The sequence below is a fragment of the Cyphomyrmex costatus genome, unplaced genomic scaffold, assembly GCF_001594065.2.
Source record: "Cyphomyrmex costatus isolate MS0001 unplaced genomic scaffold, Ccosl1.0 scaffold153, whole genome shotgun sequence".
NCBI lineage: Eukaryota > Metazoa > Arthropoda > Insecta > Hymenoptera > Formicidae > Cyphomyrmex > Cyphomyrmex costatus.
The window spans coordinates 1-117318 of NW_017275533.1; the positions used below are offsets into that span (position 1 = coordinate 1).

A 117318-nucleotide genomic window follows, 5' to 3' on the forward strand; every position below is an offset into this window, starting at 1 on the left:
ATCTTGGACATTGGCTACATAGTTCAAAGTCCACGTTTTGTGGACATAAGTGGCGTTTCAAAAAAAAAATAAAGTAACAGCTAAATCCCGGGCATGGCCGCTCTCAAGTTCCGTTGAACCACCCGACCGGTGCGGATTACATTTCACTATTATCACGTTATTCATCATAATATATACATTTCCTTTTGTTTACTTGTAACATTCATTGTTATTGCTTTATTTGTTTATTTGTTTTATTTACTATCTATCAGTGATTTACAAGGTAAATAAGGTTATCTCTCATTTTTGGTAATTTCACTTTCCGCTCATTAGTTATATAATCGCACTATATTCGTGGAAAAGTTCGCGTGAAATCACTAAGTGAAAAGTGAAAAGTTCCACTGGAAATTACATGATCGCTGCCCTGGCCTTGACGATTGCCGTTGGATCGGCTACCCGGCCAATTATAATCGACAAGAAGAGAAGATGGCCGCTCTCAGGCTTCTCTCTGGTTTTATGATAAAACTGCCTGGCGGGAATTTTCAAAGGTTAATCGTTTACGTCTTGTGACATTTGCGTTTTATTTTTAGGTTATTATATACATAAAGTTTACATAAAATTTTTACGTATTGTTTACGTTAAGTTTATACGAATTATTTAATGTAAATATTACACATGCAATGTAAAATATGCAAATTGAATAAGGCGACACAGAAAAAAAGATTAAATTTATGACTGTTAATTAATTAAATGACAATAACACAGACGACGTATCTAAATCTGAAAAGTTATCAGAACCGGACTTTGCGTCGCGATATCTCCGTACTTGTGGGGCACGTAAAGAAAAAAAATAAAAGCATGTATTTTATTATACAACGACTTAACTATATTAATATAACAACTTAAATATATTAATATGTAAGTGAAACATATAGAAGCTTTAGTGCAGTCTAATACAACATTGTTACATTATGTTTTATGTATCTATATGCAGTTACATCTGTTGATTAACATAATCATGCCACGATCATGCAATTGACTGCGTTTTGTTACACATATATATTCACTGTATAAATATCGAAAATCTATAGTTCACATTGAATAATATGTATATACATACATCAGATTATAAGTTATACATAATTATAGATTTCCAATATTTATTATAAGTACTTGAAGTGAATAACAGGGACTTAGTAGTATACACGTATATAGATGGGTATATAGATTATTATATCTTATACGTAAACGCATATATATGTATATAACTCTGATTAGGAATTTTGCATTTTAAATAACGCAAAATTAATAATTTTCATTTACGTGTTAACAGTTTAATATAAACATAGCTCGATAAAAGTGAATCATTAAATTAATCGGAGTTCGATCGAAATCACCTTATTTCATTCGCGTGATAACTCGTGGAGAGACAACGTTCGAACGTTCGCGCGTGCGCCGCGCATATCGGCACCAATCGCGTGTACGCGCACGCGTCACTGGTGACCGGTCAGTCAGTTTCCGGTCGTGGTAGTATTCGGTGTGAGTATTCAGTAGTGTTCAGTAGTATTGCGGGATATTTGCGGGGAGACTTGCGGAGCGTGCAGAAAATGTCGCACGCGTAACGCGACGGTCGCTTGTTATGTTTGACCGTCCCGTCGCGGGTGATCTCGGTAGTGTACCGCGTCGTCGTCGCATCTTCGTCGCAGGAACAACCGCAGTTCAATTCCACGGACTCCCCAACATCTTCCTCGGCTCCCTGCTGTTACCCTCGGCGCCCACGATTCGGTGACACGGCGTCAGTGACGTGCGCGGTCCAAAGAAGCATGCAGTTCTACAAAGACAGGCTGCTGTCGTCCGGCCAGCTGAAACGGCTCAGCGAGCACAAGTACAGCTGTACGAGCAACAGCCTCCTCGACGGCCTCCTGCAGCCATGGTGGGACTGGCTGGTCAGCAAGGTGCCGCTTTGGCTCGCACCCAATCTCATCACCGTGCTCGGCCTGATTGTCAACATTGTCACCACCCTGATCCTTATCTATTACAGCCCTGACGCTAAGACCGAGGTAAATCTGACATTAGAAGCTACCAACTTGTCTAACCTGTCTCATGATGAAAACGAGACATGTCCCTCCTGGTTCTTCCTGATTCTTTCTGAACACCGTCGTATCTCTATGACCCGTTTTCTTATCATGAAAAAAAGTTATTTTGTATGTTACAACGGCTGTTTGCATGTTAATCTTTAAGTGGAGTAAGTCACAGCACCCTAGGCATCATTTTCCTTAACACTTTATTCAAGAAAATAAAAATATTGTCCAGATATCTTTGAAGTTCATTATTTTTACATTTCTCTCTCTCTCTCTCTCTCTGTTTTGAGCACCCTATTTATCAACTTATGTATCTATCTACTTAAAGGTTAATTAAAAAGCTGTTTGCTGTGACAGTTTTATTGGTGTTTGACTTGAAGTATCTCATAGTAACTATTCATTATTTAAATTTTGTGCAAGTGAAATTTTTTAATCATGTGAAAGCTCTTTTATTATTTGTTACAGGTAAACTCTGAAAAAAAAACCCTTAATTTTGGAATTTTCTGACATTTTTTATATGTTAATTATATGTATATTAAAATATGAATTAAAAAATCAGAATACATGTATCTGTTGTCTACTTTTTAAACAATTTTGTATTATTTTCTATAATTTTAACTTTTTTAACTAAGGCAGGATAATATTTTCATGTTAATGCATTTGAAATTATTATTTTAAATTTGATTTATTTCTTAAAAAAATTTTGTGTAATTAATCAAGATGAAAGACATTGTGAATCTCATCATAGAATCAATTTTCTGAAGAGGTATTGTTACTAGCAAATATGCAACATCATGCAAATATAAAATGACTCATCAATATAACTCTTCTATTGATATTGTCATAAATTTGAATGGCATCTATGCAATTGTACTCAAATTTACTTTAACTTTAAAGCTATTGAACAAATGTATCTTTATATGAAAAATCTTGTGTCACAATTGCTTTTTATATAATATAATAGTAAAAATATTATAATTACATTAAAATTGACTATTGTTTTTCTTTCAGGCACCTAGATGGGCATGTTTTTTATGTGCACTTGGTCTGTTTATATATCAAAGTTTGGATGCTATTGACGGTAAACAGGCAAGGAGAACTGGCACGTCTACACCATTAGGCGAGTTGTTTGATCATGGATGTGATTCGATATCAACAGGTAGATAACTATTGCACTGTCTCTTTATAACCTTATGCATTAGAAATATTTTCATTTCTGATTTTTTTTTCAGTGTTTGTAGCTTTGTCAGCATGTATAGCTGTACAATTAGGATACTATCCAACGTGGATGTTTTTCCAGTGTTTTTGTGCAATGACACTTTTCTACTGTGCTCATTGGCAAACTTATGTTTCAGGTATAAAACAATTTTGTATAAAAAAATAAAATAATATAATTTATTATTTAACATAATTCTCACGAGTACAGTCTAATAAAATTCTCATATTATTCATTATTTAATTTTATTTATTTAAAATATTGTTTTAATAGGTTCCTTGAGATTTGGTAAAGTGGATGTAACAGAAGCACAGTTTACAATCATAGGTATTCATCTGATTTCTGCAATCTTCGGTCCACAAATCTGGATGATAGAGGTTGTATTTTTTATAAATCACGCTTTGTGTATTTTACATAGCATGAATATCTTGTGTAACAGTTTAACACGTTTCACGTCTTTTTTTATAAATAATTTATTGTTATAATAGTTTTTATTTTATTAATAGTTTATTTTATTTTAATTTTTTTGCACGGCTGCTATTTAATAAACAAGAATATTACATTCTGCTTTACTGGTTCTTTTTTTTTTCAAAGATAATCACAGTATTATTCTGAATTATTGCTAACACAAAGTATTTATTTAAAATGTACACCACACGCTTATATAACTGCTTCTACTACAGTTTTTACGCAAATGGCTTATGGCAATATTTGTCAAAGATAAAATTAAATAGCTCGACATTGTAATTTGCATTTTAAAAAATGTAACTCATAATATAAGCAAAATAATACAATAAAATTTTGCTTATATTGCTATGGGTTTCAGATTTTATGGTAAGTAATTTTGATAGTTTGACACACATATGTCATTATAAAATCTATATAAAAAGTGTAGTATATTTATAAAATGTAGATTATATTATTATTAATAATAATCGTAATTTTTTTCAATGTCATTTTTATTACATCTGTTGAGCATGTAAACAAAGTTAATTAATTTATTAGCATGTACTATTAATCTTTTTTACTTAGATAAAATCCTAAGTGACGGAAATTGAATACAATGTATATTATTATGCTCTAAAGTTCGATTTCTTGTATAATTTACATCTCATTAATTATTTTTTACACATATATATATATATACACATACACAGGTCGAAACATATATATTACATTCCAAAAAAATCATACTTTGCTGCTTAAAAATTATCCATATGATTTTTGCCTTGAAAGATTTTACTATGGTACTCATGATCTACATAACTACTTAATGAGATAATATCATTATACATATATACATACAATGTCATTTAATGAAGGTATTTTTTGCAGATACCATTCTTAGATGGTTTTATGTTTAAGTATTTATTAGGAGTTATGACAGTGGTGTGTGCACTGGCAAATTTATATTCCATATTTTCGGTGATTTTCACCGGAGGAGTGGGCAAGAATGGTTCCACTGTGGCTGTAAGTCTGTTAACTAGAATCTTTTATTGAACATGCAGAAATGGGAGCAGCATGGCATGAGGAGCGGCGCTGAGATTACTTCTTTACTGCAAAATATTTACTGATTTTTAACACGCATTTTTACTTCCATATTCCCTACTAAATTATGCCCTCTTATACTCTTGTTTTCAATATCTCCACATCCTATGACTCTTATAATGAATTGTATATATATCATTATATGACTGATAAGTGTACTTCTTCCATATGTAAATTCATATTTTCACGTTTTCAGCAAGTTATTAATGTTTTAACATATTGTAAAAACACAACTGTAAAAATTTTTCCTGATACAAATGATGTTTTTCAATGTAAAATTAAACGTAGTCTCATTATGTTTGCCTTTTGATGTTATATTTATGATGAAAAATCTTATGATCGCCTTTTGATATTGTATTCATTATGAAAAATCTTGATCGCATCAGCTTTTTTATAAATATACATAACAATACTCTCTTTTGAAACGATTTCAAATTAAGGTATAAAGTTTTTAAACAAAGGATAACGTAGATAAATATTAGGAAATTTTGATTTTTTTATTTATAGTGAATATACAATACATTCTTTATCATACTATTTCTAAAGAAAATACAATTAGCACATTTGTCTACAGATAAAACACTAAGCCTGCGAAATCTACACATTAGATATAACAAAAAACTGACTTTCTTTCACATTGAAAACTATGATATCAGGGTGAGATCTTTAACTTTCGACTCATCTTACTCAAATCAGCTGCTCCCTCGTGCCTTACAATCTTGCAATTTTATTGCAATGAGAAATGAGCATGTTCTGTTTATACATGCTTACAGCAAATACGACCACAGATAGAACTAAGCCCATCCAGAGCAGTATTATTGCCGTAATAGTATCGAGAGATATAATTACATCAGTTTGTGTATATATGTAGGCATTCACATATACAAGAACAAATGTAATAAGCAATTCTCATAACGAACGAAGATCTTGTCGCTTTGTTTAGATCCCCATGCTCGGTGTAGGCACGTTCAATAACTACGTAGCATTGGTCTTTTATGCAGGCTACGTTCATGTGTTCCTTGAATTCTGTAAAGTCTTTGAATCTGGTGGGATTGGAAAAAACGGTTCCACAATTGCAGTAAGTCTCTTAACGAAATGGCGTTCTCCTAGAGCAACGTATTTTCATATCTTTTGCCATTCTGTACAGTAGAGATATTGTCTGTTTGGTACAATTTCTTCATTTTCTGCTTGTTGTCTTCTCTATATCGATCTCTTCTGGGAAACTTATGCTAGATGTTTGGTTGAATTACTAAACGTCTATGTATGGCCGTCTGCATATTAAACCACCAGAGTTATATATCATATCTCGGTATCTCACACAATTTATAATATATAAATGCTACTTTTGTTTAATATAGATATCGCTCTTCATATAACAAGCTCTCAATAATCTCTTTACTCGAGAAATGTTTTTATAAACATACTTCTATTGTTATAATAATTAAGTAATTGTAACCTGGATTTAAAAAATGATTAATTCCAGAAATACTTTAAAGAGACCTTAAAAAGGTATATTAAGTTAATTTTTATTTATACATGCTAAATTTTATAATGCCATATTGGCATATTTAATTATACAAGACGTGAAGTTTTACTTACTGCGTAGTTTTTACATTTCTATTTTATTATAGATACAAGGTATTTGAGTAAAAAGACTATCATTCGCATTTATTGAAACTTGCTATATGTAGTTTGTTTTGTGAAGTATGCCTGCAAAGAAAATGGTGTGTGTTATTTTATATGTGAAACAAAAAGTCCAACACTTTTGTATATAACCGAATGTTGCACAGTGATAGCTTTAATATCTACAAATCTTTTTTTTTTCTAATTTAAACTCGGATTTCGCGTTACCATATGTTGTTTCTTGCACTTATTTAATTACATGTTCATGATATTGTAGCAAACTCTTTGCCTTGCACCTTTATAATTTATAAATAAATTTATTCTTCTCTTTATTATTTTTCAATTGCAAAGATTAGCTCATTGCTCAAAACAACAGAAAGAAAGAATTTTCAAAATTCTATGCAAATTTCTTAGATAATAAATGAAAAACTTTCGTATTTACAATATTATTACAAATAGCAGTTAAAATTTATAGAAACAATAAGAAACAAAAATAATAAAATTTGTTTAAATGCATATAAAATATTAAAATTAAAAAAGTATTTTATTATGTAATATTGTATATATATATATATATATATTTTCATTTTATTAGTTTTATGATAGTATAAATTGTAATTAACACGTTGAAATGTACGAAATTGTTTCAAAAGTAAAAATAGCAGATGTATTCCTTAATCTTTGACCTCACGTTTATATAATTAACATATCACGGATATAAAGTATTAGAGAGTCTTTAATACGAGGATAGCCTCTGATGACTAATCAAAAGATCTTTCGTGTCGCTCTTATACAGTTGCCATACACTGGCACAGAGGTGAAGGTGTTTCCGTTATGGGCTGCTGTGGGCATCGCTATTTTACTTGCACAGAGCAGCATATCCGTCATTCTCGCCGGTGGTGTCGGAAAAAATGGCTCCACCGTCGCAGTAAGTCAGCTGAAGAAAAAAGTAGTGGGACCAATTGTGTAGTGCACAATATCATGTCTGATTTCTTTTTAGTTCATGATTTAGGCCCATGATTTTGAACATGTCGCGTAGGTATAAAAAAAAAGGTTTGCTTGGGAAATTTCCTTATTACTTATTATACCGAATTAATAATTCGATATGCATTTTAATTTTTTTACTTATATATAAAAAATGTATGATCTAAAAATAATTAGTAATAATAATAATAATAATAGATCTATTTTTTTCCTTTAGACGCAACGGTGGGCCTAAATCTAATGGCGTCGTATAAGATTACTCATCACTGTTACTGTTTTCACTTATGTTAATATTTGTTATATTACATACTTCCCTATAGAGGAATCCACGCATATCCCTTCACTTTTCGCTTTCTTCTTTATATTTTGCAGTTATAGAATAGTTCTCTAATTTAATTTCCGATTCTCACTTGAAGCCAAATTCTTGCACGCATGTTACAAAGCTGTAGAAGAGTAGAAATGCATAACATAATGATTTATTATATCATGATATTGCGATTTTTTTATTTTACTTATACATACATTTTACTTATATTGAGTAGATGTAGCATATATTGCATGTATCAGACGAAATTAATATTTTATTAATTATTACAATAATAATTAAAATTACATCCCTTAATTTGATCTATAAAGACGTCTTTACCTGACGTATTTGATACATTTTGATAATTTACTTACTGCATTATAATTTGAATAAATATAATAGTCAAACTTTAATTTCTCTCCACGTGTTTTTTTTGCTTAGGACTTATTGTATTTTTATTTTTTCACTTACAGTTTTTCTTATCTCGAACGCACAGAGCCAGCATACAATAGCTATTGTATATTTATACCTATTTTAAAATCTATTACTAATGTGATTCTATATTTTTTTAAAGCAATTGTTTTACAAGTACAAAATATATATAAAATAAATTTATACATGTGTCTAGTTTATGACATATCTTTACATCGACTGATACAGATTACTTATTTAAATAAAATATAAAAAGATTTTAATATACATTTTTTAAAATATGTAACATCTATCGGATTAAGTTCTGCATTTGATCGGACCATATTTTTGTTTCTTACAAATATAAATCTCTGCACGTAGATTTACTTGAATATCGTCTTCAGAGTTTCTGCATAAGACCAATTTTGTTTTAGGGGACATCCGTTTTATCTCCAATTATACCATTTAGTTTTGTGGTAGTACCGGCTTTTATAATATATAGAAAAAGCGCCGAACATGTTTACGAAAATCACCCAGCTCTGTATATACTTGCGTTTGGAATGGTGGCGGCCAAAGTTACGAATAGACTAGTGGTATGTATATTGACTGTGTATTTGTAATAATATCCTTTCTTATTGGTGATAATATATTACTATATATTTGTGATATACTAATTTTTTTATAATGTTGCTTTTCAGGTTGCTCATATGACTAAAAATGAAATGCAATACCTGGACAGTTCGTTAATTGGTCCAGCTATGCTGTTTCTTAATCAATATTTCAACTTTTTCATCAAAGAATACTACGTTCTTTGGCTGTGTTTCGTAAGTTAATGCTTGATGTCTATCTTTACGACATAATCTTCCAGGATCTTGATAAATAACGAAACACATATATTTAGATCTGGGTCACTCTGGATCTTTTCCGGTATAGTGCTCAAGTGTGTCTTGAAATATGCGATCACATGAAGATCAAGCTATTCAGGATACCATGCAATCACCACACAGGCACTATCCAGATCAATGCCGCCGAGAAAAATGGTACTAATAGGTCACAACGTAACAGATTGCATAAGAAACATCATTAGGATTGACTGGTGATAATAAATGCTCTGTATGATTCGTGTATAAAAAAAATCATGATATAACAAAGTGAAAACGCTTGTTGAATTTTGTGTACATATAGTTCGAATAGTACAGCTCATTTATTATCACATTTGTAATTTATGAATTCGTCATTTCAAACTATAAGAACTTAGGAAATAAATAACTTATGATTGAAGAGTCTTATAATTTCTGCACGTAGAATGCGGCAACGCTTGCTGCTTTGCGAAAGTTGTGGTAGCTAATTAATTTATCCATTTTCCATAAAAGCGAAAGAATAATTGACTACCGCGCTAACTTCTACCGTGCGGCAAACGTTGCCGCGTCTTGTGTACAGGGGTCATTAGTTGAATTGATTAGCAATTATTAAAAATTTTTAGTGAAACGTACTGTACATCAAAGCAAGAGAGTGCCACGGGATTGTATAATAAAAACTGCACTTGCTCCATACTTATAAGAAAAGAAAATAATAAATTAGAATTTAGAATGTTCGAAATGAGAGACACATGAGATATAATACATAAGTCTGTATGAGGATGTTATAAGTTTGATATGAACTGCATTAAATTTTCAAATATCTTTGTTTTCGGTATGTCTGATTCTGATATCTCGTTCATAGGACATTTATTATAATAATATAATAGAGATTATGTACATCAAACATGGCAAGATCAAAAATCTCATCATCGTTTGTAAAGAAGTAAGTTTCTTAATAATTAATATCTAAAATTATTTTCTAAATACTCATTTAATGAGTTATGTTTTTTAATAAGATTTGTTTATTTGATTATCTTTTTACAACTCTCTTATTATTAACAATTCGTTGATAATGTTTTTGACAAAACCGAATAATTTTTTTTTTTTTTCAAAAATTTCAATTAGCAAGTTGAACTTGGTATTTGTATTTGTTAAAACTTGTAAAGTTTATCAAAAATTTGTTTAAATATGATGTTTATGAGTATAACGAACTGTGTGAATTTCATTTTTGAAATGTATAGTTTTCGATCATATGGAATGCGTCGTGATTGTTTTCTATTTCTGCTTTTATGCGTGTGTTCGTGTATTTGATAACAAAGAACATTTTTAACGAAGATACGATAAATTAAATTATGTGAGACATGTTAGAACATAAAGAGACTAAAGACAGTTTCGACTTTATACTAGATACGTTTGTTTACTTCTACGTCAATAGATATGACAATAGATACAATTAAGACGAGCACTTTATTAAAAGAGCTTTATAAGTGTCATATATATTCTATGAGAAGCGTATTTAAATATACTTCTATGTATTTTATATGAAACGTTATACAAGCAAATGGCAGATACATGCTTAACTCTTATTTGTACATTATATTATACTTTTAATTTTGCTAGTTTGATGTTCTCTCATAAATAATAGTTAATGAATCATTTTGCTAATAGAGTTGAATGTAAAATGTAAAACCTTGATGTATGATAGGAAGTGTTACTGTTTATAATTTTTTATTATATTACATATTCCTGAAGAAATGTCAATCTAGGAAAGTAATATATAACAAAAGGACTGTTTTTATATTGACAAGACATCTTAACTGCGATAACTTTTCTTCAAAATGTTGATATATATGGAATTCTTTTCTTATTTCTATCGTGTATTAACAACAATTCCGGGTAATTAAAAGGAATTGATTATTGCTAGAAATAGATGAAATAAAATTTATTGTTCTAATTATGTTTCTTTAAAGACAGTACATGTAAGTGTTATATTGTGTGTGAATGAAGTGTAATTTTATCGAACTGTACTATATTTCAAATTTCCTTTGAGAACTGTATTATATTTTCTGGATAAATCAGTTTATTATTATAAAATACCATTTTTTTATTCTAGTTTAACCAATCTTGTCAAGAAAAGTTTTTTTGATAAAGACTAATTTGTTCAAATCATTAAAAAATTTAATATTAATTTTGTGCTTATATCCAATGTGGTAATATCCAATAAAAAAAATGTGTTTGTAAAAAAAAAAATAGATTTATCGGAAGAAAATGTACCAACAGTAAGAAATTTTATATATAATGGTGCATCCAATTTTTTAGAGAAATACAGTTAGTAATAATAAATTTAGGATATTACGCAGACGATAATATATGCATGTTCATGCTTTAGTTTGTTGCTGTGCAAAATTTGCTTCAAAAATAACATGAAAGTATTATGATTATCATTGTATGTGAGAGGGGAGAAGGAAATTTGTGTTAGAATATATTTTATATATACAATGAAAATTTATCATTATACTTATAAACTTTATAGCAATATATTGTATGTATTTTATGAACGGTAACTTCTTGCATGATTTCGAATCGTCATCTGCATGTGCTAATTGGTCTCCAAATAAGCTTTAATGTATCCATATATTTGTAGGATAAAATTAATGTACAATTTGCTACATTTATATAGACTAAAATTGAATCCTTTTTTGATAAGAAAAAAAAGAAACAGCTTATAATTCTTATATTGAAAGTTGGCGTATTATAAATTACAAGTTCTTGGCATTCTTAGCTTTAATCGATGTAAAATGAGTAATACTAACATTTTGTATAGACTGATTGTTATTTTGAGAATCGGTTTAGATATAGTAAGACTGATAGTAATAGTAAAGTATTCTATCAAATCATAGATAAAGATACTTTTTTTTCTCTCTTTTTCACATCGAAAAAAATAATATTTTATTTCAGTAATATTTAAACAGATTCTTTTTTGTAGTGTTACAGTATCAATGACTTGCGAATTATATTTTTTTTTGTATGTAAAAGTGCACGAATTTTTATCTTTTATCTTTACAGGATATTGTACATCAGAATTATTTTTTGCATGTTTTTCTGCCTGCTGCTTGGATTTTGCCTTTAAGCCATTGTGAGAGAAAAGTTCAGAACACATTATATTGTATAATATAATACTACTAGTTGAACAATGTAATACATTTACATTTTTAGAGATTTTTTTAGAAGAAGCAAACTTCTAATTATTAGAGGAAATGAAGCATAGATTATACATAAGATTAATAAATATAATATTGCTTGCTTAAAGCTATATAATATTTTAAGAAAGATACATAAGTGTTCGGCGCACATAAAAGCAAACAGTATTATATTTGTTTCTCTCAGCATGTATTTTAGACAGAAAACTCAAATAGGATTTTTTTATGTCCACACATCTTTTCTAACAAAAATTAAAATGTATTTAGAATCGAGAAATGTAAAAGTAACAAGAGAAATTTTTTGTTCTTTAATTTACTTTTTTAATTTTGTTTCTTTTATTATTTCTTGCAAGGAAAGTTTTAATCAATCTTTTATATAATATCAAAAAAGAACGGATAATATCCAATGAATATCTAATTATACTTGGAAATATTTTTTGAGTTTGGAAGAGCGGAGAATGTTGATTTCACTCCTACATTTCTTGATTGAGCTGTATACATGAATTTTCGCGGTTTTAAATATTCCGGCAAGAAAAGGAGAAAAATGGAGGAACAAAGGAAAACGCTGTTGAAGATGTCGTAGAGATCGTTAGAATATATGTGTCAATGTTTGTATTCGTTGGTGTGCATGATGACGAGTTTTGTTCACAGTTCACATGATGGTGGAGGAAGAACCGCTGTTAGACGAGGAATACCATCACGGATCCGACACGGCCCTCGACCTCTGATACATATTAACTTTAAGCTATTGGTTTATCGATACCACACGTGACCATTGAAACAATAACGTCGTACAAGTCTATGGAAATAAAGTTCGTGTCGATCCCGCAGAATGTCCGATATTGGGCAATATCCGCGCGACAACGATTGCACGAGGAATGAACTTGTGTGTCTCACCCTACAAATGCATGGTGTATCTCGCATACGTGTTCGTGTGTAGAGAAGAGATTTGTCCTGCATCTCCCTTTTATATCACAATATTTTGTACATGCCGTTTCGATATTATATGTACAATTATATTAGATTCTCGACGGAAACAAAGAGCGATTATTGACGATACGATTGTACGAGCGAAGTCGCTTTTTTCTTTGTTATGTGTGTGCTTATCAGTGAGGCTACTTAAAATGGCATTACTTAAATGGGTATATAGGAGAACGAGAGAAGGATAGTCCTCAATATTACAAGTCTAGTTCTTCGCGCAATGTGTGCTATTAGCGAAAAATATTTGTACGTAATTTTATATGTAGTAAAGTCAGAATCAACGAATTATGCTTTTTGTTAGGATCGCGTCAAAGGGGATCCCGAGAATCTCCAGTAAAGCCGATAAAATGTATTTGGAATATAAACATTGTTAAAAGTAGATTTTCATTAAATATAGAAAGCGATATTTTAACTTGCTAATTTTTGAATCGTTAGAATACGATTGCTCGTGACGCAGTTTCTTTCTTGCGTGCGATATCAGCAGAAAGGCTGTTGGCATCTTTTATACAGTAACAATAATGCAGGAAGGACAAGCAACTTCGAATGTTTGCAGGAAATCGTTAAAACGATTGCTCGTGACGCAGTTTCTTTCTTGCGTGCGATATCAGTAGAAAAGCTGTTGGCATTTTTTATACAGTAACAATAATGTAGGAGGGAAAAGCAACTTCGAATGTTTGTGCAGGAAATCGTTAAATATATGTATAAGTTAGTAAGAAACGAACGAACACTACAGTATTGCAAATGTTGTAATTCTTTCGCGTGTCTGTATTTTAATGTGTCTATTATTTGCACGAAATTTTTATTTGCAGATTAAATCTGTCGCATTAATGTTGATTCATTTAATTTTCACGAACGCTAGAGATTTAATATCTGTCATGTTGGATCATGATCTGCTAATCTGTCTGATCTGTGGTGTTCGCACAGTATGAGATAATGCTGATTCTAAGACACTTTTATCTCAACGAAATCACATAATTTATTTATTATAAAGTTCATATGATATTTAATAAAATTTATATAAGCGCGATGAGTTTCCTTCAAATTTTCCCAATTTGTCCAAAGACACAGAAGGGTATTACATATAGATCTATCAATTTTCTTTCTCTTTAGGAAACTAAATCATGTACGGCATATTTTATATTGAGAGAGAATTCCTTATAAAAATTTAATACTATATGGGATAGAGTGGTTGATTTCTTATTCTCAGAATTAAAAGCACACTATTATATTCAGTGCTTTTAATACTCGAATTAAATTGGATTGTTATATGAAAAATGTTATAATTTCTCTTCGTGTCGTGTTACGGCTCTTTATATGTTAGAACAAAAAATATGCTTGAGTATATTATTACAGATAGATTAATCGATGAAAGAACACGTGCGTTTACTTGTCGCGACGAGGGTAGCGAGTTACAGTTATTGGCATATCAGTTATAACGAGTTTCAGAATGAAACCGCCCCTCATTGCCCGCGACCTTCCCGCGTAAATTCCCACGTGGAAGATTTTGGGTGTACTGTGCAGTCTCCCTCCTCCCTTTCTCCAGAAAAAGACATCGAAGACGGCACCTTTGCCCTTCGCCCTGCCACTGGTCGGTCTGTCGACCTAGTCGACGCCCCGCAAGGTTCTGGCCTCGTTCCTAGCCTCGTGTGCGCGCCACCCGCCACCTTCCTGCGTACTCCCGGACGTTCAGCTGAATCTGATGAGACGTGTTATTGATCCGGCTGTGATGACGCCGCGCGAGTACGCCAACCGGGCCACGCGACGTGCCTCTGCACGCAGGGCCGAATTAAAGAGCTCACGTTGTTCAGTTCGGTGAAACGTTTTTAAAGACCATATTTTTCGGGTAGAGATTACAAAAGCATCTCCGAACTTGCTGGAGATGCCTTGTCCTGCAATGCGTGTTCTTTTATTTTGAAGTCGATATATCGAAGTTAATCCCTTCAAATCTGATTTTAATCGAATTATGTTAAACAGTTTTTTCAATTATCAATTTAAAGGTACTTTAATAAGTAATTCATAAGAGATTTTTTTTTTAAATTTTAACTACATTCTTTGTATTTTTATATACGTCTAATTTTACATGCCGATAGAGTTAAATTTTAACGGATAATAATGTCTTCAATGTACATTGCAATATACACAGGATTTGAAAGGTTTTTTGATATAATTCCAACAGACTTGAAAATAATTAAATTAAGATGATGGAAAAAATCAGAGATAATAGGAATTATTTATTGATGATATAGAAATCTTGTTGATTATCGCATTGAAAATGTGAAGAAAAGAGAAGATGTAAAATATTACTTAATAATGGAAGAAACTTAATTAATTTGTTGGTTCTGGTATTGCAGACAGATAGCATCAAAGAAGTTAAGTTTACAGTTAAATTACTATATTGTTTTTATAGTAATATTAGATAATTATATTTAAATATAAAACGCGATATTATAAAAAGTGAGATATCGAGATTGTAATTGACGTAAAATAAAATTGTGTTTGACATCCTTGATCGCACTAGCAAAATAAACAATGATTTTCTGTATTCGTCCGTGTATAAATACCTTAAGAAAAGAAAAGTCATGTGTTCAATAGTATCTGCAAAAATATTTGCTCTGTCCACAGCATATTTTTCCTACGCCATACACAAAGACAAATATTACACACGCGCTCTCTGCTCTACGCCCTATATCAAAAAATCAATACAGTCTAATACGGTCTATATTCCGTACAGCAAAAAAAAAAAAAATAAAATAAAAGAGAAAAGAGAATTGGAAGAATTTGAGTTTAAGCCGAAACTCCGAAGGAGACCCGACCCATTCTTTCTCCGCTCGTTACTTGGCCGCGCTTTAACCGGCGGCCAAACGGACCGGGATGTCGGACGTGACGATGGTTGGAGCCTAATAAATGAGAAATAAAATGGAAATTCACCTTTAGAAGCGGAATCGAGGCGGCTTGCGCCGTTACTGGAGGCGCGTCCAGCGTCCACGGACCGTGCGCTTGCCTGGTACCGTTTCTGGCGAACGATCAGCGTCGCGACGACGGCCGCGAGGCTCCGGGGCGCGTCGGCGGCCGCCAGTGCGATATCGCCATTTGGCTGATACGGAACGCCGTCGGCCCGACAATCGTTCGTATGGCGATCGGACGAGGACCGAACACGATCGTTCTCCGCGTTAATACGCATTGCAAAACGTAAGTGTCTTTGTGAGCGAATAACGACGCGAGCACGACGACGACGCCGCGACGTCAAAAGGGATTTTATTTTTCAATAAAATTATATTCGTAGAATGATCCCGGATCTGCCTCGGAACGGCCTTGGGCTAATAAAATAATTTCCGCGGATACTAATTCTTTTTCTTTACGCTTTAATTCTTTCCTTCCTCGGGGGGAGGAGGGTTGATCGTAGAATGATCCCGGATCTGCCTCGGAACGGCCTTGAGCTAATAAAATAATTCCCGCGGATACTAATTCTTTTTCTTTACGCTTTAATTCTTTCCTTCCTCGGGGGGAGGAGGGTTGTTCAATCGAATCTCTTATCTCGTTACGATTCGCGAATCCGAGCAATGCTCCCCGTGTAGACGACTGTCAGAAAGGTGAAACCGTCTCTCCCGGCGGGGCTCGTTCATACCTCGGGATCGATGCGGTGAAGCAATCTCGGCACAGCGTAATTGTTCGGCGAACTTAAAGCTCGAATCCGTTTAATTGAGTTTCTCGCACGGATTATGGCTACAAAAGTCTTAACATTCTCCGACCGAGGTAAAAAGACGGCGATTTTGAATTCTTTTCTCGTTACAATCCGTGATTGAAACGTTTCTCAGCAAATCTGCCGAATCAATTAATCGAATGTACTATTCGCGGTCGTAATAAAAAATATCGCGATCGACGTTCGTCAAGTCGATATAGTATATGACGATTGAAGTCACTCTCCGGGAGCAGCTAAACTCGACGAGGTCAACTCGTTAACTGCCGTATCTTATCGAAACAGGTCACCCGCAGGTATACGTGTTATATTTAACGTCGCAGCTGGACGCAACTTTTCGACATCTGGGCGGAAATAATTCCGGATGTTATTATTGCTGCGTCTTTACATCTCGGCGATACCATTCGCGCCTCGGGAAGGTGGGTTGAATAATTGATCGCGGCACGCTCGGGAGTCGAGAGAATTGGTGAATTGTTGAGCGCGACCTTCGGCCAGATAAAATGCATCGTTGAATCTTTGACAAATGAGTTTTTAACGTAATCGATACTTCAACGAGTTTCGCTGTCGCATTGGAAACACGTGTTAATGTCACGCATAATTTTACTTTTTAATTTATGCGAAATAATTGATTTTTATAATTTTATGGGTCAAGAAACGAAGCGTATTGCAATTAGTAGCCGACTTTAGGATACCACACGTTAAAAAAACAACTCATATTTGCAATCTGTTTAGAGCGACGACAGCTAATTTTGCATAATTTTTGCAAATAATTTTATACATAGGAGGCTGCAGTTTAATGAATCAGTAACGTTTTTTTAACTCTCTCTCTTTTCTTTTTTTACCAAAATTTGATTTATTTTTCAACATAATCTCCTTTTAAAAGTCATCGATTTATCAAACAGTTTACGTATTATACGTATGAATGGTATAAAAGGTTTCCTTTAAGGTCGAAGAGTTTAATTAATGTCACCGCGATTTATTCCTTCATCTTTTGAGAGCTTGAGAGAAAATAAGTTTGCGAATAAATGTCTTAACTTCAAGATTAACTATATCTCAAGTTCTCCATCCAGTCTATCGTTTCAAAATTGAAAGATTTGCTACCACTGCAGCGACGTAATCCATTCTCTTCTTATGAAATGGGATTTAAATAAAATTTTCAAATTAAAATAAGAAATAGGAATTAAATGCGATTTTCTCATTAAGATTGAGTTCTTCAAATCATTAACGCAGAATACGGATTAGATCACCGAATGTCGCACTAAACTTTTCGATCGTTTTTTTTTCATGCACAGAAAAATATACACAAAAAAAGAAGAACATTCGAGGATCGTCTAGATTCTAGATGATGTCTGAAACTTCCCAGACGAATAGAAAAAATCTGGATAATATCCGAAAAATCGGATCTCGTTTGTCGTCGGAGCGACTCTTTTTTCGCGACAATCAAAAGCATCCACGTACAGTTTCAGTCTGTAATTGTCTGCCATATATCAACGGTACAATCGAACACGGAAGTACGTGGCTTCGTGCACATGACTTTGTCGTCCCCGTCTATCGTTGCGTCACGGCGCGAAATACAAGATGAGGCTCGATATTGGAATTAAACATGCCACGCGCATGCACGCTCTTTCCCTTGTTCCCTTTTACCCCCGACACGGTGACACAGATATCCTTTTTGGGCCTCCGGAATCATTGATCTTCTGAAATCCGTCCGAACCGGCTGCTGCCCTACGGCCTCTTCTGCCCATTTTCGCCCTTTGCTTTAGGGAAGTTGATCTGTTACCGCCAAACACCTCGATCAATTTGGTTGTAACTGAAATTTAAGAATTAAAAAAATCTTTGATATGTAATTCAAGTAATTTTCAAAGATTAAAATGGTTAATAATTTTGATAATATATAACTGAGCTCAAGTAATATCACAGTGTGATGGCAAATCAACATAAAATTCAATGAAACTATAAAATTTAAGATTTGATGGAATGTAGCAATAAATAATCCCTCTTTTTAAACGTTCAACCTTTTAATCTTGGTATATAATTTTTAAAGGTTAAAATGGCTGGACATTTATTAATTCTAATATTAACTTTCCGACACGAAATGTCACAATCAAATGACGTCAAATTGACATAAAATTCAGTAAAGCTTCAGTCATATGATTTCATTTGACTTTATTATAATAATCGAATGTTATTTAGATAGAAGTTTTACGAAAACGAGATAACTGATGTGTAGTGTAATTAAAACTTTAAAAGGTGGAAGCAATTTATGACATCAACAATTTTAAATTTTAAAGAAAATTATAGCATGAAGTTTAATTAAAAATATTAAATTATAACATGAAGTTTAATTAAAAATATGATTATCCTCAAGATATCTTTTAAAGAAAGAATATTGTGTTACCATGCTAGCTATACTCTCTCTACCGAGAAATACTTTATTAAGAATAACGAAGTAAAAGCGGATGTTATCTACAAATTCATTTCGCTCGAAAGTAATTATAGCGGAAGTTTAATTAATCCAGACTATTCAGGAAATAGTAAAACAAGGACAAGTCAATTAATTGCAACCCCTCTAAATCTCCATTTGCAGGTGGGATAAATAAGCGAGAGAATGGTACAATCATGATTCAAGCTGGAAATGATTCTGAAGAGAGTTCAGCAGCTCGGATGTCCTGTATACACTGTATACAACGGTGACACAGCTGCACCCACATAAATCACAGCCATGGATATACAGAAGAAATTCCTGTGCCCCCGATTGGTAGATTATCTTGCCATCGTGGGGGCCAGGATGCCTGCTGCCTCTCGTCAGCCCGTACAGGTATAACAATTAACGTGGAACGTTAAAATCTGTATTGGCATAAACAAACACTGCATTAAAACAAAGTATAATTTAATTGCGCTATAACTGTGTACACTCTCAGTCGTCTTAAATTTAGTAGGTAATTTCGAGAGTCATAAGGAAATTTATTTTTTTTTCGTTATAACAATGAAATGTATTGGGAATTTCATGATTTAACCCGTTTTTATATTTGTATTAAATCATGGCATGTCTTTATGTCAATTTGTGTACGACGGATTTAATATATAATATGCACCAGTGCGTCTAATCGATTTTGCCATGAGCTGCTACTTTCGAGAAAGTAAAATATTAAAAAAATAAATGATAAAATACGATTTTGGGAAAGGAAATGAGATTTTTATTTAACACAGATCCCGGAGTTACTACGCAGATATCCGGTGGAGGATCACAAGGATTTTCCTCTGCCTCTGGATATGGTGTACTTCTGCCAACCGGAAGGTTGCAGTAGCATGGGACCAAAACGCACGGCCTTACGAGAGGCAACGTCCTTTACCTTCACCCTCACCGATAAAGATTCAGGTTCGTATCCGTTCTATTTGCGACGCATGCGAGATTTTTAACAAGCCGCATTACGTTAAAAATATTTTGCAAAACGTAGGAAAAACGCGTTATGGGATCTGCGTGAATTTCTACCGACCTACTGAAAGAGCGGGGGTCGTGGCTGGCGGGGGCGTTTCGCTCAAGAGAGAAAAGTACAATACCACGTTTCGTAGAGAAAGCTGGAGGAAGAGCATGGAGAGAAGCACAGATTCCGCTTTTTCTAGGTGAAATGGCTTATACTTATTGGCCTTCTTTTGATTTTCACGATCAGGAAAAAAATTGGAATATAATTCTAATATATATTCAGAACGGTTATATATTTTATATATTATAGTTATAAAAGACAACGAAACTTTTCGTTTCTCAAAACTAAGATTTCAAAGTGATTGATTCTTTAGAATCGAAAGATCAAAATTTGTGTTTTAAACAGCCCGAATAATTCGCATCCGACAGATTGTCTCATTTATAAGACTGTATCTCTAGCCGTTTGTTATAGCGACTATAGGAGCAGTGCAGTGGGTCCCAGTGACTCTGAGAAAGATTGCTCTAGTAGCAGGAGGGATTCAGACACCCCGCAGGTACCCCACGCCCCAAGATTAGAATTCATCGCACCGAGTGGAGATAGCGAGAGCGGCGGCAGTCATTCCCCTTCGCCACGTGCATCTCGAAGACGTCAGGTTGATACCACTGACTAATATAACAGCACTAGAAACTTTATTACTCTATTAATTTCTTCGGATCTATTTGACCCCAAAACACGATTAATTTTTTTGGTAACATACTATTTTGAAATTTTTTTCTTTGGTATTTTTGATGCCTTCATCTGTTAATGTAAGGTTTTTTCTGTGAAAATTTTTTATCTTTTAGTTTTCATAATTGTTTTAATTATTATGCCCTAAACAATACAATTGTATAATAAATTTTAACGAATCATCAGGATTAGTAATTAATTTGCTCAGAAAGTATTTTAAAAGGATTAAGAATAACATATAATATGTCATATCAACTATGTTAAAGTTCGCCAATAACGACTTTGCAATGTTCTCACAGAGGGTTCGCAATCATTCCTTGACTTCACTATGCATCATTTCTCATCATCCATTTTTCTCGATGTTCCGAGAATGTCTTTTCGTTCTGAAGAAAATCATCGACGCGTGCAACGAAAGTTTTTCACCGCAGAAAGTAGGAGCTTCTCGACAGACCAACAGGTGTGTTCGAATTTTACCTAAATCTATATAATGCTTTACAGTTTTCAAAAAGAAGAAAAAGAGCGTGAAAAACTTCTACATCCTCAACCGAATTTTCTTCGTCACAGAGATACAGTATGGAGTGTTCTAACGGGTCAGGTTCTGGGCGACACGCCGTCCATCGTGCTTCACGACGTTCGCGAGATTGAAACATGGATATTGCGTTTACTCAGCAGTCCCGTACCCGTCCCAGCAAAGACGCGCGTCGAAGTTGAGATAATATCATCGAACTTGCAACCTCCGCTATGTTTCGCCCTGCCGGACCATACCAGGTTCTCCTTGGTCGATTTTCCTCTGCATCTACCATTGGAGCTTCTTGGCGTTGACATATGTTTAAAGGTCCTCACGCTGATCCTTTTGGAAAATAAGGTAAACAATTGTAAAATAATATTTAAAAAATATATAATGTATACTTTTTTATTCAAGCGCCTTATTCTTTTTGTACCTTAAACATCCAAAGCTAAAATTTCAAAACAAAATGATGTCCTTTCTTTTAGATTGTACTTCAGTCCCGGGATTATAACGCTTTGTCCATGTCGGTCATGGCGTTTGTCACAATGATTTACCCGCTGGAGTACATGTTTCCCGCAATACCCTTACTTCCCACGTGCATGAGCTGCGCGGAACAATTGCTGCTCGCTCCGACGCCTTTCGTGATCGGAATACCCGCGTCTTTTCTATTGTATAAGAAGAACTTCAAGATGCCCGACGATATCTGGCTAGTGGACTTAGATAGCAATAAGATAACAGCGCCAGGCGCTTTAGGCGAAGACAGTCTGCCGCCTTTGCCGGAACCGGAGGGTACCATCTTGAAGAATCATCTGAAGCAGGTAATGAAATGCTTGCTCAATATTTAAGCGGCGATATATACACTTTCGTTTATTACGAAGCTAAATGATGAAGAGTATTTAATGACTCCTTACCCTCATCGCAGGCAATGCAACTGATGGATCAAGTTGGCTCTAGTGTAAATATTTTATCAATTCTCAGTCCGCTTATATAGTGGCGTACCCCTTATTTCGTAGTTAGTCGCATGCATGATTTATCACGTGTAGAATCAAGTTAATAACAGCCACACACATTTGCTGATGCTATAAAATAATAAATAGCTACAAGTAGCAAATCTAAATTAGTGCGATCTAAAAGATTGCTTTGCTTTTCAAAAATTATAGAAATTGATATTCGATATCGAATAGAAGATTTTTTTCATAATGTCGCCACTTTTTGTTTGTAGATGGGTAATTTAGTCGAAGTAGAAGTAAATGCAGCAATATAGTAGCAATGAACAACGAAAATTCTAACGAACTATTAATTTACTTTTTGAATTTTTAGGCGATGGCCAGTATGTCAGGCCCTCCACTACCCCCGCAAGACATTTCGATGCGTCTGTCTTTTCAGGCGCCGAACAGAAGAGAAAGCACAACCTCTCATCTTTCTAGTTTAAGGTAATTACTATGTCTATTATCTTTTGCTAAAACCTACCCAATAAAATTATTAACAATAACATAAAAATGAAATTTGACTCTAGAATCATTGAAAAAAGATTTGTAAATGATTGACAAATATATTTTTTAATCAATTATTAAGTACCGCTACTACTTAAATTTTAAACATTTTGAAACCGCTGAATGCTAATAAAATTATTAATAAACGTTACAGTGTAGCTTCGACGAAGCATAGGCCGAGCGTCGATCAGTGCTCACATGTTCAGCACATTCCATTGAATTCGCCTAGCATGAGCTCATCATCGAGTCCACCTCGTCGGCCGTCGATGTCACAGATGATCAGTGGATCCGGACCGGCTGGTCCGTATCCACCGAAAATGGCCGGGCAAAGCCCGGCACCTTTTAATCCCTTCATCTACGGAAACGACGTGGATTCAGTAGACATCGCCACACGAGTCGCCATGGTGCGATTCTTTAACTCACAGAATCTATTGGCCAACTTTACCGAGCACACACGCACCCTGCGACTATATCCCCGGCCAGTGGTGGCCTTCCAGATCAACTCGTTCCTTCGCTCGCGACCCAGGAAGAGCAGCTTCCTCAACAGATTTGCGCGCACACAGGCGGTCGAGTTCCTGGCAGAATGGTCCCTCACGCCAAGCAATGTGGCCTTTCTGCGGGTACAGACCGGGGTGTTCGACCCAGCGCAAATCGGTGACAAGTCGCGCTGGTACGCGACCAATCTCGAACCGATCTACTTTCCCGTCTGGGACTCCGGTAGCTCACTGGCGAATGCTCTGAAAGCGATGAGGGAACACGAGACTCAACCTACAGATGAAAGCGGTTCCGATTCTGAGGGCGCCGAAAGCACTAGCTCTTCTTACTCCTCCTTGAGCGATTTCGTCTCCGAGATGGCGTCATCCGATTTATCGCCGGGTGAGTGTATAAAAAAGAAAAAAAGGATACTCAATGTTAAAATTTTTAATCAAAAATTATCTTAAAGCAGTAAAGCAAAATTTTAACATTTATATAATTCAAATATTTTTAAATAAGAGGAATTCTATTATTTCGATTAAAATTTTAATGCTCTTAAAGTACTTTTATTGTTCAATTCTTTTCCGCAGGATACAATTGCCCGCAAGTGAGCCAGCCCCAACAAATGTCGCTCTCGGTAGATCCGAAAAACGTTTACAATCCACCAAGTTCTTTGCAATATCCCGGAGTAGAGGAGGACTCACCGGTACGACCCGAGAGTCCGCCGAGTACGTCTTCTAGCCACAGTGATCTCAGTAGCCCGAGCTTTAATAGGGACTCTGAACTCGAGTTGAATCCAAAAATTCACGAGGGTTTGCAGTCTACTAATGTAAGTACACAAATATTTTTTCCGCCATTTCTTCTGTTGTTTTTTCCTTCTCTTTTTTTATATGCACTATTTTCTATATGCTAAATGATACTTTATATTTCATGTAATTATATAGTTTACATCGTATGACATAAATCATGTCGCATGCACGACATCAGAATTAAAAAATTAAAAATAACGAAAGTCTCTTGATTCCGTAACATGTAATGCATTAATAATTTTTCAATTTTATAGGTAACAGATACAAAAATATCATTGAAGGTGTTTCATATACATCGATTTAAAATAAAAAATTCGTAGATATTTTTCAATTCTATAAATCGGCACACAATAATGATTCGTGCATAAATACGATATCTACGAAATACTTTCGTAGCGTGTTACGTTATGCGTTAAATCTCGAAATGGCATCTCCGGTGTGCGCTAACGGATAGCTTGATTATAGGATAAAGAGGAGGGTGGTAGCTTTGAGTCAGACTCCGCGTCGACAATAACACCGCGCACTATCCTGAGTGCACAAAGTTCGGTAGGACAATTCACAGGGATAAGCATGGGATCTTTAGGCACTCAATCTTCGCTCAACGATACTGAACGTCCTACCACACCTCACAGGACTTCGCGTATCAGTAGATATGTCACTCCTGTGAGTCATCTTCATATGTACCTTTAATTCTGTCACTTTCGAATATCTCCTCGAGAGTGTCACTTCGTGGTGCATTCAACTTAACGGTTGCAATATTCGTGTGCATCATTTCATGCTTATTTAACATTTGATGACAACAAGGATGAAATGATACTCGCAAAGCGTAGCTTGCGAACATTAAGAGGAATGCATTCTAGTATCATTTGGGGGTTGATGCATGATAGAATGAAATCAAATTGAATATTGGAGGGAATTTCCACGAAGTGTGAAATGTTTGCCTATCACTCTTTCATCTTTTTCTCTTCTTTTTAATTCATATTTCTCGTTAAAAATATTGTTTGAGAAGAATGTTAAGCTTCTCGTCTCTGATTTGCATTTTATTTTAAAGATGCGTTGTTTTTACGATTAATTGACGTTCGTTTTATGAGATATATCCATCGTTTGAGTATTCCTTGCATGCTCGCCCCTCAAAACACAAACGTGATAATCCCGATTCACGTCCCATAGCTGGTATTAAATGTGATTGCGTGAAGTCTATATTACATATATTATAGTTGTGTGATCTTCAGTCTATATTTCGCATTATTTCTTCTCAGCATGAAACGAACGAATAAGATTTATTATGATACACATATTCTTTTCATGTTATTCTTTGAAAATACGTTACTGCATTGACGCTAGTGTCTATTTCTCATGCGATCCACACACGTGAGACATACATGAAGCATACATCTACAGATACATTTACATATACATCCTTTCATCTTCTTGTCGACACATTCCACGAGTTATGTTTCATTACTATGACTTTAAAATGATTGTCAGAAACATGATTTTGATCTTTTGAACATATGTACATGCACAGAGATAATGCACTATTTAAATTTTTTAATTATAGTGGAAAGTACGACTCTTCTTGTAGTTATCACTTGTCAAATACAAATTGTTTTATCTATATCTAAATCTGTACTATTTCAACGTGACGTTTCCTGTTAAAGCATGACTAACTTTGTTACGTATATCTTGAATCTTGAGACTATAATATAGGTATATTTATTAAGTCTTGTGTTAATTAATGTGTAATATTTTCAGAAAAAAACACTCTTTCTAATGTAAAAGTTTTGGAGTTTTTTCTATATTGCGATCCCGTGCGCCTTCAAATTTTTTATTGATATACAATTTGTGATATATGAATAATGAATTTATTAGTAACAATTTCCCAGAAGCAACATTATTATTTACAAGCATTCTTTTACTTTCTACTTTTAACTGATTTCTTTCAAGAAAAGAATTTTTCAGAAACATGCGGGATTATTGATGATTTGCACCCCCCGATTCTCCTATTATTTTCTAAGAAGACTGTTTATTTTTTTATGATAGTTGAGAACAATTATAAACACTTGCGCACCTTTTTCCAGGTACCACCTACAGGACCGGGTCTACAACGTCAGCCAAGCGTTGGTAACGTCCTAGCGAGAGCTTCCAGCTTCAACACCGCTGGTGGGCCTCTCCTGCCACGACAGATAAGCGCGGTCACCACTGCTGATCATCAACATCACGAAGCGACGACGCAACTTCAGCGTCAGGCATCGGCAGGACCGACAGTCATGCAGAAATCCAGCAACGATAACTTGATGCAACGGCAGAACAGTGGCGGGAGCGGTAATAGTACCACTACTGGAAACGGTGTTCTCCGACAGGGCTCACAGGGCTCTCTGTTCGAGCAGATTGCTAGCCAGGCGAAGGACTTGATGCGCGAGACTAGACAGAGCAGCCAAGATGGGTTACTAGCACACATGGACAAGGTGAAGCATGCGTGATAATCTGATAATAAAATATTTAGCCCAGTTGCCTGTTGCTTCCCTAGCACAATTTATTAGCACAATATTGACAGTGTTTAAGTAATTGCCTATAAATTGTTACTAGGTTTCTTTTCTCTAGTTTTACTGAACAAACTATGCTATATTTTATTATAAATACGATAAAACTAATTATTTATTTAATTTACTATTTATCACAGTTGAAGCAGGCAAAAGAAAAAATTACGGAGGCTAGCGAAGACAGTCTATTCGCGCCACTAGAGCAAGTACGTTTTTGTGACACATTACATAAGGTATATGAAATCGAAATGTATTTTGTAACTTCTTTGTCTTCTTTTTTCTGAATTACAGTTGACGCAACAAACGAAGAAAGCGATGGGTGAGGCCACCAAGTCGGTGCAAGAGGTATCGAAAACCGCGTTGGAGGCGAGTAAAACCGCGGCGGGCGTCAGTAAAAATACATTAGACGATCTGACGTACGTCGGCAAGAGCACGTTGGGAGATTTGACAAAAAGTGCTAAAGAAGCTGCCGCAAAGAAAGGCTTGCTCAAGGTACGTGTCTTTAGTGAATACTCTCTTAGTTCTGATAAAGTCATGCTGAAGCATCTTTTGCGCTGATTTTTGAAATTGGTTTATTGAATACAATCTTCACATTTGCTTTTAGGGTCTCGGAGAATCGCAACAATCACCCACACATTCGCCGCAATCTCCCAATACGCAGCAACGAAAGGATTCGGTCAGTAATCAATTAGTCGCGTCTGATTCTCGAGGTGGGGTTGGACGAGATTTTTTCAGCAATATTAGCAGCGATCTGAACGGTTTCGCCGCGCAGACCAGCAGCATGTTCAGCGATTTATTCGGTATATTTTATGATCTTACTTTTAATAACTATCAAACATACGATATATTAATAATTTATAATATTCTGCATAAATAAAAGATATTGGTGTGGGTTATAAAAATTATCATGTGATAAATTCACACTCTAAAAAGTATTGAAATTATATGTATTCGATTTCCAGGTAGTAAAAATAATTCTAATCGAGGTAGTAGCTTCTTTCCGCAAAATCAGAAATCGAAAGAGAAGACTAATCCAATTCTTGGACCATTTCCCAAAGGTAAATGCTGATAAACCATTTCTAATTAAATCCTTACATTTTAAAACAAAATGTAAAACAACGCGAAGGTTTATTAACAGTTGCAGGAAAAACAGGATTGGTAGAACGTTCCTCGTTAATAAAACATTCTACACACAAAGTTAATCAAGAAGACGCGCAGAGAATGCAAAATGCAGAACGTTCCAGCACAAATAGTGACAATCAAGCCTTTTTAAATGATGCAAGTATTCGTAAACATTATATTATTAAAAACAAACAATCGTGCTTAATTTTATGGTCTTTGTATAACTTGTAGGTGGTGACGCAAGTGTTGGCTGGCGAAGGTGTTGGTTGGCTCAAATTGAACAGATTAAAAAAATTAATGGAGGATGAAAATTATCGTGATTTGATTGTAACGAAGCTAAATAAAGGTCTTAGTAGGAAGATTAGTCCGAACGATCACATTGACGATGTGGTAATATGAAAATATATCTTAATTAAATAAAAAGCTTATTAAGTATTATTATTAAACTCACTTAACATTTCCCTGCCTCGAAATAAAAAACTGTTTGATTATCTGTTTTAATTTCTTACCAGGCCATATCAAAGCCCGTATATAAGGGAATGTTAAAGTGCCTTCAAGCAGTAACGCATGGTCTCGCGCATACGTATAATAATTTCGGATTAGGCGGGATGGCTTCTGTCTTCCAACTGATGGAAATCGCTCACACACATTACTGGAGTAAAGATCTGTCCGAAGGTAGTGGCTTCGACAGCTCCTTGATGTCGCAGGTATAATAAAGAACGCCTTTCTAATTAACGTAACACATAATTTAGTTTATAAATATTCATAATTCGATTTAAATATTTTCATTTTATGTATATTTGATGTTCCATAATGAAAAAAAGCGTTCATTTCGCAGGCATCTAGCCCATTCGGTAGCAGAGAAAACTTAAAATCTCCGCAATCCCCGAATCCACCCGACTTTATGGATCCTACGCAAAAATCGGGTATGTCTTTGAACATATTTATTATATTGTTAAAAAATTTTTATCGATTCTTAATTTATTAAATGTGTTATATTTTTTATTGAAAATTTTGATATCAATATTTTCAATTATTCAATATTATTGCACACGCGATAAATAAGACCAATTATTTCATACAAATAACTTTCTTAATCTTAGAATGAACATAGAATTTATCAAAAAAATATAACTCATCAATTTAAATAAATATATAATTATACAAAAATTAACATAGAAAAATTAGTAATTAATTATTTTTTGAAATATCAGAACTGCCGCAAGTGCATTTGGATGCGCCACAGGCACCACCGGCGGGAGACACAAGCCAATCAACGACGGACATGTTCCTGGACATGTTCACAAAGAAAGGGAAATTTCTAAGCAAACTTACTTCATTCGATTCAGAGGTAGAAAACATTTTTTTTACAAATATATTTCGATATCCTAAGCTCAAATTTCAAGTTGGTTAGTAGACCTACTTGGATGTTGCAATGATCCTGCAGGCGCGATCAATATAATTGTTGAAACTGGTAAAAATACATCTCCTCCCCCCGTCCTTAAACAGACGAGAAATATCACTTCTTTACTTTTTTTTATTAGAGAATGTATTATTCGGCCTGGCAGTTTCTTTGACGGTCCTCTTTTAAAGCTAGTAAACGCGAAGAAAGATAAAAAAAAAATGCTCAATTTTCGATTGTAACATGCAACGCACACGTGTTTTGTCATGTGTTTTTTTAGAGTGGGCGGGGTGGTGGAACGGGGAGCAGCGAAGCTTTATCCACTGACGGAGGTAGCATTATCACTAATCCTGCTTTTCGGCAAGCGCACCAAGCTTCCTTCCGAAGCACCGTATCTGATAGCGAGGTCGAGCAAGGCAATGTAAATTATCTATCTTGAATTAATATAATCTTACATAGTTGTTAGATACATCTGGTAGAGCGCAACGCACACACCGCTAGTAGCACCGTCCATTCCCATAAAATAGATGCCCGACAATGCAAAATTCATTGGAATGTCTGTTAATCGCGCGATTTCAAATTCACCACGCTCTTCAGGAGAAAGAGTCCTTAGACTGACTCGGATGAGTAACATTTACATCGTACAACTTTCCGCAGTTCCGAACTCTAGAATTACACCAATATCTCAGCACTCATCAGACAGGAACACTGGACGCTGACAGATCGCATAGAGAATCATTATCGAAGGGTAACAATAACGCGTTTCGCTGCAATTTAAATTACTGTCATATTTAAAAAATCAGTGTCTTGTTTGTGATGTTACTAGGTTTCTTCCGTGATCCTTTTTCTTTGTGCGTGCAAGCAAGCTACCCTTTGACTTTAGAAGGTGGCAAATCGTATTGCAATTAGCTAGATGGAATGCTTATGATCTCAACGAATATCGATAGAAGATATTAACCGGTATTCATAATCTTGGTTTTTATTTTAAGACCATTTTAAATAACGTCTCAAGATGCTAATATGATTTATCTTGAGACTGTACTTATAAGATCTTAAATATATAAGAATCGACTATATGAATACTAGCCATAATTTCGGACTATTTCATTAAAGTCTTTATGATTTTTCATCAAAGATTATCACTGGAACGTTATTAACTTCATTCTTACACGATTCTGTGATTTCAGTTTCCTCGACAGGGCAAGCAACGTTCCGGCAGCGTCTGGTCCAGCAAATCGTCCTTAAGCACCGGATTCAGATATCATGGTGGAAGTTTGATACCTACCACGACGTTACCAAGTCCGGAGGCTGCAAGAACGTATCTCTTTGAAGGTACAATAGACGAAGCATGATAGTTTATTAATTTATAAATGATGTCTAAATTTATTATCATTTTATATTACCGCAATTGTCAATCTAGGTTTATTGGGGAAGGAGAGATCATCTCTGTGGGACGAAATGCAATTCTGGGAGGACGCCTTCTTGGACGCTGTTTCGCAGGAACGCGACATGATGGGCATGGATCAAGGACCCGGAGAAATGGTGGAAAGGTAAATCAGAGTGAAACGAATGAAGAAAATTACATAGAAAGAACATTCTAGCAATTATAATTTGCATGTTGATGGTTTAATGAAATTAATTTTAAATCTATATTTAACTAAATTTTAAGATATTTTAGCAAATAAACCAATTTTTCTTCATAGAGATAACCTACATATATATTGTAATTTTCTTCAATTGATTCAAAATTATGAAAATTGAAAAGTTTTATATAATACATTAAATATCTGCTAACAATATATGTATGTATGTATATATGTGTATATAATATATATATATATATATAATATATGTGTGTGTGTGTGTGTGTGTGTAAAAATTAAAACAATTATTAAAACACGTTGTGGGCGCGATATAGATACAAGAGCTTGAGTGAAAGCGAAAGACGAAGGTTGGAACACGAGGAAGACAGACTGCTGTGCACTTTGTTGCACAATCTCACCGCTGTTCTTGTGATGTTAAACGTCGACAAGAATGAGTTGAAGCGGAAGGTACGCAGACTGCTGGGCAAGAGTCACATCGGCCTCATCTATAGCCAGGAACTGAATCTACTTCTCGACCAAATAAACAATCTTGTGAGTATCGGTCGCGCGATCGGTTAACAATCGCGACACGCTAAGAACGCGGATCTTCTTCTACAGCATGGAAACGACATCGATCTGAAGCCCTTAACATCCCGGCAAATGCACCGGCAGTCGTTCACCGTGCATTCAGGGGTCGACGCCGAGGGCGACCTGCGCTTCCTCGAGGTTCGTCACGATGGCCTCGTACTGAGATCGGTTAATGGCGTGATAGTTGAGCGCTGGTGGTACGAACGTGTGGTCAACATGACCTACAGTCCGAAGAATAAAGTTCTATGTTTGTGGAGAAGAAGTGGCGGCGATACCGAGTTACACAAGTATTATACTAAGAAGGTAGGAAAGATCGAGCAAAGGTAGTTCGAATAACAAAAATTAAACGAAGAAGAAATGTTTCGTTCTGCCGGTTGTAAAAGTTCACTAGAGATAAGATAAAAGCCTATATAGCTTAAACGTCTGCAATAATTTTTGGCACAAACAAACTTTCAACTCTCAAATTTCTTCAAAATAAAAGAAGACGAAGTCTCCTCCTAAAATATTTGAGAAAAATATTTAGTAATGTATAATAGAAATCTTAAAAAATAAATAATTAAATTTTTTGCATTCTTTGAAAGTCTTAATAAGCTTGGGGAAGGGAGAACCTTTTTGAACCTACTAACGACATTAAATCACAGTCCATTGTGTTTCTCTGAAAGCCTAAGGACAGTAAAAGGAATTGAGCTGAAGAGGAAGACTCAGGTTGTATATGTGTGCAGATTTAGAAAAAGTACAAATATGATTGCAGATGGTTATGAGTGTAATCTCACAAAGTTTAACAATTAGTCGTTTTGAAGAAAATGTCCGTAGATTCCAAATTGATCGGTCGACCAGTCGAGATCAGTTGCATACTTTTGACGCTAATTATACGTCAACGTTTCTTTCAGTGTAAGGACGTGTACTACTGCATTAAGGATGCAATGGAGAAGGCAGCAGCTCGCGGACGAGGCGCGAACGTGGGCTATGAACTCGGTGGTGAGTTTCCGGTGCAGGATATGCGAACGGGTGAGGGCGGACTTCTGCAGGTCTGCATGGAGGGCGTCGGTCTCCTTTTCGCGAATAGCAAGGTATGACTCGCACTCGCGTGAAAGCCACACACTCCTTACGCTGTTATCGGGAAGAATCGAGAGCTTGACTCTCCTTCCTACTTTCTCTCTCTTTCTCTCTCTCTCTCTCTCTCTCTCTCTCTCTCTCTCTCTCTTTCGAGGATGCGCATATATCTCTATCTATATACCCCTTTTATATTCTACGTTCAATTGTTTGTGTAATTGTTGGATCGTACATATATATTTATTGGGAACTTTAGTTTAAGGATTAAGTATCACCTTTCGTTATACCTTCGACCGTACTATACGTCTTAATTACATTAGGATTTTACTTTTTAGCTATCGAATCTGTATAATCGTTTACTTTTTACGACGTGTCGATGCATATAATAATGCATTTATTTCAGCGAAATTGAATATACGTTAGAGAATATATTTATATAATATTAATTATTAGACTACATCGAGACTGAGTTGTAGGAAAAAAAATTTTTCGTCTCGGCTCAACGATCGCGATCGTAGTCTGAGGTGACATTAATGTTAGTGTCGATACTCGTCTCGTAATGTTGATCGAGCAACCCGAAGTAAATAGTATTTAAAAGGAAGCAATGATTAATTAAACAATAAAAAAACGGCAACGTCGAAATTGAATAGGATTGAAAACCTCGTCGTCGCTCAACTGTCTTTTTGACCATATTCTCTTGATCATCGAATACTCTTTTTCTCTTTCTCTCTTTCTCTATGTTTTTTTTTTCATTATTGCATTGATGCAAGGACCACTCAATATTATCTCCCACTGCTAGCCACTATACGATCTGCTTAATTGATTTATATCTTTGTACGTGATTCATCGCGTCCATATAGTAGGACAAGTCGGGCTCGTCTGGTGGTTCGACTGGCGAACTTTCAACCCAATATATGTTCCAGTACCCGTGCGAAAGTTACTTTGTTGATTTACAAAGAAATCCGCAAGATTTCGTACTCGCAAAGACACATATCGGTACGAAACTAGAGAGACTTTGCGGAAGAAATGAAGAGATACAGAAATAAATATCTTACACACTTCGAAAAGCAACCTACAGCATAACTGCGCAGCATATAGTGCATTTACAGAATGCTGCAATCAATCGTGTTTCTCTTTTTCTTTAACTATGTAGGTTCTGTTTGACTGACGAGCTAAGTTTTTCTTATGAAAATATCAATGTGTTATTTTACAAATTATAAATAATAGAAAATTTCTTTAACTCTAGACGATTCAAATTTAAATTCTAAACTTGGAATCATTGAGCTCTCTCATTGTTTTATGTAAAAAAAGTTTTCAATAACGGAAAATTGGCTCAAAATTGATTCATGAATCTTTAATTAAAAGAGAAAGCACGCTTGAGCTAAGGCATTCTTTATTTGCGCATCTGAGTTCAAAATATGATCCATTTATTAAAGAATTTTCAATCTTTTTTTAGTAATATTTAAAATATGTATTTTAATCTCAATGTATATAATGTGAATAAATGCAGTAAATGGATCCTGTAAGGAACCAGATCATCTCCAGATGCATACACATACATACATATAACGCACACATGCATATACACTCTTCAACGAGAAAAATAATTGTTCCGCTCGTCGTTAAGCATTTCGTTTAATCGAGAGCTCCGTTTAATCGCGATAATTCCCGTATGAGATTTACTCGGCACAAGTTCGGTTCCGACATCCTCTCGGTTATTTTTACTGGATAATATTGTGTTCAGGCGTTATATTAATCAATGTTTTCTTGCATGGAAGCTCGATGTGCAGTTGCAGACTCTTTTATCTGTATTATATATAATTATATATATTACATATTTATATATCCATTACATTTATATTATATATATATATATATACATAGGAAATAAGGTATAGGGCGATATATATATATACATACAGACTGTCTTTTGAACACTATACTCCTATATCTTATCATTTGTATTGAATGTTGGATGCTATTATATTTTTTCCATAAGTCTAACAACTTCTTTATCTGTCGTGGTCATGCGCGAGGAAAGTCTATTCGCGTTCGAGACGAGAGAGAAAAAAATGAAAAAAAGAAAAGAAAAGAATATGATGCAACAAAATCGCAAGCGCTACACAAATCGCTGTTTACCGGCTATACTTACTTCAGCGCGACCGATAAACGCTCGCGGCTATCGTTATATATCATACATTAACGGAATCTCGCGCGAATGACGAAATACCCGTAGGATATTATGCCCGGGATCCGCGGGCATCCGATTCGGGTAATCGGAATGATAGACTTTTCTCAGCTTGGGGAACTTTTGAGATGGTCCTTGAACAATGAATATACCTTTGCTGTTTATCGATTTGGCCATGACGTTAGGTGATAAAAGCGTAGCTGTAATATCATCGTGTACAGCTGTATCTCTCTTCTCTCTCTTTTTCTATATATATATATGCTATACATATTCTATGACTGAGTGGATAACTGCTATTACCAAAGGTTTTAATTTTCTGTTTTTCTGTTTTCTGTTTTCTTGTCCCGTCCATCGACATTGCCCTACGGCTGGGCAAACAGGATTTCGAGGTATCAAATCAAAATAAGTCATTGTTTGTTATATAAATTCAGTATATGACTATATACTCAATGTTGGCCGTGTTCCGGAGATGCTTATTTATTTTCACCATTACTTTTGGCCGTATATATTATTATTATATATACCATTATACTATATATATCTACCTACATTCTTAAATTGCATTCGAACTCACTGATCTGCTCTGTCTATCCTTACTGTTTTTTCTACGATCGATCGGTGTTAGTTGTAATATATATATATATATACACACGCATATGTATCTCTCCGTTACGATATGATATGTGCATATCGTAAAGTCGATACCTCTCCAGGTATCCAGTAATGAACGATGAAATGCAGAACAGTGTTTGCCGCATTGATCGAAAATCCGACACAAAATATACTTTATATATTGTATATCGTTTAGATGAAATATTTGTAAGTAGTGTTTAGTGCAACTTGTAGAGAGCGATGTTCGATGCACACACAATGCAACTATATATATCTATAGCCTAATCACTCGTACATAAAAGTCCGTACACAAAGTCATTACGTCACGATCATCATTTACAGCTTTCACGTTTTACACATCGTATCTCTCGGTCGCGACTGAGAAAGCTCTTTGAAAAGCTCTTTGAAAAGCTCTTTGAAAAGCTTATTTTATCGAAACTGTTGTTATCGCTATTAATTAATTCAACATATGATCGAATCGTGGTGTGAATTTTATCGAGAATCGATGACAAGTTCGGCTATATCTATCTTTATTCAAAGTGTCTTCGAAAGTAAATTTTCTGTCGTCTGATTTCTTGTATTTTGTCTTTTAATTGAATAAGATTAAAAGAATTCTAAACCGGGAGTAAAGCAATTTATTGAGAATCGATCTATGATCGTAATCTGTAGAACGTACCCTATATGACTTGCAAAAGCCATTTTTTGGATAAGATTTCGGGGTGCGATTGTTAAATTAATTGTGCATCAGCAAATATATCAATATATTTGCCTCATGTCGAAGATGAAAAATTGGATGTAATATTTTAAAAAATTATAAGTACTATTCGTAAAGATGATATCGAAACTGCACGGTTACTCGTATAAATGATGCTACGTAGGAATAAATTGAAAAAGACAGATTATACATAAATAAGAGAATGGTATAAAAAATATGAAAAATTTAATATGCTTAAAATTCTCTCGAATAATTTTTGCATCCAAATTTTTCTATCCGAATAACAGACATCGGAGGGTTTGCTATATTTTTTCTAAGATTCAAGCAGTTCCGCGGAATGAATAATTATTCCGCGGAATTGCTTCAGCATAATCTATGCTAAAGTAATTCTTCGGAACTTCAGATTCTCGATAGGCTTCTCGAGAAATTAATAATATAATATAACGATAGTCTGTTTAAAATTACTACGTGATCATCGTTTGAGTCAATATGATTAAAAAACTCTTAAAAAAATACAGAAAAAATCTTACATTAAGGACAGATCTCATCAACTTTGATTAACTTAATCGATCGATTGTTACATTAATTTTGGAATTAACCAATCGCATTTGCTGTTCGGCAGCATTTAACAGAATTGACTGATCACGTCACATTGACATTTAATCGACCGATTAAATTAATCGGTGTCGGTGTACAATCCTAATAAAAGAAATCATAAAATATATCAGTGAAATTATTTTATTTTTAAATAAACTATTTAAAAAAAAAATAATATTTTTGATAAAATATATAGATCCAAACAGACCAGCAGGGTGAAATAAAAACGAAGGAATCAGCGATTTACATGCCCGTGACACATACATCTCTTGGCAATCCACTCATTCTACACTGGTAGTTATGTAGTAGAGCAATGGTTCCTCGTGCTGTCTAGTGATCGTCTAACGTATTTATTGCGAACAGGATATCCTCCTGTGAAAAAAAAGGCATCGTGAAAACTGTGAATTTCGCGCGAGCTCGACCTTCTCGCCACGATATTATTACACTTCTCTGGCATGGCACTGCTAATACAATATGTTTCTTGTTTATACGGCATTGTACCGATTCCGATAATGTACTGATTCACTCCCTAAGAAGTGATATATTTATTTACCGTCATACTTCCCCTTTTCTCGATTTCTCTTTACCACCCCCTTCATAATTGATATAATATATATGATATATCACGACCGTGTATCATTCGATCGTATATCACGTCCGCCGGTCTGTATTAGATGATACAATTGCACATTTTAGCAACTCTTCGACGCTAAGCAATCAGTAACATTTTACGATTGAGTTTAGGCCATCTCCAGAGTTGCCTGCCGCTGTTACGCTTGCCGCTATATGTCGCTGACATTGCTGCTGCTGCTGTTGCTGTGGATGCCGCTGCTGTTTGCCGCCATTGCTGCTGCTATTATATAATATACATAGATCTTGCTTAAAAATTAATTATATTGAGATTGCGATGCGATTGCTGAATGATGCATGGTGTCTTTTGATAGATTTTAGTCGTAGAAAATAGATTCCTGGATCGCTTGTACATCGCTTTGGCCTTTACACTTATTCTTGCAGAACTTAACAATTAAAAAATGTATTCTCCAAAAAGCAGTCTTGCAAAGATTGAATTCTGTGAAAATACAGAACATTGTTCGCTGCTGAGTCTCGATTGAAATATGACAACTATTAAGTGATATTGAGCCTGCTGTTATGAGATAATGCTTGTACGGCTGAAAGCCTTGAAAGGTCCGTGTATGCTGCACGTAGAAATATTTCTAGGGTTTGAGTTCCCCTATTTCAATTCTTTTACTTACAGCATTCGTATACTCTTTGCACGTGTAATGGATACATTTCTATTTCAGTTTTACTCATTAAAATACGATACTCGTGATATTCTACGTACAACGCGATTCAATATTTGTCACACGGATATCGCCGCGCCGTTGCGAGATTATCTTTCAATATTCTCTCCTTTCCTAGTAACGATTACATAAGAGGATAAAGTTATCCAGCATATTGAAATGTAAATGTTATAAAGTAACTTTAACGTTTGAAATGTAAACGGGTTTTAACGTGTAAAATAAATATTCAGCTCTGTTAGATTCATTCGCTTCGCATGCAGGAAAAACAATATTTTTTAAATAAAATCACAAATTTGTGAAATAAATATATTTGGAATAAAACGCGCGCGCGCGCGCGCATATGTTTACCGTTTCTGCAAAAAAGAAATATGATCTGGTCGTAACAATTAATTAGCGTATATGGTACAAGAGCATCGCTTCGCATCTAATCAAGTGGAAATTTTATTGTATAAACAGTATGAAATAATAACAGTAATAATTATTACAATTGTTACAAATTTTATCGATAGTTTTTCGTCCAATGTACGTCATTAATAAATTATCGATAAAAAGTGTCATGCAAAATTATACGAAAGATGTGTATAATTTTACTAATTGTAATTAGTTTGTATAATTGTGATTTTCTGTACATGCATCAATTAAAACAGGCAGTAAATGAAACACACTTCTTGTGCAAAACCCGTCGAGCGCTTTTGGATTTTTAATAAAAAAAAATTATAAAATTAAATTGTGCGTAATAAAAAAAATCATCAAACTCTTGCACTTTATAAATTTACATCAAGTAAAAATGATTAAAATGATAATAAAATTGCAGTAATAAATATAATAATATAGGAATATTTAATAATTAAAGATTAAAATGTAGCTAAGAATTATTGTGTTAACTGATAAGAGACGCGACAAAATTAGCGCTCGAAGGGTGAAAACAGACGCTTATCGTCGGGCGAGCATCACGATACATTTTCACGCCTCGTTTAGAAAGCTGTTCGCACACACGACTGATACTGCTATATCGATATATATGATAATGATAGGCAAATAGAAAATCGTCAGAATCGTGTGCATGATCGAGTAGATCCAGATCTATGATACGCGATCCGCAGACCACTAACGCAAACCGATTGTGTTATTTGCAGTTTTTTGTAAGACTCGATCATATCCGCAAGTGCTTTACTCAAAAGGATGGAATCTTTGTTTTGGAAGAATTCAGTAAGTGACATACCGAATACTGCATCGATTATACGCTTTTACGCCGTAGATATCTCGTGAAATAAAGAATAGATTCACGATATTCTCTGACACGCTTATGCTGAAATTCAGCATTTAATCTTTAAATGTCGGAACATCATCGGGTGCCTTTTTGTTTCAGATCCTAAAACTAGACAAGTAATTCAACGTAAATATAAGTCACAAATGGTGAGTACGCGTGTTTCAATACTCCTTATTGTCGAAATCGAAATGTCTGTCATAACGAGAAAAGATATTTGTTAAAAAAAAAAGAAATAATAAAACGTCTATTTTAGCATAAAACAGAATAATAATTTAATTCCGAGTATATTATTTAATTAATAATATATTCGTCTTATTTTATAATAGAATAAAATATCTATTTTATACATGGAATATAATAACATTTTTTTAAATTTTACAATAGTTTAAGTGTTTAATAAACGTATAAAATATTATAAACATAATAGTTTACTTTTAATTAATTATGTATATTCAAGAATAGATAAAAAGGGTCAGAAGAAAGTGATGGACGTTTTATTACTTTCAATTTTTGTTATTATTTCTATAGCCATGTACTGTGTATGACAGGCTGAAGAGGCGGTTCGCTGCTTGCATAGAATATTTTCCATCGCATTTACTCTTAATAAACTCCCGTTGGAGACTCATCAGAAACATAAGTGCGGAAATGACACCTCATGAGACTTATTTTAAAATTTTTTTCCTTTCTTACATCTCACGTAAGTTCTTTTCTTTATTTTATTTTATTTAGAAGATAATTTTTATAATTTAATTTACTGTTTCTGGATAAATGAGTTTCAAACAATTTAAGGTTGATTTTATATATACAATAAATAAAATGAAAACTGAATAAAAATTAGTAAAATTTGATATTTATATTTACTTTAATTTCTATAATGACGGTTTTTTTAACTCATTAAAACTTTTCACGAATAAAAAGGCATGAATAAATGTATATGTACCTAATGATATTGAATATATTTTCATTCGAAGGCATCTGACATCTGCTACGCTGTTCTCTGCGTATTTTCTTACGTGGCGGCTGGTTCGGAGCAACGAAAACAGCAGGGCCAGCAACAGCAGCAGCAGCAGCAGCAACAACAGCAACCGCAGTCGCAATCGCAACAACAGTATACCCTGCAACCACATCAACAACGCCAGCACCAACAACAGTTGCAACAGCAGCAGCAATATCAGCAGCAACAACAAAACTATCAAATTCGATATCCCTATCAGCAACACAGACAGGAACAATCACAACCGAGCAATGTAACACCGCAGATGCACCACAGAAACACGCAGTTGGACCCCTATCCTCGTCAACACTGACACAGGCAACGACACTCGCTTCCCTTCGTTAGCATCCACGACAGAAATAGTTGCGCCCCTTACGCCTGTCTACCCTGGGTATAAGCGCGTTATCTCTTTCCCGAAGGATTTACTTTATTTAAAGATTCATGAGACATATATAGGCAAGATAACAATTTTGTTTTCTCTCTCTCTCTCTCTCTCTCTCTCTCTCTCTCTCTCTCTCTCTCTCTCTCTCTCCTTCCCCCTCTCTTCAGATTTGCCAACGTTCTTTCCTCTTCCAGGAATGAAATTATTATAAAAAATCGTAATAACTAAAAATATGTGAAAAGAAAAGAAATTGATCCTTATAGCTTAATTCGTTAATATCAGATTTTTGCGGCGCGATTTTTATTGCGTAGTCCTGCGTCGATGTGATAGCTGTGGTATTCTTGTATTCGTGCGTGCACGTGAGTACACGTGTACGTGTCACTTAAAGCAATTAAATACAATAAGTATTCGTAATTGGCGGTACAATTTTATATGAATACGACACGAGGAGACATAGAGATTTGCGATTGTCCGCAATTCGGAAAAATAAAAGATTTATTTTAGCTCGTGTATAGTCGGAGTAAGCGGTTGATAAACGCCAAATTGCGACATCCTCGCTAATTTTTGAATCTTTTGATTATCAATATCATCTATTATTTCTATCATCTTTTAGTATCCTCGATCTTTTCTTACGACAAAACAATCAAGTGTAAATAACGACAGCTAGTTCTCTATTAGTTCGCTGTCTCTCTTTCTTTTCTCACCTATAATCGAGTCTAATCGGTGATTTCTATCCATTTTGTTTATATACAGCGTGAGAGGTTAATGAAAACTGTTCCGTGTAGAATGTATAGAAAAATGTACTATCTCGATGTGTGTGTCTCGAGTAAATACAGTGGTTTATTATTTTATACGAATTCAAATACAAATATACAAGAAAAAGAAAGATCAAGCTCGTAGAGCGTTCGTTAGGGTACATGTAATGTTCCCAAAAAATAGACATTATAATATAATAATGTAACTGTACAATACTAAAGAAACATGTAAGACAACATCTTTGAAACGCTGTGAAAATTCGCATCCTCTGATGTGTTTTCCTACGACTTGTGTGAGATTTAGTTTAGACGCGTATTATTAATAAATTTAGTTAGACACAGAGACAGCGAAAAACACAATGAGATCGCGGTTTTTAACCGATTAATCGGAATCTGTACTAAATGCGAAGCAATGTCTCTCTTTACTTTGGAAACTTGTAATTTCGTTGTATTTTTTCTTGCCGCATATTGTATTTCTCGATATCCGTCACGTTAAATACGCGTCGCGTAGAGTAGGTGAACAACAATGACCAGTTTAGAGAAGGTGTAAACTCAGTCGCGAACTCAGCATCAAGGTAAACGTAGCGTACGTGTCTCTACATGAGAAGAAATGATATATTTTCTTGCAACGTATAAGAGGCGTATAGATATTTGTAAAAAGGAATAGGATTTGTAAATATAACAATTGGCGGTGTAGTAAGCGGTACAGAGAGAGCAAAGACGTGAACCCTTTTTATTTCTCGTCTTTTAATACGACTATACATGTTAGAGCTCGTTCGTCGGTTGAGTTAGTGAGAGGTGCGTTTTTTAAAAGTGAAAGAAAGAGGGAGGACACGTTCTCTTCTAAATATCTAAAAAAAATAGAAAGGAAGAAACATATACACATTCTTTGTACCAAGTTTGTCTGCCTAAGTCCCGATGTTTAGAAATTCTATACATTCAATCAATCGTTATCATTTCGAGATATATCATGGTTATGCGATAAAGAAAACTTTAGATCTCTAGGAGAGAAAAATTAATACCTCGCATTGTATAGTACTCATCCATGTAGACGCCTCACGCCCGAAATATACTTGTAGCCAAATCGAAATTGAACAGTATTTATTTACCTTTACCTAATTACGATTTACAATAAATATAATTCGAATTTTTATCATAACTGCAGAACGTTCATATGGAACGGAGAACGCTTTAAGTAAATGCGATCACAATTTATGCGATGTTTATTAAATAATTGCAGACGACATAAGTGAACATATATGGCCTCATAAATATGCAGTTGTTAGCTCTAATTCATTAGAAACTTAATTGATAAATGCTCTTCATCGGCCTCGAGATACACGTTTAAAATGACAAAGAAGCAATCTCGCATATTACGCAATAATTAGTCTTTGAACAAATTTAAAAAATTTGATTGATATTTTAATATTATAATTAATAAATGTATATAATATAATTAAACAGTATGTAAATATACAGTATAAGTGAACTAATTAACTTGATGAATATAAAAAATAGAATAAAAATTTTACCCTTAAATAATTTATGAATCATATATTAATATATAGACAATAAATAATATGCAAACATAAACAAATAAATTGGACTTATTCCGATTGAATTCTTCTCTCATTTTTCTAAAAAAAAAAAACTCAATTTTTTATTTCTTTTTTGCAAGATCGAGATTCAATCAGGTGTAATTGCATCTAATCAAGGCCAAGCAATGGTCAGTTATAAAGACTATCGAATTTCATACCTCTTGCGGACATATGTCCTTTTTCTTTCCATGATTGACGTTGGAACTTGGGAACGCGATCTCATTATCGAGGGTTTCTAGTCCACAGTTGCGTCTCGAATCTCACTGCGGGAGGATGGAGCGATGGACCGGACAGGTGGCTGTAGTAACTGGTGCCAGCGCCGGAATTGGTGCAGCAATCGCACGAAATCTCGTTAAACAAGGTGAAAAAGTGTTCCAATTATAATAAATTAATATTGCGTTGAAGTTCCTCTGGCGAGAAATTTGTCTTTGCGATTGCATACGTTTATCTCGACTCGCGACGAGATAATTGTTGCCTATCGTCCACTAATTGGGAAGTGTAATATCACTGTTACATTGGAAAGAAAACAAGATACGTCAATACGTGCTATTCGGAATATATTATAAAATATCGTGCCAAAGTCTTAGTATTAAGGAATTATAATGTACCTAGTAAAAATAAATTTGTGGTCTGCGTTTGAATTAATATAATATATAGAGCTTATTGGTATATATATGATCGTTTTATTATGTCAGGTGTGATAGTGGCAGGCTTTGCAAGGAGAGTGGAAAAAATTAAGGAAATCGCTGATAGTTTGGAAGATTCCTCAGGCAAACTCCATCCCGTGGAATGTGATGTTACTAAGGAGGAAAGCGTAGCCGTGGCTTTCGCGTGGGTAAAGGATAATCTTGGTCCGATAAGCGTTCTCGTTAACAGCGCTGGTATCACCAAAGAGTCTTCGCTCATAGGTGAAAATCTTTAATATTGGACAGAAGAGTTTAAAGAAAATGTATACGAATTCTTTTTTTCAGAAATAAAATAATGTTAACATTTCTTTACTTTTGAAAAAATTTTCAAGCGTTTTCCTCAAACTCTAATATCTAATCGGGGTATACAAAATAAATAATTATGTTCTAAAAAGATAAAATGCATTATTATAGAGAGCAATATAAAATACTGAATAGGGTTTAATTCTTCACGTTTTACAGATGGTGCTTTGGAGGACTGGCGATCCGTGATCGATGTGAATATTCTGGGACTTTGTCTCTGCACGCGCGAGGCTGTACGCATAATGCGCGAAACTGCGGCTAAAGATGCCATCGTGATTCACGTGAATAGTTTGGCTGGCGACAGGGTGCCCTTCGTTCCAGGATTCAGCGTATATCCGGCGTCAAAGCGCGCTATCACCGGCCTCGCCATGACTTTGCGACACGAGCTTGCAGGCACGCGTATACGCGTCACAGTAAGACATTTAATAAATGGAACGTAGCTGTTTCTCAAAACAATATATCCTTATTGCAATCATTTTAAATTCTCTCCTTGATATATTTTTGTTGTACAATTGATGAAGACTGCGAGAAATATGTATATATTTAAAATTGAGCAAGAGAAGCTTAAGATAAAAACGAACCCTTTTGTAATGATATTATATTTCTGTCATATGTAGAACATTAGTCCCGGTTTAGTTGCGACGGAATTCATGGCTTCCTATAGCATGTTCTCCTCGGAAGCAATGGCAGCAATGCCGACTTTGAATCCGGACGACATCGCAGCGGCGGTGATTTATGTTTTATCTAATCCTTCTCACGTGTTGGTATGTCTTTAGACAGTCTATACATTGCCTTCTTTGGTCATATAAAATAAAGTTTAAAAATAATATCTTTTTCTCTCAGATACAGGATGTCGTGTTGAGACCTCTGGGTGAATCGTGGTAAAAGTACCAACTTTCCAGACGATCAAACGCGAAATGTTGAATGTAATTAGAACAATTGTGCTTTTCACGAACTTTTTATGAAGTTAAAAAAGCGATATCATTTATGCTTCTTCATTCTGTATTTTCTTATTGTTTATATATATTTTAGCACAGCAGATTGAGATGAAAAATTCGCTCATATTAGTAGGAACCACATAAATATGTATAATAAAATATAAAAATGTAAATATAGTACCCTGTTGTGATTTGGAATTAAAATATAAATTATTTGTATACAGTGTGTGTTTATCTACATTATATTAAAAGATTAAGTCTCTAAATTGGATTTCGACTAACGCTCGAACTTCCTTGAAATAAAATGAACTTTGCGACTCATACACACAGTTACTGAATACTGCGCGTTGCTGGACGACGATGTTGTTGCTGCACTTCGTTAACGATACGTCTGCAGTATTGCAATGAACTTCTACCATGATTTTCGATCTTAGAGAGCAGTGATATATTCTGAAAGAATCAAAGATACACATAATACATGATCGACACAGATCATGTATTATGTATCTTTGATCGACGGAAGATGAACATGCGCGGAGATGCTCTCGCGCAATATTTACGATCAGTTACGAATTTTCCCGCTTAACAACACCAAACTTTGTATAACAATTTACTGATGAAACCACTTCGCAAAAGATCCTTCACGTTCTCTGAAACTTTTAATATAGTCTTCTTTAACAAAGATATCGCAGAACGTTTTATCGTTTTCTTCGGAAATCATGCAAATTTGTTTCGTCAGCATCCCTGATCACGTGCTATTTTTATTATAATCTGAAGAAGATACTGTTTTAAAATTAAACTAATTAATTCTGAATCCTGATGCTAATTTTACTCTTATTTTTGTAACCCTATTACTGATACTCTACCTATTGCTATAAGATAATTACGTATTGCTAAGTACATCTAATTATTTTATCAAAAATAATATTTATATTAAAAAATATTTTATATCTTATAGCATTCATGTATTTTAATACTTGATATAAAAGTTTATTTTGCGCCTTAAGCCTAAAAATGTTTAAAAATTAAATAACAAGTATTTTTTAAAGTTTATTAGAGAAAGCATATACATATAAAAGATGGATGTTATCGAAATAATTCTATCGCGTATTAAATGAAATATAAACACAGATGTTTTTTTAGGTTTTTGAGGATGATCTATTTTTAGGTCATCTTCAATGTTTACAGTAATAAAATTAAATTAAAATTATGTACAGAATCATTAAAAGCGCAATAAAAATTAAAAATTTATAACGGTTATAGATACAATTATTTCTGATAAAAGTTTAGGAGACAAATGAGCAAAGCCTGCTACCAATTAATTTTTGATTACAGAAAAGCAAATAGTACGCAGAATTTGTATCATCTGACACTGTCAGCAAATTGTTGTTAGAAATATGACAAAACCTGTTAGACTATGCTAGCAGATTGACAGTTGAACAAAGTCTGCATAATCTGACGGCAGATTAAGAGCAGACTCGAGCAAACGTTGCTTTGTTTCAGCAACCAAAATGTACTGGCATAGCAGACTTTTCGACAAATCCATACCCAAATGCGGATACAAATAGCTATGATTTTATAGTTAAAATCTGATCGAATTTGCTACCATTATATCTAACCGTTATAAGTTTTTAATTTTTATTGCTGCTTTAAATGATTCTCTACATAATTTTTATTACTGTGAATACTGAGAATAACCCCCCCCCCAAAAAAAGATAGTGTATTTGTACGTTTTATTTAATATATGATAGAACAATAATATTGTATTTTGCAATTTTATGATCTTTTTTTTAATAACTTTTATTTTTACAAAAACCGTTATATATTTTAAATTTAAGTATTTTTTACATATAAATCTCTATAATAAAATATAAAATTAAATATATATACATATAGTATGTACAATTTAAAATACAAATCTTTTTATGTATTTAAATGAGATTAATGTTTAAAAAATTGGAGAAAAAATACGAGACATATCGTAGATGTTGCAGCTATCCAAAATAACAAAACATTGACGAACACTTAAATCGTTATTTTCATTTAATAAATGATATTTCGTTTCCGTGATAATTAACGTTCACGAACGTATCTTAAGTGTTAACAACGACGATACGTCTTATCTTCAAACGAACACTGTGCTGTATTTCAGATGAAAGTATCCTGCCACGCGCCAAAAACAAGCGGTAATATCGTAAACAATATGCAATACCCGCACAGAAATGCATCATTCAAAAAGCAGTGAATTATCTAGACACAGATTATACGCGACCCCCTAATCGAGGTCCAGACTTTTAGCATGGTATAAATAGGTGTCGGGGATGTGGATCGACAGAAGCTTCTCGTCACAGTGAGCAGCAATTCAGTCTCATTCCTTTGAATTAAAGCGAAACCTGCAGTATGAGTACTCTAACGAACAAGATCGCCCTTGTCACCGGTGCCTGCTCCGGAATTGGTAAGGCAGTCACCGAGGAATTGGTATCAAAGGGACTTAAAGTTATTGGCCTCTCCAGTGACATAAACAAGCTAAAGGTACATTTAATGTCAAAAATATAATCGAATTGCATATAAATTATGATTATACGGTCTCTTTGATGCTACAAATGCTTCGAAGCATTCTTTGATTATTCAATTAGTAAAATTCTTCCGACTGCTTAATCAAATGCTTCGAAATAAATTTGTAGCGCAAAGTACACTTTATCATTTAATAATAAAAAAAGTCATATTAATAAATTATAAGTTAGTCATCTCTGTTATGATCTCTGTAGCTTCTCGTGGATGAGCTGAAGGGCAAACCTGGCAAATTCTATCCTCTTCAATGCGACTTGAGTCTCCCGAACGAGATCGAAAGTGCATCGGAGTGGATAGAGAAGAACCTGGGTAGTGTGGACATCTTAGTAAACAGCGCTAGCATCAGCTTAGATTGGTCCATCATCAATGGTGGTATACAGGAGCTTAAGAAGACTATTGATATCAACTTACTCGGCTTATCGCTTCTAACCAAGAAGATTCTGCAATTGATGAAGAACAAGGGTAGGTATTAAGAAAAATTGGAAAAAAATTATTTCTATATCTGAATAAAAAAAATGTTTTTTTAGAAGTCGACAACGGCTGGATCATTAATATTAACGACGTATGTGGACTGAAATGGTTGCCTCTTGCCTCCGACCGGCCTCTTTCCCCGGCATATGCTGCCAGCAAGTCAGCGTTGACCGCATTGAGTGAATGTCTTCGTCTAGAATTGGCCCAAAACGAGTCCAACATCAAAGTAACTGTAAGTAACTTTGAATGATAAAGTTAAAACTTTTCAAATTAACACCTCAACATTTTACTTGATGTCATCGAAATAAAGTATCGTTTTCTTTAAATTCTTACAAAGTAAAATATATTACTATATTCAAAGTATAATATTAAGAAAGTTATTGCTTAAAAGTAATAATTTTTAATTAAATAAAAATAAATATTTCGATAAAAGAAAAACTGAAAATTCGTTTGGCAATCTATTTTTCTTTGATATCCATTAACAATTTATTCTCTTGCAATAGAATATCTGTCCGGGATTGGTGGAGACTGAGCTCAACCAACAATGGTTAAAGGAAAATTCACGATTGGCACTGAAACCAAAAGATGTGGCGGACGCTATTCTCTACTCGTTGCAGACTCCGGAGAACGTGCTTATCAAGGATCTCATTATTACGCCCATTCGGGAGATTAATTAAGATCGGACAAAATCGTTGTCTCATTGTAGTATTTAGAACACGTATCTTGTGGCAAATCAAATAAAACATTAATAATTTTCAAATATAAACATGAATTTGTCGTATTAACAATATGCACATTAATTTGTCGTATTAACAATATAAAAATTAAATAAATTGAGCTCTCTCGAGATAACAATAAAAATATGCATTAATTGACGGACAATTGAGAGCAATAATAGGCGCAGAGAGTTATTCGTACGTATAATTGACAAATGTATTTCTCGAAGATCTTACATTATAATGGATAAAAATTGATCTGGACTCGGCTCCATTCGAGCCATCATAAGCGATGTCAAAATAATAGAATCCAAATTTTAATTTAATCGCAGCAATTAAGTCCAAGAGAGCAGCTGAAAGAGCCTCCTCAATTCCACATTTGAGAAGCATCACTGTCAATTAGCTGTTTAACTAACAATAAGTAAGCACTAAAGATTAATGTAGTGAATAATTAATTCTTATTTCTTAAAACAGTGATAAAAAAATAAAATATCAAGTAACGAAGTCTTAATAAATAACATCAACACTGCTTTTATATTTTCGCGTATTGATCATCGTGACAATTTTTTAAAACTTCAATGCATAGAGTTTATAAATTTATTCTTTTCAATGACACTTTTCGCACTTTTTTTCTCTTATCTGACTTTTTGTTTTAAATATACATATATTTTTTTCGTATATCAACGCAAAAACGCATAAATAAATAAATGGCTTTGTTAGCTATTAATGCGTTACCTTTTCGATACGTTCAAATAGAATAAATCTCTTATTATAAACAGGTATAAATACAATTATTATTTAAAGATTTCCATATTAAATGCGTGCTTAATTTTATAGTTTTGAACTTTAAAAGGACATGCGACTATTCAGCCTATTGTATAATAATAGGGCAAACAATCAAACTATACAATAAAACTTTCAAGTATAATACTTACCCACAGTGAAACGATGGTCACCACTTTTTTATTTACAAGTCTACGAAGGCATTAATTTGTATTTTAAACGCGTGATATTACTTTAAAGTAGATCTGTGTTTGGAGGCGATAATTGAAGAAAAATTGTATAAAACTATTATTGTTCTTAACATATTTATTTTTAATTCTCATTTACCAGCTTAATAGTTCACAAGAATTTTCTAGAAGAGTAAGGTACTGTATAAAGAAAAGAATTGCAAAGAAGCGACCTTAAGAGAAACCTATTTAATGAAAGTGTGAAGCAATCGGTGTTATATTTAATTGTGAAGTACATCCTAAATTGTATGTCCTGTACAACGCAGAAAATATTTAAATATGTACAATGCGCGGATAATAAAATTTTATATATAGCAGATAATAAATTTGTATGCAATATAACAAAAACGCGCAATAGAGAAACTGTTATTATCAATTTTTTATAATTGTATTTTGAATTTTATGGATAAATACACACTATGCAAGACTGTTTATAATTCGATGCTATTCATATTCTCCTTATTGCTACACAGCGTTTGTATAATTAACTATAGAAGAATAATACACATGTGTATATAATAACACAGAACAACACATAAAATATTAAAAATATACTTATCTGTGATGTTAATTGAACAAAAGAGGCAAAATGTTATCAACTAGTTACTATTGTTGCGAAGTCTGTCGTGTGAGTTATGCATGACAAATTTCACAACAATGAAAATAAAGCTAAACACAAAGAGGATCGGTTATTAATGCAAACACATTTTAAGACTTTTATCGAGGGCAGGCTTTATATTGCGTGTTACTAAGTTGCATTTGTCTTGTTGGTGATAAAAATGAAAATACGAAAGAATATTTTCGAAGAGAGCATGCAGAAATAAATATCGATAATATCTCAGGTATAAACTGATTGCACAAATACCTTACAGCCATCATCTTATCCGCTTTTCATTTCATCCGTGAGAAAAATGACATCCAATTATCTTGTCAATTGATCCCGCTAAACACGAGTCCAAATTCCGTATCCGACCTAGGAGATAAATCCGTGAACCCTATGAAGCGTGAACGATATCATGCTTCCAAATCCACATTCTTCCACATCGCATATCGTTCCCTTAATGAATCCGAGTGATCCGGTGAATACAGCGCAGGTAATTTTTATCCTTATCCAAAAACATCCGTCCATGCATACTAATTTATCCCGTTTCGAATCCTGACAGCATCCTAATCCAAACATATCCGGAGAATCCTGTCCGTCGTACCGTTTGTAAGGAGTTCCTCTAAAATTATGAGGCCGGTTCCCGTCAAGATGACAGACAGGTAGTGTTACTCAAATGTACCATCCTCTTGTGTATGTCAGTTAAATCCTGAAGACACTGTAGTTTACAATGTACGCGAGAAAAAGATGCACTTGACGATCACGATCGGTCGAGAAAACGGCAATAGTTATCAGAAAACACGTTTTTTTTTTTTTTTTTTTTTTTTTGATAATTGGACTTTAGATCGCCGATATTATCGAATGTAAAATTATTAGACATGCAACGGTCTTTCCAAAGAATCACTTCCACCTTTCAAATAATCACTAAATACGAAACGTTTTGTATATAATGGCTAACAAAATTGAATTTAGTATTGATGTTATACGTTGTATCAAGAAGAGGATAAATATCATGCAGAAAATCCATCCTTAATGAGTGATCCGAAAAATTAATCTCTTCACTAAAGTTCAAAAAACTTTAGTTATAAACCAAACAAAATCCAGTTATAGTTGACAATCCATTACTAGTTTGACTCAGATTATAAATGATGAATTAATAAACGCGCGAAATGCTTTTTTTTCTTTTTAAATCGATACGCGGAAATAATATGTAACTGGAAGCACTTTAATCCTGATAAGCACATAACATAATGAGGAAGTTCCACTCTCGTTATGTTTCTCTTTAAAACAGCGACACACAAAAATATTTAGTTTCAAACTGGGATTCTACTAGTTTTAAAAAGAAATATTAATCGGCATTCATCGCCTCCTCGTAATGGACTTGCCAACGTTTCCTGAGCCAGCAATTGAGAATCCTTTCTCCTGATCCTGAATTTCCTCTTGAAAGTATCCTGTTTCGCTATTCTCATTTTCATCTATGTCTTTTAATCCTTTTATAATTTATGCTCTCCGTATCGCAAATCCTCCAAAACGCAATCCATTTCATCCCAACGTCAAGCGAATGTGTATTATATCCATCCAAGAAGTAAGATCGTGTTGATTTCAGTTTTTCATTCATTGTGTTACAATCCCAATATACAAAAGAAGAAAAAATACATTAGTTTCTTATGTTATGTGAATTAATATTAGATATAGTTTATTAATGCAAATATAATGCCTGTGATATATAAAACTATAGCGTATATCTAATACATACTGTATGACATAAAATTGTAAACGTTGTATTTTTGGACAAAAAAATGGTATAGTGAGAATTTATTAAATAAACTAAGATCACAGGATTAATTTGCAAAAACAACATGAAATACACGATATTTAATGTTTTCCTTTCCAATGTGTGTCAAGAGTTTTAGGATATAATAAAAATTTTCAAATGTGCATTTAATTATGCGGTTGTTGCAAATATAAATGAAAGGAAAACACACGAACAGAAGAAATGCGAACGACAATATATTAATTAGTAATTATTTCACCGCATTTTTCACCGAATTTTTTGTGTATTACTTGAAATTTATTTTCATCTGGATTATGCTGTAAATGTCCAGATTATTCATATATGTATATAATGAGCACATAATGCTGTATGTTTTTACATCAAATGTTAAAGATCTATAAGTCAGATATTTTGTACTGAAATAACATGAAACGCAATTTGTGTGCAAAATCAGGAAATGACCTATAAAATATTAAAGATCATCCATCTATTACATTGCGTGTAATAAAGCGAATTAGATTGTATGGGAGTGATAATAAAAGTTTTTTTGTGCCAATATAATTATGTGTGTGTGGTATATAATAAATGTTAATTGTTACACTCATATTTTCCATTATGTGTATATGCGCGATATAGTGTCATCACTACTGATTCGATTTGGAATTATTTTTTTCAAACGATAAGTTACGTAAATGAGAATCGTGTAAACAATCTTGAGGTATTTATTTCTATATACATGTTATTTGTTAGAGTTTATGTATATAATCATATTCTAAATAAAAATATATTTCGTAAGACAAATACATAGCATGTTATTCTTTAAATTTGTTTACTTTTTATTGCTAAAGACGCATGTATATACATAATATGCAATATATACAATACGTGTATAGTATATATTGCATATTATGTATCTTTTCTTAAAATAAGAATTTTTTAAAAGTTTATTGGAAAATACGCTAAAAAAATCTGCAGCTAGGCAATAACGCACAACTTTTAACATTCATGAGATACTAACACCACAGTTGTTCCACTTCAATTATGTAGTATGTTAAATTCAGGCGATTAGATATGAAGCATCTATCATATTATAATGTAAAATTACTGTGTTACTACAATAATATCAGTAACTTTAAAACTTATGACGAGAGAAAGGCATCTTAAAGTATATTTATTAGCAGGATTGACAAACACTAATGTTTATTTTTTTAAGAATAAAACATTGTTTTTTTAAACATGTTTTTAATGCTTCAAATACGCTTTAAACCATATTATTAAAAAAGCATATTTAAAACATATTAAAACTATCGATTAAGCATGTTTTAAAGTGTTTAAAACATATTTAAAACATGTTTTTTCCCAACCCTATTTATTAGTATAAATATATAAGGTATATTTCAATGTGTCAGTATAAACAGTTTACCCATATTCCTATGTGTTCTATGATAAAGTTTAGAACTTTTATAATATGGTAGATAAAATTGTTTTAACAAGTATGAAGATGATTTAGACTACAAAGGATGTTAGTAAATTCAAATGACAGTTGAGAGATTATCAGTGAAAAACTTTTGTGTTAGGCAAGCTTGAAAATTTCATGTTTTACTATGCAGTACATCCAAGTACAAATTAAAACTTAAGGGATCCTAAAGCAACGGGAATGACCGACAATTACAGTGAACCATTTTCTCCGAATTGGCTTTATAGATCATGAAATTTTTTCACACGATAAAAATACACATCAAAATGAATGGGTAACGCTAAATTTAATTAAAAAATTAGAGAAAAATATTAAAAATTCACTTGCTCTTACAGCTCTCACTTGATGTTATAATTTACTTATTGTAGAAATTCTGTAGGTCATACATACCAAATGATACCCTCGCGCAAAGCGTATGACGTGCATAAATAATCCTAAGATTGCGAAATTGTCATCTAAGGTCTAACAAAAAAGATAATCCAAAATATTTGTTTCACGTGTAATCATTTCGCTGGCATAGATAAACAGCACGAGAATTGTGTATCAAGTATGTATTGCGGTAGATGGCGTAGGAACTTGAGAGAGAAAAGTAACAGGAGAAAGAGAGATAGACATAAATCTGTCCTTTTTTTTTTCTCTTAAGTTGAACGCGCAGCACCGTCTAACACAGATTTTTTAGCAGGATCACCAAAACTGTATTATCGACCTCGATCAAGTTCGGCTGTCGCTTTAGAATCCCCTTAAGCATTAATATATTTCGTGTAACATATGATAAAATAACCGCCATCGTTAGAAACATATATTAACAAAAAGTACAAAGTTATTGTCTAGTAAAAGTATTCACTCTCTCTCTATTAACAGTTTTGTTGTATATGGTATATCAAAATAAAAGCCAAAATAAGAAGGTAGCTAAGAGTTAAAGGTTTAAATCTGAGTTTGTCAAAAGGCTCATTAATACTTCAAAATTGTTACACATTTTGTAAGTAGTAGTGATGACAAAAGAAGTTGGCAAATATTTAAAGGAATGTATCTTTAAGTGTAGAAGATTAGTTTCAATAGTTTGGATGATAAATAGTTACATGTAATTTCGAGCACGATTTCATTTTCAATAAAATTCAATGCAATAACCGTTATTATATTAATCTTAAAAAATTCAATATGAAATTTTTGTTAGAATGACTAAAAATGAAATCGCTAAGTAGTTCACTTGTTTCTGGGTTGAATAAGCTTATTTTGAAAGTAAGGAACTTAAAGAATAATCGTGACGTATGTATGTACGAAATAAACCGTGCTCTAATTATACATCAGATATACAATACAACCAATTGTTGAATTGATTGTATTTGACACAATGAATTGTTAAATTCAAGCAATATTAAGAAAATAGTTTAATCTTTTTACAAAATCGGTGTTTGAATTGGATTTGGAAATTTTTATCGAATGAAATTTAAATCATCAATAATGAAACATGGTAAAGAGCAAATATCAATATAAACCTGTACTACATTACCATGTGAAACACATACGTACATACTAGTCGTAAGAGCGAGATCTGGAACGAGATCTTGATCGCGAGTAATTACGTCGCAACGGTGAATAAGTGGGAGAACCACGACGCCGTGGACTGTAGCTACGTGAACGTGTACGACCCCTTTCCCTATCTTCGCTGCGTCCTCTATCGCTACAACTGTGATCTTCCTTCACACGAATGTACGCTACTTCACCCTAGATGTTAAATCAAACGATTAAAACATATCAAATGTAAAAAGATATACCAAAATTAAAGTTGTACATACAATTGCTCAAAAATATTTGAAAGATTTAATTATAATTATTACACAGAAGTTATTATTCAAAGTTAGGATCAGCAGTATCTGATATCAGGATTGCTGGTTATGGCTCTTAGTTGACTGTTCTATATTTCAACCAATTACGATGTAATAAGTTCGAAATTGCTGTATCGTGATTGACTGAAACAGAACTGGATAACCAGAAACCAGTAACCTGTAGTCTGATATAGGTTTTAGAAAAGATACTTTTATAATTAGAATAACAGTAAAAAATCATACCTCGTGAGATCTAAATCTTGAATCATCTAACTTCTTCACAGCATACTTCATGTCGTCATGTCGCAAAAACTCAACAACACCGGTACCATCCTTGTAAACGTCTGCGAAGCATACATCACCGGCCTCACGCATGTGGTCCTTGAGATCTTGCCAGCTACCTGAAGGTGGCAACCCACTAACCAGGACTCTGTACTGCGATCGTCGAGCAGGCGGACCGCGACCGCGAGAATTGCTCATCTCACTGCGGCCACCACTCCTACCACTGTCCGCAGTTACGCGTGCATTACGGAAATTATTGCTGGGACCACTACCACGTGGAAACTCGACTCTCAGTCTGTAGCCATCGTAATCGTAACCATCCCTCGCGTGAACTGCATCTTCCGCATCTCTGAAAAACGATCGTTACTTATTACACATACTAAAGTAAACAAAGTTGTTATGTATAATTTTTAAATAAAGTATCTACTTATAAATCTTTAATAACCCAAGCAGAATAAGTCATCAAAATGATACCAAAATGATTATTAAAAGTCAGTTTTCAATCATTTACGATTCATTTTGACATTATTGTAACTTAATGTATAATAAAATTGTAAATATTTATATCAAATAAATCAAAACTGATTTAAATAACAGGAAAAATATATATATATACATATGTTGAAATTGAATATATTTTTATATCTAAAAATAATAAGTATACATCGTTTATTTGTTACAACCACGATACAATTAAAAAATCGAAATTTTCTAGAAAATGAATTTAAATGTCTTGAGAATTAAAATATTATATTATATATATTATTTTAATGTTAAAATATAGTTTTAAAATATAATTTTGATATAATAATTGTAGAGAAATAAAAATGTAGTCTTTTAAATCAATTATATTTTTTCTTCATGTTAATGTTCCTTTTTTACAAACTTAAAAATTATTTTTGAGTTATTTCGTCGTGTTACAGATAAGCGATATTTTATAGGCCGTCTACAAGTAATGCGTAGTAAGCTATAAAATGTAAGAAATTGATCAAACAAAGTCGATTATTCTCTCCACATTCGATCGTGATTGGTTGATTTCTTATGCGGTTCATGAATTTACTAATCCATATTATTTTCATGTAGACGACCATTATAAAACACAACGTTACATTTTAAAAACTCCGTTTCTAGTCAACAATTTAAATATTTTGCAATTTATGGAGTATTGAAAAACAGTTTTATCAATTCGTTTGCAAAAACAAGTTGTTTCGTTATTTGTCAACAGCAGTTGCTCCATAAAAGAGAAGCAAATAATTCTCGGTGAAAATTCGTTTCGTCATCCTCATTCGATAAACCGGATAAGCTCTACGTCGCGACACTTCGATGTCGCGCACGGCGCACGAGGTCACGCACATCAAAACGGGAAGTGTGTACGTGTAAATAGCACACACGCGGAGGTATACACAGAGTGACGCAGCGTGAATTCGTGGCGTCCATCTCTCACGCTAACTCACCTTGGATCGTCGAATTCAACGAAAGCGAATGGCGGGCCTCGACGGTTTTTCAGGTCAACGAAAGTAACTTTACCGAATTTGTAGAAGAGATCTTGGATGTCCTTCGTACGAATGTCCGGCGGCAGATTGCCCACGTATATTCTACACTCGTTCCTACCGCCGTGCGACATGGTATCTATACTGTTGTTGTTTGTCACGCGGACGGTGTACTTTTGCAGAGCGTACGTGGCGCGTTCGCGAGGGATCCGAATAAAAAAAACTGACACCGGTGAACGAGGATGAGCGACAAGCAACGGCAAGATCGGCGTTGATCGGCGTGCGATCCGAAGCAATCGAGGAGTCTCTCGGTTTCGGCCACCATCGGTCACCGAAAGCTCAGCCGAAACGAACCGAGAGCCACCGGAAGCAATCGAAATCTCGATGGATGCAGACCAGCTTCACGACGGCGATTATCGCGCATGCGATGAAGTAGGGTGGGGATGGGAATTTTCCAAGAATGTTCCGCGTAAATATTACATATTTTTTCATTAATACTAAATAAAATACTTTTCACACATGATTTAAACAATAAAAATGCGTTAATTTTAAAAAAGGAAAAACGTCAAGATATTTTTACGTGACGTGTAATGGCGTTGACGAACACGAGCTCTGATTGGTTAGTCCACTTTTTGTTCGGCGATTTGTTCCTACACGAAAAAATCACCTGTCACAAATTTTTCATAAAACATTTAGGCGTAAATTAATTATATAGTTCGATCTTATGTTTAAGATAGCAGTCGAGCGATATTTATCATATTTTATATTCATTAGTTCATCTGAAATCGTTTAAAGTGATCTTAAAAATCCATCCGGCCAATGGAAATGTCAGTAGGAAAATCTCCCTCACTTGAAAAGAAAAAGCATATTCGATTTTTATATTTAAAACTAAACTATTCTCTTGGTAATTTGCTAAAATTATTTTGCTTGTCTCTTTTCGAGACACTTTCGATCTTCACGAATAATTTTCTTTTTCTCTGTCGGTTGAGAAACTCGTTAGGTTGCCGCATTAAAACGCGGCATGAGATTTCGGGCGTAGACCGGGCGCGCTCTATAACCGATCCCACGAGCTCAGCGCAGCCCAGCGGAAATAATGACGTCAGAAACACCTCGAGACGCAAGCGAGAGGCAATAGGCAAATGCCAACGGAGTGATACATTCAGGTAGGTACATCGAAAGGGGTGTTACGGTAACTCGTCGGACCGTATCCACCGTATCGTGTCTCGGCGTCCCGTTTAATGCCGCTCCCGTTTAATCCTGTTTCGTTACTTTGTAGTTAGCGTGCGAGTCGGTCCGATTGCTCGTCGTTGTTGACAGTAGTTGAAGCTGTCGGCGGTTCGCTTTTCGTCTCAAGTGTTCTCTTAGGTGTTTTCTCCATGCCGGACTCGTGAGTATACCTTCCTTATCTCTGCTACCTGTTCTCTCTTACCAGCGTGGATGCGAAGGTACGTGACGCTCCTTTCGGAGGAATTTCGTTATCACGGATACCATGACGGATACGCAAGATCCACAATTAAGTATCCGTCAGGGCCGAATTTGACGGCAAACGTGTTCGTTCTGGAGCAACACGAGTTTTTATCGCACACTCGCTGGTCGAGAACGCGAAGTTGGAAAGGAATGATCCGTGATACTTACGTATCACAGGATAATTCCTGACCCGCATATTTTAATTAATTTGTTTCTCGACACTTGCTTTAAAAATTCATAGAATCGATAAATTTACACCTTGTTCAATTCCATGTAAGATTAACTTTAATCTCGATTCAATCTACTCTTAATCTTTTTCTTTGGACTAGAGAAAGATGAATAGTTGAATTGAAATGAAAATTAGTTAAAAAAAGATTAAGGAAATTTTGAGAGAAGTTAATGAAAGACGCAGTATTTGTATACAAAAAATTTGGTACTTCGTCTATTCAAATGGTAGCTAACTCTGTAAAATTAGTATAAATTCAATTATATTAAAATTATTTTTTATTTATATTTTTACTACAGAATAAAATTGAATGGAATTTATAAGCGCTGTGACTTTAAATTATAAAATTCTAAATAATTGTTGGAAAAGAATTTTATATTGATTTGAGTTTAAGAGAGAGAGAGAGAGAGGGGGGAAGGGAAGAATTAAAACAAGAAGAAAACACTTTATAAGAAGGCATGAACGAATTGTTTAATTTTATGTATATAAAAATGCTTGTTAGAAAAAAATTGTATTGCTAATACAAATTAATAATGTAAAAAACTTCACACATGTATTACACATTAATTTCCGAATTATTTTGTACCTATAAGCTTGGTATTATGATTTTACATACTGAAAACCTTTACTTTTTGCAATTGTAGAATAAACATTAATGCAATAAATATGTCCGACCACTTTGGGTCAATCCTGAAATGGGATCCCAAGAACTTGGAGATACGGACTATGTCCGTGGAAAAGACGCTAGAACCGCTTGTACTCCAAGTTACCACGTTGGTGAATACGAAAGGGCCCAGCAAGAAGAAGAAAGGAAAGTCGAAGAGAGCAAGCGCGCTTGTCGGAACTGTGGAAAAGGCGACTGCCAATTTTATCGAAAAGGGCGAAAAAATTGCCTATGAAAATCCAGATATCACAGCAGAAATGCTAAGTGCTGTAGAGGAAGTGAGAAAGACGGGAGCAGCAATGAGCATTGCTGCCAGGTACAATAATTTTATTCATATCTCTTTTTTATTCATAATCAATTTGCATATTATAGTTAGTATATTGTATTCTTCATTAATGCAACATGAAAATTTATTTATGTAGAGAATTTTCTGAGGATCCATGTTCGTCTTTGAAACGAGGCAACATGGTGCGCGCCGCGAGGAATTTGCTGTCGGCGGTGACCCGTTTGCTCATTTTAGCAGACATGGTGGACGTCCATCTCCTTTTGAAATCGCTGTATGTTGTGGAGGATGATTTGAAGAAATTAAAGAACGCTTCTTCACAGGGAGAACTAATTCAGAATATCAAAGAATTTGGAAGAAACGCCGCCGAATTGATTCACCAGGCGGCCAAGCGTCAGCATGAGCTGAAGAATCCACAGCTTAGAGACGATTTGGCGGCCGCCCGAGCCGTCTTGAAGAAGCACTCCACCATGTTGCTCACTGCGTCGAAGGTGTACGTGCAGCATCCTGACTTGGCAGCAGCCAAGGCAAATCGCGATTACGTATTGAAGCAAGTATGCGAGGCTGTGAACACAATAAACGATGTTGCTCAAGGGAAAACGCCGCCCGACAGTCAACATCCTTACGACGGCCCCGGCGAATTGGCTGCTGCATTGGATGATTTTGATGAGAGGATGGTGATGTCTCCGCTTGCCTACAACGAGGTTCGTACGCGACCGAGTCTCGAAGAGAGATTGGAGAGTATTATCAGTGGTGCTGCATTGATGGCTGATTCATCGTGCACTCGAGACGAACGTAGAGAGCGTATCGTTGCTGAATGTAACGCAGTCAGACAGGCGCTTCAGGATCTTCTAAGTGAATATATGAATAACGTAAGTAGAGAACTATGATAATTATGGTTACACGAAAAAATATATGCTGATATAATAGCGTTTGTATTATATCAAAGAAGTGTGAAAGAAATAGATATATTTCTTGAATACCTACTAGATTAATAAATTAAACTATGTACGTAATCAGTTTAATTACAGCGTTAATCGTGATATATCACACTATAAATAATTTATTGCATATCTTTGCTGTGAGACAGTGGTTATTTTAATTATTATAGAATAATTTAAAACTAGAAAGCTAATGTGTTATTTATGTAAAAAAATATGTATATACACTTATATACTAGATGTCCATTTTAAAGGATTCACTCAAATATCTCAGAAACACTGTTAAATGTTTTGTGACGTTGAGGAGGACGTAAGATGGTACCATTGGTTTGATTTTGAATGGCGTTGTCAAGATCAGGGCACTTTGACTTTTTTAAATGGACCCTCTATTTTTTAAAGTCAAACCAATGGTACCATCTTATGTTCCCCTTGAAGTCACAAAACTTTTGTCTGAAACATTTTTCGATTTAACACAGTATTTCTGAGATTTAAGTGGATTCTTTCAAATTGGACACTCTATATATATAAATGTATATATATTATTCATTCTATTTTTAAACTGTAAGAATTTGTTAGTTATTAATTTCTTCTCATAATATATTCTACATTATATAAAATTTTAGACAGCATACTGGTACTTACAGATATAGGACATGTGATTTTTTTTTCTTAAAACGATATTTATTCTATTGATTTGTTTTCGTTGGTGATGGCCAGTTACAGCGCGCTCGGGGTGGGAGACGGGTAAATATGTGAAGTAATTCTACAATTTCTATGGGTTTTGTTGCGCATATACACATTATTTTAGATCTCTCACACACTACCAATGCATATTTATTATTATTTAATGACCAGCACTAATCGTTAGCTTGTAATTAGCTATGTGCTTATGACTCATTTTAATTATTTTTATAATTTTCTTCACTCATGTATATTATGTGAATATTAAATAACTAATATCTCACATTGTGTAGTTATATAAAATAACAAAAATTTAAACACAATATACAATGCAATAAAAGAAATTATAGATTAGCATAACTGTAGAAAATTAGAATTGTATATATAATTATGCACACAATTCATGTAGTGTATAAATATATATATTTATATATACATATATATAACTTGTAAATATATTGCTTGCTACAATCATGTTGCTAAAAATTGTTAAAAATATTTTATTCCCATTTATAACATTATTCTGACGGTTTTTGGTTGTATCCTTCTCCTATATAATATATACATTTATTTGTTTTTATAATCAGATTCAAACTAACAATAATCGAATAAAGCAATTGTTTATAACTGTAAATTTTAAATATGAAAATATGTTTGAGTTTATCCGAAATTAACTGACTAATCTATGTTGACAGATGGGTGTTAAGGAACAATCTGAAGGCTTAGTAAGGGCGATAGATCACATGTGCAGAAAAACCCGCGATCTTCGCAGACAGTTGCGCAAAGCCGTAGTAGATCATGTATCGGATAGTTTTCTGGAAACGAGCGCACCGTTACAAGCCCTGTACGAAGCTGCGGAAAAAGGCTGGGTCAAGGAAGTGGAAGAATACGCGCTCATTTTTACGGAGCACGCGAATAAGCTAGTGGAGGTAAATAGTCCTTGTATAAATAAACGTTCATCTGAATATACATTTTACATATGTCATGCATAAATATTTTAGAATATCTTGTGTGATAAGACGATTAATTGTTTGTTTACTTTGAACAGGTGGCTAATTTAGTATGCAGTATGTCTAACAACGAAGATGGCGTAAAGATGGTTCGCTATGCTGCTGCGCAAATCGAGAACTTATGCCCGCAAGTAATTAATGCAGCGCGTGTGTGGGCTGCACGAAACTCGGACGTCGCGAAGGACAACATGAAGGTGTTCCGCCAAGCGTGGGAGAATCAAATGCGCGTCTTGACAGAGGCCGTAGACGACATCACCACGATCGATGATTTTCTGGCGGTTTCTGAGAATCATATTCTGGATGATGTCAACAAGTGCGTTTTGGCGTTACAAGTACGTCCCGGCGATGCCGATACTCTGGATAGACATGCGGGCGCAATACTCGGCCGTTCCGCCAGGGTGTGCAATGTTGTGCAAGCCGAGATGGACAACTACGAGCCGTGTATCTACACTAAGCGAGTTCTCGAAGCGGTGAAGGTTTTGAGGAAACAAGTGATGCCCAATTTCGAGCAACGAGTGGAAGAGGCTGTAAATGCGTTACGCAGTAATCCCGCACAAGAAGTAGACGAAAATGACTTTATTGACGCATCCAGATTGGTATACGATGGAGTTCGCGAGATCAGACGAGCTGTGCTCATGAATAGGGTAAGAAAACTTTTTACTATGTCTGTCAACATTTTGTAAATTGTGAGTTCTAACTCACTATCATTTTTCAGGCGGACGAAGACCTGGATCCTGAAGATGTGGAATTGGACGAGCATTACACGTTGGAAACACGCAGCAAGTCTAGTGCTCAAACTGGAGAACACGGCGTGGATGAGTATCCAGAGATCAGTGGCATCACAACTGCCCGCGAAGCGATGAGAAAAATGCCAGAAGAGGATAAGCAGAAGATTCTGCAGCAGGTTGAGTACTTCAGAAGCGAGAAGCTCAAGTTTGATAAAGAGGTAGCAAAGTGGGACGACGCTGGCAATGATATCATCGTTCTCGCTAAGCATATGTGCATGATCATGATGGAGATGACTGACTTTACTCGTGGTCGAGGCCCCCTGAAGACGACCATGGACGTCATAAACGCAGCAAAAAAGATCTCCGAAGCTGGCACAAAATTAGATAAATTAACTAGACAGATTGCCGATCAGTGCCCAGAGAGTTCCACGAAGAAGGATCTCCTTGCATACTTGCAACGCATAGCGCTCTATTGCCACCAGATGAATATCACAAGTAAAGTGAAGGCGGATGTGCAGAATATCAGTGGTGAACTGATAGTTTCCGGCCTAGACAGCGCAACCTCCCTCATACAGGCTGCCAAAAATTTAATGAACGCCGTCGTGCTTACCGTTAAAGCTTCCTACGTCGCATCAACGAAATATCCACGACAATCTACGGTAACGGTAAGTTGCATCGATATTCATTAATTCTGCAGCAGTTCGATATATTATTAATTCATTCATAGGAGCTAGGTAGCAATTTATCATCCTTTTAAAGTTTATCGTTGTATACCTTTTATAGTAGGGATTTATCAAATTAAAAGGTAGAATATTTTTGATAATAAAAATGCTACACATTTCCATCCACACACACAAAACTTTAAAATTAATTGCGTATCCTATTTTTTATGAAATTTTTTTGCTGTACACACTGATATACATGGATTTTCAGTATGTAAGTATGTCAGTTTAACACAGATCATCCATGCACAAATATTGTAGAGCTTTAATAATCTTATTGTAGTATTATTAAATATTAGAGATTCAGAAGTTTATATAGTTATAATTATAAGTTTAATATTATATTGCACATATATTAAAATATAACAGTTACAAAATAATTCGTATGATCCTTGAACTTGATACGATTATAATATTAGTTACAAAAATATAGATTTATACATACATATAATAATAATATATAATATAATAATAAAATTTTATTATGTTTTAATTAGTCTCCTATCGTCATATGGAAGATGAAAGCGCCGGAGAAGAAACCGTTAGTGCGTCCTGAGAGACCCGAGGAAGTTAGAGCGAAAGTACGTAAAGGTTCGCAGAAAAAAGTGCAGAATCCTATACATGCACTCTCAGAATTTCAGAGCCCTACCGAGAGCGTATAAGCTCTCTAGATGTAAGTTAATGATAACAGGAATAACATAATGTCATGTCTCTATGTCACTCTACAATATTTGTAATTTCTGCCCGATCAATGCGGGACGATCAATATGAAAAGAGTCATCTCTAGAATCATCAGATATTGATCGGTTATAGTACAAATACTGTAGCATGATAAACGCTGCAAGACATATGACATATTATTATACAGCATCACCTTTTAAGAATTGTATAAGGCCAAAATATTTTATTTTCGATGATGTTTAAGATGTTAAGAATATCTATTAATAATAATGATAATGGTTTGGGGGAATCCATATTTCATTTATGTTTAAGCGGGGAGCACAGACTTTTGCATAACGCATAAAGCATGTGCATAAGGAATTTCATTGGCCCATTTTCTTATGCATGAGTCAATGGACCAATCAAATTCTTTATGTATATGGTTTATGCGTTATGCAAAAGTCTGTGCTCCCCGCTTTACATTTACTTATTGATAATTATATGCTATGCACGAGTATTTAAATATATTATTTTTTAATCGCGAGTACAATAATTATAATATACATAATCCCGATGAATATTCGTTTTTGAGGGAGATTTCAGAGGAAGGTTACGAATTAAAAAAGGCTGATATATATGTATATCTCAGATCTTATAGGGGCACAATTAAGGATAATGACTTTATGTTACGATGTATTGGTTTGCGAATTTATGCTGCATGATCATCTTTATATTCGAGGATTTTAGTTTTTCTATATTATTTAAACTTTTTTAACTGTGAGAGTGATACGTATATCTTACTCAAGCAGTAAATTGCAAAGGTCTTGGTACTTCCCGTTTATTAATTTTTCGAGGACGACAATTTTTATATTTCGTATTGTGTATATTAGTCATTTTTATCGTGTATGTATATTTATCATTAAGATTTATTAATATTTTTGTGAACTATGTCTGATATTCATAGTCAGTTCTCATATTTAAAACCATCATAAGTAGTCTTTTAAAATGTTATAAATAAATCCATCAGAGCCGTATTAGCATTAAGATATAACTTAAGATGATCTTGAAATAGAAACGGACTATGGATGTTGACTAATGTATTATGATATATAGATTGAAAATGTTTTTGTATATAAATTTTTCTTTTCGTGGAAAAATTCTATTATTTTTTCGTAATTTTCATACGAAGCTCAGATAGAGTCGATAAAACTTAATCATGAATTGACACAGTATTGTATCGAAATAAAGAGACTGCAGATTAAACTATTTAGTATATTAACTTGTATATAAGTAAATATGCCCATGTTATGTTTAATTTTTGTATAACGAACAACTAAATAAGGAAAGGAGTATGTGTGTGCGAAGAAAGGAAAATTTTAATTCCCATTTAGTCCATATTGCAACGATAATAACCTTTTACTAACGATTTTACTGTAATTGAGGATTGATGTTACATATTACATATATTGTACTTCATGTAACATTTGCAATACTAGTAAGATTTCAATTATTGAAAGGCCAAAAGAAACCTAGAGCAATATATATATTGCTCTATATATTAAGTAATTCTTTATATATATATATATATATATCTATTTCTATTTATAAATACGTTTTTCGTATTTTGTAATATACGAAGTTCTTAAATAAGATACAAATATCAAGTATTACATTAAAATGGTTCCCTATCATCTATAAATAGAGTTAATAAAACGATATAAAAACATATAAATATAAGAATTATATGTCATATATCAAAGACGATTTATTCGTAGCTAATTTGTTCAGTATGATTATTTCCTTTTACGCACACGGATAATTTTATTTTATTTTGCGTAATTTTTTAGATAAAATTATGATGTATTGATATCATTCTGATTCGTAATGATCTTTATAATTGAAAAAAATGCAATGGTATAAGATTTATTAATGCTACACATATCAACACAATTTGTTACTTATTTGTGCACTAAATATGTAGATAATATAATGCTCTGTACTTCCGATTCATATAATACAGAATGTATTGTTTCAGTATTGATATACAGACGTATATACACATATTCTTATATTATATGGTTTAGAGTTTAGATACTTTACGTAAAATCGAGCCATCGATTGCTATATAAAACAGATGCCAATATTATATAATAAATCGGCATCGCCTTTTTTATTATAAAATAATTATACTGAAGTTACTTTTAAGAATAAAACATTGTAACTGATATGCTGCCAAATATAAGGTGATGCATTTCTCATAATAATGACCTGTTTATTATTTAGTTTATGTATGTTGACTTATGTTCACTGAAATTTATGCATGTACACGAAAATAGCTCCTATTATGATGTGGGGATTAGAAAATAACAAAAACTAATTTTTATCTACGTTTTAATACATATATCTCTATATTTCTCGCTTTACACGTACACGTGTTAAATGCTACGGAAAAAAATAAGGAGTATAGGCACAAAAAAACCACAAATGCAAAAAATTTACTGAAAGTGATGAAATACATTATAAGTTAAAAAGTATATATATAAAAGTAATATCACCTATCTTGAATTAATACACATTAATTATTTTACAATCCAATTTACGTTGCATTGCACAAGATATGATGCGGCAAATAATATGCATTAATGAAGAATGACAATTACCATTCTTCCAGAAACGTGACTTAACATAAAACTTATCTTTTTATGTCATTTTGCTTTTGTACTTTTTTTTCCTTTTGATAACATAATGCTAAAAAGACATAGTTATTTTCAATAAACACTCAAGTGATCGAATTTTCTTACAACAGACTCGAGTTACAACGTTCGTATTGGTTACTGTAAATACGTATAATCAGTTATCACGATTATTTACGATGTTGTAATGACTATCTGTTTATGTAGTACTGCTTCATATTGTACTGTACGAGAAGATTACAGCTGCACACCTCTTAAATCTAAAATAACCTAATATTCTTAATATTACATATAGAGATACCAATATATGCAAGTGAATTCAAGAAGTGTTGTAGTAATTACCAAAAATTCGAGACAAGTTTAATAGGCGTAAGAAATCTAAGAAATTATACGGCATTTATAAGTATTACAAATCTCAGTTCGCGCGCGCGCCTAAGTCTATTGTGATGCGATTTCTAGTGTCACGTATAATGTATTATTGAGTTTTGACATCTGAAGACGTCAAGACGAAGTCAAATTTGTTCAATTTGAACAATGATGGAACAATGATGGATATACATGGTTACACTTATGATATATATTTTTCACACATAATTGCCTTATTTCATATAATTTGCAAATAAATCACATTTTTTTTTATCCATATGCATTTCTTTTTTTCTGTAAGATCGATTCATTTTAATGGTCTTGGGAAACAAGATTTCAAGATGTATATAGAATAAAGTAGACTTTTTAAAAATTATTAAAACTTTAGACGCGCAGATCAATAGTTAACATATTTTTCATTGGTATTAATATATCAACTATTATGCAGCATAGTATAGTATTGCAAAATGATTTTCTATATTATACAGAATCTATATTAGTTGTACAATTGTAAAGTAATATTATAATTAAAAGATGGATTACGATCTAGTTCGGATATTAAAGCTGACGTAAAAATGGACGTGAAATCAGTCTCTATTTTACACTCGCATCGATTTGATTTCTTTCTCGAGCGCCACAAAATTAGTTATTTTTTCTCGTGTTACCTTCATTTAATCGCATCATAAAATATCCGATTACTCCAGAAATCCTTCGCGCGGTCATTTTTTTTACTCAATTTTTATTCTACCAGTAATTAAATTTACAACCTAGTGCATTATACGTTTAATATCTTTTTCGTATCTTTTTCGTACGACAAACGGTAGTGGGGAAAACAATTTCAAATTAAATATTTTGTAAGAGATTAATATATGATGTTTTATACCTGAATAATATTCAACAAACTTAGTTTTAGTAACGCTGTTTTGATATATGTAATTACAGTTTCTACATTCATGTTAAAACCAGATTGTAACTAAAATGCACGTTTGCCATACATAAGCATACAGAATGCAAACACATAATATATAGATATCTCAATGTATAGATCTTAAAACTCGTACTTATTCTTAATTAAAAAGAATGGCAGATATCACCATTAAGTAAGCACGAATGCGTTTTAATCGCTAGAATCTTGGATCGCAAAAAGTTTGATTTTAAATTTATACAATTGTTAAAACTTTATCAATTAAATGGAGTTCACGAGACAGTGCAATTCAGAAAGTATTTTTGTGTTAAAAAAAATAACAAGTTTAAAAGAAATAAAAAATAAATAGGAATTATCAAATATTGTACAAATATATGTATATGTGATATCTTTTTTTGTAAATAACTTATAAATAATATATATAGATATATTATGCTGCATCAAAAGTCAAATCAATCTTCTTGCTATTCAAGTGGATTTAAAGTTTGAAGTACATTCACCATTTACCCTATTTTCATGTTTCATCGTGGTTATATTCTACAATCTACGATCGTCTAAAATTTCGAAATATTAACTCGTGAAAATATATTAATCGATTTAAAAAATAAGTAAACAGTGTGTCCTGATTTTCAGCGTCACTAAAAACGAGTCGTAAAAAGAGTCCCTCACAGCCTAAGTAAGATTTTCACTTGAGATCTTAAGTTTGTTAAATGATTGCTGAAGCAAGACTCGACAATAGTGTTTCTTTAAAGCCGTCTTGCGCAAATTTTCAAGTAAAACGATATATTTGTACAAACAATATAACTTTGATTTTTCCGATTACATACTCGCGATTATTTTGTTGCCAATTGATCTATCCAAAATATTCGTAAAAAATAACATGATGTCACTGTGAGTCTTTTTATCATACTCTATATGATTCGTGCACAATATCTCGCATTGTGTGAGGCATGTCCTGCTAACAATTCTGTAAACATCTCATCATTCTCTACTATAAGTATTACAAAAGGAACTCTTAAGAAAAGTTTTTATTGGACAGATAGATACCAAGCTGTAAAACTTTTTCTCAGGCTGTAAAAAGTTTTATTAGTGTATGTGCGCATGAAAGGTTTTACAGCTTGATGAAGAGTAAATATTATAGAAGGTAAAATGGTTTATATACGTTTCAAGAATGACAAGATCTGATTGAGACACACACATGTATATTATATATAGTATATTAAATTATATATAGTATATATATATAATATATATTATTATATATATATATATATAATTCCTGCTCATATACATATTTCATAAACTTACGAAAATCCTCCCCCTATACCATGCAGTGCATTTTGTTCCCTCTATTCAGTTTAACTTGAACAGTGGGTTATTTCTGTAGACGTACAATGATTTCAATTTATACAAATTATACAAAGATTGAAAATGCTAAAAACATTTGCCTCTGTGCGAGAAGCGAATTCTCGATAGAGATGGCATCGAACAAGAGATGCAAATTGCAAATTTGTTTTAACGAGTGATTTGTAAAAGCGATTGTTCTTTAATATTTTGGCAAAAAAATATACATAATTATCCCGCACGATATCACGTTCAATGTTTCTCGTCTATAAAAGTTTTAGGATACTTCGTTATCGTTTCATCTAATTGTGTAACTGATTTCGAATGACGCGCATAATTACATGCACAACTCGCGCCCTTTATCTCTCTCTTTATCTTTGTACCTACAGTCACAGTCATTGAACATCTAACACGATGATCCGCTTAATACAACTGTTGGATTGGAAACAGTAAATTCTAATCATTACGTGTAGCCCGATTTTATACGTGACTTAAATAGAGAACGGACAAGAGAGAAAAGACATAGAAGATTTCTACGATGGTTCTGTAGTGACTGTGGTTTCTGATGATGTACTTACAGGTGATACCACAGTCGATTTGCACGCTGGAATAAATTCAGCTGCATCTGGATTTAGTGTACTCTGGAAATTCACATGTACAAGCAGTAATTGTTAGTTATACATTTAAATAAAACATATTCTCTCTCTCTCTCTCACTTTCATTAAAGCTCATTTTTCAATGTGCTCTTTGTTTTCTGTTTCTTATTTTTACCCTCTTTAAGGTTGTTTTATCGACAATTGTGTTTCTTGTCTCTTCTAATGTTTGTCAACTTTCATTGGGCAACAGAAAATGAAGAAACTGGACAAGAGGTAAAAAAGTGGTAAGAAGCAAGAAACAGGAGGTATAAAAACACATCGTGGAACAGACTCGAAAGAAGAGAGACATTTTTTTAAGTACCTGCTTGGCAAGATCGTCTTGCATCCTCAGACTGCTCAGTTGTTGACAAAGTTCAGCAGCATTATTGTCGGAGGTGCCAGTAGCCGTAGACCAAGCAGTAGAGCTCATATTTCTTTGATGTTGCCTCTCTTCTTCCAGCATCGCTTCTAAACACTCCTCCATCAGTTCTTCCTCTTCCAGTTGTTGGAGTACCTGATGCCGACAGAAACGTCAAGTGTGGAGTAAAGAACAATTGCAAGAAGTTTTATACCGTATATACATATATATATATATACGAATAAGGTACCTGCTTGTCAAACTCCTCTTCGTTCTCCATCCAGAGGTACTCTGAAAAGTCGCCATCGCCTATCGCTTGCACCTCAGCCTCCGTGTCGCTGTTATTGTCAACGTAGGAAGTGATGCCTGTCTCTTGTCCATAATAAGTCCCATTTCCAGACCCGCCGTTTGGGATCTTCATTTTCATAGCCTGTGTATGTGAACGATGCGTCTGCTGATTACCTGCAAATTCTTGTTATCAACGTCCACTCAATGCCGTTGTTAAGATAACGTCGAGAGACTTAAAAGACAACTTTATTGACACACGGAGCGCCGTGTTTCTATCGACAGCCGTTCAAAAATAAACAAACAGTCCAGATAGAGCGATAGAGTATTGAAACGTGATTCTCCAAACGGACACTCCGCTTGTAAACAACATACTCTCTCGGGTGGTCAATTCCAATTGCACGTCACCGACCCTTTCACGGGCGGAGGGCTCGAGGCGATATCGGACGAGGGTGCCGCGCGCAACCCCGAGCCGAAACGCGGCGAAACCGTGGATTAACGAATCGCGATTCTACAATTCTCGCACATATGGGAACGGCGACTCGACCGACTCGGCTTCTCTAGTGATTCTTCAGCACATCCCGGAGTGTTTACCTGAAACTTGGCGGCCCGGCGGCCGAGACAGTTCGGTGTCGCTGTCTTTCTCTCTCTCTCTCTCTCTCCCTCACTTCTCTCGCTAACGGCGCATAGCGAAAACGTACGGCGCGAGAATCGTCCTAGTCACTTGACAGATGAGGTCGCACGGGCGACCATATTTGCGAGCGCGTATCGTACTCGTCGTATCGTATCGAAATCGGACGGGTTGGCGCGTTCTCTCTCGCGCTTTCACTTTCCTTCTCTCTCGCTCTCCCTCTCTCGTTCTCCCTATTGTTTATCGAACGACGGTTGGCCCGATTACCCTCCCGAAGAGTAACGGGGAGACGGCCGCGTTTTCCCATCGAACTTGGTCACGCACGCGGAACGTACCTTCCTCTGTCTGATAAAAGGGCCCTCGGACTCGCTCTACGTCCTCGTCTACCTTCCCGTCGATCGTTTGCGGTCGTCGCACGAAATATGCGCGTGATTTACGCAGTTCACAGACACGTACCGAAATACGTGTCGTTCAACGCAAATTAGCGATCGCACCAGTGCTGCCACCGACGTTGTTGTTAAAATCTGCAGCGGGAGCGCTGGTAAAATTCCGATTACTCCGAATTTTCACCAGTGGACCGCCTTTCGCGGACTCTCTCGGGGATTTTGTATCCGCGAGAGAGATGACGAAATCGCCGAGGAACGTCCGCCGACAAATCGAAAATACGTGGTTACTCACTTTGCGAAAAATAAAAATGTCGCTTAAGCGTTATAGAACTCCGTCGGCGTCTTAATTTTGTCGATTTCACGACGTTACGTGAATTAATGAAATAAAATTTGATTGAAAAGTTGTGTAGAAAGATTTTACGAGAAGGATTTTACGTAGAGTTCTACGTAATGAAATTAAATATAATTAAATTATTTAAACGTAATTATTTATTCAAATATTATATTTAAATACAATTAGAAATATGATATATATTATAGTCATTAATTACTTGTATTTATATTTGATCAGGTGGAGTATTTAATTACTTATTCATGTATATGTACATTTTATGCATCTGCTGTTTACAATGAAATTTTCTATTTATTACTACGTCTATGTATAACATTATCATACCCAATAGAGTTATTATTACCACTATTTTCGCAACGTAAAGTAATCCAATTGTAATGCTAATTATATAGGCGTACGCGTGTATAACGCACGAGGGAAGAGGAAAATAAATATCGTGACGCGCTTTCCCGACAGATGTCGGCCTCGGACAAATCGCGGGACGATCGAAGCGATCCGTCGCGATTCCGCCGCTCGGAAGATTCCTCTTTTTTTCCCTTTGTTTTTTTTTTTTTTTACGCGGGAGGGGAATGACATGACGTTCATTTCTCGAAAGTTACGCGCGGCGCGGTGAGTCGCGCGCGACGCCGAGACGGCGGCGCGCGTGGGATTGACGCACGTAGTGCGCGTCGCGTCGCGTCGCGTCGCACGCGAATCGTCGCGTCGACTCGCGCGGTCTATTTACACCGCGGCGCGACGCGATTGGCCCGGAGACGGCTGGCGCAGCTGACACATGCGCGTGCCGACGTGCGTCAAAACAAAGCACGGCAGCGCTGCCCTCCCGGCGGGCAGCATTTTATCGCGATTGTCCGTGGCGGCAGGTTGCATCTCGTCGCGTTGCTCGTCCCGTCAGCACAGCGTCCTGTCTCGCGCGCGCACACGCACACGTTTACGTTTGCATTTCTGCGTCTCTCGTTCCTGGTGCTCACCCTCGTCTCTTTCTATTTCCTCGTCGCGAACGAGTACTCCTATACGAGTGCCACGTACGGCGCATCGTACACGGCGATGTCGTCCACGGCGAAGTATACGTCGGATGAGCAGCTGAGCGGTAAGTAAAGCGCAAAAAGCAACGCTGGAAAAACAACGCGCGCCGCAACCCGCCGATTGTCAGACGCGCGACGGCCATTTCGCGCGATGTATCCGCCCACCCACCCGCTCCCGCCTGCCTCTCGTCCTTCTCCATCTCCTGCAAAGCGTAAACAAAGGTACTTCGTATTGCCGAAGCGTTATCGCTCCGTCCGTCTGGAGCGTCGCGTCGTCGGCGTCGAGAAGAAGCGGCTGTCAGATTCGGCCGGTGCTCCGCTGCCGTTCAATGACAGCTGCCTTTTCGGAAGCGATTGTTGGCTCTGATAAACCTCCGCTCTCGTTCGTCATCTGACGATCTCGACGCGTCACCGGAAAATCGGAGCAGCCCGTTGAACCCCGCCGAAACAAATTGACGCGACGCGACGCGACGCCGCGCGTCGCGACGCAGTTTTGGCGCCATTTCGGGCCTACTTTCAACGCGCCGCGTTGCACCCGCTGCAAGATTCAATTTTTCATGTCTCGCGCGCGCCGCGAATCGATACTTCACCCCGGCCGGAGCTTCGCGTGAAGTTGCACGGGGAGCGAGGCGAAGTACGCCGGATTTGTGAAGTTCGGTCACGCGCTTCTCATGGAAGTGGCAATGCCCGTCTCCATTTTGCCCATGCAGTTTTATTTAATTTTTCGTATATTCTACATTTTTAATACGCTCTTTTCTTTTTTTTTTTTAAATCCAGTTTTATTTAATTTTTCGTATATTCTACATTTTTAATACGCTCTTTTCTTTTTTTTTTTTAAGGAAACGTCTCTGTCGACGTCTGTTTCGAGAATATAATTTTTCCTATCCTCTTATTAAATTCTTTTTTCTAATTCTCGATACGCTCTTTTCTCAATACTTTACTTTCAGTTATTTTCCGATTTCATTTTTGAATGAAAGCGTTACAGAATAGATTTCATTGTAGTATTCTAGAATATTTTGATCCAAATTTAAACAAACGAATGTGTAAATATCTTTTATCGTATTTTTTAGTCCGCTTCCTTTGATACACATATAAGCGGATAGATAAAATATTTGTGGTTAGTAATGCGATTAGTTCCTGCTGTTTTTATTCAGAAATGTTATAAAGATAGCACGGTCATTCGAGGAAATGATCAATAATAATAATAACTGTACTATTATACCGCAGATCGAAAACTTAATTACTTTCTGCGCGTAAATAATACATTTTTTCGTTTTTTCTTCCGCATTTTCTGAACATGTGATAAAGTAAGATAAGAGCTGAATGTTTCAATATGTATATCAATAGTCAAAGAAGTCGTGAATTGTCAATGATCACTTTATCAAGTATCGAAGAGCAGCGGCTTATGCATGAGAAACAAATACTAAATTTTAATAAATATTTATTTGGTTAATGCCAACTAAACATTTTTGAAACTCGCAGTAAAAATAAATATTTATTCAATAAATTAAAGAAATGATTGTTAAATGAAATTAATGATTCTTGTACGGGAAAAGATCGATTTTTTAAATAAAGTTTTTAAAAATTTAGCTAGTTACAAATCTGAAAATAATTTTGTTACATTATTAAAGTAATTATGTAGGAATTTCGAATATAATGAGCAAATAGTTTTAATATTCTAGCAATTAATTTGAGGATCCTCCATAATTATTTTAATGTAACAAGGTTATTTTTTTAATTTGTATCTAACTAAATTTTTAAGTACTTTAGTTTAGGTATACCTTTCTTTGTTATGTTTGTGTGTGTTGTATGTGTCCATCAAATAAATGTATTTTTATATTTAGTAAATATTTAATTATTATTCAAACAAATGATTTATTAAAATTTAAAATATTTTTTAGTATGGCAATATATTGAGGAATCCACGATTTCTCAGAAATTTCGCAATGCATCTCCAAATTTTTGATTCACTTAAAAAAAAAAAGACTTGATAAAAAGACTCGCGAAATTTAATTAATTCCATGGTTAAAATTGCGCACTTCGCGTGAAAAAATTTCCGTAGACACCTGCCTACATTTTTTACAATTTTTACAGGCTCGTAGTATGGCTTTATAATTTCCTCAGAAAATTTTAAACTACGAGGAAACCGATATTTCAGCTGTGGTTATCCTTTTATAGTAAAAGAGGTCAGACGTTCTATTAATAATTCATAATGCACGCCAGTAATAAAAAATATGCAAGACTCTGTAAACAGTTTTATCATTTTTGTAATAATATTTCTACTAAAAAATAATTTATTTAACACATTTTCTTCATATACATAGTTTTCTTGCTCCCTTGATTAAATTTCAAGTCGTAATTGTTGACATTATTGTGCGTGCCCAGAGATTGTCGAGATAATAAAAAATAAATACTTACTTTTCTTAATTAAATTTCATCCGCGCGTTTGATTTTAGAGTCTTTTAATTTCTTAAGTCGAATTACCTATGTAGAGTTTACCGATTAATTTTAAATTGCCTCGTTGCTCGCTTTGCAAATCTTTGTCACATGAGAAGACGATGATTTGAATCGGGCACGCGTATGTACTTTTACTACCGCAATCTTTACCTCTGTTTGTTTTGCAAAGCGTCTGATGGTCGATAGCCTCGACGAAAAATGACGTAGGCACCACTTTCATCTCGCATTGCGATTCTATTTGTTTCCTCCCACCCCCGTCTTCTCTCGCTCGTGTTGAATTACGAGTTGCATCTTTTTAACGTTAACAATACCCGATGTTGTTCTCGATGATATGAATCGCGAGGTAAATAAATAAATAATGTTTTGCAGAAGTATCCGAGTATACGCTAAAGATTGCAACGCTAAATTTATCCGCGGCTCGGATTACGGCCTCCAGTTTCCCTGTCGTCGTATTACGAGAAATTAGATACCGTCTCTGTAATTTCTAGATTTCTTTATTAACCTGTTGTAAATTTTCATCCATTTTTTACTTTTGTGTAAACAGATTTATCGTCCTTTTTACACGTAAATGTAAATATATTTTTAAAAAAACTAAATTTTAATAAATACGAGTATTTGTTTGAATAATTCTAAGTAAATATTTATTAAATATCAACATTCACATATTTATTTGATACATAAACCATTTATTTAATTTAATTACCATTTTTTAAAATAAATATTTTATTTATTTACTGTAAATGTTTACTTGGTACTATTCAAAGAAATATACACATCAAGATTTATTAAATTTTTTTCAGTATATTTTCGATTGCAATGCTGTTTTCGCACAGACGTCTAATGGTATCTTCGCTGCGTGATTTATTCGCGTATATTCTGGCTCGCGGAAATCGTCCATAAATCATGTATGGCTCGCATGACCTATTAACACGGCAAAGTATTCAACTCCGGAGGCAGCCGAGTAAATCTCGGACCGATGTGAATAGTGAGTTATTTAAAGCGAATTTAACAAAAAAAAATCTTTATTGCTCTTCGGAGAGCAGAAATGGAAGTCAAAGAAAATAAAAATGTAAACGGCCGATATGAAGCGTTACTTTTGTTTCTTTTTCGGAATCGCTGTAAACATTTTTGATATTCCAAAAATAATCGTCTTTTTTTGCCTTCTTTGACTGCTGGATTATCGACGCGAATAGAATTGGGTCAGTGTCCTACAAACTCGCGTGGTCCGAGTGTTCTATTTAAATTGGACGAGCCCTAATGAGTACGTCGCTCGGTCAAGATCAGGGCCGTATCCGTTACAATGAACGTCGTCGTCGCTAATTGAAATCGCATAACGAGATAACGTGTTGTGCGCAGCAGATATATAACGTCGACAATCTAACGCTAGAACGTTCAGTGCCATGCTTAATCGAAAAGTAATGTTACGATACTTGTTATCGGTATAATAAACTATTGAAGAGATATCAATTTAGATAGCGTTTAGATATTGATAAGTATTGTTATGTTACTTTGCGATCAAGAATGGCATTGAACGTTCTAGCGTTAAATTATCGATATTATTCATTCTGCTGTGCATGTTAAATTTACTGATAATGTCAAATTATATTCCATTTGTTATTTTTACCCACTTTTATCGGTTGCCACTGTTTCTATTCAATATGTCGTCAGTTTGACTGAAACAATGAAGTTAAACAATTTAATTGAAGAGAACGTATTAAATTTGACTCCAATTTATAGTTTATTATTTACACACTAAATGCATACATTAATATGACATTGTTTACTTTGAAACTACCACACAAATTAATAGATTAATTTACATTTTGACGGAAGTTATAAATAATGAAATATTATTTAATTTAAGAGATTGAGTTATCATCGGTCCTATGATCTATATCTAAATTTTAATTGCTACAGCTCACGTAATGAAATAATCACAGAATTTCTGAATGATTTTAGAAAATAAAAAATATCGAAATCTATTTTCTTTTTCTGTCTATACTCTTTGATATGCAAAGTGTGATAAATAATGCTTTGTTTTTTGTTATCTGATTAACTTGTGGTTTAGATTAGACTTAATTATAAAAGTTGCGTTTTTCGCTAAACTAATCGTTTTGTAGCGGTAATTTTAAAGTACTATACAAAACACACCATTAATTTAATGACTATATAACTATATATCTAGAAAAACAATTTTCCAAGTCAAGTCCAAATTACGAGTTAATCAGAAAATGAAAAACCGGGCCTATAAAAGTGAGTTTGCGAAAATTTTGATGCCAATCGAGAAATTACTACCGCGACACGAAGTAAATGCTCGGATATACGCGATGTCTCCGAGATAACTATTGCAAGAGAGAAACTGCGTTTCGGAAGAGCGTGAGTCATCTTGGCGAGTTCGTTCCCATTCGCGGTAACGTGATACGCGATCGTCCGCACGTCGTTCTAACGGATCTCTACGTGATCGTCTTCAGGAGCCTGGGATTCATTAGAGCGGCGCTGACCCGAAATCATCATGAGAACGTATACTCAGGAGCCTACGTGACTCGGCTCACGCGAATACTCGGATACATTCTCTCGAACAGCTCGTCAAACCACTGCACTGACCTGCAGGATGCAGGTCAACCGCTCGTAAATCGGCACCGAAATTCTATTGATTCGTTTGAGAAATCCTCATCGATAAAAAGTTTCGAAAAATATACAAACGAATTAAAATATATATATATTCGCCAATATGATGATTCACTCGTCAATATCGGCGATTAAATTACATTATTGTATAGAAATAGATAGATACTTTTAGAGAGATTAAAGTAAACAAGCGTTGGTATCAGTTAGAGACTATCGATTTATTGTGATCATTTTTTGCAGGATTATTAAGATAAATATTTATCTCGACTCTTCTTTATTCAGTAATTTACTTATCGTCGTACACTAGTAGTACCGAACTGTCATTATTGACTATTTCTATTTATTAAATTAAAATATCATATTTTGTATGTAAAAAGTAGGATTCTCAAATATTTTGATTTTTTAACAATTGTATCCTTTTTATAATTATATTGATAAAATATTTTATTTTTCATCACATTCTCTATTAACGATCGATTTATTTATTTAGTTTTTTTAGTGAGTATAAAATCTTATATTATAGTATTAAAATAATTTACTTATCACTCGTTTCCATTGAAGTTGCATTTCAAACACAGTCGATATTACATTTACGTGTGTATCGCTAAATACTAAATATTTATAGCTATTGATAGGGTCGACTTGAAAGCACCGAACTTCGAATGTAATAAATTTGCATTTTGTACAATACGTATCATCGTATGCTCAAATAAATACGAGAACATTCAAGCACGGAGCAATTTGCGCTCGCCTATTTGCATCTTTATCTAGCTGTCAACAAAAGGATGTTTAATTTAACGCACAGATAAGTGGTGCGTTCGTGATTATCGGCTGCGTACACGCCCACGAGCGTAGTGTACTAATCGAAATGACGGCAGACTGTCGAAAAGGGGGAAGGTATAGGTATCTATTTTTAGCCGTAAGCTTCGCCGCCGGTCCTTAATCCGATTGATTGAAGCTACCCAGTAGCAATTCCACAGACCGTAACACGTGGTGAACGTCTCTCGAATGCGATGCGATTTTGCGGAAATTTCCTCACGACGAGACGCGCAGCACGTTTCTACAGCTTACGGGAAAATAGACGAGAATTTGTATGCTTGCTCGTTTCATTAGTTAAGCGTATATAAAAGTATATAAAAGCGCTTAAAAAGCTAAAAGGATATTCTTTGTGCAGACGAGAGATGCGTTAAATATCGCGTGAAATATTTCCATTGTATTTTTAATTAACTTTCATAACGTTGAGAATATAAACGGCCATTACAGCTTTTTGAAAGAAATCGTGTAATTATCGTATCTTTATTGCTGAATAGGAATTTTTTATTTAAAGTACGTATAACCACGTCAAATGTTTAAACAGGTTAAACACAGCGACGCTTCTACTTGCGGTTTGTTGTTGATACAATGGAGGCTTTTGCCAGATACGTTTACGCAAGACGTGACAAAGCGTCGAAGATCAGCTTGCACATTCTGCGGTATCATGATATGCAGTCTTGTAGTGTCAACACGTGCTGACGAGCACGTGTTTGTTCGTACTGTCAACTTATAGCTAGTTGATGCAATATTAATTGCGTTCAGCAGAGAGAAAGCAACTGTTGTGAAATTCTATAATATGATTGGTTTATACATTTAGATTCAGTGAGGAGCTAAGGGCGAGACCAATCATGTTAAAGATTTTACAACAGTTGGCGAAACTTTATCTGCTGAACGCAGCAGTTGTCTTTTTTCAGCTGATAAGTGCCACTTTAGCACACACTGCCTTTCCAAATTCTTAATCATATTTTAAATACAGAATGAAAAATTATGAATTTAAAAAATTTGTAATTTTTTAAGTATGAAGTTAACTGTTTTATAAATATTGTATGCTTTTGTTGTCGCTTTAAATATGTGAACGACTGTTTGACGAGTGCTTGATAATGTTATATTTATTGAGAAACACAACAAAATCATCTTTCGTTCCACGTAATTCTGGATAAATGCTAAAAATATGCTGTTATTTTCATACTTGAGTTGGAGTGGGTAGCGCGATTGTAAGGAACATATGTCAAGCTCACCGATTGCTGGCCCAAAGTCGGGTTAACAAAGGTTAAGCGACAGTTATCGTAAGTTAATTTACCGGGGATAGATAATTGACGAATGATATGACTGGAAATGGATATTTCTAATGTGAAATAACAAGATATCTTTAGAATTAAATTGTAGCGAATGTTATATAGACGGAGTCGTACGGCGAGGTCAAATTGAAGCTAGACATAGCAACGTGAGTTAACAAGTCATTAAAACACATTAATAATTAATACAACGTTTAAAGCACCTGTTCACTCACTGCTATCTTATTGTTAGATGGTGAAGTGAAATACAATAAAAGTTCTTGCGAATTATATTTGAATAGAAATATTTTTCAGTGTGAAATAATACTTGCAATCGATAGAATAACTTATAAAATGTACTGAAAATTGTCTTCTTATTTCCGAGAGAAATAAAGGCTCGTATTTATTGCTAATATAACGTTAAATTCATAATATCAAATTATATCCAACTTGAGTTATTTTTAATCATTTCTGTAGCTCACCAATGTTTCTATTCAATATGTCATTAATTCAACTGAAACAATGGAGTTAAACAATTTAACTCATAAAAAGAAATATCAAATATTATTTAACTCGCGCGAGAGATTGGATTGTCGTTGCTCCTTTGATATCTAACAGTGTACCGTGGTGGTGCATGAGGGAACAGAAGTCTGAAATTTTATATATGAAATAATTAAGAAACGGCGATAAAAAGATTAATAACGAGTATTACGTTAATTTATGTTAGTAAAATAAGATTTTTTTCTTTATACTCCGAGACTAATTTTTGTATCTCTGAACGTGACAGTCAGGAATGTTTCACGTGCGCCTTTTGTTGCGGCTTGGCATCTTAACCGTCGTGTTAGATTTGCGTCTAGTGGGCGATTTATCTAGCGGATAACAGCTCCGATTTGTCAGCGCGACCAAACGACGTAATTTGTCCACGTTGATTCGCACGAGATCATTGCTGATCAAATAATGGCAATCCCCGAGTCTCTGAATAGGCAGTCCGTTGCTTTGATCCTCGATGTCCATCGACGTTCGCAGCTCGAGTGCACAAAGTAACGACGAGTGCGTCCGTTCGTTCGTAATCAAACAGGAATTCTGCGCGCGGCCGTGATTAACTTGCAGCTCGCGAATAATATGAGCGGATTATGCAAGTAAACGCGGTTTGCGCGGTAACGTATGCCGAGTAAACACCGTTCCGCTTCGCATGTCGACGCGGCTTGCGAATCCGAATGGATTCAGACGTAACGAGAATGGCAGCGTAGTTTGCGAATCGGCATTTATGAACTGCGAATTTAAACGTGCAAGATTCTTATGGGACGTGATCCCGTACGACGCCGACGCGAGAAAACATCTAGACGACAGAACGGAAACAGAACTGACGTGAAAAACAAGAGGTTCCTATCACGTGTCGATTGTTTTCCTGCATTGTGTACCGCATTATATAATGTGTATCGATAAATCAATGTTTTATAATATCACGTAAAATTGTTTAAGATTATTAATAATTTTAGGTCGATTCCACATAGATTAACTTCAAACTTGCTTTAATTTATTCTCTCTCTCTCTCTTTAAATTTCCTAATTCTAAAAATAAAAATAAATAGGGGTATGTACTATATAGGGGTAACTATAGTACTCAGGAGTTCTGATTAGAGTTTCCACTTCCTTTTGACGAGACGAAGAGTTCCCTATTTAATAACAAGAGTTCCGTTCAATAAACATTTTTTTTACATTTTTTAAAAATGGAGTGCTGACTTTTTATCGAATTTCGAGATGGAATAGTTCTGAGCGGCTTAATAACTTCAATTTGCGATTGCCTAGAGTTCCTGATATGTAACAAAAATTTTCGAATAATAAAAAAAAATTAAAAATTTTTGAAAAATTAATTTTTAGATACAATAGTTCTGATGATAATTCCTGCTTGTTTTTGACGATACGAAGAGTTCTCTATGATTTTTAATGACATATGCGCTTAATAATCATTTTTTAATAATTTTTTAAAAATGGGGTGCTAACTTTTTAAAGAAATTCAAGGTCGCATAGTTCTGATCAGCTTAACAGAACTATTTTGTAAATACCTAGAGTTCTTGATACATAAAAAACATTTTTGAAATATAATAAAGTTTAAAAAAAATAGTGGAAATCTTTGAAAATTTTTTTGAGAGTACCGAGTAGTTCTGAGTAGCGTTTCTTATAGTTCTCGACGAGTTCTATCGAAAACTGTAAGGTGAAAAAGCGATTGGATCAACGGTTTGCAAGATACAGCGACATTTGTCGGAAGATCAACAATTTTTAGAGTGAGTATATCTCGGAAACCGTTGGTCCAATCGCTTTGAGCCCTGATACTTTTCGACAGAACTCGCCGAGAACTGTCCAAAACTCCGATCAGAACTACTCGGTACTCCCAAAAAATTTTGACTTCAAATTTTTTTCCAAGTCTCACATCGGGAAATTTTTTGAGAGTACCGAGTAGTTCTGAGTAGCGTTTCTTATAGTTCTCGACGAGTTCTATCGAAAACTGTAAGGTGAAGAAGCGATTGGATCAACGGTTTGCAAGATACAGCGACATTTGTCGGAAGATCAACAATTTTTAGAGTGAGTATATCTCGGAAACCGTTGGTCCAATCGCTTTGAGCCCTGATACTTTTCGACAGAACTCGCCGAGAACTGTCCAAAACTCCGATCAGAACTACTCGGTACTCCCAAAAAATTTTGACTTCAAATTTTTTTCCAAGTCTCACATCGGGAAATTTTTTGAGAGTACCGAGTAGTTCTGAGTAGCGTTTCTTATAGTTCTCGACGAGTTCTATCGAAAACTGTAAGGTGAAGAAGCGATTAGACCAACGGTTTCTGAGATATACTTATTTAAAAATGATGTTTCAAATTTAACAAATGTCGCTGTATCTTACAAACCATTGGTCCAATCGCTATTTCACCTTACAGTTTTCGATAGAATTCGTCGAGAACTATAAGAAACGCTACTCAGAACTACTCGGTACTCTCAAAAAATTTTCCGACGTGAAACTTACAAAAAAATTTGAAGTTGAAATTTTTTGGGAGTACCGAGTAGTTCTGATTGGAGTTTTGTACAGTTCTCGGCGAGTTCTGTCGAAAAGTATCAGGGCTCAAAACGATTGGATCAATGGTTTCCGAGATATACTCTAAAAATTGTTGATCTTCTGACAAATGTCGCTGTATCTTGCAAACCGTTGGTTCAATCGCTTTTCCACCTTACAGTTTTCGGTAGAACTCGTCAAGTACTATAAGAAACGCAACTCAGAACTACTCGGTACTCTCAAAAAATTTTTCAAAGATTTCCTTTATTTTTTTTAAACTTTATTATTCTTTAAAAATGTTTTTTATATATCAAGAACTCTAGGTATTTACAAAATACTTCTGTTAAGCTGATCAGAACTATGCGACCTTGAATTTCGTTAAAAAGTTAGCACCCCATTTTTAAAAAATTATTAAAAAATGATTATTAAGCGCATATGTCATTAAAAATCATAGAGAACTCTTCGTATCGTCAAAAAGAAGCAGGAATTATCATCAGAACTATTGTATCTAAAAATTAATTTTTCAAAAATTTTTAATTTTTTTTTAAGATCTACTCGGTACTCCCAAAAAATTTTTACTTCAAATTTTTTTCCAAGTCTCACATCGGGAAATTTTTTGAGAGTACCGAGTAGTTCTGAGTAGTTTCAGGAACTCTAGGCAATCGCAAATTGAAGCTATTAAGCCGCTCAGAACTATTCCACCTCGAAATTCGATAAATAGTTAGCACCCCATTTTAAAAAAATATAAAAAAAATGTTTATTGAGCGGAACTCTTGTTATTAACTATAGGGAACTCTTCATCTCGTCAAAAGGATGTGGGAACTCTAATCAGAACTCCTGAGTACTATAGTTGGGGTGCTAACTTAACATACCCCTGTAGCTCGGTTTCTGGTCATCATGGGTCAAAATGACCTGAGCATAATGTAAATCATCTCAATAGTATTAGGCTAAAACTAAAATTTGAAAATTTTGTAAATTTAAAAACTTATAATTTTTTAAGTAAAGAAATTAATTTTTCGAAGTTAATACGTTTACGATGTTTTTTTTTTTTTCTTAAAGGATGAAATTATATACTGTGTGTAATTTTTTGATGTAAATGGAACTAAATACTATTAATTTCGTAACACTTAAAAAATGATTCGGGTCATTTTAATCCAGAGTAATTATCGTGTGACTTTTTTAAAGTGTGACCATAAAGGGTTAATATTAATAATTTTTTTTTATAGAGGGAGAGATATAATTAATCATTAAACTGATTTGTAATGGTAATTTTAAAGTTATTACAAAACCATCAATTTATTAATCAAATACACTTAGAAAAATACAATTTTTATATTATTATCAAGCTGATTCCAATCACAAGTTAACTGAAAATGAAAAATCCTGATAATATTTTTACAGGATTAATTCTTGCCTGCGTGTGTCTGATCGCATAATCAGGAAAGCTTCACGTTCGATTTTTTTGTCGCAATTTATCGTCGCATCTAGGAAATTAAACGGAATAAAATGTTAGTAATGCACAACATAATTTTAAATTCCGTTATATCTCACACGGTAAACATCGAACGACATCGTATGTCTAAAGAATTTACGTCAAGTGATGCACGTTTCGAATGGTGTCAAGCGTTTACCGTCTTTTCCGACAACCTCGCTACGATCTAACATCAAACATTTATGGCGTTATCGTGCGCATCTTTCTGAAGTGACTAATAATGCAAATTGACGTAAATGTCTCGCATTCGACCTTCCTATCTACTGTATTGTTTACAATATACATATGTACATGTTCTTGTATACTCGAGCGGAACGCCTCTGCGGAAATTCTTGATCGTTAAAATTGTGTTTTGTTTCTGAAAATACTTTAACGAAAAATATTCGTTATATACCTAAACATCTATAAAGTATGTACTGCAGTTATGCTATTTTCTTTCTTTAGAGTAATTAGAAAATTAACCGTTTCGGACGTTTCAATGACCCCAGTTGTTAAATATTTTATAATAAATATTTCCAATGATAAATATCAATAAAAAGATCTTCTCTTGAAATATCAGCGTAATGTTTACAACGTCGATTCTCAGCCTAATTTTTCCTTTTTTGTCGTATTCGAAAATATTCATAATCGGTGTGATTATAAAATGACAGATAATTATTTCATTCTGATAAACAGACAGAATATCGTCGCAATGTTTCTGCATTCTCCTTGAAAAAAAATCTCGAAAATTCGATTTACAGTCTTAATGCGTTAATACACCGATGAACAGAAGAAATTATAGATCGGTATTTATAATCAGTTCTTATTTTAAAACCATCTTAATAAGTAGTGCCTCGAGTTGTCAATACGGCTCTATGATTACGATATCTTAAGACTATATTTAAAACGAGGCTTAAATATGTAAGAAACAACTGTGAATACCAGTTATAGAGCGCCACGTGCACAGTAACTATTAATTTTTACAATTCATATCCTCGCAAGAGCATTAATCACATGCGTGCCTGCGGATAGTCGATTATCCATTCCGAGACAAGAATCGCGTAAATCCGCTGTGTCGTGAATTTTTGGAAGTTCATGCGTGCATGACAACGAATTTATTCACCAATTTATCTCACTAAAAGGAAACGTTAATTTCGCGTACAGAAAAACACAATATACATAATGGACGTTATTTATTTTTACTTGAAATCATTTGGAATAATCGTACGAGTTTTCTTTTCTCGCCACAGAATGCGATTCTCTCTCGAGGGTGTTTTTTTTTTTTTTTTTTTTTTAACTGTATTCATGCTGCGCGATGTCGAATTAGGCGAAAGTGCAAACGTGACTAGCGACGGTTTACGAATAGGTGAACGAACTCGAAGTTAAACCTTATCACCCGGATGATTTGCGCGGTTAGAAGAGCGGAAGAGCAGTGGCGGTCATCGCGCCATGCTAATGTCGCACGTGCATCACACGTGACGCGTAACGACCCGCGTGAATATCACGACGATTTATCGTGATTGACAAACCGATTGTCCCAATCGACGAACCTGTTTTTATTCTCCTTTCATCCTGTTAATTCTCATGATATTTATAAATTTACCTACGCGCAGTTGATAAGAACATGACAGACAGGAGTTTGATTGTAACTAATTGTGGTTAATTTTTTATTTTATTGGGTTTTATTTTCTATTAATATTATTAATACAAAAAAAAAAACATTTTGAGATTTAAAATTTAAAATAGAAAATGTTGCGCGTTTTAGAATTTAATGCGTTGCGTCGCGTCGATAATATTAGGAATGCGGAAAGTGAACTCTGATCGGTGATAACGTATATGTATAGTTAATTAAATTATGAAGAATTAAACTTGTTTATGAAAATCTCGTTTATTAATCGCTTTTACGAGGAAGACAAGTTGAAAATTAAGTAAGATAAAAATATATGTGCATCGATAACGCGATAATTTCGTAATTATGGGAATAAGGCGTGTTTGAAGCGAGGAATATAAATTCACGTCCGTTATGCAGTTAGCAAATCTGTCGTTGTAATGACGGTAGATGAACTCGAGATTTCATGGCGATGAGATCATTCTCGTTGTGTGATTATGTTACCAGAGCTTGCAAGCATAAACATTTTATCACCCTTTTACATGTATGAACTTTAATGAATTATACGTTATATATATATATATATATATACATATATATATACAGTTTTAATTCCAATAAAAATAATTACATAAAATTAACTCGCCTGACATCAAATATTTTTTATTGCAATACTTAGCATTAGCGTAGTATAATTTAATAAAATTAGTTATAAATAAAATAGAATTAATTTAAAATTTCGTAAAGTGGCTATTCAATCTTATTATTTATCTTCTTTCTTTCTCTCTCTTTCTCTCTCTCTCTGTCTCTCTCTCTCTCTCTCTCTCTCTCTCTCTCTCTGTCTGTCTCTTTCACTATCCAATACTAATATAAACATTATTCTTATTTTCTAATACGTTTTATATATTTTATTGAAATAAATACTTTGTTTACTCTTATTTGAGATGATAATTATAGTCTCATGAATTTTTGTTGCAAAATAATGAAAACTACAAGATTTGAAAAGAAAGAAGTTTGCCACTACAGACGTAGATGTGTCTTTTGTGTATATCGCTCAATACACAATCAAATTTCTCCTTATTTTTCCAGCTCCAATTAAAACAGAATATTGATAGCGTAGTTTTCTCTCTTACATACACAACATACAAAAGAAAGTTTCTCTGAAGATTCTTATATATTTTGTTTAAATAGCTTTGTCGTGTGTATATTGTCGGCAACTTCCATTATTCGGTTATGTATATACATAGGCATTATCGATTACTCATACTACTTATTGTTAGTATTCCAATGAGCAGAGAAGTTAAGAGTCGCATATTTATGTGATAATTTGCAAATTGCAAAGTACGATTCTTTGTTATCCTTAAATTAGTAAAAGATTCGCATTATCAAAGGATGCATAATTTTGTATAAGAGATAGTTATCATTATATTACATTATTAAGATAATTACTCTTACGTTCCAAATCTATAATTTATTCGATCTATATTTGGCAAAATATCTCAAATACCAAAATACTAATTAACAAATTCATAGATTTCAATTTTGATTAAATATACGATATAATCCTTTAATATTGATCTCGTTTGATCTTGCAATGAGATTAGCTTGGTAAATCGTTACACGTCATTTATAACTATTTCGTTATGCATGCTGAGTATTTTATTAGCATACAATGTAAAGAATGAAATTGTTTCGCCAAAACAATTATTTTAAAATAAATGCGTCAGTGGTTTTATTTATATATCACATTTACTTATGTAGAGCAAAGAGGCGAATCTGTCCTCGAGAAACTGTTATTTTAAGTACACGCTTGACTACGTTTTTATCTATTAAGTCTTTGCAGTACACGAAAAGCATGAATCACATTTTGAATGAATGTTAAAAAACCATGAGGTATATAAAAATGATCGTGAAGTATGACACATAAAGAACATGGTTACGTATGAACAATTATTTATTAAAAAAAAACAATATTTTTTTAATGCAATGATTTCTTAGATGTAACAATTGTTTTTGAAATCGTAATTTTAATATTTCTCCACTTCGAAATATTAAATTTCTTCTATATTTTTAATAATTTAATTTGCAAAGATTAATACTATATACGATGAAAATTAATATCATATATAAAAATTGTGACGTTATATTACTTTTTATTTATTTATAATACAAGAAAAGCGTATGAAATTTCCCTTCAACTTGACCTCGTAAGGTTACCGTGATCGATATGATGGCCGTTGTTACTATTTTTAAAAACATTACAGTGTGACATGTGTCATCGCGTATGTCGTTCAACGACATTCATTTTCTGTACATTTTACACCGAGTATATCAACATCAGCGTATTAAAAGCACTTTAAAGTTATTAGAAACAATATTTAACATTTATTTGAATATTTTAATTAGTACATTAATAGTTAAAATGGAAAAATTACGACACGTAAGAAGTAAATTTTTGCTAAAGAAATATGGATTTCAATTTCATCAAGGGTCTTTTTAGTATACATAGAAAAGGGTACCTCCTTCTGTTAGTATTCTGTAATAAATTTTATTATATTTTTAGAAGGAAATTACAAAATTACGATACACATACATGACGGCGTCTCGTTAATTTTTTTTTCATTAAAGATATACCTATAAATTTCAATTTCATAAAAAGTCTTTTTAATACAGGAAGTACGGGAGATCTTTCTTTTTAATATTTATTACTATATAATAATAATACATTTTATTATTCCTGGAAGGAATTTGCTGGAAGGACATTGCAAGGAAAAAAAATAATTGAGTAATCTATCCAGAATATTCCTGTTGGCAATTGTTATTCATTCTCCCTCGATCGTTTCGAGGAGATAAAATTTTCCTCGCGTGCGGAAACATTGCATTATTATTGAGAGACATTGAAAAGTGGTTGCTGTGCACATTGTCGAGCTATTGTAAAAGCTCGCGAAATTGGATAAGCATTTCAGCACAGAATAACAATTTTTTTTCTGACTGCAGAGTCCTGGGTGGATTTGGTGCCGGACCCACCACTGGCAGCCCGGATAACGCCGACGCCATTCAGCATAACCGGTGAACGCGAATACTTGCGACTTCTTAGGGAAGCACAAAGGGATTCCACACATTCGTCCGCGAAGCATTCCCTGGCGTCCTCGCGCCGGGATACTCCGAGGGATAGGTAAGACTTTATTTTCCGGATCTTTTATCTCGCAAGTAAGTTTGCGACGCCTCGACGAAAATCGCGCGGGAGACATAACTTTTCTATACTCTAAGAACCAGAAAGTAAGCGATTTCAGATTAAGATATCGCTTCAGAGACTTCGAGAAGCTTGGGAAAACCTTCTTGATCGTCGATTTGCCAGAAATCGGATAAAGCTTTTCGGAAATTGCGAAGGCTGAACGCGGACAGTTCTAACCAAAGTTAACTTTCTGCAGAGTTAAAGCCATGGTAGACATAAAAAAAAATTTAAACAGTAAGATTTAAGAAAATCAACATGAATTTGCTACTGCTTACGTTATATGGCTTTACTGTAAAGTCTCTATTGTGATTGGTCATTTCGCTTGATGCTTAAATCTTCGTATATTATGGACTTTAAGGTACCCTTTCATGCTGACATACTCGACACTCACTTTTAGCGTCAAAATATAGATTAATATAATAAAATAAATAAAAATTGTTGAATATAAAAACGCCATTTTTGACATGTGCGTGAAGTTAGCACCGCCATTTTGAAAAAAAAATAAAATAAAATTTGTATTGAATTGTGCTAGATTTGTGGCACAATGTAGCACAAATCTAGCACAATTCAACACAAATTTTATTTTATTTTTTTTTCAAAATGTCGGTGCTAACTTCACGCACATATTTTTGACCTATTTTGACGTTAAAAATAAACGTTGAGTGTATGAAAACGTATCTTTATATACGTGACAAAGCCAAGCACGCGGGAATTCGAAAGGCGCTTTGAAACAATATACAGCCAACTCTTATAATCTCGAGATAGTTTGAAGACTCGGCCAACAAAGCCGGCCGTTCAACTTACACCTATATTATTCACTCAAGTCTTCGGTGCGCAAAAGACAGCGATTCCCTCCTGTACGAGTACAACGAGAGAAAACGTTCGTTTCCGTTTCCTTTCCTTCTTGGAAAGGACTTCGTAGTAAGAAAAGAGGAGCGTCGTGAGTCAGAGGCGAGGAATGACGATCCGTATACATGGAGAACTATTTTTTTTTAGTCACATCATCATTAAGCGTTGGGGCGGCTCAAGGCCGCGTAGATGAAAGCAATAAAAGGCGAGTGACCTTATTGAACACATTATAAGTGCGCTTGGCGAATTGCAGATACATAGAAATAACTTTAGAGTAAAGGTTCAATTTAAAATTATAACTAAAAGAACAATTCTTCATTTTTTTGAATTTTATGATGTACGGCTGATTGAAAGGCTGTAAAAGTTTCTAATTTTCATAAACTCTCTTTTTTAAGCAGAATTAAATCGATATATAAATTATTACAATTACTACATCGTCACCTGCATTTTTGAATCGACATTAAACAACGTGCGTTAAATTGATTAAATTGAATTTTAGTCGCGATTGTGTCGCAATAATTATAGTAATGCCGCATGTCGCTCGTAAAGAATAAAGAGTTATAGTTACAAGTAAACATTTGTATTTTTACTTTCGCTGTTGAGACGGCTGAATTAACACATGGCTCTTAACAGGATTAAAATAGCGTCATTGAAAGACCCGCACAAATATCTTGGCAGGAGAACAACTAATGTGCGTTTGTACGACTTGCTGACAAAAGAACGTAGTTTGATATTTCTATGCACGGATTGATCTTAAAATATCAGTCACTGATTCTCTGACGCAAAAAAGTTTTTAATGATTTGCGAGAAATATATAATACACACGACACTCAGACGCGTCATAACAAAAAGCATTGATTTGTGGCAATTTGTGCATACATTTTATATTTGTATGTGTTTTTCCAACAATAAGTAATATTATCTCGAGCATGAAAGTCACGATCCTGTTATTGACAATACTTGTGCAACACAATGTTGAGACGACATTCCGCGATATATAACGTCGTACACGTCACGATGAATTGTTTAATCCTCTTTATGCTCAGTTCTATTAATGTGGATTAATTTTAATTCTCGATTTAATTTACTTTTTATTCCTTTCTAATAATAATAAAAAGTAAATTAAACCGAAATTAAAGTTAATCTGCATTAATAGAAATGGACAATTACCGCTTTGTCTGTACACTGTGCGGTATCACTCGCTATCTTTGCGAAAAAAATTTGAAGAAAATTAGCATAGGCTATTTAACCAGTTTGGCAAATGACACGAGTGCAGTAATTGTCAAAAGTTTTAACAGAGGAAAATAAACATACATTTGTTTATTAAATATTTGACGAAAAATTTTATCATTGTGCATAATTATTGAGTTAACAAATTTTGATTTTTTAAAAGCATAAAAGAAATAAAACATTTATAATAATTTTTGATATGTTTTCTTTAAATGGTTATCGTTTACTTTGAAATTACACAGAAAAATCTTTTACGTACAATTTGCACGTATTATCATACTTGTATAGTTTTCCATGCGCCAAGTTTTAAATTCGTCGTTAAGCAAACGAAACATTTTATATACGTATACGTAATCTAGACAGAAACGCACATTTCTTAGAAATTTAGTTCCTTCAAGCCATTCGCATTAATAATAATTAACTCTATTAGTATTATATATATGATATACAATAAATTACATTAGATTACATGAGATATCAAAATATGAGAGACTAAGATATTAATCTGTATTTTTAAGCGATTGCGAAGTTAAACATAGTGCTTTATCTAAAAAGAGAAAAAATGAAAATAGGAGAGTCGACAACGCGTGTATATGATGCACTTGATATAAATGCGCTTATCGCAACTTGCAGCTCTTCACCGAGATGCATCAGCGATTACGAGCTTGATAGCGATTGCGCTGCTCTTCGTCGTGATATCGATGTCAAGCGCAAGGATTACCGCTGCTGTCAACCGCATATTGTAACTGCGAGTGTCGTCAGTTCGATCGCGCGTAGTTTGTGAGGTACTGATGGATTACGCATAATACGCGGGAGGTCGCAAACTTCCAAGGTGACATATTATCGCGGCGACTTTTCGCGCGTCGTTTTATCGTTTGACCGACCAGAACGAATCTGGCGATAAGCAACTTGACGACACTTCTCAGCAATTCTTACGCAAATCAATAAACAAAAATGAAGAAAATAGAACTTATTTTAGAATTATTAGAATTATTTTGTATCTATTAGAATTAATAGAATTTATTTTGCGCGTTCCACGAATATATAATATAATATAATAAAAACAGTATATTTCTTTATTTAGTTTTTGACATATATAAATTTCAAAATTAGTCTGTTGTGATTCAGATTAATACCTAAGTCAATGTAGAATATTTTACTTTTAATATGTCGACTCCATTTTTGTTTGCTTTATTGAACTGATGTATATATATATATATACATATATGTATAAAGATAATTATTTTTAAAAAACACAAAATATTAGAATTAAATGAGAAAATTATAAAGCAATGTAGATTGAATCATTGAATGCGAAATAATTTTTTAAAGGGAGAAGTCAAAATTCTCTTATTTCAATAATGCAAACAATTAAAATATTTTATTAAAAAAGAGTCACCGAAAATACATTTTATAAAATATATTTTGATAACTAAACATCTTTTTGACCATCTGTAGAAACAATACATGTGGAATCGTCGCAGTTTTAAATGAAGTGAGCATAGCGATAAGTGTTGAGTAATGTTGGTTAAATAAATAAGCAATGCTCGTAACGACCACGTCTCCAGCGGAAAATTTCGTGACGGGAAGTTACCACTTACATTTGTTTACAACGTTTATAGATCGTAACATATCGTTTCCTTGAATTTGCAGCCCGAAGAGCCCGCCGAACAGCCCGAACACAGAACTCTCAACCGAAGATGAGCTCAAAGGAGTCTACATAAATTACGGCTGTAACAAGGTCAGTTTCAATCGATTCTTTACTACGTATTCTTTACGATCTGGCTTGACTATAGAAAGCAAGACTATGTACGAGTTCGTGTGCGTAACTACATACGTTCATCCCTGTTATGTCGCGCAATGTGTAGTATGATACCCATCGGAATCGTCCTAGAAATATGTTGCGATCGCAATCGGATTTTTTTTTCTCGGAAAACGTCTGCCATCAATATTGCCTCCACTGTATTATATATAATACCATAATTTTCTTTTGACTCATGTTACTCGAGTTTAGTAAAGTAAACGAAGTCGAACATTTATGGCTGAAACGAGAATGAAGTTTCAACTGATGCATAAAGTTGGCAAAGTCCAATTTGAAATTATAGTTAGGCCTGAAGCTCGGCTTGAAGCAAGATATTATACCTCGGTACGATTTAATATATATTTCTCTTTATTATATTTAATTTTTTAAATTCTATTTGTTGTTACGAGTGATGTAAATGAGTAATTTGCATAATTTCAATCATTGCTGTTTTAATTATATATTTAACTTTTAAAATTTCTTGTTCAAAAAACTGTTAGGTAATAACGTCCGACTTTGTTTTCTTTATTGAACTGGAGAAAAAATAATACATAACATAATGTATCATTTTTATAAAGATATGAAATATCAAAGTCAAATGAGAAAATTATAAAGCGCGGTGCAGATTGAGTGAGAAATAATTCCACAAATGCGGGGGAAAAATTCGAAGTTCTCTCGCTTTAAAAGTGAGAACAATTTCCATCGAGTTGTTAGATATAAAAGACGGGGTGGGAATAATATCGATTGAACTCGTACACCTCTGTACGCGCGCGAGATTCCGTGTTCGCTTATAGGAGCGATGCGCAACTGGTTTTATCGAGCGCGGACCGTTTTTCCTGTACAAGGTCTGCGGATCACTGACTCCATTAGCGCCATGCCCCTTGTAGCTGTGCGAGCTACCGTGGATTACCACGTACACCCATCGGCACGAAGCCTAACGCCACTGCAATCTCATTCTTCCTTCCGTCGTGCCCCAGTTTCTTAGAGACTAACGAAATCGCGTTGCAGCACACGGCTCTTGTACGGCGTGTACAGCTCCTTCGGTCGGAACGTTGATCTTCGATATTGCGCAATACAATTCTAAGTCTGGATCGTTGTTTGTTTAATAAAGCACGCAGTATCTGAGTCAAAGGATTCTACATGCGCACAATTTATCTATCGAAATTTAACATTTTATTCATTTTTAATATTTGCATTCATTTAAATTATATTTCTAAAATCACACGTACTTGTCACATTAAAAAATTTTCCTTAAAAAAATTACATTTACATACAAAAAATTCCTTCTAAAAAGAATTAAGATAATTCTGAATTGATAATATATATGTAATGACGTTTATGTCTAAGTCGATTTTTGTAATCCCACGTAAAATGATAGCAAATGTTTGTGTAGACATAGATAAAAAAGTTGGATAAAAAAATATCGCATACAATATCTTCGTGTTGTTAGACATTTCAATGGTACGGGCGATTCGCAACTAAGACAATTTACATGCAAATACAACGTTAACTATTCATGCGCCAAGTGCGGCGAGAGTTTCAACGACATTTGCGCATCTCCGTCGCGATAGATAGTTATTGAAATACTCTTTCTCGCGCTCTCGATTATTCAAGAGATATCAGAAAGTTGCGCGATAAAATCCACGATATTATTTCCGCGAGACTATGAGGAATAACCGCGCAAAATGTCTGGAAATTTACAAAAATAAAAACGAATAGATTAGAGAGACGATGTTTCGAAAATTCGATGCAATATTTTATCAAGTTTTTTTAACTATGATAAATTCAGTTTTAAAATTGAATTTAGATTAATATTCTCATGTTGAAAAAAACCCGTTTTGCAACGATCTTGACAAGATCGACCATAATTCTACTAGACAGGAGCACATTTTTGTGTTTAGCTGTATTGATAACATTGCGTATATGAGATCACACGATTCTTGTTTTTAAATATGTGCGCAGTAGTTCAAGTATGTAATTTTTTGTATTATCATTTAACATAATTTTTTTATAATTTAATAAATAATGTCCACATAAATCTTTTATTTTACCTTTTTTTTACCAATCTTCATTTGCCTTTTTATATGTAAAAGTATAAAGTCGTTTTTAGACGATCAGGTTTACAAATTAGTTTTCGTTATGCGAAGAACATTTGTTATTACGTCCATTTGTTTGACTTTTTTTATCAGTTCGTATAAAAAGAGACATAAAGATGCAAACATAACATTTTATTTGAATATGTAGAAGATATATATACGAATATTATTACACTGCGATAGCTTTTGTAATAAGGATATATTCTGGATCGGCTTTTATAGAAACGCGATCAATAATCATTACGGTAGTCGCGATGTCTCTCCTGTGTTTGCGCACCTTTTATCTCGAGGACAAACAGACGTCGTTATCGAGATTAAGCAGGTTCTTGAGAAAATACGTAACATCTTCGCGAATGACTCGCACAAAGCAGCGTGAGGTCGAGAGATCGGCTCGAATCCAATGAATTGTCGATAAAGCTGGACGCACAGGGTCTTTATGACGTTACGGGGACGACGAAAATAGCGACAAAGACTGACTGTATCGCGAGGTATGAGTAATGATAACAAGTGGAACCGAGGATCGTAAGGCTTTTCTTCCATGAGTCACTCGCCCTCGTTGTCTTTGTATCGGTAAAAAGACTCGCTGCCATTGAAACGTATTGCAGTATATCTTTCGTTCTTAACGTTTTTATTAGTTTTTCCCCAAATCTATATCTGTCCATACGAATTACACAAATTTACTCGACGATCTATCGATCGTTATCACTGTATTTTTAAAATTAAATACTCAATTAAATATAATTGCATTTTTAAGAAGTTATTGTATCAATTATGTGCGCATTTTCCTTTGTCCAATATACTTTTGTTTTTACACAAAGGCTATATATTTGTAGAAATAGGGATTGTTTGTTTACACACGAAGACTTTTATTAGAATTGTGTACAAACACTTTTAGGAATGTATGACGTATGTATTTATAAGCAAGAATCATCTACAAACATGTTTATGCATAACAGCCTAGATAGAGAAATGTATTAATTTATATGTGTATATAATATTGGAGATATGACTTTCCTAGTTTTTTTATCTGTTTGTCTCTCTCTCTCTCTCTCTCTCTCTCTCTCTCTCTCTCTCTCTCACGCGTATATTGTATATAATATGATATATCACACAACCGTTGTGCTCTCTATCTCTCGTCATTTTCATTCGCTATTAACATTGGCAATCTGCAATATATAATGTACTTTCTTGCGACAATGAGAGATATGAAAATTTCAACTAAATAAATCTTACGTTAAAGTAAAAGCTCAAGTAAAAGTAAAATCGGAAAAAATATATTGAATCTGAATATTCTTTAAATTGCGAAGACTAGATTATCTAATTTATTGTTACCAAAGATATCAGTTATCCGAGAATTTCGCTGTGCGTCTATGACAATAGTTTAAGATGAAAAATGGAAAATCGATCTGTAATAATACCCGTATTGCACGCAACGGTGCTCACGCAATCTTGTAAGCCGATCGACGTGTACCCGCTTTTACTCTTCTTCCAGTATCAACTCGCAAACCGGTTGTTGCGCATTTAAAGTGAATGTATTCGCGCGATCGTGTTAACGCGTTGCGAATCAGTAGAAATATTCTGTATACTAGAGATTAACAATGTACCTGTATACGTATATACAGGATGTTCTCAAATTCGCGATTTAAAATGTCATAGCAAAAAAGTTCTCAAAAGTTTAAATACAAAAGTTATTAAAAGTGAAAAAAATTTGTTCGTGTTATACAAAGCAATCTATATGGAAACCTGGTCAATAATCGAGCTAAATAAAGATGTAAAAAAATAATCAAAATATTTATTATATGTTTAAGAGAACGTTTCGTGACCACAGGTTCTTTTTCAATATTACCATAGTTGTCAATTTTTTTTTAAATTGATTGGTCATCAAAACTTCGTTGTTAAGCGGAAATCAGGTAACAATCCGAAAAAGAGGAAGAGAGAGAGAGAGAGTGTGTGTCAGTGTATAAAAGTTTTAATTTAGATCAAATAAAAAAATTATTTCTAAATTATTTTTATTTTAAGCAATATCTTTTACAATAGATAATAAAGATAATAAAGATTTAAATATAAATAAGATAATAAAGATTTAAATATAAATTACAGTTATAAATTACGTTTAGATGTGACGATCTGTTTATGAGTCGTACGTGCGGTAGTTTAGTGAGCGCTGATGAGTACATTTTTTAGCACACTTAATACGCACAGGTGACTATTTAAATATAGTTTGTAGTTAGTCATATTTAAAGATATACTTCAGAAACTATTGCGTAAAGTAAAAATTTACTTATAGGGTGTCTCTCAAAATTTTTGACTCAAAAATACTGTAACAAGAAAAAATTGTAAAAAAAAAAATATTTTCGAAAAAATTAAGTAAAAATTTATACAAATAACTTTTTTACTTAATTTTTCGAATACTTTCTTGCTTAATATTTTAAGTTACGAATGTTGGAACACCCTATATACATATACATGTATGTATTTATAGCTAATCTTATTTATTAAACTACATCCCGCAATGCAGTATAGAATATTTCGAATAATGCATTAATAATCCTATTTAAGGAATAATGCTGTATTTTTTCGTTTGTTTATTGTAAGCGATGTTTGTCAGTAAATCAAAATACCAACACAAATGAATAGTTAATATAACATAGAACGCAATGCAGTTACTTTATACGCTAGAGAGTCGCGGTGGCAACTCCGTTCCATTGTGGTGCACGTTCGTAACGTGGAATTCAACCGAACGGTTTTGCGGCGGAACGGATGTGAGAGATGCGGAATTTGCGGCATGAAGCTAATGTAATCTTGTTATTAAAATGTATCCGATCGATCGACGGGAAAAATAGTTCTCGTACAGATATTTCGATAAACTTCTGCAATAACCAAAAATGCACGTAATATCTCAAAATAAATACTTTCGGTAAATATCGCGGTTTTGGAAGGGAGAGAAAGAGGGGGAACTGTAAAATGTAAGATTAATTTTTAATTTATTATTACTGTTATTCAGCGTGAAAATTAAATTAAATTCGCAATTTTAATTTGGTCGAAATTATCTTTGCGGAGATTCAAATTAACGCTGAATAAATCTTCTTGAACGAATCTTCTGACGTTCCGTAAATTCTTCTAAAATTCGGAGAATTCATTTATTGGTTTATTTATTATAACAAATCCTGCCATTTCCGTGGTAATTCTTGCGACCCATCGAATGATTTCTGGCTACTGAAAGGCAACGCCTTCATTACTTCCTCGCAAAACGCTCTCCAAACCGGGGGAAAGCAGTGATTGCATAATCTGGAGTAATAGATTGTCTTCGCGGCGCTGTTACTATGACGTAAGTTAAACTTTATTGAACGCCAGCGCAATGTAGCCGCTCGAATAGAGTGACGGTTCAATGGAGATACGATTGCCGCGACGTGCCATTGAATGATGCGGCATTGAGGACCGATCGCGTCGTGACGTCGCGATCGCGACGTTCTTCAGCGTAACGTGAAAATTGATAGCCGCCACTGCGTTTTACGCCCGTTGCACACGTTGCACGCATGCAACGTCACGGCGAAGAAGTGTCGGTTAAATGTGTACAATGCAATATCTTTCCTTGAATTTTTCGTGAAACACGCGCCGCGTTCCCGAACGTTCGCGTGGGTGGCGATTCGTTTATTTAAACTTCCGTCCGTTGTTTATGCGTGTGCAATCGACGCACGGTGCGTCTGGCAGCCTGGTAGGAACTATTCGGACCTGCATCCACTTCGGGAACATATTCTTACATTCTCCAATATGGGTTGCTGCGAATAAACGCGCGAAAGCGCTCGTGGTGGTGGAACGACGGTTCTCGACTATTGTTTAATGTAATGGTTAATTGCACGGGAAGTATCACGATCTGCGTTCTCCATTGCGTCGCGATTATAAATAGAAATTTTGAAAAGAGAAAGTGCCTTTTTATCTCGGAAGTTCTCCTTTTCAGAAAGAGCTGAATATTTAGAGAATTCAATTTTGCTTTATTAACATTTTGTTTTAATTGTGATGAAAAATTTAAATATTAATTATTTAATTTTTTATAATTAATTGCAGCTGTAAAAATAATGCTGATAATAAATATGCGGTTAAACAAAATAGAGAAAAAAATTTTGTAGCACCATTTATTTTGAGTATCGAGTGTAATCGTTAGTTAAATTGATATTACTGAAAAAAAGTTTTTAATAAAAGACTGAATTCTCTAAATATTCAGTTGTGGTAACCCAAATAGCGAGGTGAGTTCATTCGCGTTTGTTCGCTCTCGTTGGATCCAGATTTGTCGAAGAATTCATACAGTTGGGAAAAAAGTATGACATTAAACGATTTCAGGGGCACCTCATTTATGGTATCGTTAATGAGGCGTCGCGTCGCCGGCTTTGTCGCCTTTCAAATCGGTGCATTTCGCGGCCACTGCGCTTCCTACGTCGTGGACCCCTACTCGTCGTCGTCGTCGTCGTCGGCGGCGGGAAGAAAAGCGGGGTCGGGACAGCACGCGTGGAGGCACTCTCAGGAACGTCGTAGTATCGACTGGCCAATAGCCGGTCGTGCCGAGCTCACGCCATGCACGACGTCGGCGCCGTCGTGTGAATCCATTCTCCTTTCGGACGCTGCGCCAACGTTTTCGATCCTACGCTCGACGACGCTCTGTTGACTTTCCCCGACTTCGCGCCGCAAAAGAAACCGACGGCGTAATTAACGTGAGAGGCGTGTCGCGGATTCGGATCAATCGGGCATTTAAATTTAACTCCGATGTTACTACCATGGGTGAAAGAAAACGTTCCGTAGTTAAGTCCAAGCAGGAACTTTACTGCTGTACTGTAACGTTCATCGATTTGATCGTCGTCGATTGCATTAATTAAAAATTATATAATATATAGTTAATACGCGCATTAAACATTGTTTTAAACCGTTTAAAAAATTATATTGCAAGTCTGGTTAAAGTTTCGCGTTTAGAGAAACGTTATTGAACTAAGATAAGGAAAAACGGGAAAAGATAGGATAAAGATAAGAACAAGAATAAATCCTCAGGATTTCATGTTGCATCGTATTTCGCAATCGTAGTCCGGAACATCTGCTCCTTTCGCATTCGCGTTTCTTCCTTTTTACTGTTGTTGACAGGAAACTCATTCTTCGCGTATTTTCTAGAAAACTTAAAGAAAAAGAACAGCCTGTAGTGAGTTGAAAAATAATTGTGCGACACAGATGTATAATATAAATAAAATAAAAAGGAATAGTAAGTTCGTTAGTTTGCACGACAAAATGCCAAATAGAAACGATGAAATACGAACAATTTGATATTAAAATAATATCAGGTGCATTATTAACTTTTTATTATTTAAGAGAATATAAAATGAAAACATTTCGGATACATAGTCAGTTCAAAAGTTCCTAATAAATAAAATAGTAATACATTTCAACGATAAATTAATCTTTAATTTGAGTAAAGTATACATTTTGTTAATAATTGTTGAATTAACTAAGACGGGAACGGGAAATTGCAATTTACTTTACAATGAGACCCAGACGTCTCCTATTATAGATGTTGGATTGCATTTCAATTTTATATTGCATTGCACTTCCAGCGTGTCGTTCTGACGGTGTATAATGGACACGCGCGACCCAAGGGATCTAAGGCAGGCAATGAAGAATAAATGCAGCCGTACAAATTATTTATAATATTAAAACGCAGAACCAAACGTTATAACGATGACATGCGGCTTTTCACGATCGATCGACGCGCGCCGCAACGCTTCTCGTAATCGAGAACCGTGATACGTACATGGATTAAGGAAACCGACGACACATAAAAAGCCTCCACACGCGAGTATGTGTATCGATTCGAGTTTTTCGTGCGTTTGTTGCGTTATGGTTGCGTGCACCACATACGCGACGTAATTACCGCACGAAAGGCGACCGTTGGTTTTTCCTATGAAAAGTCCATTAAAAGTCACGATAAAGTTTTGAGATAATTAAGCGCACAATATACAATTGTATATTTATAAAAAAAATTTAATTTGAATTACATATTGTTTAATTTATATATATTTATATTTTATTTTATTAATATTATATTATTATATTTTAATTTATATATTAAATTATATGTATATTCATTAAGTGCACGATATGCAATTGTATATTTATAAATTTTAATTCGTAATTTACATACTTTAGCATATGATCTGCAGATTTTTAAACAAATAATCAATCCATTAGAGTCGCAAGTGTCGAGCAGATGTACATACGCTCGAAATAATTATCGTCGATTGAAGAACTCGCGGCGGCGAATGTTCGAATTATTGGAGTTATCTTCGTGGGTTTATCTCTCTTGATATAACATTGGACCTCGATGAATTTATACGCGAAAATGTTTCCTCAATACACCGGTGCTTCGCATGCTCCTGATCGAAATGCGAAAACGATACGGCGACCCGCAGCAATCCGAGTTAACAATTCACCTTCTGATCGCTGCTGTTCTGTTAGCTGAATTATCGTCGTACAATAATTGAACGAATAATAATTCTGATGAAGTTACGAGTTGTATTGTGCGTTTCTTGACGCGCAATCTTTGCGTCGGTAGTACGGGTGAATCATTGAGGGATTAAACTTTATCTTAGAAATGATAAAGTATTTTTTCGTGATCGTAAATACTAACGATTTGACATTGGCACAAAGAACAATGATACATGGAAGCACGTTTATTAGAAATAAATTGAAAAATATCATTCCGGAAACACTCCGCGAAAGGCGTCTTACATAGAATACACGGTGTCATATTCGCTTGAAATATAAAACAGCAAAGATGTGAAAAGAAATAAAGAGAGGGGAAGGGGCAGGAGGGGAGAGTGAATGAACTTCGATTTTCGACTACGCTCATATTAATGATCATTGATATTTAATTGATATAAGTTGACATTTATTGATTACGGAATATTCCTTTCGCATAAATCACAATTCATATTGACAAGTCAAGCGAAACGCAAATTGCTATTGTCTAACTAAATATAGAGACGATCGCACGGTTACCGTCGTTAAAAAGATGGGCTTATCTGTTGCTTCTTATAACTAGACATTGTCTTGTATAGCATACATAATAAGCTGTATCTGTGGCCGGCGGTTTCTGAGTTCGTCCGTCGTTAACAGAAGCAAGAAGATAGTAGTACAAAGCTCAACTTTGTGCGCGTAAAAGGCCGATTTAATTCGAGAACATCGGCATTAAACCATCGTGCCTCAGCATTTAGTTCTCGACGCTTTTTCCTTAAGGATAAACGGATAATGAATTATACTGTAATTACTCGATTATGTATAACGGAAAGTAAACACGAGGATACGGACTCTATGCGTGTATACAAATCGTGTGACTCATAAGTTATCTTTGCGCGTTCTTGTTCTGTCATATTGCGTATTAAATCGATGACCCAGTTCGAAATAGAACCCGCTAAAAATCTCTCGTTCCGAAAGAAATAGTTCATCAAACATTTAAATCTCTCCTCGATACGGAGGCTCTAAGTAACTCGCGTCACGTCCTGGTTCCCCCTTTCCTCTTTACACAATCAATTCACACCTTCTTGAGCGATTGTCGTTCGAGTATTGTTTACAGCCGGCGTTTATGCGCACAACTTGCGATATACTGCGCATATCAGATTCGATATACGGTATAGTATAATAGATACACATGCGCAACGCTGGCGGAACGCCAAAGGTCATCCTTGAGCATTCACTTTTCCACGCGACGCGATTACCATTCATAGATATATAGAGAGTGCGCTCCGCGCGATTAATTTCTCGTTTCTTTTAATTCCACCCCGTCGAACTTCTCGTATCCGGAATGATTAATTTCGAGTCTGTCTTGTTTCGTTGCGCGGAACGATAACCGTGAAATAATTACCCGATTACTCCTCTTAACAAGACGTACTTTGTTTTACTTCGCAGGAGGGCGAGCTTCTCGAGAAGAACACAGACTGGATTTACGAATGGAGCTCTCGACCGGACCAGGCACCTCCAAAGTATGATAAATGAGATTTTAGTAAATTAAATATCTAAATAATTACATTTACTAATTGTGTTACAATTTTTTTATTATCAGAACCGAGTGTATCAAGTATGGGAAAATAACTGTACATGTTTTTGTACTTTATAAAAGATTAATTTTAACTTGAGAGACTTCTTTTTCACATCGAGTAATATTGGAATAAGATTCTTACTTACGATTAATGATGTCATTCTCGTTTCAGAGACTGGAAGTTCAAACACCCCTTGGGTAGTAAGAGAAAAACATACAGCATCCGCACCGCGAAAGTTGGCAAGAACGGATTGTTTTCCAAGGAGGTCATTTATACTCTATTCTTCACGAATCTTCTTTCTCTGCTCATTGGAACCGGTCTAGGGTAAGATAACGCTCAAAATGTAATGTTAACATATTTTTAAAATTTTATTTTTATTTCTAAAACTTAAAAATTGCCGATTTCGATGTGAAGTTGCACATTTTGGAAAAAATCCAGATAAAATGTTTACGATCATTATTAATCTCATCTTGTATTATATTACGATATTTCATATTATCAATATTAATAAAACTGCATTGATTCTACAATTAATAACTAATTTTAGTATCTTATAACATAGGATCGTTATAATTGTAATTGCGTGTTTTACTCTTTTCGACTATTATGATTTATTTAGTAATCTCGTTTATTTTGTTGTAGCGTTTTGCTCACCAGGCGAGGCTTGATGATGTCCCGTGTCGCTATTGAATGAAGGACACGACTCCGGGTGTGTCAGCATCAGGATTGTCACGGTTGAATCTACGCTGAGAGGAAGGCTAGAGACGCAAGAAAGACTGAACAAGCCGGTGGGCGATCGAGCCTAAAAACAGTTACACGCAGCACATAATTCGATTGTCCCGATTTATAATATTAGCACTTTGTATTATATATTAGCACTTTTACTCTCCCAAACCCCCTTACTGTACGATGTACTTCTCAAAAATTGCGTATACCAGATATAAATAATATTCATTATATGCTTAGGAAAAGGGAAAGCTAAGAAAAAGGGCAGAAGAGATAGAAGAAAGGAATCTATCATATATAACATAGAGTTGTTGAATGGAACAGGAAAAAATGAACGAAACATGTCCATTTTATACCGTTTCTAATACGTTTCTATCTGCAATAGTTTGTAGGCATAGCTTGAATAGTATTTATCAGAAACTAATTATTGTTAGAATGGAAAGAAAGGAGGCGAAAATGAGAGCGAGAGAGTGAGAGAGACAGACAGAGTGTGTGTTTGTTGTACGGACGTGTCGGTGAGGAAAGAGGAAGATTTATTGATGGAAAAGGATCAGGATTAACCTGATGATGAGAATAATCTTGAAAATGCTGCACGACTTGTTTATACGAGTTATAGGAGTTTTATTGTATTGCAGACGAGCGAGATTTAATATTGTGATTCGTTACGATAACGAGAAGGAAACATGCGCCATGTCCAGTAAATTCGAAACGTGATTAAATATTAGATACATAAATAATAAGGCGATGTCGATCGATTTCTTTTTTAATTATCGGTGATCTAAACGGTAACGTAGAGTTCCTACGGAAGAAGTACCGATGCTGACGCCCACCGTCTCGACGCCGACTACGAGCAGTAGCCGGAGGGAGGGACCATATGCGAGCAGACTTGTTTGCGAACGACGAGACATTGTTTTGAAGTGGAGCTTTTGTACGATATCTTAATCTGCGGTTTTGTAATTTCCTTATAATAAATTCACATACGAATTTCACACGCTAACAAAATGTGTTTTGTCGTCTACGTCTTCGATTTAAAGCGTTTGGCCCGGCCATGACGTGATCATCGAATGTTTCCACGTTTTCGGTACATAAGATCTGAGGCGAACGAAATTGTCGAAATTCAACTTTTAAAGAGTTTGCAAGAATCTTGTAAGATTTTTGTATGATACTTACAAGAATAGGTTTTAACAATATCGGAAAAAGAAAATTTTACAAGTCTTTTCGTTATATTCTCGAAAAATTAAATCATTTTTCATTGAATCAATTTGAAACTGATGAATTTTATCTTTGCAAATAAATATTTAATGCTTCGTGATTACCGACTGTATCTGTGACCATATGTTGCAGAAATAATATTTTTTTATCTTTTGCATGTGTTTCAAGAAGGCTCGAGTTTGTGTGTAAAACACGAGGTACATACGTAACTTTCTTTCATCAATAGGAATTTATGAACGCTCTTGCGCTCACGATTTTGTACTTTATGAGGAAAAAGTTCGAGTGATATATATATCTAGGAATCATTAATTTGTAAGAAATGTGCACAAGCGACATCGCGACATAATCTTTTGAGTTTTGCGTTTAGAAAAAAATATTAATTTAATGTGAAACAGATTAAAAATACGTCACTCTTGTTAGTGATTTAGATAAGCCCTATTCATACGTTTAGATAAAATGAAATGCACGTTAGAAATTATACATTTTTTTGTTACTCGAAATCAGCAGCACGATTACCTCTCCGATTTTGTGTGGATCAATAGATTTTTTTCTGTATTCTTAGTTAAGTCGAGTTATTTAATTTGCAGTGATGATGTTCGACGTACTTTTCATAAGCAATTATTTTGTAACACTTGTATGTATGTCATATACGCATAATAATAATCGTATTATGTATGTAAAAGTGACGTTGTGACTTTGTAGCGTCGTCGGACATTCAGTTCTTTTTTCCTTTCAGAGTTTCCCTTTGCTAAAATTGAAGTTTTAATTATGGATAATTTATATACACAAACGCTATGAAATAAAGGGTTTTGTAAATTCATACTCACAACGATGTATTTAATTTCCGTAAATAATTTTCACATAATTTCGCGCTCGCGTGAAGCTGTTTTACTTCTTTTTTATATGCGATACTTTGAAATGATAAAAATTGAATCTAGGCAATTTCAGCACTATAATTAGAGTGTACAGAATAGATTAACCTTGCCATCTTGTAATTATCCACGATATTGAGAGAATGTTGAAAATAAGAGGATGCATCAAACGAACCTTTTTATATCGAACAACGAATCTGTTGATGAGGTGTATGACAATAATGTAAAGGTTTTCGTGCGAATTCTACCACTTGAAAAACCGTGCGATTCTTGCGCGAAGATCAGTACGGATGGTAAGGTGAGATTAATAGAAATCTCTTTATCAAGACTATTTCGATAGCTGAGAAAAGATCTTACCACCGTGGGATGTATTCTCACGAAATTTGCTATCTTCTTATTGCTATTATTATTGTTTATTGAGATGTCTCGTGATTCATTTTGATATGTTTTGGCAATTAACTCATTATAATTAATTAAATTATTATATTATATATCATTTAGACGATATACGTAAGATGTTTGCAAGATATGCAACGAGACAAACAGTCGAAACATTCTATTTATTGGGCCTTTCGTATTGATGAGGTATTTCATGAGATGTCCCAGGATAAGGTGTATTGCGCTTCTGCGAAAGATCTCGTAGAAAAGTATTGATTAATATTTAAGGTTGCCATGATGATATATCCATAATGCGTTAGCGATATAATAATTAATTAACTTGATATTGTTTAATCTGGGAAAAGTAAATTAATTTGTATTAATCTAACATCGCTAAAAATGTATAGCAAAATTATTAAATTAATTTTTAAAAGTACATTTAACGTTTGCCACACGCGATTTGACATTAATAACGTGTATGAGGATAGAGTAATAAGAGAGTATGTTAAATTGACAATATTTTCTTAACAAAATAGAGGATATAAAAAATGTTCTTTAATTGTACTGGAAACATTTAGATTATTGAGGATTAGCATGATTTTATATATTTATTAGAAAGTATGCACAGCCACATTATAGGATAATAATAATCGATAATTAATATTATTTATCGATATCGCTGATAAGATATGGAATATCATGCAACGTCTATAAAAATAATAAAACGTGTATGACATATGCAACAAAGAAATAATTTAAGAGCTTTGGACGGCGTAAATTGCGTACTAATCAGCTATGGACAAACAGGATCCGGAAAAAGTTTCACGATTAGTGGTCTCAGAAATAATTGGGAGGTACATTTTTATATCTTACATTATTTTATTTCAATTATAGTTCAATCAATTATTTTGATCGTTTTACTGTATCGATTTAGCATAGAGGAATAGTCCCACGACTTTTATCCGACATGCTTACGGAAAAGGCGAACCGAAGAAAAATCAGCGACATACGTTATCGCTTAAGTTTCATCGAGCTGAGAGGTAAAAACGTAATCGATCTTCTGTCTAAAAGACGAAAGATTTTTAATGTCAACGAACGCGGCGTCTTTAAGGTATCGTGATGAAAATTCTATATTTTGTTAGCAGAAATGTATTTGTGTCCTTGCGATAAATTTTCGAATAGCTTTTACGTTGGTGAGGAATAACGTTGTATTAAAAAAATGCAATTTCCCAAAATTCTTATATTTATTTAGAGTGTGTTAACTTTTGTTCTGGTCGTATGTGTCGCAATCAACACAATTACTGTTTCAGAACGTAATTATATTAGATGTAGAGAATGAAAAAGAGATTTTAAAGAAAGTACTCGAAGGAGAAGACAGGAGATCGATTGTGAAAAGCACAGTGTATCCGGTATCACATTTAGGTGCTGCTGTGATCACTATTCACGTTTCAAATATGAGCTTGATAAAATCGCAAGCTATCGTAGCGACAGCAAAAGTAATTGCGAATTTAAAAATAAATCTTTAAAAATAAATTTTGAAATTTCCTATATTTCAAGATTTTCATACAACAATTTGTAGATTACTAGAAAGAACTTTTTGTATTGTTTCATTAAAATGTTAAATTTTCTAAAATATTATATTTAAACATTAGGTATAACATTTAAATAGAGAATCATTATTTAAAATATATAAATTAAATGTTTAAATATACTTAATTATTTTAAATAATAAATATTCATGATATATGTAACTAAATTTTCGAAGAAATTACCTTGATTAAGAGGTATCTCAAAAGAAAAAATTACGAGTTTGTTTTTATGGATCGATATTAGATACATATCGTAGAGATGGCTGGAACTGGTACGGTGGGAAAATCAAGTTGCTGGAAAACAGCAGCCGATTTAGGTATGGCGAATTTAATGAAAATACAGCTGGAACAATATTTTCTACATGTTAGAAAACCAAGTATGTGCACATATAGCGTTATTCGCTCAAGTAATTTATTGAAGCTACTGAAAGATGCTTTCACTGTCACATCCATTATTCGGTAATTACATAATGAATACAAATTCGAAACAGAAATAGCGCAAATTTTCTTATGTTAATCTAAACTACAATAAATTTATCATTTTTCTCCATATATATAAATATCTATATAATACATTTATATAAATATAAATGAATATAAACATAAAAACAAATTGAGTATTGGATAAAAACATGATTCTATAATATTTAATAAAAATAATAAAGATATAAACTCTATATTTTGTAATTCTCTATATATTTTACTCGAACTTTATATTTTTTATTAATTATTAATTTTTTATTAAATTTCTAACTTGACTTAAAGTTGATATACAGATTCACGACGTTATATTTGATTAATTAAAATTTAGACATTTCTTTCATTTATTAGCTTCATATCTCACGTGCGCATTACGAGAGAAGATCTCGAAGGTACTTTATCGACTATGCGATTGACTGCTAAAATCGCAAAATTGAAACCGATCAAAACGATACGCCACATCCGGCCGGGATCAGAATTGATCGTTCAGCAATTACAGGAGCAAGTAAACACATTGAAGAAGGAATTAGAGTTAAATGATATGTTTTTACATCAAGAGGCACTACCGAATATCTCAAAATCTAGACTCGAGCAGATCAGCCGAGACGTCATAAACTTTTTGCAGGGTTTCATTTCGGAATTAACACTTTTCAATGTTACCCAGGCGCGAGTATTGGTAAACGTCGTCAAACAATTATACGACAAGTTCGTTTTCTTAATATTTTGCATATTTGATTAGAATTTTAATTTAAATTTACGTATTTTAATTAAATTTTTATTAAAAATTAACTACGAGGAATTGTAAGACATGTATTTTTTGCAACCATTTCACATATATGTGATATTTAATCATTTTTTCCACCGTATGTCTTCTGTATTTAACAACAGTAAAAAAAAAATTGTCAACGTGGTTAAAATCTTACGAAATTTAGACTTTTTCTAATCATTCTAGATTGCTTGCGAAAGAAGTTAAAACGGAAAACTTGAAAGAAGCGTACAATAACGTGATAACTATGTTGTCTCAACCAGATGCTGCTTTGTCGTCATTAATTTAACTATGTCATGGTGATGCAAGTTAATTTTATGGATGCATTTTGCAATTTTCATATCAAGTGTCTATTAATATTCTTTTTATTCTTACATCACTATCTGTTAATATTGATGAGATTGACAGAATAAATATAAAATTATTTTCATTTATTTATTCATATTGCATAACTAATTATTATGTATTGAATTATAAGAGAGTTTGCAGAAAAACTAAATGATGATTTAAAAATCACACATTTACAAAGATGAAAAATTGTAATATAAAAATATCAACGTCGAAAAAAAATCGAAATACACATATGTAAAAAAGTAAACATTTTAAATAAATATTTTATTTACCACTATACGCACTAATTATGAGAACAAATGTGATTAACGTCACAATTAAAAAAAAAACTAATAGTTTTATAGAAGATAGACTTTGGAAAACCGATCTATACGGACGATAAAATCTTTAAACATTAATATTTCAAAGGAAAGCGCTGCTGTTATATTTCGCGAACTCGAAATCATCGCCGCGCTGAATTACGATTTTCAGGTAAACATAGTTTAAATAGAGATAAACATTCCAAATCGATTCTAGGACGACGTGCGACACGACATGTTGATTTTAGAAGTAATCTATCCGTGTTGCTGTTACATTCCAAGTTCTCACTTGAGAGCCTATACACATCCACATATGTCGCGCCACCATATCTGTGATTACTATTTTGCATTTATTTAGATCCCAGAAGTATTCATGTGTTATCAGTGTTGTGTATGCCATACGAGGGGTTCGATTTCTATTACAGCATCATATTTATTTTCATTCGCAAAGGTTTGTCTCTACCATTCGATTAAATCAATTATATTTTACAATATACTCTAGATTTTTCATTCAATTCTAATTGGTTGTATAAAATAAAAGATATTTATAAAATCGAAATTTTATATATACAGGCCACATAAAAGTAGGTTAACTCAGATAAAACGGCCATACGCGGAAAAGATGATCATAGGCTTTTAGAATGATTACAAAAATGCTCTGATTTAGTAATTATTGAAGAAATTATAGCCTATGGAAATCTTTTCCATATGGCCATAATACTCTAGTTTATAATACTCTATATTATCAAAATATATTATTTCTATGAACAAAAAAAATTGACAGATTTAATTTAATTAATGTACATTAATTAAAACATTTATCTATACATATTTGCATAAATTTTGATATAAATTAAGTTTTTTTATTTTAATTTAGTAAATTTATTTACCTTCTTTCTTTTTAAAATAGAGAGTATAAAAATTGATAAAAGAAACGTTAAAAAGTGACAATGAATACAGTAAGAATAAAGAAATCGGTTTAATTTCATCAAAATATTTTTGAAAGAGAAATATGTAATTTCTTTTTTAATATATTTCATACAATTGAAAATCGTGTATTTTAAATACATTACGACATAACATATACATTTTATTCAAGGATTTCGAAGCTTATAGAAATGGAAATGGATCAAATTGATAAAATTGTAAAGAGTATAAAATATTGCGTGAGTACGTTACAAAGAGTTTGACAAGTAATAAAATAACAAATTAAAAAATGCCTGCAAACATTTTATGATAATTTTTTTTATGTTATTGTAATTAGTTATCATATCGAACAACGGATGTTGGACATTTTCTAAGCGAAGGCCAAATTTATCTGAATATAATAAATAATTTGCACGAATGCAATCAGAAGATGTCCGCAATATTTACAATTATGTTAAGAACTATGGATATTTATACCAAGGTGACATAAAGTCTCCTCCCTTTTCCGAATAAAAAAGAAAGAAATTAAAATAAAAATGCACGCATTATCAAACTGCAGAAATCTTAATTTATAATTTTTAATTTGGATAATTCTTCTTCAATATAAAAATTATACAATATTATGTAATCGCATTTTTTAATATTTTTACACTCTAACGGTATATTAAGAACTGCATTCTTAAAAAGTATGACTCTAATCCAAGTGTTTTGCTGGATAAATAAACACTATCGTATAAATTAATTTTCCGTAAAGCTACAATTTTATTATTTATTATTACTTCGAAAACTTTTTATTACTTATTGAAAGTTTTGTGCCGCGCCCAAATTTTTCTCATTTAATAATTACAATGCAATAACATAATATCGTACACAGATGTACAGCAAGATGCGTCTGCTAGATCAGAAATGGTTCAGTGAGGAGTACAGGATGAATGAGTCTGAAAGTTTCTCCTACGACTCGAATGACTACGACTCGAATAACTACGATGACTTCGATACAACACCTCTAAGTAGCGATGACTTCAATACAACACCTGAACATAGCGACATTAGCTACATTAGCGACTCAGAGTTTGAGACTGTTGAATCCGATTCCGATGAGTTCAATGATAGACAATATATACACATGCAATATCTAATTCATCTTGGATGTAAAAATAAAATACATTATCACAAGTTCTTGTTGGAAATTGAATTGCTAATTATACAAATAAAAAATTTGTGTGTTTCGTTCACCAGAAACAACTCAGCATTGTACATTGTATTGTACTTCACATTGAAGATTTATTGCAAAAGAGTGAAATTATTTTTGCACAATACGATGATCACGAAATTGAGGCAGAAGAGATCATTGCAAAATGATTGTCACAAATATGATTTACTAAAACAATTGCTGGCGCGTATTAATCAGGTACATTTCCTAATCTACTTGTTACAAGTTGTTTAAAATAAGCAAAATTAATAAATTGATAAACTAATAAGTTGAAACATATAACGTGCTCTGATTTATCCATAAACGCCGTGATAATTCTAAAATAAAATAGTCGATCTTGAGCAATTTCTTGTTAACGAACTTTCTTTAAAATTATTTTATTTAATTTATTTTTAGAATTAATTTATTCTGAAAAAAAATTTTCCTAAAAACAAATATATATTTTTGCGGATATCTAAATAAATCTCTATAAATAAATATCTACAAATGCGAATATCTAAATATTTTGAGTTACCAAGTTTCAATGTGTACTCTATTTGACGTATTTCATGTCCGTACCTATCTAGGAGCAGGAGTACGTCGCAAAATACGTGGACGCAGAATACGTGAAGAAAATTAAAAAAAAGTGGAAACTCTAGTAATTAACGATGGCACTCTTTCATATAACATTTAGTACAAATATACAAAAGATTTATGGAATATATATTTATATAACTAATTAATATTTATATTTATATTTAATATTTATTATAATCGATTTTTGCAATATATGTTTATTGTTTAAGCATGAAAATTTATATTAATTCATTTTTCATTTAATTTCCGTCTTTAGTACTAATGATTGGACTCGCGCCGCGTTCTCTTCTAAATCATTTTTGGCAAATTTTTTGTCGAGTCATATTTATTGGACAGTTGAATCTCAACGCGTATTTCATATAAACATAGGAGAAAATTTGAAAAAGAGGAAAGAGTCTTTCTTACCAAATATTCTTTACAATTGTGACCTTTCGGATGGGTAAATATGAAGATGAAATGATAAAGTTAAATACTTACCGTGTTATGCTTTGAGTCGCGTGATACACAAGACGATTTATAAACGTCATCACGTTGTTACAACTGTTTAATATTAATCTGTTTGAAAAATCTGTTTATATCATTACACCGTTACATGTCATTACATGTCTGTATACGTACGAGTAATGATTATTTCGCGTTTCTTTAGTTTTTAAAACATAATAATGATCTATATTTTAAGCTCGCGGTTGAACACAATGATTGAAGTTGAACGATCGCGCGAAACTCATGCTAATCTAAGAAGGTTTGTATTACTATATAATATTCAATATTAAAACTTGCTAGTCTATGTAATAAATAAATCGTGTAAATTTAGATAAATTTACAACAGAATAATATTTTTTAAGTAAATTGATGTAGAATTATATGTTCATTGGAAAAAAGTTATATAGAATATATGTGAGATATTTATAAATTTTTATTATATATTTACAAATTATTATAAAATTAATTTAAAAAATTGAAATGTTCAAGCATTAATTTTGTATAAATAACTTCGAGAGAGTGAGATTTATTTTGATATAATATCTATTTAAATTATAATTTTTTTATTAAAATTTAATAATTATTGTTAAAAATAATGTAAGAGACTCTAACGATATACGTTATTTGTTTTATTTAAGCATATTAATACTCCTAGAGATGGAACAATCTCAGGATTACAAAATCGAGAAGAATAAAAATCTTTACGTGAGTATTACAGTGTAAACAGCAAATAGAAGTGGCATATTTGTTTAATATTTGTGCGTTTTGCATTAGTTACCTGATAAAATAGATATCAACCGTTTTGTACATGAGGGTACAATATACCTCGATATGGTAAATAATTTGATAAGTTGGATCACACCAAACAGCACAAAAAAAATGGTTTTACTAAAAACTTTAAACGTCTTCGAAAAGGTAAGACAAAGGAATTCAAATTTGTGTAGTCTCTTTGAAAGATATTGCAACTTAGAAAAAGAAAAAATTACAAGAATATATTTATTTTAAAATTACAAATTTTTTAACATTTATAATTTTAAAGGATTGTTTTTAAATTTGATAAAGACGTATTGTATTTCTATACGTCGATCTACAGCTACATTTCCCATAGTTGCACAATTCATTGTTGATACATTCGTTAAAATGTTCACTACTATGGTTTGAAAAAATCGACTTCAACTCAAGTTTTTCTTGCAATACTTTTACACCATGTGTGAAATTTCTTTACATGATTATAAATCGGTAAATTATCGATGCACATGTATTGCTGAGCTCTCGAAACAAACTAGTGTGTCATATATATAGACGATAGCATAATAAATCCACATATGGTATATGTATGGTAGCGAACGTGTAAAATGTTCGTTGTACATTGACATGTATTGTGGATATATCGAATTAATTTTGATCTTTTTACACTTTATAGCCAAATATTGACTCTGTCAATATTAATTATAAAATTTTAAAAAATAGCAAAATTTACTCGGTATATTAACAATGCACGCCAATAAAGTTAATAAAAATGCATTGCCAACATTGCACATTATTATGATAGTAATGTTGGAAACAAAAATGAAATACTAATTTTGCTTGCAAGTACACTGAGAAAGAAATTAAAATCTATAACAATTAAAATCTATATCACGTTCTGCCACTAACATAAGTAATTAATTAATGTATTTAATTATTGTTTTAATAATCAAGGTCTTTGTATCAATAAAAATATACATGAATTAATTATTTATGTTAGTGGTAGCTCGTAATATAGATTTTAATTGACGCAATAGCATTTTTTTCTTAGTGTACGTACATAACACCATCGGTAGGTGAACGTGGCAGAGATCTATTTCTTTTTCTAACAATAAATATGAAAGAAATATATAAGATATAATAAAAGGCGCAGCATTATAAGATATATATATATACACAAAAATAGAACAAATAAAGGACTCTTTCTTTAAAAACATTATAAACGTGGAAATGGCATTGTAAGAGTCAAACGAAAATATATATATACAATTATTTTATTAGAATCAAAAGAACATGAGAAATCTTATAATGTTATATATATATACATATAAAAACCAATTCTAATCCTGGTACATATAATTTTTTAAAATATTTTTATTTTACTTTCTTGTAAATTTTTAATCACATTTAAGAAAAAAAATACTTAAAAAATAGTTTGAGAATTCTCTATCAATTTGAGTATATGATATAATCATATGATATGATTACACATATAGTATATACCCCATAGTTAAAGTTACAATGTTTTTTACAGTACATTTTACTTTTTTTCTTAAATATTAAGTTCTTCGCAATTAACACGTTATGTTATCTCACGTGTAGGTGCAATTTCAATATAAAAGGATGATACGTTTGCGCGATTTATTTCTTAGTGGAAAAATAGAGAATGGTATTAGGGATGATTTCATCATTTATACTGATAACGAAATTCAAGAAAACAATGAGCTCGGATTCGATGACAACAACGACAACGACGACAACGACGACAACGAATACGAAATAGATGAATATGAATTAATTGACTTTTACGATTGGCATAGTGAAAAGAAAACACGCACCAAATTACTGAAGATGAGTAACATATTAATTGATAAGATTTATCATACAGTCATCAAGAGGTATTTGACACTGCGTTTCGTGATAAAGAAGTATTGCAAGAGAGCGACACAATTTTTACGCAGTAATAGAAAAATTTTTAAATTAAGTAGCTTTCGTCAGAGGAAGTTGTACTATAAATATTATTTCACAAAACAATTAATTGTTTACTTTTGTCAAGTCTTTATTAAATCAAATAAAATCTAATTAAATTAAATAAAGTAAAAATTAGTGTTTTCAAAAGAAACATTCTAACTAATATATTTTACTTTTTCCGCACGTGTTGTGCATTGATACTACTTATTTTGATGAAACAATTTTATAGAACTTTTTGTATATCTTTGTGTACAACTCAATCTCTTAGTTATCAGAAAGAGTATTTTTTCGATATAGCCTGCTATTATAACATACTATTTAATAAAATATCGAGTGTAATGTAACATGAAATACTATATTTCGTCGTACTTATATCTTTGACATGTATTTGAGATATATTTTTTTATCTGCATTTAAAAAAAAAGATATTTGTGGGCATAAGACATGTAACGAAAAAATAAAATAGCTAAAATTATAGAATTGACTAATTATCTGTACAACGACTATAAATTACTTAAAAATATATTTATATCTTATTACATATTTTGATATAGTTAATATAATATATATACATAAATATACTATATCAATATAATATATA

At 33.7% G+C, this 117318-nt stretch overlaps 9 protein-coding genes across 9 annotated transcripts; 7 read left to right on the plus strand and 2 right to left on the minus strand.

Moving 5' to 3' along the window:
• The first annotated feature begins 1456 nt into the window (after positions 1-1456).
• bbc (choline/ethanolaminephosphotransferase 1 bbc) lies at positions 1457-14211 on the plus strand. The gene is made up of 9 exons (XM_018552048.1): positions 1457-2039; positions 3072-3219; positions 3293-3415; positions 3550-3653; positions 5768-5902; positions 8584-8742; positions 8848-8973; positions 9051-9189; positions 12861-14211. Exons 1-9 carry the CDS (start codon positions 1803-1805, stop codon positions 12935-12937), a joined length of 1248 nt encoding a protein of 415 aa, XP_018407550.1. The 5' UTR covers positions 1457-1802; the 3' UTR covers positions 12938-14211.
• Positions 14212-19522: 5311 nt separating this feature from the next.
• Rab3-GEF (Rab3 GDP-GTP exchange factor) lies at positions 19523-42517 on the plus strand. Its single transcript, XM_018552055.1, has 32 exons — positions 19523-19705; positions 20098-20266; positions 20346-20511; positions 20784-20964; positions 21338-21495; positions 21603-21903; positions 22032-22364; positions 22469-22501; positions 22867-22979; positions 23194-23915; positions 24104-24342; positions 24788-24985; positions 26404-26790; positions 27006-27071; positions 27157-27357; positions 27470-27665; positions 27828-27923; positions 27992-28143; positions 28219-28377; positions 28500-28694; positions 28826-28913; positions 29202-29338; positions 29670-29810; positions 30577-30721; positions 30810-30939; positions 31308-31524; positions 31591-31863; positions 32451-32630; positions 35182-35190; positions 39163-39235; positions 39396-39442; positions 40268-42517. Exons 1-32 carry the CDS (start codon positions 19610-19612, stop codon positions 40601-40603), a joined length of 5937 nt encoding a protein of 1978 aa, XP_018407557.1. The 5' UTR covers positions 19523-19609; the 3' UTR covers positions 40604-42517.
• A 714-nt stretch (positions 42518-43231) lies between these two features.
• On the plus strand, positions 43232-48760 carry LOC108783475 (oxidoreductase UcpA). Its single transcript, XM_018552046.1, has 9 exons — positions 43232-43386; positions 43721-43933; positions 44174-44427; positions 44632-44778; positions 44858-44895; positions 47340-47484; positions 47721-47985; positions 48051-48226; positions 48498-48760. The coding sequence occupies exons 1-9, from the start codon at positions 43299-43301 to the stop codon at positions 48669-48671; spliced, it is 1500 nt and encodes a 499-aa protein (XP_018407548.1). The 5' UTR covers positions 43232-43298; the 3' UTR covers positions 48672-48760.
• A 6223-nt stretch (positions 48761-54983) lies between these two features.
• SF2 (splicing factor 2) lies at positions 54984-57569 on the minus strand. Its single transcript, XM_018552051.1, has 3 exons — positions 57135-57569; positions 55642-56029; positions 54984-55297 (listed from the first exon to the last, which is right to left on the minus strand). The coding sequence occupies exons 1-3, from the start codon at positions 57302-57304 to the stop codon at positions 55106-55108; spliced, it is 750 nt and encodes a 249-aa protein (XP_018407553.1). The 5' UTR covers positions 57305-57569; the 3' UTR covers positions 54984-55105.
• Positions 57570-58260: 691 nt separating this feature from the next.
• alpha-Cat (catenin alpha) lies at positions 58261-64852 on the plus strand. Its single transcript, XM_018552050.1, has 8 exons — positions 58261-58333; positions 58447-58557; positions 59508-59843; positions 59950-60682; positions 62128-62361; positions 62481-63086; positions 63158-63835; positions 64390-64852. Exons 2-8 carry the CDS (start codon positions 58547-58549, stop codon positions 64552-64554), a joined length of 2763 nt encoding a protein of 920 aa, XP_018407552.1. The 5' UTR covers positions 58261-58333; positions 58447-58546; the 3' UTR covers positions 64555-64852.
• Positions 64853-69818: 4966 nt separating this feature from the next.
• On the minus strand, positions 69819-72310 carry Paip2 (polyA-binding protein interacting protein 2). The gene is made up of 4 exons (XM_018552052.1): positions 72125-72310; positions 71124-71335; positions 70838-71029; positions 69819-70521 (listed from the first exon to the last, which is right to left on the minus strand). Exons 2-4 carry the CDS (start codon positions 71298-71300, stop codon positions 70414-70416), a joined length of 477 nt encoding a protein of 158 aa, XP_018407554.1. The 5' UTR covers positions 71301-71335; positions 72125-72310; the 3' UTR covers positions 69819-70413.
• A 990-nt stretch (positions 72311-73300) lies between these two features.
• On the plus strand, positions 73301-105174 carry BNIP3 (BCL2 interacting protein 3). The gene is made up of 6 exons (XM_018552049.1): positions 73301-73614; positions 89842-90019; positions 93812-93899; positions 103997-104070; positions 104299-104451; positions 104770-105174. Exons 1-6 carry the CDS (start codon positions 73572-73574, stop codon positions 104819-104821), a joined length of 588 nt encoding a protein of 195 aa, XP_018407551.1. The 5' UTR covers positions 73301-73571; the 3' UTR covers positions 104822-105174.
• A 2276-nt stretch (positions 105175-107450) lies between these two features.
• Positions 107451-110123, plus strand: LOC108783484 (kinesin-like protein KIN-1). The gene is made up of 5 exons (XM_018552054.1): positions 107451-107584; positions 108076-108169; positions 108250-108426; positions 109149-109363; positions 109736-110123. The coding sequence occupies exons 1-5, from the start codon at positions 107466-107468 to the stop codon at positions 110121-110123; spliced, it is 993 nt and encodes a 330-aa protein (XP_018407556.1). The 5' UTR covers positions 107451-107465.
• Positions 110124-112147: 2024 nt separating this feature from the next.
• Positions 112148-113089, plus strand: LOC108783476 (uncharacterized). The gene is made up of 3 exons (XM_018552047.1): positions 112148-112208; positions 112602-112878; positions 113010-113089. Exons 1-3 carry the CDS (start codon positions 112158-112160, stop codon positions 113087-113089), a joined length of 408 nt encoding a protein of 135 aa, XP_018407549.1. The 5' UTR covers positions 112148-112157.
• The last annotated feature ends 4229 nt before the right edge of the window (positions 113090-117318 follow it).

Bases quoted from the DNA above. Each gene is read 5' to 3' on its own strand.
- bbc (XM_018552048.1), top strand. From the start codon at position 1,803: ATGCAGTTCTACAAAGACAGGCTGCTGTCGTCCGGCCAGCTGAAACGG. The intron at 3,220-3,292 runs GTAGATAACTAT...TTTTTTTTTCAG, and splicing joins ATGTGATTCGATATCAACAG to TGTTTGTAGCTTTGTCAGCA. The intron at 3,416-3,549 runs GTATAAAACAAT...TTGTTTTAATAG, and splicing joins TTGGCAAACTTATGTTTCAG to GTTCCTTGAGATTTGGTAAA.
- LOC108783476 (XM_018552047.1), top strand. From the start codon at position 112,158: ATGTCCGCAATATTTACAATTATGTTAAGAACTATGGATATTTATACC. The intron at 112,209-112,601 runs GTGACATAAAGT...TATCGTACACAG, and splicing joins CTATGGATATTTATACCAAG to ATGTACAGCAAGATGCGTCT. The intron at 112,879-113,009 runs GTAAAAATAAAA...TTCACATTGAAG, and splicing joins ATATCTAATTCATCTTGGAT to ATTTATTGCAAAAGAGTGAA.
- Rab3-GEF (XM_018552055.1), top strand. From the start codon at position 19,610: ATGGATATACAGAAGAAATTCCTGTGCCCCCGATTGGTAGATTATCTT. The intron at 22,980-23,193 runs GTAATTACTATG...TAAACGTTACAG, and splicing joins TCTCATCTTTCTAGTTTAAG to TGTAGCTTCGACGAAGCATA. The intron at 27,072-27,156 runs GTACGTTTTTGT...TCTGAATTACAG, and splicing joins TATTCGCGCCACTAGAGCAA to TTGACGCAACAAACGAAGAA.
- BNIP3 (XM_018552049.1), top strand. From the start codon at position 73,572: ATGTCGTCCACGGCGAAGTATACGTCGGATGAGCAGCTGAGCG. The intron at 73,615-89,841 runs GTAAGTAAAGCG...TTCTGACTGCAG, and splicing joins GTCGGATGAGCAGCTGAGCG to AGTCCTGGGTGGATTTGGTG. The intron at 104,071-104,298 runs GTATGATAAATG...TTCTCGTTTCAG, and splicing joins CCGGACCAGGCACCTCCAAA to AGACTGGAAGTTCAAACACC.
- LOC108783475 (XM_018552046.1), top strand. From the start codon at position 43,299: ATGGAGCGATGGACCGGACAGGTGGCTGTAGTAACTGGTGCCAGCGCC. The intron at 47,485-47,720 runs GTACATTTAATG...TGATCTCTGTAG, and splicing joins GTGACATAAACAAGCTAAAG to CTTCTCGTGGATGAGCTGAA. The intron at 48,227-48,497 runs GTAAGTAACTTT...CTCTTGCAATAG, and splicing joins AGTCCAACATCAAAGTAACT to AATATCTGTCCGGGATTGGT.
- alpha-Cat (XM_018552050.1), top strand. The intron at 62,362-62,480 runs GTAAATAGTCCT...TACTTTGAACAG, and splicing joins ACGCGAATAAGCTAGTGGAG to GTGGCTAATTTAGTATGCAG. The intron at 63,836-64,389 runs GTAAGTTGCATC...TGTTTTAATTAG, and splicing joins CACGACAATCTACGGTAACG to TCTCCTATCGTCATATGGAA.
- SF2 (XM_018552051.1), bottom strand. From the start codon at position 57,304: ATGTCGCACGGCGGTAGGAACGAGTGTAGAATATACGTGGGCAATCTG. The intron at 56,030-57,134 runs GTGAGTTAGCGT...ATCGTTTTTCAG, and splicing joins GTTGAATTCGACGATCCAAG to AGATGCGGAAGATGCAGTTC. The intron at 55,298-55,641 runs GTATGATTTTTT...TTTAACATCTAG, and splicing joins CAAGATTTAGATCTCACGAG to GGTGAAGTAGCGTACATTCG.
- Paip2 (XM_018552052.1), bottom strand. From the start codon at position 71,300: ATGAAAATGAAGATCCCAAACGGCGGGTCTGGAAATGGGACTTATTAT. The intron at 71,030-71,123 runs GTACCTTATTCG...TGTCGGCATCAG, and splicing joins AAGAGGAGTTTGACAAGCAG to GTACTCCAACAACTGGAAGA. The intron at 70,522-70,837 runs GTACTTAAAAAA...GTGAATTTCCAG, and splicing joins AAGACGATCTTGCCAAGCAG to AGTACACTAAATCCAGATGC.
- LOC108783484 (XM_018552054.1), top strand. From the start codon at position 107,466: ATGCAACGAGACAAACAGTCGAAACATTCTATTTATTGGGCCTTTCGT. The intron at 108,170-108,249 runs GTACATTTTTAT...GTATCGATTTAG, and splicing joins GTCTCAGAAATAATTGGGAG to CATAGAGGAATAGTCCCACG. The intron at 109,364-109,735 runs GTAATTACATAA...TTCATTTATTAG, and splicing joins ACTGTCACATCCATTATTCG to CTTCATATCTCACGTGCGCA.